The 144,179-nt window shown below is 34.7% G+C and overlaps 2 long non-coding RNA genes across 2 annotated transcripts; one reads left to right on the top strand and one right to left on the bottom strand.

The window, feature by feature from the left end:
* Window positions 1-3,531: 3,531 nt before the first annotated feature.
* On the top strand, window positions 3,532-9,133 carry LOC140697376 (uncharacterized). Its single transcript, XR_012074344.1, has 2 exons — window positions 3,532-3,965; window positions 8,692-9,133. It is a non-coding gene; the product is annotated as an uncharacterized lncRNA (long non-coding RNA).
* A 68,216-nt stretch (window positions 9,134-77,349) lies between these two features.
* On the bottom strand, window positions 77,350-138,117 carry LOC140697375 (uncharacterized). Its single transcript, XR_012074343.1, has 3 exons — window positions 137,332-138,117; window positions 79,487-79,532; window positions 77,350-77,727 (listed from the first exon to the last, which is right to left on the bottom strand). It is a non-coding gene; the product is annotated as an uncharacterized lncRNA (long non-coding RNA).
* Window positions 138,118-144,179: the final 6,062 nt, after the last annotated feature.

Here is a 144,179-nt window from a genome sequence, read left to right as displayed (position 1 = left end):
AAGATATTGCTTTGAAGCAGCATCAAAGTTTGAAATGTTACTGCTGATAGAGGATACTCCCATACATCTTCCTGGACAATGAACAGAAAACAAGAGGGTGATGGATGCATTGGGGTATTGACAAGAGACTGCAGAGATACTAAGACAAAGAGCCACCCTAACATTTTGAGCAGAGCCCTATCTGTGGTGGCATTGGTTCAGTGACTAAACTCAGGTAGGACTTTTTGGTTGTCATTTTATGCCTTAATTAATTTGAGATTATCCTAGTATATCTACTGTTACCATGTTTCTTCACCATATTATTGGTTATGCCAGCTGTACCAGGTATTGTGGTGACAATTCCACAGTGTATACTTCTAATTTTTTTTCTAGGTAGATGAGTTATGTGCTGTTATTTGCAACAATAAGTAAGGGCAGGTAGGCCATCCTCTGACATGAATGAAGCTTTTCTTTCTAAACACTCTTGAACCAAGATTTAAAAACCATCTTTTCAAAGGGTGGGGTCTATTTATTTTTGGATTAAAGACTTCAGGTTAAAAGGGGAAAGAAATAGTCTCATTTAGAATAAAGCATAACACCTCATATGATAAAAGGAAATGATGCGATGGAAGACAGTTTTGAGAACGTCTCAGAAAAGTTTGGCAGGAAATTAAATTCTTCATCTAAGCTCATTTATCATGCATTCACCTTTAGCTCATGACAGATTCCCAGTAATGATGACATTTGCAAACTAATTTAATTGCATATTCTTTATTTAGGAGAGATACTATAGGACAGTTTCTAAATAACTATCATATCATATTGGTTGCTAATTTTAATTACTTTTTAATCCATCTTTAAAATATATGTAATTATGGTTAACATCAGATGAAAGAAAACTAATCGACTGGTCAACATTTAAAAGTTACTCTTAAAATTAAAGGGAAAAAAAAAAACATTTAAAAGTGTCTTAAACATGGCTGAATGAGGGCACAGGACTGAATTCCAGAGCCTAAATGCAGCAAATGAGATAGGGAAAGAATTGCTTTCCACACTAAGAGTTGAGATGCTCAGACTTTTTCTTGGGGCACTTCCTGTACTTCTCCAGAGCTCTAGAAGCCATGTTGTGTCATGAGAAGTTGCAGAGCCCATAGCAGTGAAATGCTGCCCACAGTGAACTTGTTTGGATGGAGGATCCAGAACTTCCAGCAGTGGCTATAATGGAGGAAGCCCACTACTGCTCACTTAAGATAAAATACACAGAGCAACTCTGAAAATAAATTGTATCCAGGGGAAACCCGTTCTCCTGGTTGAAGAACTGGGAAAAGAAGCCCCTGTAAGCTGGAAAGTATGGTAGAAATTCTTGTTGCTTCTGACTATGCAAATACTATTGGAGGAATATTTGTTTGTTTGTTTGTTATTTTTTTCTCCTTTTCTTTCAATATTTAACCAAGGATGAATTCATTCAGCAGGAGAAATTATGCAACAGTGTGGGAAACTAATGCTAAAATAACATGTACTTGTTCAAAAAATTGGGGAAAAGATCACTGGGAGCCTACAAGTGTGAAGCAAATGCTTGAGAGGCAAGATATAGAGAAGGGGGTCCCCTAATTCTGGGTATGAACCTATGTAAGTCTCAGGTCCAACTCCAAGCTGAGTATGTGCACCTATGTAATGTAATGTACCCAAAAAGTATAATGAAGGCTTTGAGAACTGAATTTTGATGTAAATCACCACCTGTCACAGACTAATGCCTGAAAGGAGCATAACAGGGGCAGAACCAAACAGGATTGCAAAAGTTTTTAAATCTAACTGCTGCTGCCATCTAAATAAGATGTAACAGAACTTGTAGCCTAAACCAAATAGATTTATTGCCTGTTGAAACAACAAATCTGACAATACCAAAAGCTAAAGAGCATGTGCAAGTAGAATTTTTATGCACTGCCAGTTGAAAACAATTTGACAATTATAAATTTAAACATACTCTTACCATATGATCCAGCAATCCCATTCTTAAGTATTTATCCATAAAACTGCAATTCTTTCTTCATATAGAATCCTGTAGACTAATATTTCAAGAGCTTTATTTGAAATCACTAAAAATGGAAAATAAGCTAAATGTTCTTCAACTAGGGAATGGAGAAATGGGTGGAATGGAATATGACTTAGCAATTAACAGGAACAAACTATACTTTGATGGATAAATCTCAAATGCCTTATGCTATGTGAAAGAAACTAGACTTAAAATTCTGTATTTGTATGACTCCACATATATGACAGTTTGGAAAAAACAACATTGTAGAAATGGAGACTACCCTAGTGTTTACTAAGCATTAAAGATATAGGATACATTGGGACCCTAAGAAGTCTGGCTACCCTGATGCTCCCTCCTTGAGGGCTTTGCAGAGGTGACTGAGGCTGGCGGAAGTGGGTGCTTGCTACTGGCCAGAGGGCCTCCTTGCATGTTGTTTTTGAACACCTGGGACCTTCCTGGTGACCTGAGGGCACCATGGATTTCCCTCTAAATTGTGGCTTTGTACCAGGCACAGTCAAAGGCAGCTTGGGGTGCTCTAGGCCAAGGGTACTGTGGGTCCTCTGGTCCACAGGCACCCAGAGCCAACTTACACCACCCCTACCCTCATGGAAGGTCCCCTCTGCCCAGATCGTCCTCATACCCTCTCCTCACAAGAAAAGGCTGGTCAAAGCTGGTGTGTTGGCCTTGTTCACACACACAACCAGAGCCTGTGCTGGATCTGGCCTTGTCGAGGGGGATGGTATCTTTTTCTCATCACTCTACCCTAGTTCTTTTGTTTATGCTAACAAATAGGACTTGATCACAAACAAGGGGGGGAGCATGATCCCTTTTAGCATGAGAGAAGTTTCTGAAAGTGATCTAGTGTTCTTTCTTGTTTGTGGTGTTGATTACATGACTACTTATTTGTGAAAACCAGTAGAAATGTACACCAAAAAGAGTGAAATTTACTTCATGTATATAAAAAGTAAATTTTAAAAATGTCTGAATATAGGGTAAACCTAGTCTAACTTGTAGTAAAAAAAAAGAAAAAAATTAAAAGATAACCTGAAGTGTTCAAATATTATCTCTAAATACTAAAGTAAATTGACTATTTGGGGCCAAGTTGATTTGCCTGCCAAGCTAGAAACTCTAATTTACTGATTGATACAGTGAGGTCATTAAGACAAATTAAACAACAAAGCAAATCTGGCCATTTAAGTTAAGGAGATTATAGCTTCAAACCATCGCTGACTTTGCATCAGTACTTTAGGATGTACAGATAGTACCATTACTTTACTCTGTGAAAAGTACTGATATCTGAGAATCTAAGTAATTTGGTCTCTCCCAATTAGGTTTTCTGAAAAGTAACATTAGATCTTCATTTCACTTTATACATTCTACTCTTACAAATGACCAAACAAATGAACTGAAGAACACTAGAATTGGTCAGAATTCTATCTTGATGACAATCCCTAGAATAGTTTTGGAACCGTAGGTAGTGAATGTTAGGTGACACAGCTCACTGACCCCATGCATAACCTCCCTGAACTGTAGCACTGACTCCCCAGCTGCAGGAAGTCTGGGCAGCCTCTTAGCTGGGAACTTCCCTTCCCTGAATGAGCTGCCTGGCCTCCTACTCATATTGGAAGTAACGTACCCTACTAAACGTAGAAGGCACCCTGAGCTCCAGACCTTGGCATGGTATCAGCCGATGCTTTTGTTACAACTGCATTAGAGTTGAACATCTTCCTTTCACTTCTTGTTTGTCTCTTTCAATGTCCCTGGATGCTGATTTCAAAAGTTGTCACTAACATGTTTCCAGCAGGCAAATCTCTACATCAGTTTCTGTTTCTCCGGGAATCTGACCTATAAACTTGGTTCCAAAAAGGGTTCAAGGAAGACAGAGTCTGAAAGGAGATACTAGAGCTGAATGGCCCTCCAACTGGCTGGCAGTGAGGAAGCATTACTGATGGTACGCGAAGCACTAATAGTCCCTGGGATGCTGCAGGGGTTCATTGGTAGAACTTGCACAGGTGGGAGGACATTCACTGGCAGATGCAATGTTTCAGGCTGAGGTAGTCATTTCAAGGATTATCGGATTAAATGGGTTATTCAACCCACTGGAGAAAAACAATGCAGGACTGAGGCTGATTAATCACCAATTAAACATTAAGTATGAAAACCTTGGCAGCGTATAAAGAGACTCTCATCCCACAGAGCTGAAAGGCTGATGAAGCTGAGGATGAGATCATATATTAACATTTATATGTTAAAAGGCTTGACAGCAGGTTATATTCTTAATTCTTAAAGGTTTTCTATGCCAAAGTGATGGCCCTGATTAGGAAGGAGTGAGATCCGGGGATTCGGGATAGGGATATCTGTGTTGAAACATTTGAAAACTTAAATTCAAATGTATGCTTCGACCTTCAGAAGTATCTCACTTCCCAAAGATGATGCAAACATATTTTCCTTGCAAGAAAATATACACTTCATCTGAAGGTATTGCCACCTGCTCTTCTGGACACCAATATGTCCCAGTATAACCTGTCTAGGAAAGTGCCAGGTCTATTAAAATAGAAAGAGACCAGCCTCAAAGAAGCTACAGAGGTTAACCAATATGTTCCAGTAGGATCCCATAAAAGCTGCATGGGACTGAATCCTAAGAGTGCAGAATGAAGAACAGGTGAAACATTAAGTTTAGGTTAAAAAAACAGTTTATATTGGGGCACTCTTCCATTATACAGAATTTTACATCATAATAAGGACCCAGGAAACAATGATTACATACTACTAGGATAGCTCTTAGAGGCCTGAGAAAGTGATGGCTCATACTATGTGAAACAGAAGCACCTGAATTCTTATAAAAGATAGTGAAAGAAGGGAATAAAAAGGTGCAGTGATGATATGCTAGAGGGATATGCTATGTATGGCACTAGATGACAGTGTTACGTGCGACTTCCCAGAGGACACTAGGTTTACCAGTGGTATGGTACACACTGATAAGAAGGGCACCAACATCATCGAGAAGCTCAATGGAGGCTAACTTTTGTAGGACAGAATAGATGGTCGAAATGCTCTTATAAAACTGGGTTCCTTGAAAGCAATAGGAATTATAGGATCACAAAATAATAGAGAGTAGGTGTCAACAGCTAACTATTGGAAGGTGTGCACAATTGCAGTAATAAACAGTATATGTGGCAGCCAGGGGATCCTGACCTGCAGAAAGGTATGGAGTTTTTAGGGGCAAAATAAATGGGCAGACAACAAAGGTTGTTTATCATCTGTAATAACAAAATAAATTAAAAAATCAGGAATGGATGATCTGAAACATGAGATTAGCCATCTCAATAAAATGTCACAGTATCTTTGTTCAGTTTCAGGACCTGAGTCAAATCTCAGATCTGGAAATCAGTGGCCTAAAGAAAAGCCAGGTCCTGACAAGGAAGGATGCTGTAATACTACAGCCAGTGTCTGTGGTAATAACTTCCCCAGATTTCCCCCAAATGATCTATGTCCAGGACAAGCTTCATGGGCCTGTGATCTTCCTCTCCACTCAGAAGGGCTCTTTCCTTGATTCAACGCTCTGTTGTTACCATCTTGAAATTCTTAGTAATTCTGTCTTTCAACTTGTGTTTTGAGATGAAGTCTAATGTAACAAAGGAGCCTGTATGTGAGCAGAGGAGGCTGGATATGCACAATCTATGTGTTCTCCCTTTCTTCCCTTTGCACAGTGTTGCAATGCCCCATGGCAATAGAATTCTGGTGAACCCATGAAGCATGAGAATTCAGCAAGACTCAGAGTGAGTACCGTGGTGGTACACCTTATGACTAGGGAAGCAGAGTCACTGAAGGGCCACACTTTCCAATTGAACTAGAACTTGCTTTGAACTCAGAAAGAAGGTGGTTATATTCTAAGAAACACAAATGACCAGGGAACCCTATCACATCCTTTCTTATTCTTGTTACTTCCTGTATTAGCCAACCACTAATGCTGAAAATGACTTAGAAAGATACAGAAGGGTACAGTAACTTAAGTGCTTTTTCCTTCAGTCCTTCCTTACTCATCGGTAACTTGAAGATAGACTATTGGCAGAATGTGTGCATATCAAGAAGTGAAATAAAAACAGTAAAATTAGTTTTCTGGAGCATTTCTGCTATTCTGGTAAGAATAAAATGCATATGCATGTATGAGTTACAAAATACTAATTATGTCATTTTGATGATTCTGTGTATGAGTAAGGGCTCTTATACTCCCTTTTAAAACCAGCATTGCATGATATAAAGATGAACAGCAAAATGTATGCTAACAATTTAAAAACATCTTTTTACTTTAAAATATTAAATAACAGAAACTGCCATGACAAGTTCAAAGGAAACCTCCCACCATGACAAAAGAAGGACAATACTTGTGAAGTCTCTTCAGATATCAGAGGCAGCATATCTCTCTCATTCGGGAATGTTTCTCCAACCCATACTACCAATACTATGACATTACCAGCTTTATAGGACTGGAGCAGGAAAGGTCTCTGCAGCAGGTCTAGTGTGTGGAACACAGAGCTACAAAGGATAGTTCTGAGTTTATGGCAAACTCTCATAGAATAATCACAACATAAACACAATAAACACATAGAGCTCAGGATATAGGGTCTCCCACAATGGAGAATGACAAACTTTTTGAAAAAACAGCTTCTTGGGAGCTTGAAAAAAATGAAGCACTTAACCATGGGACATCAAGCAAACACGCAGCCCAAACTGCTCACCAGGCACTGTATTCTGCCACTCACACCAAGTCACAAGTTCCATGGAAATGATACATCAGGCATGAACAGCATCACCAGGAGGGGCAGGCACAAGTAAGTAAGATGATCAAGAGGTCTAGAGCCCCTGCCCCTCCGCTCTTGCAGCGGTGCCTTTCCTTCAGCTCATACCTATGGCCATATGAGGGATCCCTAATGAAGCTGATGGAGGAAGAAAAAGACAAAATTAGGTTAACGGATAAGATTTGGTTCAGATATATTTTCTCAATGGGAGAATTTTGGGTGGTGCTCCAAGTAATCCACTCTCTGTAGAAAGAGAAGCAGCCTGTAGTAGAATTGTTATGTATCCTAGAGGAGTGGATAATGACTTGGTTGTTTAATCAAGTGCTTGGAGGGAGAAACGTTGGTAGATTAGGCATAAGAAGGTCTGAGGAAGAAGCATATGGACAGTGTATGGGAATGAGTGTGAAGGTCTTTGATAGAGTCAGCTAGTTGATGTCAGCCAGCCTCTGTTATTGGCCACAAATGTAGTGACAGGTAAACAGAGCAGCATGGTGGCAATGACAAAGACTCTGCCTGAGTCTACCAGTCTTGAAGTTTATTCAAGCTACTGCTGCTACCAAATGTTCAACTTTCAAACAACAGAGACTTAAGCTTAGCTCTGCAAATGGCAACGTCTTTTGAGGATTCCAACCAGCAGTTTGGTGACAGTTTAATTCCACTGGGCCACTCCAACCTGTAAGTTGCAGCTATTCATCTTACCTAAAGTTAACACATGCATATTCAAAGTAAAGATTTGCCTATTATGCTCATAGGGCCTCAGCCAGTATCACTATTCAAGGATTTACAGAGTGTTTGATCCACTGACAAAGGATCCTATATAATTTTGCATAAAGAGCAATCTGTGGCAAAAGATGTGTGGTGGTAGCCACTGACCACAGAATCCAATGGACCCATCACATACTGCACCAACCAGAAGCTGCTGGCCTGACAGAATAATGAAACAGTCTATGGAAAGTACAGTTGAAGCACCACTTTGGAGATGATATCCTAAAAGGACAGGGCACATCGTTCTAAGATGTAGTAACCACACTAAATCAATGACCTGTAACACGGTGCTGTGTCCCTTTAAGGTAGAATACATGGATCCAAAAATAAAGAAATCTTGTAGTAATTTATGGTGAAAAAGAATATATGTATGTTCATGTATGACTGAGGCATTGTGCTGTACACCAAAAATTGACACAGCATTGTAAAATGACTATACTTCAATAGAAATATATTTTATATTTATTAAATATATAATATATATTTTAATATATTTTTAAAAACCAAAAGAAATAAAATACAAATTTCACCATTCACCAACACTTCTAGGGATCCACTTGAGTTACTTTTGCTTATCATCCCTGAAATTGCATTCTGTGTGTTGCTCAGAGGTCCAAGTTTCCTGGTAGTGAACACTTCCACCAGAGGACACTTTAAGTTTCCCATTAGATTTTAAACAATGGAGGCAGCCTTTTTTCTCAAAACCCTCATCCCAGATAAGGAGTCACCATTTGGGGAGATATAATTGACCACGACCACCAGGAGGAGTCAGGGCAAAGAAAAGAGGGCAGAGAAAAATATGATTTGCATGGAAGTGATCCCTTGCAATGATGTTTGCCCAATTTTGACAATAATTAGACAAATGCAGCAGCCTGGCCTAAGCAGGCCATAGTGATCAGTGGCTCAGATCCAACAGTATAAAATTCTGTGTCACCCCACTAGTTAAGGCATCTAGGTCAGCAGAGCTGGGAGAGAGGACGAGGGGAATCTATAATAGGTGGTAGAAGAGGGACGCAAAGAACATCGTTTGCAACTTCAGAACAAGCTGCAGTGGGGTGGGGATGGAATGTCTGCAGTTTATCTGATCAACCTTTCTTGCTGTGTGCTTCCCAGGAAAAGAGGCACATCAAAATCCTGAAGGAGCTCTCCAAGAACTTATACGATGCACATGGAGCTGCACAGTACAAGAGATGGATGGCAGTGGATGCTGTGGTGAGCCATGCAGATTATTTGCCCTGTTCCCAGGACTGAAGCACTCATTCTCTCAGCTACTGGGAGTACTGGAAGCTGACAGCTCTCACCTGAATCCAGCCACAGCTGAACAGAACACTTCACCCAGGGTCAATTTCTCTTCCTGGGGGCAGCCTGAATCTAATGATTGGCCACTGTAGGACATAAAAGCTTGCCTCCTTTCCTTATTTCAGATAACTCTGAAGAGACATACCAGGAAATGAGCTCCCTGTGCTATCAGCTGAGCAAGGAGGCACATTCAACCTTTGCTCAATTGTGCTTCTTTTAACCCCCTGTTCTGTACAATAAACTGCCTGCAAATCTCTGCCTCAGAATCTATTTCCTAAGAAATCTAACTGTGACCTCCTGCAATAGTCAAAACCACTGTTGCAAACCTAGAAAAATGAGGCAAATGATGGTAGAACCATTCTGCAGATGTGCAGATCGCTGTAGCATCCTCCAACCACAGACCACTATAGCTCTGATATAAAATATTGCTTATCACATAAAACAATCATAGACAATAGAGAAGCTAAACAAAATTACTAGAAAAATAAATTCCTTTCCTCATCATTGATTTAATAGAATAAAAAATATGGGAGCCAAGAAAGTTCCATTTATATACAATGTAAATGAAACTGAATAAAGAATTTCACTCATTTCTTTATGAGATGTCAAATTAAAAAACAGATAGGAGAGCTAAATGAACTGAAACAAGATAAACAAAAAATCCCCCATTATTTTTTGATTGTTGGTCACATAAACATTAAAGGAATTATCAGAACCAGGCTTTATTTAACAAGCTAATCAAAAAGAAGCAGAAATAGATGAACATTAATTGCATTTGCATTTGAAATCAAATACACAAAATATTTTAGGAAAATGGGGCAATTCCACAATCATGTCAGAGGAGCTAAAGAACATTTCCCTAAATATGTCATCCCCAGGTATCCAGATTGCTTGTATGGCCATGACACTGTTGCAGTTTCTCTCCCCTAAGAATCTTTAGCTTTGTTACATCTGAATATTCTCCTAGGGTAGCATCTGCTTAGGCACAATTCTAATTGAATTATTAGGTGTAAATTGTGTCAGATATAAATGTAATCTAGTCATAATTCTAATACCTGAATATTTTGCTGGGATCTAATAAGCATTTTATTTCAGGGTTGCTTATAATCCAATGTTTTTTACCTCCAACTAGGAAACCTCTTTCTTTTAAATACAACTCTTCTAATATCCTCAATAAGGTTTTGTCATCTCTTGGGCATACAGAGGAAGTTGTCTGCCCTAATAGGGTATCTTGATTATACTGGAAGAAATAAGAGACGGAACTCACTCAGTATTTTCATTGCATATTTTATCACTTTAATGTCTAAAGTTATTCCAAAGTCAAGCTACATTCAACACTGTACAAATACACTAAACATGTTGAGGGTTATTTTCTAGCTCTACCTTGGGTGAGTTACTTACACTAGTTTAGTCTCCCCTCTGTAATAAAAATATCACAGTTGTACTTGGTCCACTTCAAAGGCTTACTAGGACACATGTATTAATTAACTTGAGTGAGAAGGTTTGAGAGCTAAATACATGTCCTCAGTAAAAATCAATCAATCAATCAACAAACAAAAGCCTCCCAATAAACAAACCAACCAGAAAACAGCTAGGTTGATAATTTTAAGTACAATCTAAGAAGATAATAAATTTCAAATGCATGACCATCATAGTGAAAGTAGCTTTCTTCTCTGAGAGGGAAGAATTGTCTTTGGCTATTCTTTCTAGTAGCAAGAGGCAGTGCAGATTTCCTAAGGCCCTCCAGTTTTTCTTTTCCTCATAACGGAAAGAAAAGCAAGCCTTATAATACAATTGAGATCTCAGTCTTCTAAAAAAGCTTTAGCTCAGTGATTGATTATACAATTGGTTTGGTGACAGAAATGCTTTCTTGAAATATACATTGAAATTGCTTATTTGGGGAGTTTGTTTTCCCACTTTGTTCACAATTCAGAGGTTGTGTTTGTTTTCTCCATTGGCACAGGATCATTTATTTATTTCATAACATCACTGTGTTGCTGTTGTATATCTCTATTTTCTGTTCAATCCAACCAAGGGGAAAATTCTAATCAATGGTCCAAAGATCACTGCATCCTGATGCCACAGTCATGTAGCATTAAGGATTAGAGAAGTTGGCAGTTCAGCCTTCAGTTTAGGCCTCCAGCCAGAATCTCTCATGCCCCGTTACCTTGAGAGTATTGCCCTGAATTTTTTTCTCTTTTTTCTTTTATTTAATGTTTCTCTAAACAGTATGTTTTCATGCAGTATTTTTACATGCAGTGGCTTAGGGAAGCAACAAAATCCACCAAGTCATCATCTGAACATTCTTAGTCTCCCCATCTGCCCAGCATGCCCTGCACCAGTAGGCTTATTCTTTGAAGAAACTGAACTACAGACTATAGTCTATGCTATAAAAGCCATAGCTGATGAGTTTCCATTCTAAAAACAGAAATTAAGTAACAATCAGCAGATTGAATGGGGATACTATCTTACCCTAGCAGTTACCAGGATGTTAGCAGCCAGGCTTATAACCCCCAAAGGGGATGAGCGGATCTTTTCAGAAGAAACTGATCCAGGAAAGATCTCCAGAGACTAACATTTGTTGTCTCCAAGAAAATGGCTGCCAACAATACTTGGATGGTGAAAGACTGAATCAATGAATAGCAAAGGCAACCAGTTGATGAAGTCACCTAGTATTAAGAGTGTACTTAATATGACATTCTTGAATATAAAGAGAGCAGAGGGTCTCCATATATTTGATAGAGGCTCCAGTACGAAAGACAGAGACCAAAAGAAACTAAAAAAGAAAATTAAATTAAGGGAAATAGTCATACAGAGAGATGAGTAACCTCAAAAAGCAAAAACAAAAACAAACTACAATTGATATCATTAAAGAATGAGAGAAGATACTATGCACATGAGATAAGAAGGGAAGGTTTAAAAAAATGGAATAATAAAAAATAAGATCTTGGTACTTAAACATAAATTACTTAATTTTTAAAAAATAAATAGAGGTTTGGAAGATACATTTGATGATGTGATCCAGAAAATAAGATTAAACAAAGCAACGGAAAATAGGAAGCAAAAGCCAGGAATATCAAAGGATAAATTCAGGAGGTCAACTATTATAATAAAATTTCCAAGAAAAGAGATTTTTAAAGGAGAGAAAAATCATCAAAGAAAAAATACCAATAATAAAAAGCCATGCACTAATACACATTAGCATGTGATTTTAGGTCTCCAAGTATAAAAAGAGGCTTCTAATAGTATTCAGAGAGAAAAAATATATACCATACATAGAGGAATAAGACTAGAGTACATCAGACATCTTAAGACCAAGAGTGAGAGTCTAATAGCACCTTAAAAAAATTCTGAATGAGAATGTTTTCCAGGTTGGAATTCAATACCCCATGTTCTCTTTATGCATAATTAATCCAGGTGTGAATTTTCTAAAGCATTTTCAGAACTATAAGTTCTCCAAAAGTATATCTTCATTGCACTCTTTTGACAAAGCTACTGGTGAATGTGTTCCACCAAAACAAGGTAAACTAAGAAAGCAAGACAACATGGGATCAAGAAAACATAAGTCTGAGTCCCAGAAAAGAGGTGAAAGGGATTCCCAGGGTGATGGCAAAAGAAAAACATAGGATGCGGCTTGTTAAGAACAATTCTATATTGAAGTAGGAGTATGACGTTCTTGAAGGAGATAGTTACCTAATAATAAAAATGGAAATAATAAACAACTTATTTGGTCATATTTAAAGAAACTTTTATAGTTTTTCTGTGTAGCTCAGTGTGGGAATGAACCAGTGCTATCTAATTAAAAAGCAAGTGAATTATAAAAATAAAACAATTAAAACCTGATACTTTCTATGCTGTTCAGGGTAGTAAGGTATTGCATTTTTATGTTATATACTAAAAATAGTAGCCACAATTTTTCAGAGTCTTCTAGATGTCAAACTTTGTCATTCTTTGTTTCTCATCTCTGAGCCCTTAAGAGTAAGAATTATCATTATTTTACAGATGAGAAAATCAACACTCAGAGAAGCTAAATGACTTGCTCTAAGTCACACAGGTAGCAAGAAGTGAACTGAGAGTCAAATCTATATTCTAGTCAGTGCTCTTTCTAATAAGCATGCTTAACTGGTGTGCTGATGCACACATACTCATACTGCACACACAAAATGCAGTGTTACAAACCAGGCTAATATACAATATTGCTTCCATCTTTACTTGTGCTATGTATGTATGTAACTTTCTCAACTAGATTATAGGCATTTAGTAGAGAGGAATTATATATTCTATATTCAAAGTTACTGTTTTTGTGGGTCCTATACAAACTAGCAGAAAACCTTATACAGGCTTTCAGATGCTGTTCATCTGCTGATACTTTTCTGGGCTCTAAAGAAAATCTTTCAATGTAAAAAAATATGTATAGCATGAATAAGTGAAATAGTCATATTCTTTTATCTGTTTCCTTAAGACTTTACTTTCAAAGTATTTTTACCTTAAAAATGAAATACTACATGTGGTAGGTAATAGTTTTTATATTTGTCTATGTCAGGAAGAACACACTTACACAAAGGACTTGCAATATCATCTTGACCTTGGATATCATTAGATGAAATGCTGTAGTAAGATTTGTGAATGCCAGATTTCAGAAATTTGTACATCTAAAGAATGTCCAGAAAAGCAGGAAAAGTGTCCACAGAAAAGTTTGGTTTTATAGAAGCTAAGAGAGGGTTTGCTAGACAGAAGATTCAATCAACCATTGAATACTACTAAAATGATTCCAAACATGAATGCCAATGGTAATTTAAAGAGCTGTCTTGGAAAGGGAGCTGGATGAGGTGGAAACCATACTGGAGTGTTTATTTTATGACTCCCCACTAGTTCCAGAGGAGAAGAAGTTGGTTTTTCCCTTCCACATGCTAGCTCTAGTGTCTGTTATGATGCTGGAAAGAGGAGGCACTCCACAATATTTTCATCTATTGAATTTTAAGCACAACTATATTCCAAGTCCTGTGCTAAGTTGCTAAGTGCTGAGATCTAAAAAGAACAAAACAGAAATATATATGTCTGCATATATATATTTCCCCCCAGGTGGTAATGAGTTCTATGGAGAAGAAGAAGGAAAAGAGGAAAGAGGACAGGGAATGTAGGAGGCAAGAGGGGTAGATCACAGCTGTCAATAAGCATATTAGGGGAGGCTGCTTTAAGGCAGTTTGCACAAAATGAAGCAGCTGAGGAGGGACCATAACAAAATCTGTGAGAAGAACTTCCCAGGCAGATGGAAAAGTTAACCCAAAGTCCTGACATGAGATTGTGCCTAAAATACCTGAGAAACAAGAAACAAATAATTGATTATTACAATTGTTATTACACTTTTTTCCCAAACACCTGATGAGGTAATTCCTAATTCCATCTTGCACATAATGAAAAGGAGATTCAGAAAAGTCACCCAGTAAGTTACAGTTAGGTTTCCTTCCACAAAGTGATGCTTGCTATGGGCCAGGGTTTGTCAACAGGGGCACTCTTGATATTGGGGCTGAATAATTCTTTGTTGTCAGGGGCTGTCATGCATCGCAGGGTTCTACTCACTATATGCCGCTATATGCTGGTAGTACCCTTTTCCTCACTAATCCCACACGACAATAGGAAATCTCTCCAGACATTGGTAATTGACCCCTGGGGCTAGGGAGGGTGAAATCATCCCTAGTCGAGAACTACTGCCACAGAGTAGTGCAGATAATAGGCATTATTCTGAATGACTGACAGTTAACTTAGGCCCTATTTTTAAGAAATGACCAAATTAGTTGCAGCACAATGATGATATTTAATCCTATTAATAGCCATTTTATGCATAATTGATTGACTCTGCTATGAGGTAATTCAAATCAGCTGTAAAGATAGCCCGAAATACTAAATTGACTAGAGTGAGCTTATGCTTTGCATTACTCAACAATGCCTTATGTGCATGTAAAATTGAAAACACACCATTAAAATTCTGAGCAATTTTACTTAATTTTAGCATGAGAATATTTATGTGCACATTTTATTAGCCTAATTCATTTCATTAAAGAGCATAAAGGATATTTTATATTCAAAGTTTTAGGACAAAGCTATCATTAGATTTTATTAATTTTCCAAATAAATCAATCTCAGTATAATTAAATCATAATGTATATACATCCTCACTTCACAATATCTTGAACTCTCCAACTACAATTTATACACCCCACAACTAATAGTCAGTATGTTTTAAAAAAACTGTCTATGCCAATTTATATTGAGGGTGTGGCTTGGGATTATATTCATTTAAGTTTCTTTTATATTCCTTAGTAAAGAAATACATCATTGTGAATTAGGGGGCTCAACTTTCATCATTTAAGTAAACATATATAACTTCTGACTGCCTTAAAAAGGTAAGAGTCTATGTCACCATTGGAACCATCCTTGTCTCAGTGATAAGTGAATGTTATCATGGAACTGTTTAAGCAGTACCGTGGATAAAATAGTCCTGAGTGCATTCAAACATGAATTGAGGCAAGGTAGTTCAGAAGCCTTTCAACTGGCTTTAGCCTTACAGAATGTGATTCCTCCCTGGCCTCCTGAACATAGCCTGCTGCTCCTGGGCCAGTGGGAGAAGCTTACACACAGCTTTGTTCCCACCCAGCACCAAAAGTTCCTACCAGACTGAAGACATACATGTATGCTGGAGAAGGGATTGTGCAGCAGAGCTGTTGTTTACAACATGATTTGAGCTAATTAAAAATTATAATACATAAAAACTCATGGAGAGCTTAGCAAAGAAGGTCAAGTTTTAATACCAATGCTGTTTAATCAAGGACTAAATCATGAAATATTCTAAAAAATATTTCGAGCTTCTGGTAATATTTATATTAGAATGCTTACATCATATTCCTACACATAGAAAATAATAATGAAGCATATCATTTGTGACTTTAAAGTTGTTTTTAAAAGCTCAAGACAATTTAGACATCTTTCTTGTAACTAAGCTAATTTACACTGTGAAGTTCATGAAGTTGTAATCATATGGGGCAACTATCTTTCTTAAGCTTCTCAAAATTTGGGTACCATCCTAATGACATGTATGCAAGTAATATTTTCTTTTCCCCTTAACATACACTTATTTAATTTGAGGCCATCTAATAATGTTACCCTATGGTTATTTCCAGAAACCACAATAAAATTCTAATATTTGGATTTATACAACATATTCTTATCATCATTTTTACCAATCAAAATTTTTAATCTTAACTGCTGCTTTTTCTCTTTCTCTGTCTCTCTCTCTCTCATTTCATTTTATTTTTCCCGTCCACTGCCATCTCCTAGAGAAGCGTGAACGGAAGGAACTCTGTGGCAATAGTCAGGGACTTGGCTTATTGAAAATTATTTTCTTAATATGTCAAAAGCTGACATGTTAAGTAAAATCATTTCTCTATTTTCATTATAGATCTGTGGATTAATAAAATACAGAGGGGAATTCAATGCAAGTTGTGAAAACAGAATTTCGAGCAAGGGAAGCATTTTTAGTTGGTGATAGCTTTATGAGATACTATACATTCCAATGACTCTCATAAGTTCAGGAATTCAAGCATGGCATAGTAAGTTAGATAAGATCCACAACTGAATAACTAATTTTTTAAGCAAGTGCAACTTATATTACTATTGCAGTAAACATAGTTATTACCAGCAGGGTGAAGCAATTTTGCAGCCTTTTTATTAAAGTCTCTTCCTATTTTCTTACCTTTTAAAATCCATGTAAACAAATGAAAGATATTTCAGTAACAGAGTACCTGTATCCTTTTGGTTTTTTTCAATATTTCACAATCTTTTGTTTATTCTAGAAGAAAGGGTTTAAATCTAGGGTGCTTTTGGTAGTTAACGAGACATACTGATAACAGTGCTTAGAAGAATTATTTCCTTTAAGATCTTAATTGCAAATTATTCTTCAACATTAAAAGAATACGCTAAGTCAAAGCCCTTGTTTCTATGTTTTTATTTTTCTTTTCACTGATACTGAGGAATTAATTTAAGCTTGTTTTACCAAAACTTAAAACAGGGAAACATAGTTTACTTTTCTATCATGATACTGTGTAAGTGAAATGTGAAGGACTGGTCATATGTGTGAGTATGTGTGTGTGTGTGTGTGTGAGAGAGAGAGAGGGAGAGAGAAAGTTTCCAAAATTCTTTGAAAAATATCCGTATCTGATAATAACACTTAAATGAGATAGCACTAGCATTCCAAAAAAGTAATTCACCACGTGCTTTATGGCACAAGTGCTATTTTTAAGAGGAGAGGAAAGAGTAATCCTCAACGTTGGTGTGAATGTAAGCTGTTAAAACAACAAATGCACCTAGAGGAAAGATTGCCTTCAAAAAGCTGGACAAAAGAATAAGATAAAGTAATGAGGTGTGACCGACATTTCATACTGAGATTCATCATGTTGTCATTTCAACAATCAAAAGTTGACTCTCTTAATGCCAATTGTGCAATAGTTGGTTGATTCACCTCTATTATTTATCTTAGAGTAAACAAGAGGGGATATAGGGGTTTTCTGCCCAGCTCCACCATTATTTTATTTACAACCCTGACTAACCCTATTAAACATAGGTAAGGCATCACTAACTGCAGGCATCGACTTGAAGTTGGGTGGCCAGGAATACTATGTTTGACCAACTAATTGAATATTATCTTTTTAACTCATCCATAGATGCAATAAAAGCGACATCTTCCCCATTTTAACCTATTCATCTGCTTCTTCTATAAAACAGTCACAGTTATTCATGAAAAAGAAAAAGGAAACTACCTAGAATAGTTTCAAGATGATTCAAATATTAACTAGGAGTCTGATCAAGAGTTCCTTAATTAAGGTTGCTGTTGCCTTAAAATAAGCCTGTCTACAATACTTAGAGTACAGCTAATATACTTTAGTGAATGAACACAATATAGTTTATAGAATATTGTCAAAGGAAAATCACATGCAATATTTAAAGGGACTGAACCATCTTTCTCCTTATCGCATATTAACCTTGCATGTAAATTCAATCAACTTAAAAGTATAATTTGCTTTTGTCCAAATATTAAGTACTCAGAAATGTTTTCTCTTTATTCTGATTGCAAATTAGATTAGTATGCTCACAGATGATTTCCTTTCAGATGGTATAAGGCTTCTCTCTTCATTTTCAAACAAAGGTGGGAAATCAATGTAATTATAGTTCAGTGACACTTCTGTATTGTGGAGAGATGTAGATGATACTTTAGTTAATACCTGAAAAAAATTATCTGTTTCATTAAGGAGGTTTCCCAATAATTTCAAAATGTAGAAACCATTTTTCTGTAAGCCTCACCTTTCAATTTCTGGCTCTATTTTGTGGCATCCATACATGAATAGAAAAGTTGTTTTTAAAAAAAGAATATTCATATATGTACTGAGCTTCTATCATGTGGCATGCACTGTACTAGGCATTCTGAAAACAAAAAAGGAATATGAAATAATTATGTGGGCTTTTCAAGGTAAAAGCAGTTATAATAAAATATTTTTGATAAAGCGATTTCTAATGAATTATCTTATACATGCATTTTATTCTGTTCTCTTTATTTGGTAAATGTCTTTATAAACACAAGTCAGTATGAAAATGTGTCTCATACTGCCATAACATAGTCACAATGATTCATTACAAAAACCCTAAAATAATCTTCATTACACCTTTTTTCCCCCTTACTTTTATTGTACACCAAATTACTCTAAAATGTAATGTTTTGAAAAGCCCTTTGTATTCATAGATCCTGTGGGTCAGGAACTCACATAGGGCATAGTGGAAGTATATATACACTTTTTGTTCTATAGTAGCTTAGATTTCAACCAGAAAGTCTCTAAGACTGACAGCAACCCGATGACTGGGGCTGGAACCAAGCTGGAATCATTGGAAGCACATTCACTTCCATATCTGGCCATTTCCTGGGATAACAGGAACACTAGGACCACTGTTCAGAAGACCTGAATGTAGTGTCTTTATGCGGCTTGGCTTCCTCACACTATGACAGCCTCAAAATAGTAAGACTTCTAACACAGTAGTTCATGGCTCTCCAACTGTGACTATTCCAGGGATTAATGTAGAAGATACAATTGTGACTGTATAAACAGAAGAATGAATAGCACAGAACCTTCAGCCATTTAAAAATATCAAATTTCCCTAGAATACATTTAATTCCATTTATATCTATACTTTGCTCACTGTATCAGTTTGCAGAATTTTTATGTTGGTTTGGTTTCCCCTCCATGGGGATGTGGCCTTTGACATTCCCTGGTTCTCAAATGAAATACATTTATCATGGTAAATTAATAAGCTATTACTCCAATTATAATCAATCACAAGTTAGTGTCATTGACCTCAGTCAAACCTTCAGTTTGCAATCACTTTGGATAAGCAGAGGACTAGACCTTGGGCTCTATGGTGATACCACCAATCTACTAACATCTTGCCTAAAGCAACAGCTTCCTCTGATTTTTCATCTCTGTATGTCAATACTCCAGCCGCTATAACAAATCAGAACTATTTTCTGGGAATAAATAGCTCATCTTTGGAAATAATCTTTTACCTAGATACTTCCTCATACATTTACTCATTTATATACTCTTTTTTTTAATTAAGTAACCCTCCTTGTTATTTTTCATCACACATAGAATAAAATCCAGACAGACTAGAAAGCCATCTGTATATGTTTGTTTTGTTTTGTTTCTTGATATCTGAAAGTAGTTAAACCATTCGTCTCCTTGAATTGATTACAATATCCACAAGAACTGGGACATTCCAGAGTGTTTCACTATCCTATCCCTCGTCCTAAATTTGTACTTGTCTTGTAGAAATAATTCAATGATTACATATGTATTGTTTACACAGAATTAATCAATGTTTAGACCAATTCAAGGGAAGACTAAGGCTCTACTATCTCTAGGGATTGGTCATCTTTCAGAAGCAACAATATATCTGTTTGCTTTTTCCTGAGCAGAAAAATGGAAAGACAATTATAGAAGACAAACAAATCTCATCCATCACTTAAAAGACACTGGATCAGATTTTCAAAAGGAAATAAGTACAAGAATGCAGGTGCTCGGGCAAATTAAAAACATGTTTAAGTGTTGTGGCTATAAGATTAACTTTATGTTTTAAACAGTGACTATTTAAGAACGTTTTTATTTGCCAGCGTATGATAATAGGTTGAGCGTTGATGACAGCATTTGCACTAAATTCCTTCAGGCAGTCAATGATAACATAAGAAAGGATGGTATCATGAATAAAGGAGGTGGGGTTAAACTGAGAGCTATCATAAAGAAAGAATTAGCTAGTTCTAGTGCAGGAAAGTGAGATATCAGGGAAAAAAGGAAACAGGAAAAATTAATTCTACTTCCAGAGTCTGAGCTACTGCATTTTAGAATGGTAATGTTGGCAGAATGGGAAAACCAGTATAGAAAGAGCCAACTTTATGTGAAAGATAATTAGTTCAGTTTCGGATACTGGCTTTTTAGAGAATACTCAAGTGGAACTATTCTATTAATAACTGAAAATATTTGACTAGTGTTGGGCTCAAGATACACATGGCTGATTTGGTCAGATTTATAAAGATGCCTTCCACTCAAAGATTCCTGTTTCCTGTGTATTCAATTAAATAGTAATCTAGGTACTGTGGTGAAGAGATTTTGTAAATGGAATTAAAATTATTAACCAATTCAGTTTAAGGTAAGAAGAATATCCTGGAATACTCAGGTGGTCCCAATGTTACCACATGAATCAGCAGAGTCAGTCACAGAGATATTTGACTGCAGAGACAGGCAGAGGAGAGATGAGGCAGAAGGTAAGGCATGAGAATGACTCAACCCATTGTTGCTGACTTTGTATATGGAGGATGGAGGCCATGTTCCAAGGAATGGAAGAAATCTCTAAAAGCTGAACATTATCCCTGGCCAACAGCTAGCAAGGAAATGGGAACCTTGTTACTACAACTGCTTGGAACTGAATTCTGACAACACACTGAGTGAGTTTGGAAACAGGTTCACCCAGAGCTTCCAGGAAGGAATGTAGCCCTGTTAACACATTGATTCAATGAAGTTAAGAGCAAAGAATCAGTTGAGCTACATTGTGCCTAGGCTGTTGACCTACAGAACTCTTACACAATAATGTGTGTTGTTTTAAGCACCTAAACCTATAACAGTTATAACAGCAACAGAGTTTCTAAGACAGAACCGACTCAATGAATATCACTTATATGATACTGTACTAGAGCACACAGGAAAGAGAGAAGAGCTTCTGGTTTAAGATTAAGCTTTGGGAGTCCTACTTAAAATGAGGTGATCACTGGAGAGAGTGGGGTCAGTGAAGCCACACCAAACAATGTAGAGGGAATGTATGATCAGTGATCAAAAGGACATCTGACAAGTATAGGAACTATTCAGGGCCATGTAAATAAAGGCAGCTAAAACAGGAGAGGATAATCAATAAGTTTAATGTTACAGAAAAGTCAAGCTGGACAAGAATGAAGAAAAGATCACTATTTGAGGAAATCACTGGAGCTGGAAATCAAATTTCCGGAATAAGAAGGGAGTGGCAAGGAAATAGTTTGTGACAAGTATAGATTGCTTGTTTTAGGAGTTGGGATATGAATTGCATAAAACAGTGATGTTGCAGGAGCAAAAGATAAGAAATAACTGAAATAAAAGTGTCTTCGGTACAGAAGATGACTATTCACCAGAGAAATGTCAACATTAATTATCACATGTTTACATTATGTTTTCATTAGGACATTAAGTGAAAATGCTTAAAGTGCTCACAAATGTACAGGGGAAGGCAAGGTGGAAAGAAAATATACTGGGGCAAGCCTCGATCTAAAAACCTGAGCAAATCCTTAACATTCCCAAGTTTTGGTTTCCTCAGCAAATACACAGGGCTAATAGCACATGCTCACAAACTTGTCATGATGATTACATGAGAATATATGTGCAAACCACCTAGCATAGATTTAACAGTCTGAACCAGCCCCCAAAGTTCCAAACTGTATACCACTCTCATGGTAAGAGCAAACTTAATGCCTGTCCCAGAGGAGGTTTGAGAATTGAGACTACTGAATGGGTCTACAACTGGATAGAAAGACGATTTCTGGTCTGGAGGTCTAGATAGTTTCTCTACTCTTCCAGTGGTTTTAATAAATAAACCATATTACTGGCCTTCCTGAGTCTCCAGGGGGCAGACAGCAGATCATGGAACTCGTCAGCCTCCAAAACTGCATGAGCCAATACTTTCAATAAATCTCTTTATAATGCCTTATAATAAACAAACCATATCATATATATATATAAAATTCTTATATTCTCTCTTATATGAAAGACAGATATAGATATAGGTATATAGATCTATCCTATTGATTCTGTTTCCCTGGAGAACCCTGACTAATGCATTTTGTGTCACTGAAATTTGGGGGGAAAAATGCATGACAGGTTGTAAAATGGATTACATAAAGGAAGAAAGAATTATTGAATTGTTTTCTTCTAATACTTGTTAGGTGTAAAAAATTACATGGGGTTCTTTCTACCTCCTCTAAGTCCAATTCTACATAAGAGGAAAACTAGAGGGAATATGATGTCCTAAATTTAACATAAAAAACTATTTTAAAAAAACACTGAAGAAAACAAAAGGCAGATGTGCTACGCCCATGTGGAGCAATATAATAGTATAAATGATAATTTTCATATCAATGAAAACATATTGCAAAGTGAAAACATATAAAAATCTATTTACTAGAAAAAAGGAACAGTAATTCAAGAAGATATAAAATCATAAATACACATGCTACCAACATTATAGTCTTGAAATATTTAAGCACACTAGCAGAAGTATAGAAATAAACAAATCCATGATTTTAATTGGAGATTTTACATGCATCTGAAAACCTGTTGGTCAAATGGAAAACACACACACACACACACACACACAAGCAAAGTAATAGAAATAAACAAAGAAATAAGGAATGAGAAGTAGAAAGCAAATACCATGAGAAATAAATAACAAGTTAAAGAAAAATTATACAATCATATCAATAGATGCAGGAAAAGCATTATTGGCAAAACCAAACCTCTACTTTTAATTAAAAAAAAACTCAAAAAATAGGAATAGAGGGACACGTCCTTATCTTTATAAAAAACATCTATAAATAATACACTTCATGGTGAGAACATTGCTTTCCCATTAAAATCAGGAACAAGGCAAGGAGGTCTCCTCTCATTATTCCTACTCAACATTGTACTCAAAACCCTAACTAATGCTAGGTATATAAATAAATAAAAGGAATACAGATTGGGAAGTGACAAATGAAAATGTCTTTGTTTGTAGATTACTTGATTATCTTCGTAGATAATACTAAAGGTATAAAATGTACGATGTGTGGATCATAGTCAGCATAATGTAATATACTTGTACGGTGACCTATAGTAACTAGGCTTATTTCTGTGATTATTTTGTAATATATAGAAGCATCAAATCACTATGTTGTACACTAGGAACTAACAGAGTTTTAGGTCTTTTCTTTTTTCAAAAGCAAGCAAACAAATAAACTCAGAGAAAAATAAATCAGATTTGTATTTACCAAACGAGGTGGGTGGGTGGGCGGAGGAGGAGCTTGATGAAGACAGTCAGAAGACACAAACTTCCAGTTATAAGATAAGTAAATACCAAGGATGTAATGCACAACACAATGAATATAATCAGCATTGCTGTAGGTTATACATGAATGTTGTTAAGAGAGTGGATCCTGGGAGTTCTCATTACGAGGAAAATAATTTTTCTTTTTTTCCTCTTTTGTATCTGTATGGGATGATGAATATTCACTAACCTTATTTTGGTAACCATTTCATGATGTATGTAAGTCAAATCATTATGCCGTACACCTTAAACTTATACAGTACTCTATGTTTATGACATTTCAATACAATTGGAAGAAAAAAGGACTTAATTTAAAGTAACAATAATAAAGACAGTGTGGTGGTGATTAAAGAATACATAAATATATCAATGGAAGAGACTAGAAAGCCCAGAAATAGAGCTACACATACATGCTCAACTGATTTTGACTAAGGGGCAAAGGCAAGTCAATGGAGAAAGCCATTATGGTGATAAGGCCTTTAAGGAGGTGATTAAGGTTAACTTAGGTCATAAGGGTGGAGCCACGGTATGATAGGATTAGTGCTCTTATTAGAAGAGAGGCTAGAGAATTTGCTCTCTCTCCACAGGAGCACAAAGAGGAGGTCATGGGAGCACACAGTGAGATGGCAGACACCTAAAAGCCAGGACAAGAACTCTCACCAGAAAATGACCATGTTGGCACCCTGATCTCGACTTCCAGCCTCCAGAACTCTGAGGAAATAAATTTCTGTTGTTTAAGTAATGGTGGATAGATGTCACCACACATTTGTCAAAACATACAGAATGTACAACATAAATAGTGACCCTAATATAAACTATGGACTTGAGCTAACAAGAGTGTAAAAACATTGGCTTATTCATTATAACAAATGTACCATACTAATGCAAGTTTAAAGCGAATCTGTGTGTGGCAGGGAGAGGAAATGTGGGGTTATATAGAAACTTTCTGTGTTTGTTATTAAATTTTTTCTGTAAAACTAAAACTAATAATTCAAAAACAATTAAACTGAACTGAAAATGGCTTCCACAGAATGAAGATTAGACCATGCCATGAATTTGGAAATAAAATTAATTTCAGTCTTCACATTTGATGTTTAAAAAGTACAATGAAACCCTAAACAAGTGGGTTAAACAGGTGATGAGATATAGGTTGAAACACACTTAGTAAATAGTAAGATAGGTGAGAAAATCGCCCAAAATGAAGCACAAATACATGAAGACATAGTATAAACCTGAAGTATAGAATTCTAAAAATTACCCTGTGTTCACCCTATGTGTGAACTAGATTCACAAGTGGAAATGATGAAAAAAATGGGAAGAAGACATGCATCACCAGGATGATGACAGGCGTTTAGTGAACACTGCTGTTGAAGGACCACACTAAAAGCAAGAGAGGGACAGACAGACAGATTAAATACAATGAAACAGCAATCAAATTGAAAGCAGAATCATATCAGCAAGAACAGAGTCCAATACACTTGAATAACTTTTAAAAGACTGAGGAATAATAATAGCCAGCCTAAACATTTTATTAAGTATAAAAGTTACCACTTAAGATTAAAGGTTAGTTAATAATATTTTTCAGTGATACAAAGAGTGAACTAACTACTCAGAATCTTTTGCTGCTAAAATTAAAGAATATGTTTCAGGAAAAATAACTTGAATTAGTAAAATTAAATAAGGATTATCTATGACTAAATTTGAGTGAGAGAGTTGTTACAGGACAAGGAGAAACAAAACGGCTGAAAAATGTTAACATAGAGAAAAACTAGAGTGGGGATATTAGAGTTGAAATATTCTAAGATAAAGAAAAAGATTGATTACACTTAAACTTTGGCATGTCAAGGAAGAATACTAAAAATTTAAGTGTAATTACTAAAAGATGAGAAATAAAATATAAATCCCAAACTAATAAAAACTATGTACAAGAATAAGCAAAGATCATCATTGATCAAACATAAAGAAAAAAGAAAGGAAAAACAAAAAGAAAAGACATTTTAAAAAACAGAATAGGAGACCAATAATAAATCTAAATATAACAATAAAAATAATAAGCATGGTGGATTATACTATTCTTCAAAATATTTGCTTCCCTTTCTCACTGATAACAAGCTCGGCCATGTGATTTGTTGAGTAACACAAAGAAGTGAATTGTGAAAGCAAACTCATATGAGGCAGACATTGCATTCACTATCAAGCTCTAATAATTTCAAGGATACAAATAATCAAGAGACTCAGATAAAGCAGGCAGAGTTCTGGGATATGCTGATCAGCTCCCCAGGCTCTTCCTTCCCACATGAACATACACTCTTGGCCAATAACAGAAAAAATGTCTAAGTGAGGCACGTAAGTTATTATCCCAAACATCAGTGAACATTCTGCTTATGAAACATCTCCAATTTACCACCAGCTGGTGTGATATTTTCCAGGAAGCCATACCTCATAAATCCATAGATTCTGTTTTTATTTACCATAAGCCATCTTTAGCCAGAGGCACCCCATTAAGAACTTTCCCTAGTTAATGACTCCCATCCTAGAAAATATCATTAGTGTATTTACCCAGAGATTCAGTTATCATGTTGTCAAGAAGATATGACCAGAAACTTCCCCTTGTTAAACACAGTGATTAAATCATACCTTCTTCCATATTCACAGCACCAATCTTTTCGGAAGGATTATATTTCCCTATGTAACTGAATTCATTTGGACTTTTCCATGTTCTTTGTTTTGGTAAATAAAATGTGAGTGAAAGTGAACTGTGTCATTTCTGAGCAAAGTTTTAATATCAGTTTGTGGTTTGCCATTAATCTCTTTTACTCTACCAAGAGAACAGCAGAGTCCCAGGTAAAGGTTACATTGTCATCCTTGGTTCCAAATGAAAACAATGTGATAGACACATAAAATGAGCAAGAATTAAACTCTGCTTTAAGCTACAGAACAGGTTGCTTTATTATTGTATCTGATTAGAGACAATGAGCCAGAGCAAAACTGTAGCATGCTGGAACCTAAAGAGAAAGACTGAAAGTCCTAGTGGCCATGGAACTTCAAGAATATTTATTTTATTTCATACAATGTTATTTTTTTCTCAGTGATACCATATTCCATCTTGGTTATACTCAGAATATCAGTAAATTATTATATTGATAGTATTATACTAAACAATAGAATAGCCTGAGAGTGATTTATTGGTCAAGTACTGTTGATTATAAAACCACTGTTAGGATTAGTCCCATGTATTTAAGTTCTTGCATCTGAATCTACAGAAATCTACTTATTTTATATGCAACAAACTCTCACACAGTAAACTATGCATGAAAAGTTAACAGAAATTGCTCAGTATATAATAAAACTGCTAAATTTCCAATAACATTAAGGGAAGGCTCCTGAATTTTCAACCTTCTTTCTTAGCTCCATAGAAATACAAGAAGGAAAAGTGAACAACTAATTTTTCATACTGAAGTTCTTTGGTTTTTCCATGGGAAATGTTCTGATACATCTATTCAAGTTGTAAGATTTTTAAATGATTTTTTAGATGAAATCTTGGATCTACGTGACTACCACATAAAAGGTATAGTCCTTGACATGTATATATAGTTTAGATATAATTTGATCATTTGTAAAGCCTAACTCTACCCTTTAAGTTAAATTTACAACAACATTCCAAGAACACAACTATGTATGGAATATAATTGTCAAGTGGAAATGGAGTTGTTCCTCTTAAGATTAAGTTTGACTTCATTTTAATGACAAAACCAAAATAATATCACATAAAAATAAATGCTTACTCTACTCATGCATAAATGAAGGCAGAAACAGAGTGTGAACTCAATGTTTATAAATGAGAGATATACACTCTTTTCCTTATTGATTTGCCATCTTTGAATCATGGTTTCCATCTCAGAGTCCAAGATAGCTACTCTAGCTCAAACTATCACATCTGCTTTTCAGCCAGAAGGAATGAGAAAAAATACAGAGGAAGGACATTTCTCCTCTCTTTCAGTCTATTTCCTGGACATTAAACACGCCTTTTATCCTACATGGATCCCACTGAGCAGAATAGTCAAACAGAAAATCTAGCTGCAAAGGAGTTCTGGGAATACTGGTCCTATGCCGCACAACCATACATACAGCTACCACTGGGGAGATCACTTGTTGAAGAAAAAGGAAATAACAGTAAAGAGGAAAACTATTTGCCCTAGGAATTCACTTGACTTGAGAATTTGGATCATTTTCTTGTCTGGATTACTCACCAGAAAAAAAATCACTAAAAATATTTTGAACATTAAGAGAGACTTCTGAAATACTTGATAAAAGTAGTATTAAAATTCTTTAGTATATTTCCAAACTAGATGGTGGCACTGAATAGGTAAACTAAATTTTCTCCTTATTTTGCTGACATTTCCTAATAACCTGACATATATAAAATAAAGATTCTGAAGATCACTTTAGTTGGCCTCTTAAAATCAAAGGATTTAAATTTGTTCAGGAATTAATTTTAAGCATCTAATAACATTAGAGAAGGCAGCTACTATCTTTGTCATATTCAACGACATACACATGATTCTTAACACTGTTTAACAACAAACAAAAAAAGGCAAGAACAGTCTATATTGAATAGATTATATTTTGTTCTTAATCTAAGCACATCAAATGGAATATCCCACTACTGACTAATCATAAATAATTGCATTTTTCCCAGGAGGTATGTATTTTCAGGTAATTAATTTTATAGCTTGAATATATTTTTTATTTGTAAGAAATTTATTTTTATTTTAAATAAAGTAACAATGTTTTACATTTATCACATTCTTTTTTTATGTTACTTTGTATTCAGTAAATTAAATTCATGATCCATTTTCAGTGGTGACATAAATTTCCTTTTAAAATTCATTCATACAAATAAATTGAGACATTTTAAAGCAATATATTAGGCATAGGTGGTAGCTGGGTTTTGAAAAAATGTGAATGTGGTAAACAAATGACTGACATTTAGATACCATGGAGAAGACCATACTCATTATCCTTCGAGCAACCTCTCATACATGGTATTTATACCAATTAACCTTTTAGTGGTCATAGTGGTCACTGATATGCAGTAAGTTTGAGATGATATTTTTGAAGTGCACTTTTTCAATTTTCTTTGTTAAAGGCAGAAACATTATTAATAGCCAATAAATTAGAAGAAATATATAAACAGAAGACTATCTACCTCCACAAAGAGTTGATTCAGAAAGAGCCACTGCACCATATAAACTTTTCTCAAGATACTATTTGGTCCTTGATATAACATAGAGAAGAGTGGGTGACTAACGGCAGAATTCAACCCCTTCATTGCCTCATTTGTTTTAGCTTGGAAACATCCATGTTAAAGCAGTATTAATAACTAACTATGAATCATGATTCATGAGTCAAAATAAAACACCCATTTATCATCTAAATTTTAGCAAAATAACTTCTTTAAGTCACTAGAAAATATACTGCTTGCAGGAAGTATGCTCTGGTTACTAAGTGTGTACTTTTGACTGTCTAAGCCCGGTGTTGGCTATTATTCCATAACTAATTTGTAATGTATATATCATTAACATTTCTTGTCTGCTGGAAAAATCAATAGTAGCCAAGTTAAAAAAATTGTACTTTACTTACCATATAGTCAACAATGATAAAATATATTTTAAATTCTTCATAGTCATACAAAAATTCGCAGCTTGGTATGCCAGCACAACACACATATACATTCCCCAACTCAGTCTGCATTTCTCAAACTGTTCTTGTTCTTGTTTGTTTACCAGTGCACTTTAGTATATTATACTTTTGGTGACAAACTTAAAGCAACAAAAGGATTAAAACTACACAAAAATGTCAGGAATAATTAAAATACTACAGTATGACAATAACTCCTGTTGTCTATAAAAGCATCTCCAGTTGTCTATTTCTTAAGCTTGATTGTCTTTCACCGTAACCGAGTTTAAGTTAAAATCTTTATTTCACTGACCAAATTATTGCCTATGCTCATATGGCAGAGTTCTCAAACGTTCTAATAAACACATTTCAAGTGTCTGGCTTCATAGAATGCTATGCCTCATCACTCACGTTTTAACTCATTACATATTGTCATATAACGGAATATAACTTCAGCAATAATAAGCTTCACATATTTATCAAAAATGGTGCACACTGTGAAGACTTGGCAGAACATCAAAGAGCCATGGAAAACTTTCTGAGAACCACTGGCTCTAAAAACAACATAGTTCGCTTCCACTGTGAATGGTCTATAATCTAATCTACATTCTTTTGACTGAATTAATGTGTTAGGACTCTACAGACATATTTGGCTTCCAATATGAATGTATTTTTTATTGTTAGGTTTTTAAAATGGAATACTATCTATTTCTATATTTAAGAAGTAAAACTCTTAGAATGTTTACAGATATTTTAACACCGTTCTATAAGATATGTTGCACACGCAGCATGATACTACATACGTGTGGCAGCCGCTGTCAGAGTCCTGACTAAATTGTTTAGATGCAGCCATTTCAGTATGTTCCAGAGGGTTTCCAAATCCCATTATCTGCATCTCTTCTCCTGAGGGCTCTTTTTCTGAAACTATGGAGGACTATCCCATGCAAGCATATATCAGGCCAGGAGTCCTGGGGAATTAACATCCCCTGGAAACAGCCCTCAACCAGTGATTGACAGGAATTGTGTATATGTAAATGTCTTAGTGCCCTTGCTCTTTTGTTAGAATAATTTTGAGGCATGCATTCTACACCATCCCCAAGAGTTTCCCTGTGGGAATAAACTCCAGTCACCCACTTGGATAGCTGGCCTTGTTACACCATCAGTATTGGCTGCCATCCTTTCCCTGATCAGTTTTCTCCTTCTCCAGCAACTTGCAAAAATGGTCACTTAACATTTGTAATTTTCACTCAAATGTTTCCTCCTTAATTTGGGGAAATCAAACTAGTACAATATGATAAAAATCTGTTTGAGTTATCCTTTTTATATAATTTTCTCTTCTTTTATCTTAATATAATATCTTACTTTCACTTGTCTGAACTATTACAGTAACCACTTATCTGATCTCTCTGGTTCCGACACACTGTCACCAGTCTTCTTACTAAAACACAGGGCTGGACTTGAATTAAACCTGCTCATAAATTTTCACTGCCTTTTCCATAATGGTCTAATAGGCAAAATCATCCAGAGTCTTACCCGGGTGTTTCCTTTCAATCTTACCTTTCACTTTATCACCCAATTTTACTCCAGTCAGTCCAGGGAAGTGGATGCCTCCAAACAAAGACCCCTGCTCTCTCTGTCTTCAGTGTTTCTACTCAAGCTGGTTTCTCTCCCACGACTCATGCTGTTCAATATGGTAGCCATTAAATCTAAATTAATGAAAATTAAATAAGATTAAATTCTCAGTTTAAAAATACCAAGTTCTTAATAGCCATATGTACTCAGTGGCTACCATAAAAGACAGTAGACATTTAACATTTCTATCACCACAGAAAGTTCTACTGGACAGAGCTGGTCTGGAGCATTCTTTCTTTCATATTCAGTTTTTGAAATACTTTTTTTTTTCTTTAAACTCCATCTCAATGCTAACTTTCTGTAAAAAATTCTCCCAAAGGAGAATAAATTTTGTGATATGTCTCTATTTATTTTTTTAACTTGAACTCATCTAATCAATTACAAGACAGGTAAATTTTACTTATGAATATTCCTGCACATAAACATATCCCTTCAAGACAAGATTAGTGCATTCTCCTCTTCATATTTCTTAAAACACTTAGCACAGTGCTTTACTTATCAACAAATATTGGTTTAATTCTTTGAACTAGTCAAATTGACCTAAATTCTTCCAGATATTATTCATAAACACTTCTTTTGAATTACTTCTTTCCTAATTCTGTATTTTTGCTGTCATTACTTAGAATGCACAATCATGCCTATTAAATTATGAAAGCCTACTGAAGTTATTTTGAATCTTAATTCTACCATCTATCTCAATTAACAATGACATTTTAATATTATACATGAATTTGATACATAGTTTATTTTACTTCTCAGAGCATTATTTTTTTTCTCTCCTGGCATCCAAATACACTGATGTAAGCTTCCAGTTCTCCCTTTTAGAGCTATAAGATCCCAGAGAACAGATACCATGTCAGTGCAATTAAATGGGCCTGTTTCCTTGCATAGAATTTTGCTTAACATCTGCTTTCTTTTGATGCTTGTTGTCACTTGCAGAGCCTATTTGTAGAGAGAATTTATAAATACAGGTGGAGCTAGAAGGCTGGTATTGTTCTTCAACTTGGGAACTGGGTTCTTATTTAATTTCTTTTCCAATTAGTTAGCTAAATATTAATAGATGTTTTGAATAGAGTTGGCCAAAAATAAGCTGTGAGCTCTCCATCAGAGACTTCAATCTTCCTAGATCTGCTTCAGACACTCTTTATGTATTACTGTTTAGCCTGTCGTATACCCCAAATGATAATCCTGTCATCTTTCTCAATCTTTATAATCTTCTCCGTACAGATTTTAAGGAAAATTTAAACAAACTTGATTTTCATTTTTACAGGAATAGTATATAGATCTTCCAGATGATCACTAAATTATTTTCAAAATCCTGGCAGACAGAATCTGAGCTTAAATGAACCCAAAATAATCTTTAAAAAATACCCAGATATTAATACAGGCTTTACATTTTTAATGCATATTGGCTTTGAAGTATCACATGAGAAATTCTTTTTCTTTGGAAAAAGTGACTAAAACTACAGTCAAATCTATGGTGAAATCCCACTTCCAAAGTAAGTGTTGCTGAACTATATGATACTTAAAGAGTATACTTAACTTTCTCAGTTAGGATAAATAAAGTTTGAATATAAACAACCTCCAAATATGAATTCTTACCTAACAAATGTCTCAAATTCAAAACAAAAGTATGTCAAGAATTAAAATTCAAGACATACTATCTATTCATTAGTTATCTAATCTGCAAAATCATGATTTCATACATTTTGTTATTCATGTCTAGTAAGTTAAGATTTTTCAGTTTTAAAATAGAAAATGTAATTTTACTTTCTTTAAGCTTTAATTAAAGATGGAATATTCAGAGGTGTCTAACACCTGCTTTATAATAAGTGGAGCATTATTTCAAATGCCAGATGGACAAATTAAAATATTCTTTTAAATGATGTAAAATCTTGTGATATAAGTATTTTTTCAAATCCAAATTTAAACATGCACTGTAATAATGTAAAATTATCTAATTACATATTAATGAAATACCTTCATTTTTACCCTGGAGAGAGTACAAAGGACAAAGTCTTTGTCTTTTTTTTCCTTCTCCAGCATACCCTCTTTCTTATCTGCCAATTTCACTGTTTTAACATCTATTCTCTTATTTCTGCATGACCACTGCTGCTAAGAAGCAGCTCATATTTTATATAGAAATGAGTCTCCCAGAACAAAGTGAGAATTACAGGCTTTTAACCTGCAAGTAAGTGAAAATTAAAATTGGTAGAAGACAAAAGATATAGAGAAATATAGACCTGCTATCATATATAAAAATACTTCACAAAGATTGTATCTTCAGCTGGCTCCTATACTTACACAACTTATTTTGACACAGTTTATTCCATCCACACAGTAGGAACTCCATTTGTAGTTTCTACCTGAATCATCTACCAGCACATATTTCCAACACTCTCAGGGCATAAGTTTCATGAAGAGTCCCTGAAAAAGCTTTGTGCCCAGTCCCTAACACCTTTCCTACATCCACAATTGTAAATAGCTGGTTTTGTACAAAGTGACTGGGTTCCCTATGTCTAGTCAGAAAATAATTTCACAGCTTTGTTACAGTCAGGCAAAGACGGTGGTTTTATCTTCTGTTTTCTTCTGATGCTTTGTTCGTATCTGGTTGGTGGCATTTGGCACCTTGCTTTTAATTTTCTGATTCCACATTATTCTTCCCCAGGAACCTCCAAGTTCCTCTGGGGCCAAGGCCTGATGTCATTCACCTTTGTATCTCTGAGGCCTGGAACATTTTGCAAAGATTTCTGTGCACTTGGTTGTGGGTTATGGCACATGTGGTTCTTAGTCTCATCACTCTGTATGGCTCAATCTTTCCAAACTGACAGATATAATCATCAGTATCTCCAAGGGAGGACACCTGAGGTTGAAGCAACCAGGGTTACTGCCTAAACCCACATCTCAGGATTACTCCCTTGCTGGTCAGCAGCAACTTATAGAGCCCAAGTATTGGCTGATTCATATTCAAACAAAGTCTTTCAGAACCTGTTTACAACAGAAGTAGCCTGTCAGATGAGTTCATAGCACCATTTTGACACCTTGTTCTATGCCTTCTTTCCACATTAAACTTTTCATTGAGGTTCCTTAAAACACAGACTGCTTGGCTGTATTTGGTTTGACTATATCTAGCCATCTATCTATATATTCAGCACAACCTATGATCAGAAACTGATGGCTATAAAGATGATGTTTTCAGACCCATAAGAATCTAAATCCCTCTTGAAAGAACCAGGTCTAATATAAAGTACTTTAAAGTCTGGAGAGTTTAAAGAATTACAGTTTAACAATTGTCCTTCTGTAGCCTTCATGCCATTAGGAACACAATGGTTGAATTATATGTTTAATAGTGTAGGACAACAGCCAAACAGAATGCTTAATGACATTCTGCCGAGTTATGGAAGCCAACATCCTGCCAGTGAGATGGGGTCAAGGAGAAGATCAGTTTTTAACTTAGATCATAACCAGAAGTTTAGCTATCTCCAAACAGATTCAAGACATATTGGAGAATGCAGAATGCATTTTATAGACCACAGCACAGAGCTCGAAGATAAGAGAAAGCCAAAAACTCTTGAGTTCTCTTAAATAGAGAGAAAAGTCATCCTAGAGTAACAGTAAGCCAAGCAAACAGCCAGAAATTTGCTATCAGGGGGTAGGGTATAGCTTAAGTGGTAGAGTGCATGCTTAGCATGCATGAGGTCCTGGGTTCAATCCCCAGTACCTCCTCTAAGAATAAAATCAATGAATAAACCTAAATACCTCCCCCCACCAGAACAAAAAACCAAAACAGAAATTTGCTATCAGTTGGGAGTAAGGAAGCACTATGTGCCAAAATGTTGTAAAATGTCAGAATTCAGAATACTGAACAAGCACATAAACAAAAAACCAGGAATTGTCTGCAAAAATTGAAGTTATTTTGTGTGTGTTTGTGCATGGCATGTATGTGAGAGACAGACAGAAGAAAGAGGGAGGGAGGAAAGAGAAAGATAGAGAGAGAGAAAATGCCAGAATAGTCCATGATACGCACTTGTCCCCACAGACACATTAGAGAAATTTAAACAAAATTAGAATAAAGACTAATTATTTAAAACATTTCAAGAGTACATTAGTGTGGAGATTTTAGAAGTTTATCTCTTCTGCTACACATAAATGTAGCATATATATATATATATAAAATTTGGTTCATGTTTTTAAAATTTTGTTTTGCTCTTGGCTCACAACCCTCAACTAAAGAAGCCCTCTATGTAGGGGAAAAGTGGACAAAACTAGATGCAACACTCTTTTCAGAATCTTGCTTTAACAGAATGTAATTACTGAGAGTACTCTACATTACACCTTAAGCCATGAAGTGAGAAGTCTTAAAAATATGTATCATCTTGTTTCTACAGGTGTCAGTGTGCAAAGACACACCTATAAATGTAAAATCTGAATGCATACTAACTCTTTATTGATGATTTGACAGGTGTTTACCACAGTAAATCCACTCAACTCTCAAAAAGTTTTGTTAAAACATAAGCAAAAAGATAAGCAAATAGAGGTAATTTTCGCCTGAGAGGGATATATTTATATTCCTCAATGTTTCATATATTGGGCTAAATGATCTGTGCCATTCTTTGTAATTCTAACTTTTTGTAGTATATGCACATTATAGGTATGTGTATGTACATTAAAGCTTCAAAATTATTCTGGAGACAGAAGTTCAAGGAATAAAGGCAATCATCTTTTAGAGATCAACAAAAAGGCCACTATAAGAACTTGCGTTAATGATGATGTCAAGAATCATCAGCATTATATATAAGTCAGTTTTCTTTAGAGCTAGAATCAATGCATGAAAAAAATCACCTTCATTTGTTTTTTCAAGCACACATAAGGAAATTCAGGAACTTTTCCTTCCCCTAGAATTAGTCAACATAAAACAACAAAAACTAAGCTTTCTGGATGGAACTATTTTCTATAAGATTAGGATTTGTATTGATGGAAATTCAAGGTAATTTTCTTCTTATATGGCCTTGCATTATCTTTTTACTTTTTTCAATTGAAGTATAGTCAGTTACAACTTGTCAATTTCTCGTATACAGCATAATGTACCAGTCATACATGTATATACGTATATTCATTTTCATATTTTTTCATTAAATGTTACTACAAGATATTGAATATAGTCCCTGTGTTATATACAAGAAATCTGTCTTTTTCTATTTTTATATACAGTAGTTAATATTTGCAAATCTCAAACTCCCAAATTTATCCCTTTCCTCCTCCTTTTCCCTGGTAACCATGAGATTGTTTACTATGTCTGTGAGTCTATTTCTGTTTTGTAGACGAGTTCAGTAGTGCCTCTCTTTTTCTTTTTTTAGATTCCACATACGAATGATATCAAATGATATTTTCCTTTCTCTTTCTGGCTAACTTCACTTGGAATGATGATCTGCAGGTCCACTCATGTTGCTGCAAATGTCATTATTTTAGTATTTTTATGGCTGAGTAGTATTCCATTGTATACATATACCATAACTTCTTTATCCAGTCATCTGTTGAACATTTAGGTTGCTTTCATGTCTTGGCTATTGTATATAGTGCTGCTGTGAACATTGGAGTGTATGTATCTTTTTGAATTAGAGTTCCCTCCAGATAAATGCCCAGGAGTGGGATTTCTGAATCATATGGTAAGTCGATTTTTAGTTTTTTGAGGATTCTCCATACTGTTTTCCATAATGGCTACATTCCCACCAGCAGTGTAGGAAGATTCCTTTTTCTTTCATTATCTTAAAGGGCCATTCAGTTCATCTTTTTTTTTCAAATTTTATCAACTATACTGTCTAATGACCTAAAGTTTCATTTTTGTGCATTTTAAAACATCTATTCATTAATAGGCATACGTTGAGCATCAATTGTATGCAAAGCTATTCTAATGAACATGAGAGCTGTGCAGAATTTTGAAATACAATACTTTCCTCAAAGATCTTGAAGTGTTTTGTGAGTTTAAATTATATATATAAACAATGTAATATGTGCAATGTATATATTAATAATTTAATACATATATATATACTTGTATGACACTATAATCACACATACACAAAACATTTTAAGGACCAAATAAGCGGATTAGTCTTTAATGAAATAGCATGTCAGATTATACATATTTCACCCTGGCATTAAATGGCTAGGAAAAGCTTAACAAACAATATGGGAATTATATTGTGCCTTAAAAGTGAATAAACTTCAAATACAATCAGAACTTCAGTAGATCTGGAAAATGGAATAGGAAATAGATTAAAATATAGTGTGTCCAAGACATTTTGAAGTTACAAGACTAGACTAGACTTGTCAGGAAAACGAGAAGAATTGAAAGGTTCACTTGGAGGGTAAGTTAAACTCAGATTCTGGAGAGTTTTGTGTTCCTAGCTGAGGAATCTTTGGTTGCATTATTTCATATGAAATGAGAAATCATGGCAGGTTATTTTTTTTCCAAAATAAATTATTTTGGAGAAAATTTTATGAAGATTAGTCATACAAGAATAAGGGAAAGAGAATATAGCGATAAAAATGTTTCAGGGACTATTTTAAATTCTGTACCTGATGTGACTAGAGCCTGAACTATGTGGCGTTCCTGTGTGAAAGAGATGAACAGGAAGGAGTAGATACTTTCAACAGACGTTTTTGAAGAATTGGCAGGCTTTGGTAAAGGATTTAGAATGGTGGGGCTGGAGGGAAAATGGAGGGAGAGAACAATCAGATTTTAATCCTGGGTGATTGAAAAGTGCTTTTATCATTAATAAAGAAAAGAATGCTTGTTTTGAAAGGTAAGAACATCTGCATTACAAAAGCTGAGTTTTGGGTCATAAGGGATCATCTAAAGGGACACAACAATGAAAAATGGTGACGATTCAGAACGGGAGATCCAAACCATGGATAAATATGGGTAACGATGTCTGAATAAAAAGGAAGGCAATTTACTAATGAGAGATCATTTGTGATGACCAACACTGCAGGCTCCATGGAGAGGTAAAAGACAAAGCAGATTTGGGGCAACAAGAAAAGGGAGTAGTGATACAGGTCATTTGTATTTAAACAACTTAACAATGAAGAGAAGAAAAAAAATAGGAAACACAGTAAGCAGAGATAAGTTTTAAAAAATTTTAATGCGCTGTATTCAGCCAGCACTTATTCATGAGTGAAGACAAACAAAATTCATTCTTATACATATAACGTCTTAGAATATCTACCACATAGATATTCTGCTGAATATATCACTTGAAATTTTATAACAGGTACCAATTACCTGAAATCTAGGATTTAAGAATAGCAAAATACGAGGAAAAATAACTTACAAATATTGAAACTCTTTAAACATACAGACACATGTCTAAAAGTTATATATGTGTGTATGTATATCCACATATATTCATGTAAATGTGTCAATACTTTCAGAGCTTTTGATAGTCATGAAAAATTAATAAAAATAGAACTGAATATAGCACCAAATGAGCTAAGAAGAATAAAAATAACATGACATCAGAGTTTTTTAAAGATACTCCTGAGATAAAGAGTTGTGACTGTACCTAAAAAGCCCATTTGACAGGGTAGTCCAGGACTTCCCAGGTTAGCCTGCCTGCCCTAAGCTCTCCTAGGGAGAAAGGTGTGGCTGTCAGGACTTTCACAAAGGAGCTAATTCTTCAGGTCTAATGTCATGCTATATCAAATTAGAAGAATGAAGGCAGAAACAAGCAATCTGAGAGTTTGGACTGCAGTTTATTCAACTTAGGTATCCACTGCAACCCTAAAACACAGTAGAATCTCAGTTAATAACTTTTAAGTGGAAGTAAAGAACTTGGCCCTACGTTAGCCACGCGTTACCTTTAGAGTGTTTCTGCAAATGCACCATGAAATTAGAGTCCTTTCTTTTCCATAATTAATTAAAACTTTAAAATTCTCTTTGTACGGGTTTTATTAGGTGATGTGGCTACACCAAAGGGAATGTTTATTTGGGGAGTTTAATGACATGAAATTAATTTCCATTGATATGATTCTGATTTAAAATTCAAGGACATCTGAACAGTAAGTTTGTGAAAAGGTGTTAAAGGCCTTCTGGCTGTTTCTTTCATCAACTTTTTTTTCTTCTACCATCATACTTCATATCTAGCAGGCATGCCATAACATGACCAGGAGTTTGAAAAATAAATGATTGCAGCTGTCAGTGCCTCCTGCCTGAATTCTGGAATCCTTTATGAATATTTGGGCTGCATTGTGTTTTCCAGCAGCAAGCCATTTCAAAAGAAAGCATGATGGCTCTTTCATGTAAATTGATTTCTCCAGCTGTAACTTTCATACTTAGCCTGGGGCTCTTCTTGGTGACTTTTGCATTTATTTTAAACATAGAATTTTGAAAATTAAAATGTATTTTATTGAGTTTAACTTTTACTGGCGATAGCTTGAAATTATTACTTGATCTGCATTATAAAAACAACTAATAAACACGTCCCTCTTCAATAATTGCTTGGTGACCCCTCCACTCTGGCATTCTTTATCTGCATAGGCTGCTTCCAGTGTAGCTCTCCAGTTCGCTCCTGGACTGTCACACTGCATTCCTTGTGCTGGTTTTGCCTTTTGAGTTGTTTGGAAATTTAGGCTTTTCAAAATTGTGGTGATCACTCAAGATATTTTATTCTGGTAAAACAAATGTGCTATATAATTAGAATATTCTTTCTGGCTTTTATCTAGTCAATCTCAAAATTTTGTTAATGCCAGTGACCTTAAAAATGTACCTTGGTTCTACTAAATATAGCCATTGCCATAGTCATTTTATCCAGTTTATTTTCTGTACATAGTCTTGAATTTTTCCTAAGGACATGAAATCTAGTTTTATTATTGATTCTCCGATTTCTACTTGGAAGGAATATTTTTTCATATAATCAGATAACAGACATCCTTGAGAAATCTCTCTTTAGAGTTAAAATTCATCAACACACAGGATAAATGTCTATTTCAGACACTGATGATTCTTTTTATTCAGGTTTGGCAAACATTTTTTGACAGTAAAGATATCAAAACTTTACTGATAACAGAAAAAAATTAGGTTTGTACAGATGTACCATGTTTAAAAAAGAAATATATTCCCCTTACGGCAGTTTGTTTCATGCAAAAGGTATAACATGGTATCCAGGAGTCAAGTGAAGCAGGGTTCAAATCCTGAGACCACCAGTTACTATATGATACACAGGGCAAGTGCCTCAATTCCTCTTACCTTCATATTTTTCTTAAGTAGAATGGGAGCTAAAACAGTCCCTACCTAAAAAGTTTATGCGGAAGATTAAATGGGAAATTATCTGTAAAGTGCCTGGGTAGCACCTAGCAGAGTTACACACTTACCAAGAATAGAAGCTATACAGAGTTGGAGCATTACTACCTACACTGATTTGTCAGGCAGTGTACTCAAATCTGTGTAAATATACACCAGATGTGCTTACCCAATGATTCTCTACTGAAATATTTTGTCCATTTCTATCTCAGTGTTAAATAAATACAAGATCTGACTTCTGGAAAACTCAACTCTGGGAGAAAAAAGTCTTTGAAACAGTAACAAATAGCAGCAATTGGTGTTATGGATCTTATTTGCACTTAATACTTGGATAGGTATAACTGATATCTCATTGTTCCTTTTAACTGGAAAATCCCCAAATACAAGTATGTTCAAGTGTCTCTGCTTATATATCTGTTGGCCATTTGGATGCGTTATTCTGTATAGCACCTATTTATGTCCTGTTATGCTACTTTCTTCTCCTCACTCCTCACCTTTTTAACAATTTGTACAAGCTCTTTGTATTACACAGATAGTAATCTTCCTTCTGTCCTTTGTGTTGTGAGCTATTTCCCCCAAATCTATTGCTAGCCTATTGACTTTGATGAAGATTTATTTTGCTACAGAAGTTCCTAGCTGTGTGACCTATATCTTAATGTCCTCATCTATGAAACAGAGATGATTGTAACAACTACTTCATCAGCAGCTGAAAGAATCAAGTTATACCAGGAAACTGTTGACTAGTGTTTGACATATCATATAAGTGCTATGAGTCACTTCCTAAAGATGTTATCAAATACGCATCTTTCTCCACATAGATTCTAAATTTCCATCTAGTTTTTTAAATCTCTTATTTATTCCATATATATTCTTCTAGATATTTTTTAGTTTTATATTTTACAGAGCTTTATTTCTAGATAGCTAGACAGTTGTGCGAATACTGTTTATGACATGATCTCTTTTTATTCCACTGAGGTGAAATGCCACCCAAGTCATGTAATAAATTTGCGTGTCATGGAATCTACTGCTGAATTCTCTTCTCTGTACCTCTAATCCTAAGCAACACTGTCTCGATTTGATTATAGTGGCTTTCTAGTTTTTTGTGATATTTATCTGTTGAAGTATCCCTCCTTTACCTATTGTTCATTTGCAAACGTTTCTTAGCTGTTTTTTGAAATTTGTAGTTTCATATGAATTGTAAATTATTTGCTCAGTTTTCTCACAAAATCTAATTTGCATTCCAAATTGAAATGGTATAATATATGTTTATTTATTTTTGAAGTGCCTACTGTAGTTAATAATTAATACTTGAAGAGTGGCTGAAAGCATCATTTCTTTCTTTTATTGTCATTTATTTTCCTCTTTAGTCTCAAATATATTTCATTTTTAATTTTGTTTTATTATGCTTGACTGAAGGAAACTTACTCCTAGTTAATTCTCCATACGACGTTTTCTTGATCTCATTGTTGCTACCAAAATTTCGTTTATTTGATTTGTTTAACTTCATAATCATAAAGTTGCTTTAAAACTTTGAGGGAAAACAAAGTTTGATGCAAGAATTATCTGCGTATATATTTACATACATGAAAAGACATGAGTGCTTGATAGAGAATTCAATTAGATTTGCTATGTATCCTTTAATGGAAAATATATTTACTGGAAAATGAAAATTTTAATTGAAAATGGAATGTATGAATCAAGAATATACTGAAAAATTTGTTATTAGGGAAGGACACAAATGCCAAACCCAAATTTTATGTGATAACCTAATGACTGGGGCAAAATAAAACGCAATGTAGTTTGTTAGTAATGAAATCAATTGGGTAAGTGTACCTGAATTTAGTCTATTTCTGTTTCCCTTTATATGTAGTTTTAAATTATATCTTAAAAGCAAAAATAAAACTGTATTTTCTAAGAAATTCTGTCACTTATTAAATAATACGTGTGATCACCTTTTTCTGTGGTTTTAAATCTCTCCCTCTCCACACACGCAAACACACACATGCATGTATAGTTAAAGAGACAGCTTAAATTTTCTAATAAAATTTCTGCTTTAGCCATGAAAATTGCTCTCATTTAAAGAAAGAAAACTTGTATGAGAGTAAGCAAACGCCTAGACCATTCCCCAGAAATGTGAATTTAGGAAGTTTGATATTGGAGCCCAGGAATCCGCATTTAAAGAACCTTTTGGAACCATTTAAATGATTTAGTGTAATCACACCTTAATAAATGTCACAGAGTTTCAATTCCTAGGTACATTGCTTTGTTTCATTTTGTTTTGCTTTGTTTTTCTATCACCAGGTGTTTGTTTTTTACCATAGTAGGGATGATAGGGATAGTATAAGTTTTCTCATTCCTGTGACAATTAAACAAGAAATCAAATGTATAATTAGCATAGTAGCAAGCACACAGTGTGTGCTCATCAAGGGTCAGCTTCTGTTTTAATCATTTTCCATTATGGCAATGTTGGCATTACACTATCATGATTTATTTATGCATCTGTTCCCCTTTGAATTGTAATTTCCTGAAGGAATAGAGCATTTATTTTCTGTATCTGTACACCTAGATCCTGGCTTAATGTCTGACATGTCATTTGTGCTCAGTACTTTTGTGTTTAATAAGTTAATGAACTGAAGTGTGCACACAGAAAACGATCAAAGTTAGCAGGGAGGATATAGAGTAATGTAGAAGGCAAATGGGATACAAAAGGACCAGGCGACAATCTGAGATAACATAATGAGAAAATGGATGTCCTGAGGCAATCCTGCTCTCATCTCCACTCATAATCTGGTTCAGTCCCTGTTTGTCACCTCTGGGTTGGGTGAGCATCCTCACCTGCTCATACAAGTGGACCACATTCAACTTTGCAGCTTCATTCTGCCTCTGTTATCTCTGTCCTACCACCCTTGCTCCCTATCTTTGCTGTAATATGGATTCTGTGCCCCCGTACTGAAACAGTTATATCTTATTAGACCAAACATACTACCATGGTTCTTTAAACTATGGGCCTATTAAAAGCATACTAACGGGAAATTTCTGTAATATAATAATGTTACTAGAAACATTTCTACAATTTTGTTTCTTGTTTAGTTTTTTCCAAGAGTATCCTCTATGATATTTTCTTAGGGCACAAGTACAATGAAAACATGTCTTAAAATGCATAAAAATAAAAACAGTATCTGTTTAAACAACACAATTTCTTCACCTAATGGGACAGATTAAAAGTATTTCACCCATAATCTCTGCTTTAACATCAAAAATATTCTATTTTTAAATACTGCCTCCAAGCAACCTTAAATATTTAGTTCAAAATTCAAAGAAAAGTCTATAGATTAAAGCATGAATTTAAAAATAACTAAGGTGTTTACATCTTCGGAATGACAATGAAATTTTTACTAAGAATTAGAGTTTGCTTCTAAAAAACATTAACAATAATAAAATATCATATAATTTGGGTATATTAAATAAGATACCACTTAATAGATTATTATTTTATTCCATTAAATGATGGATTGAAAGAATTATTGGAACTTCCCAAAGGAAGTAAATTACTCTCAAGTGTATAATATAGGCTAGGAGTATAAGGCTTAACACATATTAAAAATGATTTATTGAAACTCTCATCTCCCTCCTCCATGATGAAAGCTGCTTGAGGAAAGTAAATCTGAAATGCAACAACTATTTAATCTCTCCCAGAAAAATATTTTTCAGCTTCTTGCTATATGTATATTTTTGTCATTATGTTTTTTACTTTAACTAATTTATTTCAAAGGCAATTACTTGATGTTAATATTTAGTCAGCAAGAATCTTCTCAATGTATATTTTTAGAGGTTATGATAAAATAAAGCACAGAACATATGCACGTCAGTGTTCTTGGCAGATTCAGCTTCTAAACCAGCTCCCAGGTATTAACACAAACAGAGCTGACGTGGGCATCATATTGGCGACACTGTGATAAAATGTGGTGTCACATTAGTTAGGCTGTGAAACTGTATAACAGATGCAAAGCAAGATAAGCAGCTCAGAACTGCAAGCTAAATATTACCTCCAGATCATCTGAGGATGATTTAAGTTACGAACAACAAAATTATGTTTAGAACAGCATTCATTCATTTAATAAATATTTTTTGAACAATTACTAAGTGCCAGGTGCAATTCTGAGAAGTCATCAATCACAGCTGAAATCTCACCATCTCCGTTCTCAACTGAGCTCCCTGTTTAGTGACAGTACCAACATAGTTTCTCCTCTCTTGAACTAGAGATAGGAAGACCAACTCAGGCCAGTTTTGAAAGTGACCTCCAAAATAACAGAGTCCAAAATTGTAAAGAGAAGAATCCACAATCCTAGAGGTAATTTTCTAGGCCCTAGCTCTTGATTCTCAGACCTGTGCATTCTAGTTACGGGAGAAACAATATCATAGACTGGCTGCTAGGTCAAACTACATAGAGCATCCTTTAGGAGCACATTCTGAATTTTATAGAGAATAAATGTTACAGAGTGAAAAATGAAAGAATCTCCTCAATTACTACAGTGTCCTACAATTGATCTGACATTTTTGATTCTCAATTGTCAAAATAATTAACTGTTTTGAAGATATGTACATGAAGCCCTTAAATTAAACAGTTGGCTTGGCCTTCTTAGATACCTACTCTACACAGTTACTCTGCCGCAAGATTATTCCTGTGTTCAGATACAATGCAAAGGAGAATCTGTGATGACTCAGCCTTTGCAGAGTAGAGACACACCACCAGACACGTGGGCTTAGGTTCCAGACGGGTACCTAATCCAAAGGGGTTCCCATCCACAATGAGTATACCTATATCTTGTTAGTTTTCACCCTTTTTTCCTTATCCTCTGCTGCTGTAACATTTTTCCATTTCTTTGTTCTTCAAAAAAAGTCGTTTTATCCTTTTATCTATGGCTTCTTTTTAGGCCTGCCAGTAGCAGTCAATGATACTCATAGGCTTTGTGGATCTTTCAAAAAAGGTTCAGTATTAAAGAAATTATTACTTAATTTTATATTGATAATCATCACTTTTCCATATATATCCGAGTGCATGTTATGTCCTTTTCCATCAGCTCTACTGACAGCAGGAAATTTTTCGTGAAATTATACCACCTTGAAATGTTAAATGTGAGCATATATTTAATATATATATTTGCTGTCAACTTTAGTTAACTAATGCCATGATATACCAGATTAGTCTAGTGGTTCATTAGACTGCCTAGGAAGCCCTTAGATAAAGTAAACTCTGTTAAATCCATAGAGAAAAGACAACTTTCTACCATTGTCCATCCTAATCATGAGCATGTAGTAGAAAACTGCGGGCAAATTATGGGTACTCTACTACATTCTAAAGCTTTATTTTTACCATTTCTTCATCATTGTTGTTAATTTATAAAGCACTCAGTCTGTACAAACTGTCATTTGTATTTTTTTAAGAATGTATGTTTCTTTCAAGTATTTTTCTTTCCAATCCCACAGGTGTAAATCTAAATGTTAGTTCTGATGAATCCTTTACACAAGCCCAAAGGCAAGTTATTTTAATCTTTCCAACCTTCAATTTATTTGTTGTTTAAAAGAAGAATAATTATAATAGTTAAGTAACAAGCAGTGATGGTAGATTTCTGTATTGTGTATCACCACCAGAGCAAGTACGTTGAGACCTTCTCCATCTCAAACATCATCGCTATTTCTCTGAGCATTAAGGAACTCAATCTTGGCTTGAGAAGAGGCATGGAGTGTATATGAACACTGGACAACTCAGACTTGAATACAACAAAGTCCTGAAACAAAACAGACATGGCCCACTGATGTCTCTAGAAGGTCCTGGCCTGCAAATGAGGAAAAGAGCAGATCAAACTCAAAGAGCAAAAGTTGGTATCTAGGCAGATGTTTGACTTCCAAGCACTCGCTAAAAGGCGCTTGTAGGTGATTCCTTCTTTTTCACTTAGCAACACCACTAGCTCGTTAGATCTCCTTCCCAACACATCCTTTTCTCCAAAGTTAAGCTCTTTCCCTTTCCCTCTCTTGTTGAGCAACAGGGCACAGACAGAAACCTTTATAGTCATGTTGAGTAAATGTAAATAACATTTATTAGGAAAATATGTGCAAACAGAAAAGCAGCCTTGTGCTAACCATCACTCCAGTTCTCATTTTCAAACACAGAGGCAGGCCTCAGTGAGGTTTGCCTGTAATGGACATGCCATGGAAAGAGTTCCTGGGGTGGGACTATTTTGGTGATTCAAAGACCTGTAGGGACAGGTGACAAGGAACACCTGCAAGACTATATATGATCCTGGTTGAGGAACTAGCCTTGTGTGAAAGATGGATCAGCAACTGGAATTTGTCAATACTTCCTTGAACTAACTCAAACCTGCTGAGACGGTTTTTACTCAGATTATAAAAGGGAGAGAAAACAAGCCTCTAGGATTATCTATATTTGTTTTTCATTGCTATTCTAGTTCATTGGCCCTCGTTTTCTATCTATTGAGGAAAGGAATGGAAAAGGAGTGTCACCAGTATATTGCCTCTAGGATTTTATTTTCAGTCTTCTCTACCAACTTCCTTTGTAGTCTACCCTTTTGATTCTCAAGAGCCTAATAAGATTTTTTTAAGAAATATGACCAACAATAGTTTCTTTTTAATTGCATACCTCTCGAGGCAGCGTTTAAAGGGGCTAGAAGTTCTAGAAACAAGGAGAGAATGAAAATAATTGTGTCAAGATTTTATCTTGCTTTTTCTATTTCACAAGGTTTTTCTTGAGAGTTAAATGAGATAAAGTATGTAAAGCATTTATCCCAAAGCCTGTTAAGCACAAAGTAAAGGCTTGATTTATTGAGCTTCAGTTAGGTAGCTATTAGTTACAAGTCAAGTTTGTCATGAAATGTCCCTTATATACGGAAGTTAAAAATGCATACAATAGGACATTACAGGCTCATTTCAATACAGCAATTTGTTAATGACAGCTTCTTTAAATTCAGCCACTTTAGGATGACTTATTGATTTGAGGTGCATCTATCACCAAATAAAATCAGATTTATCATTCAGCCTCTAATATTATTTATTGTCACTGAAATGTATGGAATATATGCGGTACAATGTAAAAAAATTAACAAACCACTTAAAACTGTGTATTAGCAATAAATAAGACTGATAAGCAAAGCAAATCAAAATATAATTTAGTAATACTTCTAACACCAATCTATTGTTTTTTAATGTTTATAAATAAGGTATATTCAATATCCTTAAAAAGATCCAAAATATTAGGAATACTTTATCCCCATTACTTGGAAAAGGAAAGTAAGGGTAGGAGAAAATAAATAAATGACCCAAATGCCCCATAACTAATAAATGAAAGGGGTAAGACTCGAGTCTAGACCTACTGCATTCTCTAACTTAACCTCTCACTATTAGACAAAACTGCCTGAGATACACTTCTTACTTCCCCAGAACTAGTAGCTCAGAGAAAAGTTCACTGGCTGTATGCACTATGTACTTATTTTCTGAGAGTTTCTTACTGTGGAAATCCTTGCCCTTGTAACTCTTCTAATGGAAAAAATAAACTGGGATGAAAATGCCATGGGAATACAGAGGAGTATTTATCTTAATTATTTCTTCGCTCCTTTGGCTATAAACAAGCACGATCTTTCTCATTTGAAGTATTAAGCATCAGGTTAACATTAACAAACAATAAAATTATGCCTGAATCTTAAGGAAAATTAATGAAGCTCTCCAATGATCTAGCCTATTACTCAGTTGCTACAAGGCATGGCAAAATTTGAGTCAAAGTTAAGCTAATTTCCATTGATTACCAGAATAAGCAATAGTCTTGGTTATTCTATTTTTCTTTTTAACACTATCAATCCAGATATGTTAAATGGCATAGAATTTCCACACTGAATCTTACATTCAAAAACTTATTTTAGTTTTTACTTTAACAAGTAAGTCTCAGAACACCTGTGAGGTTTCTAATAATAAATGCTTGACAAAGGAATTACTCTAATACTTTCATTGCATGCAACATAATACTTTCACTTCAGGTACTGAATAGCAGAAATAAATACCTGAGAACATGGTCTATGTGTTTTGGTATTCAGGAGGAAGTAACCTTTATTTCAGCCAAATTGACACATATCACATGGGCATTAAACTATCCATGTTGTCTCTGCTGTATTAAATTCCTATCTTGAGTCCTTTCAGTCTAAGCTTCAAAAACAGTCTTCTGATCCAATATGATAAATAACTAGATAGATAGATAGATAGATAGATAGATAGATAGATAGATAGATAGATAGATAGATAGATATTTAAATGAAAATACATGAATACTTATACATACATTATACATAGATATGTGCATATATGCATATATGCACATTTGATCTACTGCATTCCAAAGCCTCAATTCTATCATTTTATCATCATGATAATCATTCACCTATAAAGCATTCACAATATATAAATCACAAAGCTGACTATTGTTTTGTTTTTGTTTAACGTAAGAAAAAGTAATTTCTCTCAAGGACTTTACAGTTCCTTTCACATTACTAAAAATTGCATGTGAATTTTAATTCTTTCACATTCTATGCAAATACATGCTTTTTTCACCCATGCTTACTATTTCCAGATGAGGGTTGAGGGTATTAGTCAAGGTTTTCCAGAGAAACAGAACCAATAGTTGGATGGATGGATGGATGGATGGATGGATAGACAGACAGACAGACAGACAGATCTGGAAAGATATGTAATATCTTTCTAGAAAGACATTAGACCTAGAAAGAAATGTTAATAAAACATATTGGCTCATGCAACTGAAGCTAAGAAGTCCCATAATTGCCATCTGCAAGCAGAAAAGCTGGTAGTGTAGTTTGAAGGTCTATGAACCAAAGAGCTAATGATTCCAGTCCAAGTCAAGGCCTGAGAACCAGGTGCCCAGAATATAAGAAAAAAATCAATGTTCTGGCTTAGCCAGTCAGGCAGAGAGAGAGAAAATCCAACAGTCTTCTACCTTTTTGTTCTATGCTGGTCTTCGATGATTGGATGATGTCCATCCACACTGGGGAAGACCATCTGCTCTCCCCGTTTACCCATTCAGATGCTATTCTCCTCAGCAAAAACCCTCACAAACACACCGAGAAATAATGTTTAACCAAATATCTGGGCATCTTGTGTCCCAGTAAAATTGACACAGAAAATTAACACACCAAACCCTAGTTCCCCAATTCGTAAAATAAAAAAAATAATAATAGCTATGTAATATGTAACAAGAGTGAGTGTACACACTGTTTGGGACCACCAAAGTACTTTCAAACTGTTTTGTTCAATTAACTTGGTGGATGTTTAAAACTAGGGTAGTACATATTATAAATGCTTCAGGGGCAGAGCAATGAGAAAAATTATTACAGTAGGAATTTTAGATTTCTGTTCTACTAATTTGAAGAGGAAATATAATTAGGCATATGTACCTAGTTTACCATTATAATATTTATTTTTTCTTAAATTACATCAATTTCTAAAACTTGCAGAGTTATGCTTAGATAAAAATGACGTAATTATAGGTTTTGCACAGAAAATGAAAATGTCATCCTATTTAAAGGTGGCTGTAGGCTATTCTGAGTCATTTCCAACTCTGAATGACACCATGTATAGAAAATTCTGGGCACCATGTATAGAAAAATTCTATGGTGACCATGGCAACTTGTTAGGGGGATGTAGCTACATGTACAAAGCCAACAGGACCCATTTTGACCCCTTGTGAACATTATCAGTTGCCCCTTTATTCAGACCTTTCATTTCTAGATGAGAGGGATACTGAAAACATACCCCAAACCCTTACCATTATGGGATTTGGGGATTTGTTCATAGATTGATTCTCATTCTTGGCGTATTCTGCACTTAGTATCACACTAAAAGGGATCTTGCAGTCTTAGCATAAATATTAGTGTTAGTGTTCTGCAATTGTTCTCATTCTTCCCCAAAAAGTAGCCCATAAAATACAATCAAAAAAGAAAAAATCATATAAGCAATAATAAATTAATACGAACCAATTAGTAAATGAGAAGGCCCTCTCTTCTGAAATAGGTGCTTGAGCAGAGGCAGCACTGAAGTGAAATTCTGCATTCTAGGCCTCCCCATGTACTGTCTGAAGAAGACTCTCCAGTGCCTCTCCCAAATCACATTTGATTGATTAAATCCCACAGTGGAGTTGGAATGGTGTGGTGAGATGTAGATGGGAGGTTCTGAGAAGGCTAGGCCTAGAAGAAGAGAAGGTTTGTATTTCTATTTATACAATGTGAGATCCATTGGCATCTCCATGCACTAGACGGTCTCAATGCTGCGAGACCCTCTAGAAAATCAGTGGGTTCAAAAGTGGGGTGAGAAATAAGGAAAATAAGAAAGCAGGCTTCTTTCAGTGAAGCTATTCACTGAAAACAAAGCTGAAAGTAAGTTCAGGCTAGATCCATGGAAAAAAGTGAACCAACTAATCAAAAACTCAGAGTCAAGGGCTTGTCAGGATCCTGGACAGCATCAGAAACAGAAGGCTCTGGCAGAGAACCATGGAAGATTATTGGCTTTTTCAAAGCTAGATGAGAAACTTGACTTGTGAACCTATAATTAAGCAATTCCTGCTTGGAATGTTGTCCATGCCCCTAGAAGACTTTGAGACACGTGAAAGTGTGCAAGGTGTCAAGAGGAGTTTCAATGGATAGGATTTAACCTACAAGTCTCCTTAAGGAATGAATAGACCCATAGTTGTGACGGATGGCCAGAACCATTGTTGAGAAGACAAATTCTAGCCCTAGAACATTGCCGGATGCTTAAGCACTTACGGCTATTACTAAAACCTTCTGGGCTACTTCCCTTATCTCTAAAATTAGGAAACTCTTTATTGTCCTAAAATGTCATTATCCAATATCATGCCCATCTATTGTATGAATATAAGAGGGTTGTGATTCACAGATCTGACAAATTCCCCTTTAATTTACATTTCCATTCCCTCATCTGTGAATCAATAGGGGCTATTTACATAGTATCATGCAATGTGAATTCCACCTTGGGTCTTTTCACAATTGTTAGAATTATCTAAAGAAAATCCCAAATGGTAAATGATACAATTACAAATAATTGATCTTTAGAAAGAAGTCTCATAATCAAGGGACAAATAATAGTATTAAAGATCCTAACAAGAAAAACAGGATGAAAATTGTTTTCTTGATTTAAAATAGGTTAAAAGAAAAAAGTATCTAATTTCAAATCGATGTTGATGGCGGAGGGTATAGCTCAAGTGGTAAAGTGCATGCTTAGCATGCATGAGGTCCTGGGTTCAATTTCCAGCATCTTCTCTAAAAATAAATCTAATTACCCCCCAACTTTAAAAATAAATAAATAAATCGCTCTTCAAATCGGTGTTTAAGTGTAGTATTTCCCTCTCTATTTCATACATTCATTCATTCATGACTTCATCTTACAAATATTTACTTAGTGCTTACAATATGTTTAGAACTCTACTAGGCTTTAGTGATAGAACAGGCAACAAAACAGACAGAGACCTTGGCACTACTGGAGCTCACATGTCTGTGGAGGGTAGTGTGAGAAGATAATCATAGAATGTCAGAGGCTGACACACATTACAAAGGAAGATAATGCAGAGAAGGTGGATAGGAAGTGGGTGAGGGAGATAAAAGATGCCTCGTTTTACACAGAGCCATCAGGAGATGGGGTTCTAAGAAAGGAAGGCAACCTGGGAGTCCTTGACTTCTTAAGACGACCAAAGTAACCCAGAGTAAATGACATAATCAACATAATCGCTTTAGTTCTGATGATCCTACAGTGGGTTATTCTGGTGAAGCTGTGAGAGCTGGGGAGAGGAAGCAAGACCACGCCAGAAGTGTACGTAAGTCCAAGGACCTCCTTATCCTGCCCAAGTTGATGTGAAGGCTCAAAGAGTGGCACAGTCACTTCTGGATGGTTTGAAAACACTCAATAATCAAACACTTGGATTGATAGGAAGAAGTTAAAAAAATTATCCTTAAAGTTACGTAAATCAATTTAATATCGGAGGAGAAAAGAGGGAAATTTACAAATGTAACTATTGAAAGGGTGATAGGAATGTAATGATTTTTAAAATTCTCTCTTTAAATGATAAATATACTTTGAATTAAAGGCAGAACTAATGTAAGAAATTGGTAGGCATGCTTTAAGGTATTAGAAAGCTAAACTCTTTCTGCACAAATGCAAGTTAACTGATCATAAAACCTTTTATTTAAAAATAGAGTAAACATGAAAGTCTGTTAGGATTTTTACCGAAGTCTAAGAAATTTCAATACAACAGTACAAAATGCACATTTAAAAGATCAAATGAGAATCCATATCTCCAATTTACATATCCTTTCTATTCACAGAGGGAAAAACATATTAAATAAGTCTTCTACTTCTCCCCAGTACTATTATTTATTAACACTATGTGGACTTGGACTAATTTCTTATAATCTGAAGGAGGTAATCATGGAATTCAGACTTAATATTTATACTGATTTGCAGCTGCCATTGAGAGAGGTTTTGAAGACTTTAGAAGGATCAGAGTGACAACATGCAATTTCCTGATTAAAAACAAGGAAGTAAAAATGTTTCAGTTCTACTCCACTGTTGACATAATTCATAAAAGGAAATATTTTGGCACAATTCAAGAAATAAACTAACCAAATAAACCAAGCAATAGATTCAATAGATTTGTGTACAAGCCTGTATACAAATGAACAAGAAAATAACAAAACAATCAGGCAAACAAACCGAAATACATATACATGCATATACTCACACAACAATCACCACTCTTTTTTTATGCTTTCATGCTTAGGTATCTGATATCTTCTGCCTAACACTCTTCCGAGTTCTAATTAATGCTTTGGTCCTTTCTGAAATTTCAATTTCATAATATAACTTGGTATAAAAGTAAAGGAATCTAAGTTTTAAAAGTTAAAGGAGTGTACTAATACATGTTTCAAATCTTCCAAGACAAAATTGGCTTTTATTCTTGCTCTCCACTCCACATGTCATAAAGTTGTTTTTAAAATGATGAATTCCAGCTCCCTAGAAAATATGTTAGATTTTCACACAGAGATCATTCCACTAATGTGATTCAGTCAAAAGATTTTTCATCTGTTGTATTCAAAAAAGAAATGACAGATTGCTAAAGGAGGATGAACTTCTGATTAACAGAAATGCACACATGGCTACAGAAAAATGATCTGTTGAGAAATAGAAATAAAACTAATAGCAAAAATATTAAAAGACGCAAGAAAAGTCGAGTTTTAAGAATTAGTCTGTACTTGATATTCAGAATATTAACTGTAATTTATATTTTTAACTATTTTAAAACTTTAATAATTGTGACTATTTAAATGGTAGTAAAAGTAAAATAAGTATTAAAAATATTAATTTCTTTCGTGATTGCATTCTCCTTTTTGAATTTTATACAAATTATTATCTTGCTTCTTTATAATTTTACCATACCTGTAAGTACTAAACATTGTATCATTTGGTTTTGCCTAATTGTGCAGTATGTGCTCTTCTGGTACTTTATTTCAATCAACATTACATTTTTGAGATCCATGCATGTTGTTGTATGAAGTTTGTTCATTTTCAGTGTTCTATAGCATCAATTATATAAATATATAATAATTTATTTGTTAGTTCTGTTAAGGACATTTTGATTATTTGAAGTTTTTTCTTTTTTATTTTACTTTTAATTCTGATGTGAACATGTATATATCTCCTGGTATCATGCACAAAAGTCTTCCTCTGTCCCCTCCATTCTGCTGTTCAACCAATCCAACTTTTTAAAATTTCAGTTATTGCATTTTCAGGTCTAAAATTTCTATTTCATTCTCCTTTATATCTTCTATTTCTTTGCATCTTTTTAAAATTTGTTATACTTATAATTGCTCTTTGAAGTATTTTTTATCATGGCTGCTATAAAACCTTTGTCAGATAATTTTAACATTACTACCATTTCAGTATTACCATCTTTTGGTTATATTTTTTCATTATGTATGAGAGCATCCTGGTTCTCAGTATGACAAGAGATCTTTTATTTAAACCTGGGCATGTGGGGTATTATGAAACGAATCTCTGGATTTTATTTGAAACTTCCATTTTAGTTGGATTTTCTGACATTTCTCTAACAGTGGAAAAAAAAGGGAGATGTGTTTCATTACTCAGGTGGAGGTTTAAATTGAAGTTAGTCACTGAGCCTCTATTGCAAGGAAGGGGTTTCTCCTTGTTACTGGGTGGGTATGGAGTTCTGGCTCTTCACTATGCCTCCACTGATATCCGCTGTCTGGAGAAGCTGGAATGCCTTGTGTTTCATTACTATTCCCCACATGGTCTTCACTGACACCACAGAGAAGGGAGGCCCCATTACTATCCAGCAGGGATAGGAGTCATGGCTTCTTACTTTGCCTTCTCTAATATCACCCTAGTAGGAGAGGTGGGGTGCCTCACTACAGCCTAAAAAGGATGGAAGTGTAGGCTCCCTTCTCAGTCTTTGCTGGCATGGGGCTGGGGCACATGCCTTTCTCTGTAGTGTTTAACTAGAATAGAATGATTGTTGTTTAGATGTATTTTATCTTGCTATGCAGCCCCTTTCCTTGTCCTTTGACTAGAGAGATCATTCTTTTGTTGGGGCTATTTATATTTATCATACTATAGACTTGAAATTTTAGGATCTTAGAAATTATTCTTAATTCCAAGGTCATAAAGAATCCTCCATATATTATTCCAGAAGTTTTAAAATTCATATTTAATTCCTTAATCTATCTCTAATTAAATTTTATATATGGGGGTGAGTTACATATTCATTTATTTACACTTTCTTCCCAGTTGTCCCAGGACAATTTATTTTAAATTTATCCTCTTTCCTTGTGAGTATAAAATGCCAAGTCTATCATATATAATTTTTCCATATCTTTTTGGATTCCTTTCTAGATTTTAAATCTGTTCCATTGATTTGTGTGTGTGTGTTTGTTTATATTTGTGACAATATAAACATGTCTAAATTACTGTAGCTTTAGAAGTCTTGATATCTTGTGGACCTTGTATGCTCACTTGGTTCTTCTTTGGTGTTGTTTCAAGAATTCTTATTCCTCTATATATCTACATATACATTTTAAAGTGTACTCACCAAGTTTTTGAAAGACCCTCTTGAGTTTTTACTCTCCTGAATTAAGATAGATACTTGAATTCAGGAGAATTTCATATCATAAACTTAACGCTTCTCATCTTTTGATATTGTATCCATGAATATGTTTATTTATGTATCTATATCTTATTATATTTCAATTCAATTTTATTTTATTTATATTTTATAATAAATTTTATCCTTGATATCTTCTGATTGTATTTATAGTAAGTGGCATTTTTAGTTGCATCTTCTAAATATACTTTCCTTAATGAAAAGCAAATAACTTATATCTAGATAGCCTGCTCAACTCACTTATAAATTATAAATATATATAATTATACATATATTACTATATACATATAAGTATCATAGAATTCTGGGTAAATCCTTATAGGATATCACTATGCTATTTTCCAGGTCTCTCCATCTTTCTCTTCTAATTTATATCTCTTAGTCTCTCTATTTTGGATAATTTTTTAAATAAATAGATATATTAAAATCCAATAATTTTTCTTTTGCCTATATTTAATCATTGTTTAAGCTACCCATTAAATCTGAATTTAATTATGAACTTTTAATTTTTAGAAATATTGTTTAGTTCTTGTCCAAATCTAATTGGATTTGAATACATATTGGTATTCTCTGGTCCTTATTTTTTTTTATTATTGTAATCATAGTAAATATACTTATCTTACATTCTGCAGCTGACCTGTCCTATACCCACAGTTTTTGTGGCATTGATTCTGAAGGCTTTTGGTATTGTTTCTCTCAGTTATGGGGGCTTATTCCCAACATGTTTAGTGCTCTTTGATTATGATTTCCTGTTTCTTGAATTTTATCTGTGGAATTTTTTTTCCTTAGGACTAGGTTTAAAGTGTTAATTTGCCTCTATATGGTGGGTAGGAAAAATGTTGATACAGGATCTCTTTATAAATTTCATTTAAGGTTTTCAGAAAACACAGTTTATGAGATTATTTCCCCAAAGGAGCATAAGTGTAGGCTAGTAGTTAGGAATTTTTAAAGGATTCTTTTCTTTTTGCTGCCTTCAATGAGCCTCCGTGTCAAATTAGGCAGACATTGCACTAGACCTATCTGCAGGGCATGTTCCTCATGTTTATAGTTGTATAGGTGATAGGTGCAGTCACCTCTCTCTTGCTCATGGCGTAAGTTTACAACAATCTGACCACACATAAATTTAATGCATATCTACATTTGTGCATACAGATTATTCAGCAACATTGTTATCTATAAAAAAGTTCAGATTCTTCAACAATGTCCATTTACCTTATAATGACTATGTTTCACTTTATTTGTGTTCTACTTTGTATTTGACTTTCTTTATAAGTGGTTTGTATTAAACTTAATGGGTTAAAATTTTAAAAACAGAAATGATTCTAAACCCATCTCTTTTCATATATTCTAACTTACAAGATTAAGTGATATTTCCTAAATTTCAACCTCATACTCACCTTTCACTCCAGTCCCTTCCCTCAACCTGAAATACTAACCTAACCCCAACCTCCACCCCGTCCTAATTGGTGAAAATCTATCACCACCTCAAAGCCCAAGTGAAACATGAGATTCAGTAAGCACCCCTTACTGTCTGTTCCCACAGTCACACCAAGCATTATTTATTTTATTCATGTATTTTGAACATTAATGAAAATATTCATCCTTATTTCAGTGTCAAATCCATAATTAAAGACCTGATTAGAGAAATCTTGACCCTTCTAGTTATATTGTCAAAAGAACGTAGAATAATCTATTTTCGTAGATGGGGAAGTTCAGAATTTAAAATACTATATATAAAGTAAACAGAATATTTATTTCAAAGCAATGAAAAAATGACTAATGGCACAACAAGGAAAATGATGAAGAATGACTTAAAGCAACAACTAATGCAACTTAAAACCTCAAGTCATGCATTTGGGGAGCAGCTTTTTAAATGCAATGCAATTTTGAAATAAATAAATGAGACTTGGATACAATTCTTTTCAACTAGCTCTGAGATGTACACTACTTTTAAAGTGAAAATGTTACATTTTGATAATAGATTAGAAAAACAAATTAGTAGATCTGATAAAATTACACAAGAGATGTTAACATCGAGAAGTAATAACCAATAAATCACTCTTCAAAAGGATACAAACAGAGCCCTCTCCCAGATGTGTACTAGGAAAGTGAATCATGTACCACACAAGTAAACACCTGAAGGAGAAATATAAACTGGGTGCAATTTAATTGACTATACCGATCTCACTGTGACAAACATAGCAGTGGCTTTTCATTAAAATTTATAAAAGAACTACAAAGGTTACAAATAGTTTATGGCTTTAATGTTTCTTTGTTACCCACTTTTTCCACCTTCCTCCTGTACTTCTTTTATATTTTAAACCATATTCATTTAACATTCAGCCAAAAGAAACAGCAGGGCTCTCTTGAACCTGCCACCAATGATTTATTAAGCTCATTTTCTATTCATTTGTTTATAGATCAAACACAGAAGGAAAGGCTCAACATTATTGAACATATTTAATAAAAAGCACACATACCAAGTATTTAAACTTTGCATTGTGCTAGGTTAGACATTTTAGAAGAAAGACAATAATTACACTTAGGCAATTGCTTTGATGTAGCCTCTCAAATCAATACAGCTACTTAGTACAAGGTAGGCATTTATGTATGTTTAGCATTGGCACTCTTTCCAGAGTATGACATTTCAGGTAAATGTGCTTTATTGCAGACATAGGAAAGCAGATAAATGAACTTCTTATTGACAGCCTTTCTCTCACTTGCTAGCCTTTATAAATCGGATGCTATTAATCTCCCATTAGCTACAAGAGCAGTCTCCAAATTGCTCGACTGTGCACTCCATTAGTAAAAAGTTTTGTTTTGGCTACTCCACTTTTTAAATAATAAAATGTACTTCTCTTGTGTAGATTATTTAAAAAAATACAAACATTTCCAAAGTAGAAATTTTAAATGAATGTGATAAACACTAGCAAAAGAAAGTTCTGATATTTTCTTTCTGTACCTCTTGGATCATCTTACTTGCCCTTGATGTATTCATGCATCTTTCTAGTACATCATTCTAGAAAACCTGTGTGTCTTTGTGAGACAGCATGTAATTGAATAGAATAAATATCTGCAGGACGTAGAAAACTACAAGTGCTTTTCTGGTAGTTTTCTCATAAAATCAGGCTTTCATTAAGTAATCTTCATGTTTAAGGGAAATGAATCTTTAATATCATTTCTACATACTACAACTTTTTTTTTGTCCAGTCATAAAAGCAAATGTATCACCCATAGCTGGTATTCCAGAGTGAAAGAATTATTCTTATATCCAGCATAATTATGGGATATTAGACAGTCCAGCTTATTTTTCATTGTACCAATATTTTGTATACAATGATTGATTTATCCATTTTTAAAATAAGCACAGGATATATTATCAAGCTAGACGCCCTGGCTTTGGTATATTTAATATTCACATATGAGAGGTAAGTAAGTTTTGCCATTTATGTGATTTTACTGTTGATTTCATAGTGGTCATAGTTTGTTCCAATATGTAAAATATTATGAGGAGCAGTAATCAGATATACCCGTTTTCATTTAACATGCAAAACAAAAGTGATTTTATAAACTGAATTATAGTAGAAGTATGCCTGCTTAGAAATAAGTTTAAAAATCCAAGGTATCAAAATCTAAATTACCAAAATAAGACGTTTTTAGAGGTGGCTACATTTGCACTAAATTCTCCCTAAGTGTGTATTAGTAACAAGTGGTAGAATGACGAAAGTGGGTGTCATTTAGAATATTCCCTCATCTCAAATCCAGTGTCCTATGTCAGGGTTTCATGTTACTAATGCTGCTTTTTCATGATAAAAATAGATCAATGACTCTGTGCAGGTCATATGAGTTTCTAGCAAGACCAGGATCTCTCTTTTGAGTCCTTGATAGACCCCTAAAAGGTCGATGTGATTACTAAAATATACAATTTAACCAGGCAAAATGAAGTATTTTAGTAAAAGAGAAATACTGATTTTAAACTGCATTTTGACATCTACAATGCAAAGCTAACCAGAAAAAAAAATAGGGAGCATATGTGTGACAATATTATGACATAATATATGACACATATATTATGACAATATATCACTGTATTCATAAATTCAATTCTGATCATGGAATGCTCTTTTCATACAAGTCCCTTGCATGGAAGTTTTGAGGCAATTGATTGGCAAATGATGCACTGCATTAGACACAAACAGATATAAGAGTTAACTTTAAACTTGTGGGGGCAATACGAAAATTAAAAAACAATTATTTTAGAGCACAAATGACAAGATGTGTGATATTATGTGGCTTATTAATATTTTTAGGAAACACCTAGAATCTTAGAATTTAAAAGTCAGAGGATGCATCAATTTAATTTGATCTTCTGTTTTTATAGATGAGGAAACTGAGGGCAGAGAGGTGAAATATCTTAGTCAAGGTCACAAAGTGAAACGGCACAGAATCTAGATCAAACCCTGGCATCCTATTCCTTAGTCTAAAATATTCTTTCCATTACCCCACATATGGCATTATCCTATTTTGAGAGCAGTTCCAAAATGTCTGGATCAACAGAAGGAATATATTATATATGTTATAAAATATTAAGTAAAATATATAAAATAAAAATATATATTAATAAAATAAATATAAATAAGTACACATATAAATTATACATATAAGTATATAATTATATACAATACATATAGACATACATATGTACATATATATTAACATACACATATAACATTCGTAAATATTACATTGATTTGAATTATTATATTAGCATATTTTTGAGATTCAAGTTTTCATTGTTTTACAATCATTGTCCATGAAATAAAAAATGATGGGTCTGTGACACACTGAAACACAGAAAAATATATGGCAAAGAAGACGATGTTATGATTTATAAAGGAGAATTTACCAGAGAGAAAATGAGGAAAACTGATAAAGCAGGAAATTCTTCTCCTGATCAGTGATATAAAAATCTCAAAACTTTTCAAATAAAGCAATTCTTAGAGGTCTATACTACAAACTATATTTCTAAAGTTTTATAACTATGATTGGTGGAAGCCTTCTTACCAAAAATGAGGCAAAATCAGGCATCTTTAGCAGATTGATAGATCTCTTATATGCACAGCAATTTTGAGGAAATATGAATATTACAGTTCTGCAATTTGTTCCACTATGGTTAGTTTGATATATGTTTATTTTAATGTCTGCTTTGATTCCTTCTTTATATTCCAGTGAGATTCATGGCTTCCTTGTTGGAGAATCGTTAGTTTTGTTACTGTCCTGCCTTCGAAAATTAAAGGAAAATCTGTTTCAGCTGGAAACTCTGAACAGAAAAGAGTGTGAAAAAAATATTGCATACATATATTGTGTGTCACAGGAATTGTATCAGAAAAAAATTATTTGTAAAGAAATCCATATGGTTCGGAGGTAAATTATTACTATCTTAATCTAAAGACAACATTTTCAACAAGTGACTGAAAAATGTAAGTTAACCTTTACAGTTTGCATTCTAAAACTGTACAAAGATGATAAAATAATATTCAGATAGCATTATCACAAAGTAACGTATCCCTCCATGAAAAATGAACATACAGGGAAGTGCTGTAAGGAGAGTGAGAAACTGCCAGATCCTCCAGTGACACTGCTTGTTGACGTTCTCCTCAATCCATTTTGCATGGCCTCTCAGCATTTAATGTGCAGAACATTCACATTTGCTGGCCCGGTGCTTTTCAATTATATACCTTTGCTTGGCCTGATACTAAATGTGTCACGGAGTGACAGGGAAGGCAAGATGGAAGAGACTCATATCCCCTCTCTCTGTTTCTGACTGCCGTGACTCATGCCCATCCCTCTTTTTGACCCCATTTTATGCTACGAAGATCACAATCTTTGTGGTGCATTGAGCTGAAATTCTCTCAAAAATGTCCTAATCCTTAGATTGTTCTCCATTCAAGAAAGATATCTATCCCTTTCCCCTGAGTGACTAACAGATCTTAATCCTCTTAGTTATAATTTCCACAGAATATTACCAGTACCAGGAAAATGGTGTATTGCCAAATGATTGGAGCACTGCATGTAACATCAGCATCAAAAGCAATACACTGAATTCAGAGGATCCAGATTTTTCAAGAAAGATTAAAAGAGTTACATATGCAAGTAAGTCATACCTTTAATTGATTTTCATTTAAAAAAATGTAATGTGTACTTTCACATTTGACCTTTTATTTAATGGACATATAACTTCTGGTCACGCATTTTTTTTCCTTGGGAAAAGAAAAGTTACAGTACATAAAAATTATCATCAAGAATATTATAGTTATTATCAACTGCTCTACCAGTGTAATCAATTATTTGTGTTTATTTTTATACAAGAAATTAAAGCACATGTGTTGCTATTCACATAGCCCACATTAACTAGAAAATCAGAAGACTAAATTGCGATTTATTTCATCTTCAGTACTGGCTCTAATATCAACACATGGAAGAATTTAAATTTTATGCTTTGCAAAGCTTTATTCTTTTCCTTGAACATAGCAACACCAGCTTAGTTTCTGAAGTAGAACTCTAATGTTACCTTTTTGCTTAGAAACTATTCAGAGTTCATTCTTAAAGCATGATATTTGTTCTTATTTTTCTGGGAGTCTGCAATGATCCCATCTAATTAATTAGAATTCATTATATTAGAAATTATGGGACAGTACTTTCTTTCTAAACAAGATCACATAAATCCCAGACTCCCTGTTCTGTAGTGAAATTATACAGCAAACAATGGCTAGGATTTTTAGGTTATAGAATATTATTTCTTTACATTCATCTTTATGGCCCTATGGGGAATCATAAATCTTTTCATTTTTCTTTAAATCAAAAAATGTTCTGTGACCTTCAGTGGTATTTGGGAATCCCTATAATCAGCACATGAGTTGGGAGGTCCTGACTGAGCTTTTGGAAGAGTCAAGAAAGGTGGGAGGAAAAAACATTCCTGGCATTTTTAAAAATACTTTTTCTGTATTGAAATGTATAATTGCCTTGTGAAGTTTCTAATGTATTTTGCTTTGCAAACATACTATAACATACATTTCTTAGGAGTCACTTATTGTCTCTGAAGCTTAACTTAATATTAATTTCTAGAATCTAATCAATTGTGGTTTTGTTTTATATAATTCTCTAATTTCAGATGATTTATAATTAAACTTGTATTACCAGGACATTTTGCAGTAATTTATTCATGATTTTGAAAAAAACTGGGATAATTTAGAACAATGTATACAGAATAGTCTAATTAAACACCAAAATATATTGGAAATTCAAATTTTATAAGTATCAATTAAAATAGTAATATGATACCATTCTGCTTAACAGATTGACAAAAATAAATAAAAAGTTATTCACAATGTTAAATTACTGGAAATTCTTATACACTGAATGTGAACTGAACAACACTAGAGATAAAGAAACCAGAATGCCAACATAGTGAATCAGGTGGAAATTACTGGACTTTATTTTCGTATTTCTGATTCTCTGTGCTTTTCAAACTTTCAAAACATGAATTAATAAAACAAGTGATGAAAACAAAGATTATTGATTACCATTAAATTATGCTTTGGAGTAACTGTTCTTGGGTGAAGAAAAGTAAATACTCCTTGAGATAATTGCAGAGGAGCAATATCTTTGGGGTCCAGCAATATTTTAACTAGAGCACATTGGTGAAGGGAATATTAATAGAACTGTTTAGGAAATGGGGCTGTTTGGTGATGAGAAATCACGGATTCCAAATAGTACCATGGAAGTGTTTGGGGGTGAGGGAAGAGAGGTAGGTGGAAGAAGAGGCTGTACAACTCAGTGCAGTGACAACTGTTCACATGATGATGGATAACGAGAGGCTTCTGATAACAGCTGAAGGAAACTTGGAGAGTAAGAATGATGCACCTCCAAGAAAACTCTTAAGAGGAAATAAGAGATCAATTCAAACACAGATTTTCAATTGGAGAAGATGGATGATTGTTTATTTCTGTAGTTCAGAGAGACTCAGTAGACCTAGAGATGGCAAGCTCTCTTAAGAGGCTGCTCAAAGTACTATGTTATGTCAGCTTAGACACAGACCTACGGTAGCTAATATGTCCTGCTGCAAGAGGCACTGAAGCAACAGGGAGTTACCAGTATTTAAAGTCTTGTGGTGACCGAGAAGCACTAGGAGGGTTGAAAACTTAAGGGAGACTAAGAATTCTAATGTTGTTGGCAATTGTACTAACTTGATAACCATTGCTCTAAAACACTATATAAGCATATTTGTATTTGTATTATCTATAAAATATACCAATCCAGAATGACTTATTACTGAATAATTCCTGACAGCTGTTTTGCTCTATGATACATCTATAGACAAGTATTCCTATAATCACTCAGTAAACTTTCAGAATGTACTATGACAAAGGAACTCATGAATTTTTGAATGGATGGAGAAACATGTAAACATCCCGCATCACAGTTTTGCTTTGCCACTTATTTGAATAATGGATAGGTAGTTTGGCAAGTATTTTCTTAGATCATGAAAAATATATTTTGATTGGAACCTAAAACCTATCAATCAGTCTTGGCAAGTATAAGATGCCAGATAATTTACTATTCAGTTAAACTAACAACTCTGAGATATTTATATGAATTGTGCCAAAGAACTGACAGAATCATTTTGCTCAAAAATTTCAGCCTTTATTTGTGTGTTTAGTCTCATACATGATTCCTGCAGCAGATGGATTTTTTAAATCTTTCTTATTGATTTCCCAATCTTCCTTAGTATTTATGTGCTAACAAAAACGTATTTCTGACCAAGGAAACTAAAAGCTTCATACATAAGTTATAAGATTAGATGAATCTCTCCACTTCCATATCTCAGGTATCTGTAGTCTTCTGAAATTCACCTATGCCTTGTCTTTGTAAATGAAAACATTCAGCTTAATGACTCTAGTCGACAACACCAAACATTAAACAGTTTCAATTCATTAAAAAAATTATCACAAAGTTATTGAATTTATTGCATGGTTTGAATTTTAAAAGTGCCACTCAAGGCAACAAAAAATAAGTAATGATCCCAGTTGGTAATAAAATCTATTTTCAAGATTCCCCATTTGTTAATGAAAAATGAAGCACTGAGATAGTCCCTAAAGTCTTCACTCCAATTATAACTTTATTGGCTCTCAATTTAGAAAATCATTTGATTCTTCCCTTTGACATCCTCAATACACACCTTTATTTCAGGAAAATTACTGACTTGTGTTCACAGTGAAATTTTCTATTTGTTTTATTACTTCTTTCCACTTCTTTTGTTACATCCACACAAACACAAACATACATACTCAAAAACAGAGACAAATAATTTCTGTTTGAAATAAGAAGAAAATGAAGATGAAGCTTGGGTTTATTTTCTCCTCCTTAAGGCCTTGCTGCCTTTCCTAGTATAAAGTGTGGTTTGGCAAAACAAAACAAAAACATGGTCTTAAAAGTCTGATAGATTTGGGTTCAACCTTTGGTCATATTATCAATGACATACAGTTGGATAAGCTCTAAAATTACTTAGAATCTCAGTGTTCTCCTCTGTAAAATGAGAATATATATGATATTTCCCACTGATACTTGTGAAGAAGAACTTGTCTGAGGTTCCCAACTATTCCACTATAGTCCTCCTTAAGGCTAAAGAGAGTAAATGTAGATGGACCTCTGAAAGGAGAGCAAAGTCCAAAATTTATTTGAAGTTTTGCATCAGTATGGAGGGATAAAATATTAGTATTAATATATGGGTCTTCTCAGCTTCTATTTTCTCCTTTTCCCACTTTCTGATTACCACCTCCTCTGCTCTATAAGCAATAAAAGATCAGAATCTACGAGGAATATTTTACTTGAAAAGCAATCAGGGCAAAGAAGTACTATGTCATACCTTCCTATGGGGAGCTGCACAGTAAAGTATAAAAATATTGTAGGAAGCATATTGTGAATAACTTTGCATGACATGAAAGAAAGAGTTGACAGAGGTATAGATCAAAGGGAACATAACAGCACGAACAAGAAGGTTCTTAGAGTTTGCAACTCCCTGGAGTTGTAAGATGCCAAGGAATAAGAAAGGAGCAAAGGTACTAAGAGTAGTAATGTTATATTAATGTTGTAGTATTGTATTAAAAGTTGCAGTGTTTGAAACATGACTGAAACACAGGTCCCATGACTTTCTAAGAATACTACAATGCTTACATATATCACAAAGTGCTCCATTACATATTCACTTTTATTTTAATATGAAAGTTATGTTTATTTGCACAAGTCTTTATAAAAAATTGGTATCACAGGAAGGTTGGTATGATTTCAAGGGCTAGCATCTCTGTTGGTAAAAAAAATTTAATGAAATCTCTTAGCTTTTTAGCATACTGCTTGCTACATTGTAGTAGGTTATGAATATTAGCTCCTATTCTGAGTTTATATTTCTGATGATTAATTTTATGTGTCAGCTTGGTTGGACAATTGTGCTCAGATGTCTGATCAAACATTATTCTAGATATTTCTGTGGTGGTGTTTTTGCATGAGGTTAACAATTAAATCAGTGGACTTCAAGTGAAGTAGATTGGCCTTTATAACATGAATGAGCTTCATTCCAACAGTTGAAGGTCAAACAGACTGACCTCCTCAAAGAAGGCATTCTGCAGTGGATTCCTTTTGGACTTGAACTGCAACATTGGCTCTTCCTGGGTCTCCAGTCTGCTGACCCACCCTGCACATTTTGGACTTGCCTGTCTCCATAATCACTTGGGCCGATTCCCTAAAATAATTAAATAAACACACACACACACACACACACACACACCTGTATATATGTATATATATACACATACACACACACACACAGATACACATACATTCTATTGATTCTATTTCTCTGGACAACCCTGACTAATATAATATTCAATGACAAAATAATTTACTACCTATTAGAAGACACTGATCCAGTAATATCATGAAATTTTCAAAGACTCTTGAACACATTTGAGTTAAAACTGGGACTTTTTATGGACTGAATTGTGTCTCCCCAAAATTCATATGTTGAAATCCTAACCCCTAGTACATCAGAATGCGACTGTGTTTAGAGAAAGAAACTTTAAAAAGGTAATTAAGACAAAATGAGGTCATATGTGTGGTTCCTAATCCAACTGGTGTCCTTATAGAAAGAGATGATTAGAGTACAACACACAGAGTGAAGACACAGTTGAAGTCAGCCATCTACAAAAAGACAAAGACAAAGAGAGATGCATTAGAAATCAATCTTGCTGAACACTGGATCCCAAACTTACTGGCCTTCAGAAGAGTGATACACAAATTTTTGTTGTTTAAGCCACCCTATCTATGATACTTTGTTGTGAAAGCCCTAGCAAACGAATACAGGCCCCAAACTCATTTTGGGTAACAGGACAATTGTTCCCTGACCCATGTCACAGAGCTCTATGTTAAATTGAATCAGCAAGATATGTAGGTATTGAGTAGATCCATTAGTAAATAGGAGATTCTGAGTCTTTATAAATATGCTGTTTATTTAAGACAATTTTAAAACATGTGGCTTTTAAGTTAAAGAATTATGTAACACTCCCAAAATGTTATGATAACCTCCAGAAGTACAAACCCTGAATGCAAACTTCATTACCTTCTCCCTCAAAACATGGTCTTGCGGTTGGACTGAGTAGTCAGGCAAGGCTCCTGAGAGAATGATAAAGAATGACCTGATCTTTCTGATCTGCTATTTAAAGGACTGCTATTTATCAGCCCTGAAGCAGCTAGTCCTTTTTCCTTTAAGATGAAACAGTAAGCATTTGAATCACTCTCTTGACAGCCCTCCTAATATCAAAATATCTTTTATTTTCCCTGGCTACCAGTCCTACTAAGGTTTATAAAATGTTTTGAAGCATTTAAAGGTCTCACATGGAACATTCAAGTTGGTCATTTGTTGAATGTGCCTAAGAAGACAAGTGATGCATGCTGCAAAAATGTTATCGGAAGATTTTTTAATGAAATGGCCCTGATTGTAAAAGTATCACATAGAAACACACACACACACACACAAATCCCAGTACCACAAGCTGCAGTTCTAAATCAAATGATCTAACATATATTTAGTGAAAACTTTTTCTCTCATAAGCTTTGAGTTTCCAGTTTACTTTACTATTGAGTATAACTGCAATCTTAGGAAATTTTTGTTATCATTTAACTACCGGCATTTCCAAATAAAGCCATATACAAAATACAGAATTGAATCTGATTTCTTCCCAATAATCTTGCAATAAAAATGTTCTGTACTTCAGTTTTGCAGGAAATCAAACCAGTTTTCAAATACTGATATAATTAGTGTTATGGAGTATGTTCCATCAAAAAAATTTAAGATGCTTTTGTGTAATAGAAAATGTACTATGTAACAACATTACAATATTTTTTACTGAACAATTTTTTTCACTTTCATTAAGCTCTTCTGTAATTTTTTAAAGTTAAATTTCTCCTCAAGAAGTTTACTGTTTTCAATGTTTCTTTATCCTAAAAGTGTGTCTTCTACTACATTCTAGTCTCTTCAGAATATTAGTTCCCAACTCCTTCTTAGGGATTTTTAAGAAAAAAAAAAAAATACATGTTTTTGTTTAGATTTTGCATTTAAGCTGAAGACATTTTATACTGTTATAATACATTTGAAACTTACAGTTCTTAACAGGCATTCTAAAGTAGGTTTAGAAATTTATAATCTGGTATTTATTTGAGTATATCCAAACCACTAGACTAGCTTGTTCAAATCATGTATGTAATCAGCAGTTTCAAATGTAATGCACACGATAACTAGTTTTATAAATAAACTGCATTGTCCAGGGTATTACATTATACAGAATTTTTCTAATTTTCTTTTTTTTGACACTTACAGATATTAATTACTAAATATTAGCTTTAAAAATTAGATCCAATATTCAACATTCATAGTATTTGTTCTTTTGTGAATTTACTGAACCATTTTGATTACATCATTTAACTTCTCTGTGCATTTTACCTTACTTCATAAGAAAACTCCTCAAACAGAGTACATAAATGCAGGTTCAGGAATTTTAAGATTGCTGAATAAAATGTACCAATTAATCCTATACAAATTTTATAACTAAATTCAACGTAATTTAATCATGTCCAGTTTTTCAAAAGTAAAAAAAAAAAGTTACATTAAAGATTTATTTATGTAAGTGCTTCTTTCAATTTCTATTGACTTCATAGAAGCCAAACACTTAGTACTACTGCTTTTGAAAGTTGTTTTAAATCTGTTATAAAAGTTAATTCTGCAAAATACTTACTAATAATGCAGGCATTATTTGTTAAATAAACAATTAATACGTGAACTGACAGCTCAAGAAATAGCTGAAAGAAAAAGTAAAACCACTACAGAAATGAAAGTTAAACTGAAAGGAGCATTACAGAGAACAAACACTGCTGAAAATTGAAGTAAGATAAATAGTGGATAGAAATGGGGGAAAAAAAGAAATAAAAAGTTAAATTCACATGACTATTTTGGAATTATCTAAAAGATAATTATGATACAACAAAGATGTTAGGGAAAGAAAAGCCAATGAACTCACCATTGGTATTATGAGATAATCATAATGATGATGAAAAATACTTACAGTATAATTAAACAGCCCAGAAATAAAAGAAAAACAAAAAGCAAAAAACCATGAATCCTTAGACCAAAAAAAATATTTCATGTGTCAGGAAATCTGACCAGTGAATAAAATGGGGATGTTTTATAGCCAAACTAGATCCTTTTTGCCCTTCGTGGGTAACTTAGAGTCCTCAAATGTTAAAAGTGGGCCAGAATGTATCCTAATGCATCTAGAAAGACTCTAGAGAGCAGCCTTGGTGGTCCTGGATATCTCTGTCCTCTTTTTTCAAGTACCTGTATCCTTGAAATGATTAAAACAGTTTGACACTGGGTAAGATCTCTGATCCATGTGAATCTGATTCAATAATCCAGTCGTCATATTAACTCCAATTAGCACTGTAAGCAGCATTTTCTTTCAGTCTCAGGATTCATAATGGCTAGGTATTTTTGACAAAGAAAAGAATCAAAGGGATGAGGATTTGATGCCAACATGGCTGTCTAGCTCATCTTTATTTAAAGTAGAAAAATCCTTAATTTAAAGTGGCAAAATCTTTGTTTAAAGAGGCAGAATATGGAGATAAGTCTTTCCAATAGGACTTTGAGGAAACTGACCTAGAAACATAAGCCTGGCTTACCGGATATTTAGAGTGTGTTAGACAGAAGGAAAATCAGTGAACATTTCTATTACCCATCTTTTTCTAGCACCCTGATAAAACCTAAACCTCAAAAGTGTGAAGCTGAAGTAGTGGGGAAAGTAACAGTAAAGGCAGTTTTTTCCTATTTCTGGGAAGTCTTTTCACGCTTCAGTGGCTACTTGGGCAGATGTTATTTTCACTCACAAAGTAACTCAAAACCATTGATTAATGTTTTTTAAAAAAAGCAAAACCAAAATACTATACAGATTGTGGTAGCCCCAAACAAATACCCACAGAATCCTGGGAGTATACTGATAAATGTTAGGATACTTACAAAAGACATCAGCAGAAACTTGATTAATCATTATTGGTATAAGTTCTTAGAAAAATGATTCAAGAGAACATCACAAATTTTAGAGACTGATAAATGACAACAAACTTTTGTGAGGAGATGCATCTAACCTGCTAAAATAAGTGAAATAAGGAGTTTGGCTGATCTAACCTGAGAGCATTAAGTCCCACCCATCATCAACTCTGTAATGGAATATTCCTTCCAAAGCAGGAGGAATGTCATGAATGCAGTAGACCTTACATTACACTACCTTTATGATGGCCAGAGGGATATACCTAATTTAGTGCCCTTGATGCTATAATAGATACTCCAATAGTCACATCTCTACAGCCACCTAGCTACCTGAGTTCATGAAATAAGTAAGCATACGAGTGCTTTACTCCACGCACTAGTGGGAAGAGAGGGAACAACTAATGTGACAGAAACTTCCCAAATGTCAATGGAAAAATAATTGCTTGAAAATGGCTATGGGATAAATTTCCCATGATCAAGGGAACTGGCATATCTGACAAATGAATTCTATTGGTCCTCTATTGCTAAATGCAAATGACTGCAAAGGTACAAGCTAGGATTAACACTCTAATGTTAGGCTTTCCTTACCATGTGTAACAAAAGCAATCTCAGAGAGTATTTTTCAACTGTAGATATCGCTTTTCATGATAATACATAATTTACTGATACCAATTTATATAAATGGGCAAGGATATACATTATACAAACATACCACATTCTATTTCATCATTAGAGCAGTGTTTTCACAGAAAACTGGAATGGGTAACTATAAAACTAGTTATGAAAATTGGTGATAAAAAAGATTTGAAGGTTTGGCTTCATTGTTTAAATCATTGTCATTAGATTGAATGCAAAGAGAAGTAAGATAGAGACTCCACTAATAAAATTTCTAAAATGAAGTGGTGGGAAAGAAGGGACTGGGGAAGATGCAATTGCATATCTTTATTCTCAGGAATCAAAAATTTTTTCTTTGACTTTGTCTGTTACAGCGTACTCAAGAAAGGTGATATAAATGGTCAAGATACAATATTCATATCAGAAAATTTGACAGCAAATGAATATAAATGTGTTTTGTGATGTGTCAAAATGTTACTCTTTTCACCAAATTAGGTTAGGGCAAATGGTGAATTTAGTCCATCACCAAGCAGTAAGAAATAATCTTGTTAATTCTCCCCTGTGAGGTTTAATACCAGCCCAATGCTGAAGCCAAGGAGAAATGATAATGAGATAACTGTCAGCCCTATTGTATTGTCTAAGTTAGACAACACGACTATGAGAGAATGAGTGTGGCTCAATTGAAAATAGACTGATATTCTAGAAAACAAAAAAGACACTTATAAGTGTATCATATTTCCTGGGCAAAATAAATCCACACTATTTCTATAAGAATATCCCAGAGCAAGAGAACATTACTTTTTGCTATATATCATACTGATTATTGGCTAAGCTGGGAAAAAAAACAAAAACAAATAATCCTCCCCCTCAAAAAGTCTATTTCTTCAGAGAAGGTACTGGACATCTACTAATTCATATATTTGCCAAAAAATCACATGGAGTATTGCAGAAAAGAAAAGGCTTAATGATTTCAATAATGTTCAATAACTCAACTCACTGATGGCCAAAGATAGCAATCATTGGTGAAATATTTTATAGGCTATATTTAGCATCCAAGAGAAATTTATGACCCAAGAGAAATTACCAGTGAATCACGTAAGATGGTAGATGTTGAACAGCAGAGTTTCTGAACTTTATCAAGTCATAAATTATGACTGTATATTGCTAAGACGGTAACTTGGTAACAACACTAAGTAGAATGCTGCTGCATGTTCAGTACATCAGAACTTGATTTGCTCCTTTTTAAATACTGAATGTCCATAAGGATGGAATGCATTTAAGAAAGGTATAAATATTACCAAAGCATCCTTTTAAAAATTACATATACAGTTAATATCTATATCAACACATACTAAAAGGTTTGAATAACTACAGATGACGAAAGAAAAAGAAAAACTGAGTTGGAATTCTTATTCCCCATTGGACAGTTCAAAGACTAGTGTTCAATGGAATGTAAGATCATTCTTTTGTGCAAAATGTTTCTGAAAAATGGTATAAAATTACTAAAATAAATCTGAGAAATATGTAGCAAGGAGATATTGGTCAAGATAACAGTTTAGACTGGGAAAAATAAGAATAGGACAGCAATCTATTCTTTCTCTTCAATGGAAGTCACCTGGGTAAGAAAGAAGGACAACTCAGTAAACATACTAGTAAGAAAAGCCTCCTGGAAGACATGCTAATTGTATGGACCAGCAGGAGTGCCCTTCTCTACGGAATACTTAAAGCAGAATGTATCTGGGTCCTTGGCTTTTGGTAAATGTCACATAAACGTATTATATGTAATACATGATGTCACATATATGTAACGATAAAAAGAAGATATTTAATGATTAAAAGTGCTCCCTTTTAGGCAAGTGATGCCCAACACACATTATGTAGAGACCTCATATATTAAATCCAGGCCAGAGCAATTCTAATGTAGGAAAATGGACCCAAGAAACTCTGTTATGATCCCAGATATTGCCATGCTTTATCTATATCTCACACTAACTGATCCTTAAAATATTAGCAAATTTTGATACTTTGTGAGATCTCTTCTCTTGTGAATCTGATTTGACCCTCTGATTATGGTGCAATGGGCCAACCTTTTTCACAAAACATGCATTCAACTGAGACAAGAAAGGCCATGCCTTAGATATAAAGGTCATGCCCTGGAGTAAGGACTACTCTAGATTGATTCTTCCAAAATGCCTATAAAACTTAGTTAAAAGGAGGTATTTGTTAGTTATAAGAATTTAAAGGAATCTTGCTATCACAAAATCAGGTATCGATAAGAGGTTCTTTACAGCACATATTTTGCATCTTATTCAGATGTTATGATTAAATGATACTTTAAAAAATTCAGCCCCCTTATGTCTGTTTTATTTCTACATATTTAATAAAACTGTTTAGAGAAATGATGACACCATTATTATTTTAAATGAAAATCTGCTAAAGATATTGTATAGCGTCTTTCTTTCTTCTAGACTTGCTCAGCATAAAACATTATACTTTTTAAGCACCTTAAGGCTTTCAACAGCTCTACATCCTTTAGAAGGAAGAAGTGGCACATTTAGCCTAATTCTACTGATTCACTTAAATCAAGAGAGCAGTGAATCCTGACTTACTTTATGCCATGGTACATATTCCTGCATTGTATTGCCACCCTTCTGCCAGAGACATAATCCCTCCAACCCACTGGCTCCTAAACGAAAGGCTCCACAAACACTTCTATCAACCTAGCAGCTGCTCCCCATTTGAGACTGTGGACCTCTGGAGTTTATACATGCTGCCACACTTATTTCAGCAGCACAACAAACAGAACTGAAGTGCCTCAAAAGGCTTGGAAAACAAGGCAGAGTGCAGCTGTTTAGAAACAAAGAGATAACCGCTGCTTTGAACAGGATAATTAATGATCTCCCACTGTCATGTTAATATTAATAAACCTACTTGCCTAAATAAGTGTTAATTTAAAAATGACAGTCCACATGTCTTTGATTATCTGTCCCCATGCTTCCTATAACTGGTAACACACGTCCTTCTACTAGTTATAGAATATTCTCGGCTTTAAATGGTTTATTCGTGGTTTTAACATTTATGAAGTTCCCTTATAAATACACAAAACAAACATAAGGAAATTCAATAGCAACAATTACATATGGTGTTCCCCAGGTTTTGATACTGAGAGTGATCTACTTTATTCTTCCAGTGTCTGAATAGTCCTCTCCTTTTTTCTGGAAACTTACTCAATTAGGACTCAAATCTTAGTCTTTAGTTTAATGTGTCTTGTGTTACACATGCAAGTTAACTCGCCTTCTCACACCAATTTGGCTAACAATCAAGTCACTGAAAAACTGAGTCTTTGAATTATGGTTCACCTTTTTTCTCAAGTACATCCATGTTACCAAAAAAACTCAACTAGGGATTTATCAATCCAACCTGGCTCAACCTTAATTTTATATGTACTTTATATTTTAGACTCTAAGCCTTTCTCAGATATTTAATGCTTTCATCATGTCAATGGATGGGGTTTAACTTGGATGCATGTTACCATTTTCTCTATCTTTATATACTGTATCCGAATCTGAATCCTCCTCTATGGTGCAAAATCACAGTTAACCATTTTCAATACGATTGTATGTCTTTGTCTACAATTTCTCTGTATGATATTGGGACATTAGTGAACTGATCACTGAACAAATATATTTTCAGAAAACTGATCCAGAGCAAGACTTTTGATGATATTACCAAGGGCATATATTATTAGATTATATTGTCAAAGAGCTTGATAACAGCAGAAAGATCATTCCTTGAATGTAGAGATATTACCATTTCTGAAAGATAAAAGGCTTTATCACAGTAAAAAAAATTGTGATATAATACACATACCATAGAATTCACCATTTGAAAGTATACAATGTAGTTTTTTAAAATATATTCACAAGATGAAACATCACCACCATCTAATTTCTGAACATTTTCATTACTCCAGAAAGAGTAATTAGTAGTCACTTCCCATTCCTCTGCTACTAATCCCTGCCAACCACTGATCTAATTTCTACCTCTATGGCTTTGCTATTCAGTACATTTCATGTGAATAGAGTCATATAATCCATGGCCCTTTATGACTGGCTTCTTTCATTCAGCATAATGTATATAAGGTTCATTCATGTTGTAGCATGTGTGAATGTTTCTTTTTTTTATTGCTGAATAATGTTCCACTATACAGATATATCATTTTTTAATCTATTAATCAGTTGATGGACATTTGAATTAAATTGTTTCTACTTTTTGGTAATTATGAATAGTGCTGCTATGAACATTTGTGTATAAGTTTTTGTTTAAACACCTATTTTCAATTTGTTTCAGTATATAATTAAGAGTGGAATTGCTGGCTCATATGGTAACCCTAACTTTTTGAGGAACTTCTAATCTATTTTCCATAGTTTGCACTATTGCATAGTCCACCAGCAATGATGAGGGTTCCAATTTCTCCACTTCCTCACCAACACTTGTTCTTTTACTATTTTTTAATTATAGTCATCCTGGTGGGTATGGAATGGTATCTCATTGTTGTTTTGATTTTCATTTCCCTAGTGACTACTGATGTTGAGTGTTTTCTCATGTGCTTATTGGTCATTTGCAAATCTTCTTTGAAGAAATGTTTATTCAAATGTTTTGCCCATTTTATACTTCGGTTATTTGCTTTTTTTATTAAGTTGTATGTAAGAGGTCTTTATATAACTGGCTATTATGCCCTTACCAGATATATAATTTGCAAATATTTTCTACCACCATTCTTTGGATTGTCTTTTCACTTTCTTGACAATGTCTTCTAACATGCAAAAAATTTTGTTGAAGTTTAATTTACTTGTATTTTATTTTGTTGCTTGTGTTATTGCTGTCAAATCTAAGACAGCTTTGGCTAATCTAGGGTCATGACATTTCCCCCTATATTTATCTTTAGCAGATTTATAATTACAGCTTTTACAGTTAGGACTTGGTCCATTTTGAACTAACTTTTGGATATAGTGTGAAGTAGTACTTCAAATTCCTTCATGTGCATGTGGATATCCCAGAACCATTAACTGAAAATTCTGTTCTCTCCTCATTAAATGGTATTAGCACCCATGTCAGAAATCAATTAACCATTGATGGCTTTTTTCTGGACTCAATTATATTCTATTGACCTATATGTCTCTTCCATTACCATGCTGTCTTGGTTTCTATAGCTCTGTAGTAGGTTTTAAAATTGGCAAGTGTGAGTCTTCCAACTTTGTTACTCATTTTCCAGATTGTTTTGGCTATCCTGGGACCCTGTTTATGGGTCAGGCTTTCTTGTTTCTTTTTATGTCTCATAGTTTTGTTGAAAACTGGACATTTTAAATAGTATAATGTGGCAGCTCAGGAAATCAGATTCTTCCCCAGCTCAAGGTTGGTTTGTGTTGCTACTTGTAATTGTAGTTGTTTGTTTGGTGGCATTTCTGAATCAATCCTGCAAAGACTATGTGTTTGTCAAGTGTGCCACTAATGTCTGTACTCAGTTAATAATTAGACAGTAATCTCCTTAAATATCTAGAAGCAATGAGTTTCTGAGTCTTTGCCAAGGGGCTCTGGGTAGATGTTGGGATATGCTTTTCACATTCAACTAGGTAATTTATAACTCTCTCTTAGCCTCTATTTCCTGCTTGTAAAGAGCACTTAGGTCAGAAGTAACAGCTTAGAACCTCTCAGATTTTTCCTGAAAATGTGTATAAACCTATACATGGACATGGCCTTCTAGATTCCCAAGAATGTTGAAGCTTCTCAAAGCACCTAAGAACAGCTCACCCTCGTCTTAACCTTTTTAATTAGTCTATTGTTTGCCCCACTCTCTCAAAGGGCTTAGTGTCAAAACACTGAACAAAGACCACAGTAGGAGGAGCTTTTAACATGGACTGAATTTGAGTGAAGTCAAATAAAGTCAGTTCTTTCACGTGGAAACTTTCAGGGAACTACAAGACAGGTCAACAATGACTCCTTCCTCAGAAAAAGGTTTGAGAGAGCTCCAACGGTGGTCTCCTCCTGCCTAGACTGATAATGTGGGCTGTCATTTTTCAAGGCCGCTGCAGAGCTGAGGAGCAGGACATTGAACTAAGGCAAGTTAAAGCACCAAAGAGCTCTCTGTTTTTACCAAAATTCAGTCAGTTTTCATGATTAAATGGTCCCCAAGTTGCTGCAAGCCTTTTTGTTAATTTCTAGAATTCTCTAAAAGTTGATTCTGACCATTTTTGCCAAGTTTATTTTGCTGTTACATGAAGGAGTGAACTTTCTGAGGTCTTCACTTCATTTTCACTACTGCCACCACCTATAACTTTTTATTCATTAAAACAATGTATAGATTTTAATCTTTGAAGTCAAATATGCATCTATTGGTTGGAGACTGAATTAAAGGACATCAAAGTCTTCCTGAGTGTAGAGTATGTACAATTAAAAATAAACGTTTTTAGGAAATTTTATTCAGAATAAATTTGAACACTAAAGATTTCTATTAGAATTGTCACCTGAAAAGATAGTCTATACTCAGACTGAATTTTGATGATATATTCAGCCACTCTCAGCGATATTCTACATAAGATGTTTATTTAGTAATAAATATTTCATCAAAGCCAGGCACAGAATTTTAAAAAGAGGTGCAGTAGAGTTACATGATTTCCATAGGGGACTCAGAATCATTTAAGGGTAATTTTGCCTGACATTTTCTCTGTCAAGTTATTATGTATGCCAGATGACTGAAATATTTTACATCCATATGGTCCTCTGATTTTTTCCAAGTTCTAAGTTATTACATGCTGAGTAAATCATCATCTACGTTAAAGCCAATCATATAAAAACTGTAGAAACAAGGGATTTTCATGCTTAAAACTGACACATTACAATATTTACTGAGAATCTTGAAGAAAATCCACTTCAACATTTTTGTCTCTTCCTCTTCATTTATGTAGTATGTGTTATGTTGAGTAAGTAATGATGATTGATACAGCTGGTACTTTCTGAGAGCTTTTAGATGGGAAGACAAAAAATAATAACTATTAATAAAATAACCAATAATAAAAAACCATTTAAATATAGGTAATGTATTAGGCATTCACTGAATCCTAGCTGACCCCAGAAAAAGGAGTAAGTGTCACAAAATCAGGAAAGATAACATAAGAGAGAAGACATTTAAGCTAAATTTTGCAAAATAAATAGAAACATATCATCTAAAATTAAGCCAAGAATATTCCAAAAATTGAGATGGTATACATATTTAAAGTATTATTGTTTTCTTATGCTGCATCCATTTATCTCTTTTCATCCTTAAAAATATGATTTTATTTTCAGATCCTTACCCCTCTTTCACACTGTCTCATGGGAATCTGAACACAGATCTTGAGAGGTGGGTCTAACTGGTCTAAGTTTAATGAAATGGAAATGTGACCCAACACAGATCAATGAGATGTTAAAGAAAGTTTAATGAGGGGTTTCTCAAAAAGATTTGCAGTGCCTAAGTAAAACTCGAGGGAATAATAATTACTTTTATTCCTTTATAAATTGACGTATCTAAATCTAATCTTTGGAATTTATGCAGCATCTTGCCATGCACCTAAAATTACAGCCAACACTGAAAGTGACCAAATTGAGAATGGAAAAATACCAGATCCTTGATGGTATCTTTGAGGCCTGAATCAGTCAACCCTGAAGCAACCCTACCTCTGGACCTCTATAAGTATATCTGTAACTTTACATTCTCCTAACTCATATATGCTCTGAAATACACACAGACACACAGACGTAGACACACACACACACACACACACACACACACACACACGGGATATATGTGCATATATTTAGGGATATATTTTGCATATCTCTAAATGGGTATGTCTATTTGTATGCTAAATGAGGCAAAAGTTAATTATAATATTTTACAAAGATAATTTGATATCACATTGAACAGAAGTTGTAATTAATTTCAATATACAATGAGAATACCCTACTTCTTTTTGAATCAATATTGGAAAATTACAGCTGAAGTATAGCTATCCCCTCTGTCACCTGCCTCTAGTATCATGCCATGACATATCAGAAAGTTAAAGATTTCTACCATCATGCAAAGGATTGAAAAAAGAAAACACACTATCTAGGTTCTGCATGAGCAATTATTTGATATAAAATCAAAGACATATATCACACTTTGACTCATACCTCCAAATATCCTAAAATTACTGTCTTAAAAATTTTAAATATCCAGGTCAACACTGGCCCAGAAAGAGGCATTCCCAAATCTGTCTGACTTTAGCATTATTTCCTAGAGATATGGTGACAAAATGAATGCAGACAATAGTACCTGTGTTAAAACTTCACAAAATTTCACATTACTCATCAGCCTAATTGATTAATTAAATATTTTCTGTGGTTCTACCATATATATGGCATTTTTGCTAAGCATTGGCAGTAGAGTTTTTAGTAAGATAGTAAAATTCTTGTGACTATCGATTTTAATATTTAATAAGTAAATCATTCAAAAGATAATCACAATTATTTAATTATGATAGCCATGATTATAGCAAAAGAATGGCAAAAAATAATTTCAGAGCATGCTGTAGTCATGTAACCAGAAGGGTAAATTAGCTGAAGAAGAAGAAAGAGAAGACGTTCTCCACTCCTTAGAGTTCTTCACAGTTACACAGCATGAAGCATAGTGTAATGACAGGTACAGCATCTTCAGTCACTTGAAAACACTTCTGTTAAACTATTTTTAATATTTTTCTACCTTACAAATTGTTTATGGAGGGATAGATGGACGTATTCTCCTGGACCTAGGAGGTATCAGAAGTCTCATTAAAATTATCATTTATAAAAGTGAAAAATGATTTTTTATACTCATGGAAATAAGTAGTAAAAAATTACCATCCAACATTCTTCCAGTTTTCCAACAAAGTAGTAAAGTTAAATAAAATGAGTCTCTCAGTTAGTAATTTTAAATAAATCACTGTTCACTGCAGTCCAGATATAAGTGTACTATTTACAAGACAACTGAGCTAAAAAATGATTGAAATTTAAAAAGGAAATAAATGAGAAAGCAAGGGGTTGTTTTGTTTCTTTCTCTGTTTTTGTTTAACAGTGAAGGTATCTCAGAAAATGTATCTGATACCAAAAGCTTAATCAGGTCTTTTTGAACTGAAATGAGACTCTACACAAACTTATACCACACACACACACACACACACACACACACACACGCATATGGACACACAAATCCACAGAATTAATTCTTCTGTGTTCTAAGAGGTAATTAACACAACCATTATTCTATCAAGGCTACCCTAAACTCAAAGATAAGACAAGTAGAGTCTGTGGAAGATCTTCCAGCAAACCGCTTCTGTTTTGCTTCAGAAGCTCCTATAACATTTCTCATTCGTTCTTTAGTGAAACCACCAAACTACTTAGAACAAGATATTCTGCACTTTCGAGACGTTTCAATGTCTACTCCAAGACGTAGGGGTAAAAATGTTTAACCATTTCAAATGGGCACAGTATAGACCCAGCCATATACTACTACTTTTACCTTTACCTCCAAATTTCTCTTTCCATCTGATTAGTTGATGTGGTGGTTTAAACAGCCTTCCTTCAGAGCTATACAATTGTGTCATTAGGTCTTACCATCTAGAATGATTATCACCATTTCTTAAGTGAACATCAGATCCCAGCCATTATTCCAGGAATTTTTATAAAATATCTCTAATCCTCCAAATCACCCTAGAAAACTAATACCATTTTTATTCTTTATGTAAATGACAAATCCAAACAGTCAGAAAAGCTGACTGACTTACTCTTGGCTGAGAGGAGAGAACTGTATTTCGAATTCAGGGCTCCCCAAGTAAACTCTCAAAAAGTGAAAAAATGTAACAGTTTCATATAAAAAAAATCAAGGATGGATTTCCAATTACAAAAAAGCACATATGTCTCTAATGCATTAATCACATGTTTGATATAATGGAACCTTTAAAACCTGTCAGAAGTGATTGCCTAAAGAAGACTATAGACTATTAATTGTTTTAATTATCTGAAGTAAATAAATAATAGAGAATATAATATTTAGGGTTCAAATGAGGCTAAAATGTGAAGAAGAAAGTTTTGTTTGTCTAATTTGATTTAGAATGAGGATAGTGGCAATTTTGAATGAGACAGAATTCTAAAGGAAATATTATAGGTGTCTGGATGAAACGAAAAATAGTAAAGAATGTGGAGAAAATGAAAAGGTAGTTTTTAATAATTAGAAATATAAAGCAATTACATTTTGGATAGCATAACAAGGGCAACAATACTTTGTGTGGTAAGAAAGAAATACATAGTGCAGAATGAGAGAATTCCAAGAGCAACAGAAAGAGACTAGTGGAACAGCTGACTTGTGACAGAAGCAGTAACAGTCAATTTGTTGATGCACTAGAATGTAGTCACATATACCTCTGAAATTTCAACAGAAAAAAATGGGCAGAAACTTCTAAGCAAATAGAATGTTTAAGTCCAAAGACTGATTACTGTCCAGGCAGAACCCAAATCCACTAATTCTCTCAGTCTCATGTAACCCGGTTATAAAACAACTATAAATTGCTGCTAAATATTCCCCCTAAAATTTATACTGAATCTCTAGGCACCTTGACAAAAGGGCCATCACGGCACACAGCAGTACAGAGAACTGATGAGCACTTATGTGATGGGGAAAATAGCAATGATGACTATTCTGAAAGCTTCCATCCATCAAGATTTAGTCAGAGCTCTGTAAACTATACTGCCATTTCAAGAGCAACGTGACACTGAAAATCCTCAAATTAAACTGGCAGGCATTTAGCAGTAACTATCTCCTAATGGATTTTCACTTCCATGGATTTATTCCAAATTTAGTATTTCTAAGTGAGAAGTGTGTAGCATGATTTCTCTTTGGGAGCTTGTGTGAAGAGGGGCCCCTGCTGTTCTACTTCTTTGACCAGAGCTTAGAGAAAAGCATTGCACAGGCTGATACAGAAGAGAACGTAGAAGTGTGCACGACTGTCACTTGTTGTCACCTGAGCTGTACTTCATGTATAGTTGTGCTGACTAACACATGAATGGAATAATGCACACTAAAATTCTAATAAAAGGTCCTCACTCTACATATGCACTGGCTGCATTTCAAGATAAATTAACTGCCCCTCTTTTTTTTAAATTCTCAAGCAGAAAGCCTACATATTGAAATTTACATTAATGTAGTTTATAAACCATACATTCAACCATGGATATTTTTTTCCTTCTTAATATTAGAAGCCTTTTAGCTGACTAGATAATTTGGTTTTTTATTTTTAAGAGAAATAAAAAACAGAAAAATCATAACCTCCTATTAGTCCTGTCTCTTGTTAAAAGTTGAAGCTTTAAATTTAAGAAAGAAAAAACCATATGATATCACTTATATATGGAATCTAGAGAAAAAAAAAAAGACAAATGACCTTATTTACAAAACAGAAACAGACTATAGAAAACAAACTTATGGTTATCAGGAGGGAAAGGCAAGAGGGAAGGGATAAATTGGGAGTTTGGGATTTGCAGATACTACTATATATAAAATAGATAAACAACAAGATCATACTGTATAGCTCAGGGAATTATATTCAATATCTGTAGTAACTTACGGCAAAAAAGAATATGAAAACAAATACATGTATGTTCATGTATGACTGAAGCATTATTATGCTGTACATCAGAAATTGACACAACATTGTAAACTGACTATACATACATACATATGTGTGTGTGTGTGTGTGTGTGTGTGTGTGTGTGTGTGTATACACAAAAATAATTTAAGAACTTTCTTAGTTTGGATTCTGGGGAAAACAGAGCTGGAAGGGAGAATGGATACACTAACACTTTATTCGGAAAGTGTAAACCCAGGGCAGCAAGAGCGTGGAAATGGGGAAGTGAAGTACGGCAAGGTATCAAGCAAGTGCTACCATGCTGGCAACTGCTTTGCAATGAGCCATGAAGAGGGGCATAGCAGTTCACCCAGCAAAGACATCCACTTGGCCTCAAGATGAATCCATGAAAGGAGAAAAAAATGCATCGTATCTTTCTAATTCTCCCATTTTCTTGTTTCCCAGTGGTTGACACTTGCACAACTGGGAAGTAATTCCCTTGCACTTCCATGTTACATCATTGGGCCCTTTCAATTGCTGTTTCAGACATCAGATACCATGTTCTACAATGTGTTGTTTCATTCAAATCCAAAAGAAATGGAAGGTGATAGAATCTCAGGGCATGTGGCTGGCCACTGTGCTACATGGGAGCAGCTAAAGGTAACAGCCAAGGCTGGGGGAATGACTGGTCAGCCCCAGATGGGAGAAACTTTAGAGTCCAAAGGAATTGGTTAGGCACTTGAAGCAGGGCGAGTAGCTGAGAAGATGCCGAGGAATCCCAGGAAGTGCATACAATTTGAATCTGATATAAAGAACAATAAATTACAAACACACACAAAAATAATTATAATAATGAGGATTTATATTTGCTGAATATTAAATAAAACATACCCAGTATTGCTGTTTTGTAAGGATTTGTCAAGTAAATGACTAGAGTCGGAAGAAACAAGGAAAATTGCTTCCTAAGTCAACAATGAGAAACTAGGAAGTGATTTGCTAACTCTTGCTTGGATTTGGAGGGGTTACTGGTTTGGGATGTTATATTTGTTTTAACTTTTGGAGTACAGGAATTTGACTGAAATGTTTACTGTAAGAAATTGTAAGAATGGATAGAAGGTAACTACCACCTGATGGAAAATGATAGTTGTAAGTCATGAAACTATAGCACAACTGGTTTCTACTTGATAGCAGATAGTGAAAATAACAGAAAAAACCTCTGTTACAAAAAATTCTCTCATTTTCATCATTCAACAAAATTGATTTGAAATAAAAACCTACCAGGTTAAATGCCTCACAAAATTCTTTTAAGTTTTGGCACTGTGTTAGGAGTTTACTTCCACATACAAGTTAGTTTTGTTTTCTCTAGTTGTGTATTTCTCCAGAGATAAAGTTAGAGATAGAAAATTTTATAAAGATGCTCACTTGACTGGTTCCTATACTGAGCTAAAATATTCAGCACTTTCAAAACATGTATTTATAATTCTATTAGAATATTTTGGAGGCAGGCAAAAGAACTCTCTTCTGAGAGTAGGCAATATATCATTAATGGTTCTGCCTAACATACACTACAGCCTCATTATCATATACCCCGTATTTGTGAATTCACCAACTCACTAAAATATATTTATAACCCAAAAATCAATACTCAGGGCACTTTCATGGATATTCATGTACATACAGAATAGAGAAAAATTTGAATTGTCCGATGTGTATGTTGCCAGCTGATATGAAACAAGGCAACACTCTGCCTTCTTGCTTCAGCTTATTCTGTAACCAAGTGTCCTTCTAACAATATATTTAGTGCCACATTTTCTACATTTTTTTGTGCAATTCATTGGTGATTTCACTGTTTTAAATGGCCCTAAAGCATACTGCTGACCTACCACCTAGTGCTACCAAGCACAAGAAGGCTATGATGTGACTTAACAAAGAAAATAGGCATGTTAGATAAGTTTCATTCAGGCATGATTATGATGCTCTTGGCCCTGAGTTCAATGTTAGCAAATCATCAATATATATTAAATAAGATCTTTAAACAGAAACACACATAAAATAAGGTTAGGTATTAATCATCTGATGAACATGTTGTGACCAGAAGCTCACAGGAACTTAACTCTGAATTTTCTCTAGGAGCAATAATTCAGTATATGATAATTCAGTGTTTTGGTGACTTTATAGAATAAAATTCCTAAGAATAATAAAAATTGACTGTATTTGGGGAAAGAAAAAGGAAACAGCTGAAAATCTTTTAAGATCATTCCAAACTTTATTTGAAGATTTGATTTGGGTGAGATCTAACAGTGATGGATTGCAGAACAGAAGAGAGCTAAACGTTCTGTCAATTCCATTCTTCTTTTGCTCTCTTCCTTACACAGTGTTCATAGACTAATTAACAGAATATACTTAGGATGATGATGGCAAGAGAAGGTCCAATAAATAGCATTCATCTTCTCAGGCTCAGAACTAATTGAGAGGTATATACAAGCAACAGATAAGAGTTCAAAATGTGAGCTTTATTTCTGACAAAAGCTGCATGAATGAGTATGCGTTAGATGCTCAGCTAAATGGGCTTTCTAGCACTGAATCCCCAGATTCAGATGCACTCATCCATCCAGGCACAAGCAGTGCTAACAAATTGCAGTGATCCCTTAAACAGGGTCACAATCTTGTTAGCAAATTTATAGGCTGGAAGGAAAAAAAAAATGAGAAATGCTCCTCTAAAATAAAATAAGCCAAAAAGTAAAAGTCAGGAAGATTGAGCTGATATTGTTCTCATCAAATAGATAATTCACCCCTTCTCCTCTGGGGAAGAATGAATGCTGTAAGGTTCCCAACTTGCCATCCTCCACATGGAATCAGGAAGTGACAGAAAGGAGGGCTTTTACCACAATCTCAGGAAACATTTTCTTGCATTGTAAAAACAAGTTATTTAACAAAATTCTGATTGCACGATGTATCATAACAGATCTACTGACTTCTAAGAAAAAGCTGGCAATCACCATAGAAGGAATGCTCATTTAGAACTTTAAGTGTCTTAAAATGTCAAGTCTCAAATTCCTCTAGACAAATCAGATTAACAGGCTAGCTTTAATTAATATAGAATGAATAATTCCTTCATTTTATAAAAATTAATATTACTGTAGTCTAAACATGTACCATGCACTAAGAATGCATGGTGAAATGTCAGTAACTACTATCTAAACTGGATGAGGTTTTGTCTGTTCAAACTGACAAGAAATGCATCCTAGAAGGAATTAATCTGTCACAATTACTGAATTTTACAAAGTCACAACCATAAAAAAAAAATATAGTTGGACACTCACAGTTTTTAAAACCCAGTTACAATTACTGTTCTCAATAATTCAAAGCTAAATTTTAACTAATTCTTCATAAATGCAATTAATTAATTAATAGAATATGGCTCTACTAACTAGTCAGATAAATGTGTTTTGTACAATAGTGTAACTGCACTCCTACTTTTCTTTTTTTTTTAGTGCCTCGCTGTGTCCTGATTTAGGACTTCCCAGACCCAGCCATCAATGATCTGCTGATTTACATAAACTTGTACCTAAGCTAGATGTTCCATAGAGGTTTTTTTAGATTTCGGCTTGCAATATCTCATATTAAGTTAAATATCAAGTATGTTTTGGTTTACAATGTAATGTGTCGTGAAATAGAGGTCATTCTATAACAATAATCTAGAATTGGTTAGAAAAATATTTTTACTTGCTAACTTACCTTTCAAAATGCAATAAAGTAATTGAGTTGTAGAAATTAAACTCCTACTCCTTTAACTCTATCTAAAATAAATATTAGTAAGGAAATAAAACATAAGCTTTCCCCTTGTGATACAAGAGAGTTGAGAAAAGAGGACCACAAAATAGCTAGGGCTGTTCCCCTGGAGAACAAAAGGAGCAGTGTACCCTAGGCATAAAGTAGAGCTGCGGTATTTCAGTTTACGCCCACTATGTTTATGTGACATTCATGAGACATGCAGTTCACCCAGATCTTTAGGAAGGCAGCCAACATCACAGAGACTGTAAGATCATATCCTCCTCTGGGTCTAGGGGTGGGAGAATGAGGAAATTAGCAGTGATGTTACTTCCTCTCTATTCACATTATCCCAATATAAATTTTTGTCTTCCTTTCTTAAGTGTCAAGTGTATGAAAACAAAACAAACAAATAAACAAAAAAGGGAAATCTATAGAAGGTAAATTTTATTTTTATTTTCCTTATTTTTATACTATCTGATTTCTCAAATATCTAAGTTAAACTGATGCCTCTGATTTGTGTGAGGGGTGCAGAAATAAAAGAGATTCTATTTTCACCAATTTAACATCATGTCTGTTTTAAAAAAGGTCACATATTGTATGATCCCATTTGCTTGAAATATTCAGAATCGGTAAATACATAAAGACAGAATGCAAACTAGTGGTTGCCAGGGACTGAGGGAGGGATGAAGCGGGAAATAAGTGCTTAATGGGTATGGGGTTTTATTTAGGAGTGATAGAAATGTTTTGAACTAGAAAGATGTGTTGTTTGCATAACATTGTGAATTTAATTAATGCCACCGTAGTGTTCACTTTAAAATGGTTAATTTCTTATTATATGAATTATATATCAACTAACATTTTCTACATGGATATATAGTGAAACTTGTTATTTTCAAAAATTAAAGAAAAGTGAGTTACTTTAGGAGTAATGATAATCAATAAATGACCAAAATCTGAAAAGCTACAGTAATCCTAGAATCATAAAGAAAATAAACAAGAAAAAAATTTTTATTTTTAATTCATTTTGTTTGAGAGGAAAGGCAAAGACTGTTGAGGCAAGCTACATAAGGAAGGACTTCTTGCGAAGAAAATAGCAAGAGCAAAATCAGCCTGCAGTGGGACCTTGGATTGGTACTGTGAGAAATAAAGAAAAATATCAGTATTTAATATCATATGGAGCCTTCTCAGCAGTACTTATCACTCATTATAATAGGACGGTTAAGCGTTCTCATGATCCCCTGGTCAATATACAAAATTTCCAGAGAGAAAGGATATAGCATGTATGGCTTTACCCATATGTAAAATGTCTTAGTACAAAATGACAGTAGAAAAATAAGAAAAGAAGCCATGACTAAAAATATTCAATCAACAACTTCCACCACTTCCATATTTTATTTTCTATCCCCAAGTTATCCCCAGAAACTCATAATTTAGGCTTCCCAAATTACCTGCATTTTATGAATACTAACATGATTTTTATATGTATGTGCATGCATGATTACACAGACACACAGTCAAAAGCAGCAACATTCATTCTTATTTAAGAACCTTCTAAGCACCACACAAATTGACTACTTCACTACTTTTATACAAGAGGAAATATTAAGCCAGAGTAGAAATTGGCACAGATGCAGATAAAACAGTCAATCCAGAGACAATGTATGAGAAGACTTAGGTTAACTCCCCAGAGAATTTAAGCAAGATAAATTACAGGCTTCTGCAGAATGCATTAGAGGTATGTCAGCTGTCGGCAGATGCTTTTCAAATGAAAGCCTTGTTCAAAATGAGGGATCTATGTGATACTAAAAGGATGCCAAGTAACACCAGTATGTCCTGGAATTGCAGATACTACTTTTATCTCACGGGTGGGAGCAGTTGGCTTCCTGGAAGATCAGTGGTTCTATCAAAAACATTGTTTGAAAATTATGGGAAAAAAAGAGAACAGTACAACATATTAATGCTCACCATATGACAAACCATATGCCATTGACATTCCTCAAACCATATTTCCAAGAAACACTGATAGAAGAACTAATGTAGAATACTGCAGCATATTTTATTTAGGAAAACTCATAGAACCAGATTTTTAGTTTAGTTGTCACTATGGTTAAGACCCTCCAACAAGGCAAAGCAATTTGGTAATAATCTATCATACTAAGCATCTATTTAAAACTCTATTTTTCATCACAAAAACCAGCTCTTGTGATGAATTTTAAGCTATAAAACTGAGGTTTAAAACTAAAGGAAAAGACCACCAGGAATTAAGTCATCTGCTTCAAGTTTTCATTCTCACTGAAGTAACTAAAATAGAATAGCAGGGGAAAGTCTGTATGGTCATTCTAAGCCAAGAAAAGTAACCACTCATATTTCAAACAGAGTATTGTATTAGTTTTCCATAGCAATGTAACAACTTTATCACCAGTTTAATGGCTTAAAATAGCAACCATTCGATACCTTATAGTATCTGTGGTCCAAGCCTGGCTCAATGGGATTCTCTGCTTTGAATCTCACAAGGCTAAAAATAAGGTGTCAGCCTGTCTTTATTCCTTTCTGGAGCTTGTGTGTACGTGTGTTTTTTCCCCCTAAGCTTATTCAGGTTACACCCTCCTATCCTAGATCCCTGATCTTCTCTATAGGAAGTTCACATAAGTTTATAACGTAGTGCCCCTTTCTAGTAGGTTAGCAGGAGACTACTCATCTTCTGCTTCAACTTCTTTTTAAAGGGCTTGCCTGATTTTTCAGTCTCACCCAAGAAAGTCTCACTTTTCATTAACTCAGAGTAAACTGACCAGTAATGCTGTCATAGGATTGATACCCATTCCCTTTAAAGGGGAGACAATTTTATAGGGTATGTTCACCAAGGTATGGGAATCCTGGAGGCCACCTTATAAGTCTACCTACAAAGCATTAATGAAGAATGTAAGGAAAGTAAGACAACATTTAGGGAAGAATTAACTAGACTTAGATCCACTGTATTTGAAGTAAGTAGAAAGAATATATATTGAAGACAGAGAGAGAGAGAGAGAGAGACAATTTTCCCTCAGAGTTCATGGTTTTCCTGTGACACTGCAGTTTCATAAAGAGAGGCAGGACTATGAAGCTGGATGACTTTAACAATATTCTTCCTTTGCTGAACTGTCCATCATCACCTTCCTCGTGATAATTCTAAGAATTCTAGAATTGCATGCCTTCACTTTATCACCACTTTCCTTGCTTTAACTTGTGCAATTACTTTTGCAGAGGGATGGATAAAACTGATGTTCCATCTTTAACTCATGTATTCACTTGATATGCTGAAATTGAATGGGTGAATGTAGATGATTGCTCATCAGGCTTAACTCTAAAATTCCCTTGTTTAACATCTCTATATAAATGTTTTATGGCTTTAAATTTAGAAGGATTCATTTTCATTCTAAGCCTTTCAAATTTGTCTGGCCCATGAACAAGCTAAGATCCAATTAGCTGTTTTAAGTATCTAAATAAATAAATAGAATATTGGATCCTAATATATAAATGTATTATTAGGGTTTAACTTGAGAGAGAACTAAGATTTAGAAATAAATCTTGTTTAAATTAAAACCCTTCAATCATTTCCATTGGAGATTAAAAAAAGAACTATTTTCTTCTCTGTCATCTTATAAATCCCCTTTTACACAACGACTCTTTGAATTGCTAATCATTTCATTTTTGTTTACAAACACTTTCATACAAAAATTAAAATAATAGGATAATAAAATAATCGTCTTTTGTTTAAATCATCACATTACAGAAACAGAACTACAGTTTGAGATTATTAAAAATAATCTACTTCACATTTCTTATTTGCTATAAGCAAATTTAACATTAAAATAATAAACTCTTCAGATGAAGGCACTGAGACAAGATCAGCACATTATGTAGAAATCATCTACATCTAAATTGTCTAAAGAAAGAATCTTAAGATACAATAAATTATTTAAAAATCAATAAAATATCTTGAAAAATGTTGATTCTATCTTATTCTACAAGAATTGTGATTTCCTAATTCCATTTGGATCTAGTTTTGGGAAACTGGCACAGTGGAAGGTTCAGATGGGTCAAGAGCAACCTAGCTTTTCACAAGTCTCTACCAGTTTGGCCTTAGCATTTAATAGCTCCGAAGCAAAAAGAAAATAAAAATAAACTAGAAACATTAGAAATCAGCACAGTTCCAGACTCTAAGTAGTGGCATAAATGTATATTCTGGACGAACAAGCAAAGTTTTGCCAGTCTCCCACCCTCCAACCCTCTGGCTCCAGCTTATCCTTATAATACCATGGGAAAAAAAGGGGGGAGGGGGAATGGATCCTCAAACACTCTAGATCTTGCTGAAAGAGTTGGGCCATGAAAGGTCCTCTCATGAAATAATCTTGCTTTTAGTAATTTGATTGTATTTGTGGAATGACAATTCTGTAAGACAGAGATAGGGTCCCAGGCAATAATTCCTTTAATCCTCAAAGGTTATCCGATGTCCTTCAGAGATGCCACTGAAAGATCATCAGTAGTAATCAAATTGGAGAGATTATTCTTGACTTTATAGGAAAGATCTATTTCGTTTTCATTTCATTTTCTAAATAAGAATCTATAGGACTCAGAAAAAGTCAATTCTTCTGAAGGATTAGATTCTTTTTGTGGTTCTTTATTGAACTCATTTTCAAAAGGCTGTTTGATTTCTAAGCCAGTTTCTTATGGTTGTTTTTACGTGCAATGATTCATCAACTGCCATGTGCCCCTCAGATAAATTTTAAAACTGCTTGTCCCCCATAACAGGCAGAGTCTTATTTTTAACAGAAATAATTGAAAAGGCACCAGCAGCTTCTTGAGAGCTCTGACTGTGCCATTGCAAGAACACCATTTCCTGAATCAAGTTACTAAGAGAGCAGCATGAGAAATAGGTTCTGAGCAATATATTTTTCAGGGGAATAAGTGGATACCAGGTAATATTTGGAGTGTACTCTGATCTTCAAACAAGGGGAAGTATATAAAATAACCTTCCAGTTGTTTACCAGCATCTTTTCTGGTTCCATCTGTTTGTTCATGAATCCAATTATTTCAGGAAAATAGGTAAGGTCTTGCTCACTGAAATTCTTTATTGTATAGTGTCAACATTATCTATCCTGACCAATCTATTGTTAACCCATGCTTATCTATGGGGCAATGATAATTTCCACAGTGTAAGAACTGGGTCTCAGAAGGCATTGCTATTACTTTATAATACATTTGTGCACTTTTTTGTGACTCCTTTATTTCAGCTATTCAAGCAGGCAAGCATATATTCTACATATGGTAAGAAGAATGAGTTTATTTGAATGAAAATGTATTGTTTTGTAACAAACAAAGCAAGAGAATGAGTTTGTTCTTCCATATTTAGTTATTTATGTGGAGAAAAATGTGCCCTTGAGAAAACTGGTAATGGAGGCAGGTACAAGCAAAACATGACTAGCCCAAAATTCCAAAGCTGCAGCTCGAATAGCAACTATTTTCATTGACTCTTGCACATAAAAAGATGTAGATCTTGAGTTGTTGAAGATCATGCCTTATACCACTGGTTTCGTCACTTGAGTTCTTCAGTTCTTTTCCTCTGCCTGCACCTTCCTTTTCCCCTTTTATTCCTTTTCTTCTACCTAATTCACTGTAAAGTCTTATTACTGGGAGAAAAGACTGTAAGCTGAAAAGTGGTATTGGTGAGAATGAGACTAGGATTATTTTTCCTTCTTCAAGTTGAATTGTAACTTCAGAGTGGCACAGTAAAAAAAAATTAGAAATACCCTGTTCTAGTTTTCTAAGAAAATTGCTTCAGGACATTTTCTAAGACCAATACATTAATAGTAGAGCTTATTAAGACTTTGCTACCATTAGTCCATACTTTTTTAAACATACAAATGGAATGGCCTGTCAGACTTATCAGTCTGTGTTTTTTTTAACCAGATTAAACTGGTAAATGATAAAGTTTCTTTTCTTTATTAATCTGTTTTTGCATAAACAATCTCAGTAAAATGGTTTATGAAGTACATCGTATTTATAACCTGTCCATGGGGGGTTCTGAAAATGAAAATACTCAGTCTCATAGTAATCATCTCTGAAAGTATACTATTTTATCCTGTTAAAACTGTTGTAAATTGGAAAAATGTACATTTTATTTTAAATAGCATTTCAAATTTTACCTTGATCTTTAATTAATTTGAGTGTTTATTTAATTCCTTTAATGATTCCATGGATAGTCTATCATTCCTAAAATGTTCATGCATGTTTATATAGAAACAAGAAATAAAATGGATGACAGAAGGCATATTGAAAAAATTCCAAGTGACTTCTTGGATATGTAAATAAATAGTTGAATTAGTTTCTGACCATCACAATGATAAATTACATCCTTATTTCAAAGGCTTTAGGTCAAGTAAACAAAATTCTGTTTGCTCCATCTCTTCTTACACTTTGGCTTCTCTCTCATAAGTTCTATGTCATATTATTAAAAGAAAAATTAAATCATTCCCTAGAATCTAAATTAACCAAGTTTTAAATGTTATTTTGTCATGAGTTATCCATGACTTCTAAATAGATCTAAAAGTAAGTGTATTTTTACATATCCATTTCATCAGTTTCATATATATACATATTAACTTTTTGTTGGTAATTCTCTTTACTATGGCAACAACAACAAAATCCCTCTCTTTTTCTTACCAAGTTAAATGTCTGCCTATGCTATTTTTCTAAAAACTCGTGCTTAAGATCAAGCTCTTAATAATTTAATACTTAAAACACTTCATAAAACAACAAATATATGAATATTTCACATAGTATATAGAGATACCTTGTTTTATTGCACTGCACTTTATTGTGCTTCATAGATACTGAGTTTTTCACAAATTGACGGTTTGCAGCAACCTTGTATCAAGAAAGTCTATCAGTGCTATTTTTTTAGCAGCATTTACTCACTTTGTGTCTCTGTCACATTTTGGTAATTTTTGTAATATTTCATTTCTTTTTCATTATTGTTATACTTGTTTGATCTGTGGTCACTGATCTTTGAGTTACTACTGTGGTTATTTTGGGACACCACGGACTGCACCCATATAAGTCAGCAAACTTAATCGATAAATGCATGTGTTCTGACTGCTCCACTGACTGGCCAGCCTCCCATCTCTCTCAGCAGCAAGTGCTTATGTAGAAGCTGCAGCAAGTTATCCAGAAGATCTAACTAAGATAATAAATGAAGGTGGCTAGACTGAGCAACAGATTTTTGATATAAATGAAACAGCCTTACATTGGAAGAAAATGCCATCTAGGACTTTCATAGCCAGAGATAAGTCAATGCCTGGGTTCAAAGCTTCAAAGGACAATATGCCTCTCTTGTTAGGGGCTAATGCAGCTAGTGACTTTAAGTTGAAGCCAATGCTCATTCACCATTCCAAAAATCCTAGGACCCTTAAGAATTATGCTAAATCTACTCTGCCGGCACTCTATAAATGGAAATACAAAGCCTGAATGATAGCACATCTGTTTACCACATGGTTTCCTGAATATTCTAAGTCCACTGTTGAGACCTATTGCTCAGGGGAAAAAAATCCTTTCAAAACATTACCGCTCACTGACAATGCTCCTGGTCACCCAACAGCTCTGATGGACAAGACTCACGCTGATTTCCTGCCTGCTAACACAACATCCATCGGTAGTCCATGGATCAAAGAGTTTTTTCAACTTTCAAGTCTTATTATCTAACAAATACATTTTGTAAGGCTATAGCTGCCACAGATAGTGATTCCTCTGAAGGATATAGGCAAAGGAAATTGGAGCCCTTCTGGAAAGGATTCACCATTCAAGATGCCATTTAGAATATTTGTGACTGATGAGAAGAGGCCAAAATATCAACACAAACAGGAGCCTGAAAGAAGTTGATTCCAATCCTTATGCATGACTCTGCATGGAGTTCAAGACTTCAGTAGAGGAAGTAACTGCAGATATGATAGAAATAGCAAAAGAGTAAAAATTAGACATAAAACCTGAAGATATGACTGAATTGCTATACTCTCTTGATAAAACTTATAGATGAAGAGGCACTTCTTATGGATGAGCAAAGAAAGTGGTTTCTTGAGATGGAATCTACTCCTGGTGAAGATGCTACAAAAATTGCCAAAATGACAACAAAGGATTTAGAATATTACATAGGCTTAGTTGATAAAGTGGCAGCATGGTTTGAAAGGACTGACTCCAGTTCTGAAAGAAGTTCTACTGTGGGTAAAACACTATCAAACATTGTATGCTACAGAGAGACAGCTCACGAAAGGAAGAGTCAATTCATGCAGCAAATTTCACTATCTTTTTTTTAAAAAAATTACCACAACCAACCCAGCTTTCAGCAACCACTACCCTGATCAGTCAACAGCCAGCAGTGATTATGACCCACCAAAGGTTCAGATGACAGTCAGCATTTTTTAGCAATAAGGTATTTTTAAATTAAGATAAGTGCATTGTTTTATGAGATATAATGCTATTGTATACTCAACAGACTACATTACAGTGTAGACAAAACTTTTATATGCACTAGGAAGCCAAAAAATTTGTGTGATCCACTTTATTGCCATATTGGCTTTATGGTGGTGGTCCGGAACCACACCTGGAATATCTCCAAGGAATGCCTGTATAACATATTACCTATGAACATCTTATGGACATCTCATATGAGTGTCATAAAAACCACACAAGATAAGTTAGTTAATATTATTATTTCACCATTTGATAGGTAAGAAAAGTGAGATTATAAGAAGTAACAGTTATTTTTCTTAAGATCACTTAGCTGTTAAGTATCAGAAGAAAAACAACAAATGCAGGTATTTAGCCCAAAATTTCAGTATGCATCAATTTCTGATGGAATATGCAAATATAAAGATAAATGAGATATGTTCCCCCCAGGAGCTCAAAATCTGCTGCCACAGAATTGTGCTTAGTGTTCTGTGGTGAAAACAAATAGTAGGAGCTTTTAATTCAGTTTGACTTGGTCTGAAAGAATTACTGAAAACTATCATCCTGAACTGCGGCTTCAAGACTGAGTAAGAATTTGCCAGGTAAAGTCTATAGGAACAGGAGAGGAATATTCTTTCCCAAATGACAAAACAACACATTGCAGTAAGGGGAGTAGATTCAATTTCACAAAGATGGAAGAGGCATGAAACAAAGTGTCAATGGACGAGATGGACAGTTAAGGTAACTGAGGAACTGAGCAACACGTTTTTTATCTGGTATGTTATAAGTAACTATTAACTGGTTTTAAGAAATTAAGAGTAACATACACATCTTTTCAGTAGATTTTCTGGCAAGTGTGAATATATTTGAGGGAATGAGCCTGGAGGCAGGGGGTCCAGGTAGTTGTCTGTACAAATTACCTAGTAAGAGATGATAAAGGCCTGAACTAGGATAACAGGAGTAGGATTGGATGGGAAAAGATGTTTAAGTGAGGTGGAGTTTACAAATGATTGGATTTGGGAATGAGTAACATAGAGGATTCAAAGTGGATAGAGTAAAGGAAAGATAGAGGGCTCCCCAATGGAATGAAGGAACACATGGAAAGGCAGTTTTAGGAAAGACAATATGTTTAACTTGGGACAGAATTAATGATATTTAACATGTTCTTGTGAATACAGACCTTCAGAATAGCAAGTGCAAAACTGGGTACTATATATTTGAAAGTCACCTAATGTTTGTGAACATTAAAAATGAGAGTAAATTATATCTCTCAACAATTTCATTTCACATGAGAAGGGCAATGAGCAGAAAAAAGAAAACTGAAGAACACTAAGAATTAAGTACCCAACCAAAAAACAAAAAACTCAGAAAATATGAGGAATGAATGGAACAGTATCAGAAGCAGAGTTTCAAGAAGAAAGGGGTGGTCAATAATTTCAAATACAGAAAGAGTTTCAGTAACTGAAAGTGGTATTTGGATTTGGCAATGGTTAGAACATTTTTTGGTAAAAAGTCATCTTTAGAGGTTTGCTCCTCCTTTGAATTGTCTGCAGAAATGCTTCTTTTCACTAGTACTACTGAATTATGACTGTTTTTCTTGCCTTATAAATTCTGCAATGAGGTACAGAGAATGACGTAAGTAAGATGAGGATTCCCTGGCCCCCCTCACTGTCCACTTCGGTCTTGGCAGTTTCCACTCTCAGTTTGAATCCTTGAATGGAAATATAATGTTCAATGAACAACCTCTGACTGTAGAATTCTTAAACCAAGCCAGTAAGTCAGATGCAGTCTATAATTCAGCTCTGTATGGAGAACTATATATCCCAAAATGCACAGCTCCATGTATTTCATGCATTCCTCTTGACTTCTTGCTTGTTGACAATGTTCTCCTCCCGTTGATTTTTTTTCCTAGTAAGTGTTGCCATTATATGAACACCTGTTTCTGTTTCTGGTGGTTTTTGTAGTGAATATACACTATTCTTTTTTATTGCCTGGCATCTAAAACCCTTCTTTCAAATGGAAAATTCTCTGCCTTTTGAATCCTGGTGAGAGGCAGAGCTCATAACTTCTGTTGAAGTTGACGGTTTAAGCTACTTCCTGTCTAAGCGTTCAGATGACCTTTCGGTTTTCTCTTAGATTCATTTCCTTCCTTTCTCTGCTCAGCTCTGTATCACAGGAAACTACAACAGACTTCTGGAGAGGTTAGGTCAATGGAAGCCATTGATGGATGTTTGGAACATGGAAGGCGTGGAGAAGCTAGGCAGGGAAATTGTGTCTCTCTCATTCTTTCTCAGGCAGCATCTGTGTCACATTTTGTCCATTAACTGTATCTCCTAGGACAATTTCTTCCTCATGGTCTCAACATTTTTCTAGGCGTTCTTCAATTTATTTTTAGTTTCAACCAAAATCTCCCTCTCTTCTAGGCTCTGGTAACATCCATTTTTCTTCTACCCCAGGAGTGTTAGCAGCGTCCTCTTCTTGCTGATTTCTGGATGGTTTCACTGTTCTCCATTTGGCTACTCAGCTCTTCCAACCCTGCATTACCAATCCACTATGTCTGTAAGACCAAATGGTCTCTTGGCTTACAAACTAGACTAGACACTGACTACCTCACTCAACCTCCTTTGTAATTGGTGTGCAGGTCTGTGTCTCAGGACCAATCAATCATATGCACTTAAACTCTGGAATTTGGAGTGGTTACTATTGCCATGATAAAGAGACAACTGAACCATTGGGAGCCCTCTCTGGCTGCTAAATGAGTTTCAATGTGGCTGCAGTTCTAGTGATGTTGGTGATGGTGTTCACTGCTCCTCTCATTTTCAGTGGTACAACCTGCAATGTTCAGTATTTAATGGTATTCACAGCAGTTTGAAAGTGTGGGATGGAGCACAGTTACCCCCTCACTGGGGTTCTTGGCCTTGTGAGAAATTCCATATACTACGCTTTTAAGAAATTACTTGCCTAAGGCAAGAGAATTAGTTTCTCTTGACTGCCTCTTATTACACTGACTGATACATTTTGAATCCTAGGAGTTACAGTCTTGAAATCAATACAGAACAAGAAAATGTGAGAGAAATAGTCATAAGAAATGAGCCCGATTGTGGCCAGCACTGACATTTCAGTGCAATTCTACCATCTTTGAGTCTCAGATTTAGGGACAACAATTTGGGATGTTCTAGGTCAGAAGTTAGAGTAGGTATAGTATAGAGATGTCTGTAAATCTCCCCAGACACCAACTTAGTTCTTCTCTTTACCACTACTACATGGGTTTGCATATCTACCTTCAGGGCTATTTCAACAGAATCTTAAGAGATGGTTTAGGACTGCTTATCAGCCAAAATGTCACCACAGTGCCCAGTCCCTGTAAGTCATGCAGCAATTGATTATTTGTCAATCTCTCTGATGGCACAGTGAGCTCCTTAGAAATAAACACTGTGTCACTTTGCTCCATTTTCTAAGACCTAGCAGCAGAGAACAGAAAGATATTTAGCAAATATTTACTGAACAAATGAATGGGTTCTGGAACACCAGACTGAGAAAGTAAAATTTTGTTCTATTTTGTTTCTGAAAATACAATCATGGAATTTAGAACACTGTGTTTGGAAAGAGTACACAATGTTATTTAGTTCAGCTATCCTCCAGCCTCCTCCAGATTTCCTCCCTCATATCTCTTTATAATATCCCTCTTGTGATTGTTCAATAAAATACCATCTCCAGGAAAATTTCCCTGTAAAGTGTCAGTTATTCCTTCTTTTGAGGTCCAATATCACTTTGCACTTAGGTTGATTGTAAGAATTATTGTACCACTCTGTGTAATTTCTCTAATTGTCTGTATCCTCTGTTAGACTTGGAATATTTCATTGGCCAGAACCATGGTGCAAAATCTGCATCAAAACTTTGCATGATTTCAGGAACATTCTAAGACTAAGGTTCTTCACAGATTACTTAGAAGGGCTCAATGAGGCTAATTTTCTTTTTAATGGATCAAAAAACGTCATGCAGATACATGCCCTTTTTGAAGAAAAGAGTGCTTGAAAATGTTTGTTGTACTTAATTTAATCAAATTACATATTAAATATGCTTTTGTTTTATTATATTTTAATTTTTACAATACAAACTGCAATACATCAAATCTGATACAGTGCTGTTTTCATGCACACTCTTTCTATAATAAAATATAAAATGCTGAGATAAAGGAGAAAGAAAAACAAGGAAAAAATAATCTTTTCTCTAGAGAATTTTCAACTTCATCTGCTTTCCTCTCCACTAAGCAAGAGATTTCACAACACTCTGTGCTAAGACGTTACCTGTTATGAAATGAAAAGGAAAGAAAAGCACTAAAGTGATAGTTTTGACTTGTCCATTGAAGCATTAAAGTAACTTCAACTAAATACTCAATACAAAAAATATATTGCTGATTTTTCTCACCAGATTTTTTCAGGCCATAGTTCTTAATTTGAACTTCTTGAGATCAGATGGGTTTTCAAATGCTGTAGTCTTCTAAATACTAAAAAGGTAATAAAATGCATCTGCTGCCTATTAAACAGCATCCTAATGGAATCCAGGGCAGCATCCTGAAATCCGACACACTAATAATGCTGTAGAAAACTGTATGGATATTTAGAATGGGAAAGGTAAATAAGTACTATAAATAAACCAATGTTATTTTAGTCAAATTTTGAAGCCAAATGAGTTCAATTAGGTCAAGTTTTGCTGCCAAAAAAAATATTAGTTTCAGAGTTATTTGGATCTTGGAAATGTAGGATTATATTCAACTTTCATTACTGGGTTCTTTATCATGAATTTTGCAATTGAATTCTTCCTCTTAAACTATATCAACATCAGATTCATAATGGAGCTTATAGAAAGTTATCATTGCCAAATAAACAGTAGGCAAAAAGTAATGAGTTACAGGGAGTGTGAAGAGAAGAAATCTCAGCATTTCAAAATGTTATCTATTATCTACTACAAAAATATCATCTACTGCAAAAATAATGTAGAGTTTTAGAATTTATGTGTGTATGTATGTCACATATAAACACATATATGCACACACACATATCAAATAAGCAACAGCAAACACAGAAGGCTAAATGGCATACAAGCATGATTATACTTTGGATGCACATGGAGAAAAAATTGGATATGGAACAATGGGATTATCATGGTCTCTACTCTCATGATGCTTCAGCTTCTCATAAGGAGGTTAGATATATACTCATGAAGTAGTTTTTAAAAAATTAAGGACCAAAACTTCCTGAACATAGTGGTGTTCACAAAACCTCTGCTCAGTGTGGACTTTGTGGTTAAATTGCCTTTGGTAGAAGGTTGAGGTACAGTTTACGGGTCAGACATTCTAGTTAAAGCCTTTCTTTTCCCTTGTTTTTCCCAGAAGGACTTACTCTGAATGATGTCATTTTTTTAAATTATTGGGAAAAATTTTATTGAGAAAGTAAGAGATAAGCCATATAAGCATCCTGTTAAAAAGTAATTTCGGATGACTAGAAATAAAATATAGTAAGATGAGAATATGAAAAGTAAGAGCATTATTTCATGTCTATCATAAAAATTTTACAAGTCAAAATGCTTTTTAAAAAAAAATTAATTGCACCACCAACAATAAGGACTTTCTCAAGAGCATATTTATCAAAATATGGGAATCTAGTTCACTCACTGAAATGTTTCATTATTCCGACAATGTGTGCCACCTACCAATTATTATCAGTTATAATTTATAATACAAATAAAACTTAGTCACATATTTAGAAATAAGGCTAGCAAAGTCATTTTTGGTACTAAATTTCTTATAAAATTATTTTAGAATAATAAATTATATATGTTTATATACCCCTTCAATGGTATTATTTGCCTGAACTAAAACTAACAGGGAGCACACGGGACATAACCAAATTCTTCTTGCTCCTTACAGAGAGGTGAATCATACAGCTGAGATCTGGGATGCTGGAGACCATACGCTCCACTGATACATACAATTTTTGCCCAAATATCCACTTTCTTCCTTGGAATATCCCACCATTTTCTTTCATCATGAATTACTAAAAGAAACCCCTCTAGGAAAACAGCAGTACCTATCAGATCACTGATGTGATGGCTTGAGCAGAGTGACAGATGACACACATGCTTTACACATTCTCAGAGTTAACATAATTATAATTGATGATTGCCATGTCTTTCACATTTTCCCCAGAGAATATTTCTTTCCTCCTTTACTTCTTCTCTTGTTTGATCCTGTCCCTCTCTGGAATTTTTACTTTTCAATTCTCTGACTTTCCATTGTTCTTTAATTCCATACCTCATGTATATTAGAAAGGGAAATTTAAATAACAATGATGTTAGAAAATAAATAAATAAGTGAATACAGGCTTTTTAAATGACAGAATTCTTGACTCAAAAAGATTCTAAAATAACATACAGCTTACTAATTACCACAGTTATGTTCTTTATATACATTAATACATGTATAAAAAGTGTAAAAGACTACCTGAACTAGCATTCACTATTAGTAAATACTTACTTTAAAAAGAGCTATATTAAAATTTAAAATTAAAATGAATACAAAAGAGAGAAATAGAAAGAGACTCTAGGAAAAGGAAGAGGAAAGAATCTGAACGGCATATGTAAAGGAGTATCACTGAAATGGTCACTACATTCTATCATTTTGAAACCATAGTAGAAGATACTAGTAATGACTCCATCTCCACAAGCCTGGGAGACAATATGACAGGATTCTGAGGTAAACTGATGAAACACCGAAGCTTCTGAAAACTTCCCGATGGGAATGGTCATATAGTACTGGATGATGAGGTGTTTGCTCTCACCTTCTCCCCACCCAACTCAACACACACATACATAGAACACGAGGTGTCACTACATCTTATTATAGCATATCAAGAAGCCACTGCGTTAGTTAACATAAACAAATGTATAATTGAACACATCATTTTTATTATAAAATAATTCATCTCTCTCCATCAAGTTCCTAAAGACTTCCGTGAAATTTCTAGGGCGAAAATTTAAGAATTGAATAGGCGACTCACTGGTAAGACATTGAAAAGAAAAGAGAAACTGTATTTTGAGAAGCATAGAAAAGTACTAGCCCCAATTAACATAGGTATTTCTACCTGCTGTGGCCAGATTCAACTATTTAAATATTACTTAAGAATTAGTTTTAAGTTACTATTATCAGGATTAGTTTCACTACGCAAACTCAGTTTTCCCAAGAAAGGGTCTGACACAAAAGTGTTTGCTAATGATTTAGAATTTGCTTGTAAACACGCACAGCGTCATAATGCTTGGGGAAAGCAAAAGGTGGAAATAAAAATACAACTACCAGCATTCGACCTGATATAAATCTCCTTAATTCAACATTGTCTTACCAACTGGTGGATGATAATGCATTTGAACATTTGAGAAGGTCTGTAGGTCACTGGAGGGGGTACACTATAGAAATTGGTCTAATCCTAATTATTTTGAGAGTTCAGTTGTAACCAATGTTATATAGATTCCAGACAAGCACATAAAAATGCAGTTACTTGGAATATGCAGATAAACTGTCATGAAAAACAAACTTGTTAGGGGAACAAAAAAGATTACAGTCTCAACAAACACTGATCCAAAAGGATGAACTTAAGAGCAAATATAAACCTCCAAGTATTTAGACAAGTTATAAGTAAAAGATAATGGTATGTTGGGTGAGCGTCAAATAGGGATCACCACAGTAAGCAAGTTTTTGCTCACTTAGCATAGAATTTTGAAGTCATGAAAAATAGATATTATACATTATCATCCCTGGTTGAAATTACTCCTGATAATATGGAAGGTAAGTTTTTTCAGCTAGAATTTGTGGAAACATATTTGATTGTGAAGGACAAACTAGTATCTTTTATTTTGATCTCTTAGGTGAACTCAAAATTCATTCACTTGAACATTGTCTTCCTCTAAATATATATGCTCCTTCCTCCATCTTTACATACACCTCTAATGTCCTCCACCTCAGATTGTGGCACTATCTTCAGACAGGTCACTAAAACCCCACACTACTTGCTATGTCTGTTTTATCAACCTCTGCCCTGTCTTATCTACCCACACCAAATGTTTGAGGTTTGCTGTAGGTTTATATTCTAATAATTAGAGAAGAATATTCAAGATTGAAAAAGCTACAAAGTTGCTAAAATAATAATAAAGTTCATAAATGAAGCTAGTTCATTATTTCCTTCCTTCTCCAACAGCATCTTAATTTATCTTGGTGCTACTCCCACACAGCATGTTTCTCTGTCTTCAGTCACAGATGTTACATAGTTTTCTCTACATTCCTAAGTTCTCACCCACTTCTCATATTCTCTCCCTTTCAGGATCAGTACACATTGAGGTTTATTAATAGTTGTCATAGATATAAAGTATAAAAGGCCTCAAATGAGTTCCAGCAGCACCTTTCTGCAAGAAGAACAGACATCTGAGGTCATTTCAGCAAAGATCTTCTCATACACTTCTTAAAGAAGAGTAGAACAGCTGCCCCCTGGTATAATGTTACAATCTAATCACTGTAACTTCTATTTTCCTCATTTCCATCAGAAAGACCATTTAACAAACTTGACCTTGCTAATTTTTTAATTTATGGAAAGGAACAAACATTATAAAGTTTCTGGAAGCAACAAAAAATTAGCATTGTTAACTTATAACCTTCAAATGAGAAAAATGGATGTAAAAATGTTTTACACTCTGAAATGTTTTACATTCAAAAACACAATATATTTTTCTATCATAATAATTATCTTATTATTGACTCTTTCAGACTTTAAAATTCAGATAGTCCAAATAATTCCCATAATTATCATTGTTTTTGCTTATAACTAGATATTAATCATTATAAAGTCTTTCAATTTTTCTACTTGGTAGTATCATTTTAGATTACTAAGTTAAAGTCACTCTTTTACATGAAATTGCTTAAGAGAGGAGATTATTAAAATATGGGTTAACTCATGTTCTTCATAAGTCTAAGGAGCAAGCAGAAATAAGAGCACGATAAAATACACTTACAACATGAAAGAGCTGGAAATTATGAAGGGACTCGTAAGGGATTTTAAATCATCCTATAAGAGGAAGCCTTGAGTAAAGAAAAGAAATTCAAATTAGTTATCCTATAAAAGATACAGTATAGGATAAAATTGAAGATAGGGCAAATATTTTATTTATAACATGCTAACTAAAATTTTAAAAGCTGCAGTAATATCTTATACTCATGCCTCAAAGATAAATATTAATGAATAAAAGAAATTTCCCATACTGGTAAATGGGGAAAAATCTATAGTAGCAAATCAGCCTACGGAGTTTCTTTGTTTTTTTTTCTTTTGTCTGCTATGTGATTTCAATAGAATTAAAACTCTCTGAGCCTTTATCCTATGTTCATATTTCATGACAATGTCTAAGTGAAGTGCAGCTGGCGTGCTCTAAGTCCATGGCCACTGTGGATCACACCAATGGATCTAGTCTTTCCTCTTCTCATACATGGTTAGGATCTTGCTCTTTAGTGGACAAAGACAACAATTGATAAGTATCTTCCTAATGTAATTTATATATCTTTTTTTAACATATTTATCTCATATCCTATCCCTTTGTATTCCCTACTGCCAAGAACAATAAATTTAACTTGCTAACACTCAACTCTTAAATAATTTAGTATTTCTAATTGTGTTATGTGTTTATGTATAGAACTTTTTGACACTCCATGCAAAATAAATTCACAATGATATTTCCTATTACACGTTCCGAAAAGGAAGCAAACACAGTGATAAGAATAGAGACAGGTCGATCAGGAACAAGTGCAATGCATGAGCAATGCGGGTGAGAAAAAGTCATGTCACAATCTCAAGCATTTGTAATTTTGTATGGAAATTATACTACTATTAAGAAAACATTTACTTTTAAAATACATTACCTAGGATCAAAGTATGATTAGAAGTCTACATACTTTAGACTCAGGGTGATGGATTCAAAAAGTATTTTATAAAGCAATTCTTTATTTAGAAGAATAAGAAAAATTTAAAACTTTAATGCAACATGTTTGTTACCATATTGCTGCTTCTTATAGGGACTAAGTCATGATTTCAGAGGTTTCAGAATTAATTAAAATTTAAAATGTTATTTTCAATCAATATCTTATTTATTTTTATAATCCTTCTTGCCCAGCACATAGCAGAGTTTTGTGTTTTGGTTTTTTTGCCATAGTTGGTATCTCTAAATATGTTTAAGTTAAAATATGTTTAGAGAGTAGTAGGAAAGGTTCATTTATTATAAATGAGCAGAGATGGAGAGTTTTTTTTTTTTTTTAAAATAGCCTCTGTATCTATGCGACTGGGAAAGAGAATCATCTGAAACAAACAATATCTTTCCTGGTGGGCGGATTATTGAGTGAAAGGCAGCATTACACACTCTGCTCTGTGATTCCAGGGTTGAGAATTTGCAAACTGTATTTCCCAGACTCTCAGGAAATAGGAACCACTAGAAGCAATGTTGACTTTCTCCCCATGGTTTTAACATGACTCAGCAGAACTGTTCATATTCCATCCCACTTAGAGTAGAAAACTTTGTTTTACAGATGTCAACTAAATGTTTTGCTTATGTTTGAAATTTATATAAATGGAAATCTACTTTATGTTTAATGTCTTGCTTCTTTAGCTCAATATTATGTTTAAAAGATTCATCTATTTTGTTTTACATACCACTAGATTATTATCTATGAAATATTCCATTATATAACTATATCACTAACTATTTATTCAATGTAATGTTGGATAGTTTGTGTCTTTCAAGGAATTTGTCCATTTCGTCTAAATTGTTGAATTTATGAGCATGAAGTTGACTGCAATATTTTCTTATTATCATTTTAAGGTCTGTAGGCTCTATAATAATTTCTCTTTTTCATTTATCATCTGCACTTTCTCCTTTTTTTACATGGTTAATCTTGCTAGGATTTTAATTTTTAATATTTTCAGAGAGCCACATTTAGTTTTATTTAATTTCTCTATTTGTTTTCTGTTTCCAATTTCATTTATTTCTTATTTTTATTATTTCTTTCCTTCAGCTTGCTTTAGGATTATTTTCATTCTTCTTACTCTCCAAAATGGTGGCCCCATCTTTCTTTCATGCTCTACTGTAGGTAAGTCAATACTCATATAGCATCTTCCCTTATATGAACCTGTATTTTCTTATATATCCAGGTAGTTGCCTATTTGAGACCTCAGTTTTCTGATGGGTTCCAAAGTTATGACTTTGTAGATTATCTGGACTGATGCTCTTCCCAGCTTTCTATGTCCTTGGTAAAAGCCAGAAATTCTTCTTAAAATTTTGTTCTCATCCCTTTTCAAATTAATTTCTATTCATCTATCTTCAGGTTCACTGACACTTGCCTTTGTTATCTTCATTCTTCCATTTAGCTCTTCCAGTGAATTTTTTATTTTATATATTATGATATTTTTAATTCTAAAATGTCTATTTGTATACCATATGATATCACTTATATGTGGAATCTTAAAAAAAAAAAAGACACAAATGAATTTATTTACAAAACACAAACAGACTTACAGACATAGAAAACAAACTTATGGTTACCAGGGAGGAAAGAGGATCGGGAGGGATATATTGGGAGTTTGGGATTTGCAGATACTAGCTACTATACATAAAATAGATAAACAACAAGATCCTACTGTATAGCTCAGGGAACTACATTCAATACCTTGTAATGGTCTACAATGAAAAAGAATATGAAAAGAAATATATATATATATATACACACACACACACACACATACATACATATATATAAAAAACTGAACACCATGCTGTACACCAGAAATTAATGCAACATATAAATTGACTATACCTCAATAAAAAGAGAGAAAAAAAAATAAAATGCCCATTTGTTTCTCTTTTATAATTTCTATTTCTCAGTTTAAATTTCCTTTCCTTTCATTCATTACAAGCACATTTTCTTTTGCCATATTAAGTATAATCAATTTATATTATTTTATTTACTTTGGGGGTAATTAGGTTTGTTTGTTTGTTTGTTTGTTTGTTTGTTTGTTTTAAGGGAGGTACTGGGGACTGGACCCAGGACCTCATGCAAGCTAAGCACACACTCTACCACTGAGCTATATTCTCCCCCTCCCATTTACACTATTTTATGATAATTCCACCATTTGGGATATCTCAGTTGATTTTTCTTCTCCTCTGGGAATAATCTCATTTTCCTGGTTCCTCTTAAGTAATTTTGGAATTTATCTTGGCTATTGAGAAAATTGTGTGGTGGAAATCTTGATCTTGATATTGTTAACAAGCAATTACCCTGATTAGGCTCAAATTGAAATCTCTGACTCAATTGAAGTAGGTAGCAAAATAATTTTCAGTATGAATTTTTTTAACTTTTTTTTCTGCTGGGGCTTTTTTTTTATTGTGTTATAGTCAGTTTACAATGTTGTGTCAATTTCTGGGGTACAACACAATGCTTCAGTCATATTTTATATTAAGTAATTCCAGTATCAAGAGTTCTTAGAAATCTACACAAGCTGTTCACTCTTATTCATAGATGCTCTATTCCTTATGTATTTGGTAAACTTTACCACATACTCATATTAGACTTTTTAAAGGGAGATTATTTGAATTTGTTTCTGTCGCATGGTTTCTAGTTCTATACACCCAGGGCCTCTTCAGTTTTCAGCTTAGGATTTTCTGCAATTTGAAAATAGAGTAAATGTAAATTACAATTAATGTAAGGATGACCCATTGTTATAAATTCTTAGAAGGATTTTTTTATTTCTCCATTCTGAATCTGCCCAGAATAGACAGTTATCTTATCTTCCTTTGCTGGCAGGTCAGATTTTCTATCACCCTTTCATTGGCATTATGGCCCTTTGAGAATTCTTGCTTTATATGTGGGTCTCAATTCTAATTTGCCACTTTATAAGAGCCATAGATATTATATTAATTTTATCACAGAGCTTTAAAACTCAACTCTCGTTCCATATAAAAGCAAATGTCCCAAAGCAGCCACAGATTCTATATTTTCTTACTATTTTGGTTATGTTTCTCAACTTTTTAATCTCAACTATCAATTTTACAGCCTATTTGCTTTAATTTTTCTTCATCTAGATGTTTTATAATGACAATGTTTTTCAGAATATCTAGCTGCCCACCATATTGGAAGAAGTTCTAAGGGGGAGGGTGTAGGAAGGGATAAACTGGGAGTTTGAGATTTGCAAATACTGACTGGTATATACAAAATAGATAAACAAATTTATACTGTATAGCACAGGGAAATATATTCAATATCTTATAGCTGCTCATGGTGAAAAAGAATATGAAAATGAATATATTCATATTCATGTATGACTGAAGCATTGTGTTGTACACCAGAAATTGATACAACATTGTAAAATGACTATACCTCAATAAAAAAAGAAGTTCTATACTTAAAGAACTTACAATTCTCTGCCTACTCTTTCAATTTTGTATTTTCCTTATTCTCTTTAAATTAATAGAAAATATCATAAAACTAGACAAGTTGGTATTACTATAAACTCTTGCTAACTCATGAATGATTCATTCATAACCATTTGATTGTGTTTTCTACTTTCCTTAAGTTCCCAGTTCCTTTTGGGAGATACTCTAGTCTACTATTGTCTAAGGCCATCCAATATTGTCTATTCTTCCAATTTTCCTGTCTCAAAATATCTGTATTTTCACAAATTTTCTTTTCTTTATCTTCACTCTACAAGTTTAATTCTGACACTTGTGCCCTAGTTTCATCCTATTATCTTCATAATCATTATGCTTTAAAGATTATTTTCACTATGCTTTGGAATATTAAATATTTCCAATCTATCTCATTGTTCAATAGAGTCTTTACTCTTCTAAGTCTCTTCTTGAACTTCCTACCCCTTCAAGAAATACATTCCCCTTTCTCTACTATCAAATGTTTTGAGAAAGTAGTCTTTCCTTCATAATCACCCACTTCATTTGAAATTGTATTGATACAATTTCACCAATTATTCACTCCATCCAAATACTTTGGCCTTCTTCTTATCTCCCTAACCTTGCTGCAAATTATTGTACATAAACTTCATGTCACTAACTCTTCTGCATTTTAGAAATCTCCTTACTAATCTAGTTTCTCATTCTGGACTTTATCCAAAATGTAGGCATTTCCCTACCCCCATAATTCTTTATACTACATCACTTATTGATCTCTTACCATCCAACAGTTCAAGACATTACCCCCATGAAATCAGTTTCTAAATTTTATAGCCCATGGTCCCCTCTTTCCTGGCAGTCATTTAAGCAGAAACTGCCTATGACACTCTTTATTCCTCCCTCTTTTAACCTTGCCATCTGAGCAGTTGCCCCATTGAGACAAGTCTATTTACACAAAACATTTTTAATTCCTACTGTCATCACTTGACTTCACAATCACATCACCTAATTAGTCTCTCAATTTATCTACTTGACTCTCTTCTCTCAATTCATTCTGCACATTGAAGCTGAATTAACTTTTCAAGGATATAGTTCTGATCATGTCACCACCGTCACACTCAGAAACTTTCTTTTATTTTTCCCAAAGTAGAAAAACTTACTGGCATCAGATAATTCTATAATCTGATCCCCATTTAATCTCAAAAACACAGTTTGTACTGATTCATTCTGGGGACTCGGGACACTGATCAATCTACACTCACCATTTGATTATAATAAGTTAGTCAAGACTCTGACTTTAAGGAACAAAAACCCACTCAAGTGGTTAAAATAAAGGAAAGGGCATAGGATCTTTAAATAGGACTAAAACAGAGTTAAATCACATGAAATCTGGAGATGAGATTTAGGAAACTACTAAATATTGAGACAATCTCTTGAAACTTTTTTGCTTCTCAGCAGCAAATCTACCAAATATAGCTTCTACTCTCCTGACCCCATGTGATATTTTTATGAACTCATCTCTACCATGCTATCTCAGTGTCTTTGTTTCTTAACTGTAAGTTTTAAAACAGCATGACTCTAGGTAGGTGCTATGTCCAGAGAAGGATTCTTAAACTGTGCAGGTAATTTAAAAATGGGTTAATTCAAGAACACACTGTGTTTCCTGTTTCTGAGCTAGTTTTTATATATGCCTTATACTTGTAATTGTATGTACCTCCCCCAATCCCATCTTTCCAAATACCCCAAATTACTCATCCTTCAAGACCTCAAATAAATACTATATCCTACTTGAATTTTTCCTGATTTCTCAACTGAAAGTAATCCCTCCCTGTGAACTCCCACAGCTCTTCCCCTGGCTCTCTGCTGTGGCAGGTCTTATCTCCCCAATTCAGCTGAAAGCAGAAACTACAGTATTCTCTGACGATGCTCAGGTCAATACAAGGAACACAGTAACCACTCGATAAATGTTTGCTGAATGGCAAATAGGATTGTAAAGGATAATTAAAGGCAGGAAGTACTTCTAAACTTTAACCTGAAGTCTTTTTCAGAAAGTGTGTCACGTATTGCCATAAATATTCCTGTAAGAGTGAAAAAATTGATGGGCATTAGAACATATTCAAAACCAAATCAATCTCAGTTAAAAAAAGAAAAATGAGACTGCATTTATGTCCCAGATGGGTGATCCAAATGACAGATTTACTTTTAAGGAGAAAAACAAGAAAAACAAACAAACAATCGACTCATTCAATAAGAATTTATTGTAGACTTAGAAGACTCTACTCTTGTGTTAACACCTTACTTGTGGTAATAATATTCTTTGTTTCCTAGCAACAAGACTGTCATTAGTTAACCATTCTATTACCTTCCTCTAAATAGAACAGTTGTTGAACTCTGTCTGTTGGGTTACTGTTCAGTATATTACCTTCTACAGAGAGGCAAACGCAAGTCACAAGATACATACTGCAATTCCTTAGTTTCTGCCAGTCTTTTAAAACTCTAAATTGTATACACTTACTATTCAAACCATCTAAGGGGAGAGATCTTATGCTAGCTAGGGACTGCACTGTATCATTAAGCAAGGGCTAGGAAGCTACTAAAGCATCTCTGCACCAACATGCTAGGATTCATAAAAATATTAAAGTGTTAATTATTACTGTACATGAGAATGAGGACAGAAAACTCCTACTTCAAAGAGTAACTCAGTTCTTCTACAGTACACAGTTAACAAGTAGGCTAGCATTTGGCGGAATATTCTATTAGCTTTTAGGATTAAGAGTTCAACATGACATGATCTCTGCAAAGTTCATTCTGCTCATTCTGATATTTTTACTCAATATCTTACCTCCTTATCCAGGCCCCTCTCTGGCTTATTAAAGCAGTTCACCTTTCTCACATATTTTGAATAATAATGTTGAACTGTACACAATAAAATGTATTTGTGGTCTCTCTACTCAAAGGCTTGAACTTAGACATCTTCTCTATGATCTTAGATACAAAAAGATAAGTAAAACTTCTCAGGGTATCATTCATTTATTGATAGTAGCCCTTCTGTTTCTAGGAATTCCCAAGTAAACTGATATTAATGTTTCTTTTTGCAATAATTTTGCTGTGTTTCCCTGTCCAGACTAGTCTTCTTTAGCAAAATTATTTTGGGTGTTTGTTTTGCCTAGTCAACATTTCACCATGGGATCCTTTTAATTGAATTTGTCCTAGGCTTACTGAATGAAATTTCAATGTAATTTTTCTTTGATGTTTTTTCCCCCAAAGTAAATGTTTTGATTATAGCCAGTAATGTTGCCAAGAAATGACTTTAACCCCATAAACCTCCATCAGCCTCTCCCAAGTTTCCTCTCCCAAGATGAGCATGCAATAGAAGTATAAATGAGTTTCACTATGCAAATACAGCTCCTAGAATCAACTCCGGGTGATGCGCCCTTTCCAACTAGATTAGCCTTATTCCCTTCATACATATGCATCTTCTTCTAATATAGCTTTCCATGCACTCTTCCTCTGAAGAATATGAACAGAGAGACAGCATTTTATCTAAGTCCATGCCTATTTTTTAGCATCACTCGGTGTCAATCACATATACCAGATACTCAATAGTTGTATGTTAAACACAGCTATTTTTGGAGAAGTTCATTTCCTCCCTCTGGGCTGAACACTATTGTATAGGGGGTGGTTTGTGTCTATGTTGTCAATCTGATCACTGAATTGTACAATTAGATGTAATTACAGTTTGTTTCAACTACAATTAGATGTAAATGAACATAAATTTTTTTAAACTTCTCCATTGAAATAACATGAAAATTGTTTCCCTTAAGTGTAGTATACATAGGTCTTGGCCAGATAAAACATCTTTTCCACCATTAGTATGTAAAGGTACCAGTGAATCTTTAAGAAATGTGAAAAAGGATGTCTTGCTTCAAGATTAATTAAATTACATTGCTGCTAGTCACTTGATGTTATTAGTCCTTTAATTTTTTAGGTTAGGTCATGATAGAAACCTAAATGAATGCCAAATATAACCTTAGGATACTGAAAATTCACCTCAACAAAAAAAGAAAAAAGAAGAAAGAGTTCCATTGTCATTGGTTGACCACTTGTAATACCTCGTTTTTTTCTGCCTGCAAAGCCCTCTGCTTGCCCTTTTCTTTGTGAGGAATAATTTAGCCATGCCATACTTAGTTTGAGATCTTATTTAAAGAACACCTATTCTAATGAGCTTTTTTTAATTCATTATTTTCATCTCCCCTTGTCTCACTGTCACCAGTCTATGATAAGACACACACACACATATTAAAGTTGTTTTAGATATGTCTTACTAAACCAGAAGTTTATTGGGCTTACTGACTTAGTGTTATTTTCTATATATTCTGAAAGCCTTGAGTAGTGCCTGGACAACAAAATGAACTCAAAAAATACATGTTGTAAGCATATCACTTGACGTGGGAATATTTTGGAAGGCTGAGCTAATACATCTATATTTAAAGTATATGCATACATTATAACAGTGATCTTTTGAAATGTCATTTTAGAAGCACCATGACAATATGTGTCAATGGTGAACTGCTAGTTCAGGAGTGATTTCTGATTTAAAAATAAGATCATTCATCCTTGTCATTGCAAGGTAATTAATGTAAATTTAATTTGCATATTCTTGGCCTCATTTCTTTTCATTCTTTAATCTTGTAATCACTCCTAGTAATACTCTGAAAAGGTGACCTTAGGAAGCGATTAACATATTTGTTTAGAATAACAGAATAATTGCTTGTTTATTCGTGTAGTGTTTGAACAAATAAATAATAGACTGACCAAGAAAGAATGCTTCTTAAACTAAAAATTTGGTGGACAATGTTAACACATGTCATCTTTTTAAAGAACAAGTAATAAATTTATTAAAATATTAAAGGAATCTATGCTTTTGGTAGAAACTGACAACCATTTAACAGTTAGACTTCATTACAGCATTGCTTTATCAATCTTTTGTTTCCTTCTATTTTTCCTTTCATTTTCTTCCTTCATTTTTGTATCATTTCTTTTTGAAAATACTCATTTATATCTTAGGCTAACTCTAGTGTTTTTTAATGTCATTTGCTATAATACTTCCTATTTCCATAGATTCTCCAATCTCTCTTCCATTATTTCCCTCTTTCTCATTTCTTCTTGATCTATAAAATTCTTCCTCATTTTCACTTCCTATAACACTTTTTATTTTTTCTGCCATCTTCCACACCACTTGTCACATTTTATTTTTCTCCTCTCTCTCGTATCACACTCTTCATTATAACATGCAGTTCCTCTATCTTGCATCCCTTTCTGATTCATCTGAGCCTATTCTTCCTCACACTCAAAAAGTCTACTTCTTTTTGAGTATGACCCTAATTCACATTCCTGCTCTTCAAGAGACCACATCTAATTCCACCTGTTAGTACCATCAGGAGAGACAGCTTTGCAGAGGAATCATTCACGTATTTCACAGACTTGAGCTTTTTCCCCATTTCTAATGAAAACTCAATTAATGAATTTATGATTAATCTGGAATTTATAGTATTATATCCTATCTGCAATAACCCCCATCCTATCATAGTCATTTTCATTTTAGTGCCCAGAATATAACAATGCCAAACAGGAAGTTGATTTTTTGGTTTATTTTAAATTCAATGATAAAAGAATACTAGTTAACACCAAACAATTAAAAATATGCTGGACCTTTGTTTATTCATAGCTTATCCACTTTTATGAAAATCAAAACATCAGTAGTCAGGTAACACATATAGTCAGGTAACACTTCAGTGTCCAAACTGATGCCACTTAATTCTTCTCAATAGGCTATAAGATGGCAATAGTTATTTTCAAAGATAGCTTACTCTAATAGAACATTTGTTATTTGCCAAGTGCTACTCTGAAAGTTTTAAATGTATGAACTAGGTCTTCACTACAACACTATGAGCTACATGTTATTTTCACCCACTTTTGTACAGATGAGAAAAGTGAGATACAGAGAGCCTGAGTAACTCCTTCTGGGTCTGTCAACCCAGACAACCAACCCAGGGTCATCTCAGACCCAGGTAACTTGCATTCAGAGGCTGCATACACGAGATACTCAAAAACATGTCTGGCCTCTCATGCAACCTATAGAGATTGACAGTACTCTTTGTTCAGTGAATACTCACTATATGAGTAGATGGATTAAGTGACTAAAGTTAAGAATGGAGGTGAACATAAAGAGATAGGATTGGTTGGTTTAACTTTTCTCACCACAGTTCAGGATGGCCAATTGTTGCATGTTGCTGGGGACTTCTCAGAGTACCAGAGACAAAAATATTTGCATGCTTCATTTGAATTTGTTGACACAAATCACGTAAATGCCATGTATAAATTAAATCATCCAAGATAATCAATATGTATTTAAGTCATATACTGATTCTATGAAAATGTTATCAATAAAATTATAATTTTGCTTTGATTGCAATGTTAAATGTTTGATTACATACACACATTCTTATACTTGGAGGATTTTTCTGCATTAGCATTTGTTTACATAAAGTTCTTTAACAAATAAATCAACTGCAAAGATTTGTAATTTTAATTATGTGTTGTTATTTATTTTGGATTTTATGCAATCCAATTCAAAATCAAATATATTACTCCTTACTGATGAAATATAACTGAAGATATCAAATATAGAAGCCTGTGTTTACTACAACTTATATGTAAAACCGATATATTTAAGTGTTTACTTACATAGATACACAGATTTTTAAATTGTTACCTCTTAATAATGTAATAACTATAGCTAATATTCATGGTATATTTACTGTGAATTAAACATTACACTAGTTCTTTGCATGCATTATATAATTCCGTTTCTAAAACAACCCTTTGGGATAGGTTCTATATTTATCATCATTAGGAAGAATATTCACAATATTAAATAACAGGTAGGTTTTAGTGGTAGGAGCATGTACCATTTAGAATGAAATCCAACCATGATGGAGCAAGATTCTGAAGGATTTCTACTGAATCCAGTTCTGTGTTGGGAAGGATCTGGGGAGGGCATTCTTAAGGAGGGCTCAGGGGGCCAGAGTGGTAGGAGGTGGGGCATTTAGAGGACTCGGGGCATTAATTATTTACCAACTGATATTCCTCATAAAATGATTGTAATTCATTCATAAAAACCTTGCCATTGGTTGCAAACTGTTAAATATTACTATATATATATATATATATATATATATATACACACATAGTTTTTAACAGGAAAAAATTTATGATGCATTTCAAACCAACCTGAGACACTAAAACAATTTTCAAAGATAGAAAAATATAAACAATTTAAATAATATAAAATAACATGAGAGCTTATTGTACAGACCAAAGGAGGAAAAGATGATGCAATAGCATGTGGAGGTAAGTGGAAAAGGGTACAAAGAAATCATAATGGGGAAGGAATGAAGAAATGAAGAACCAAGTGATTAACTCTGAGACAGGTAAGCCTTTTGGGAGGTACATGGCTATTTTGCACTCAGGTTGCAATTAAAAATAGTTACAGCACAGAAAAGCAACAATAACAACAACAGTAACCTTGAAGCACAAAATAAAGATAAAATCTGAGAGGACTTCAAAATGAATCAAACTAACGCAGGCTCACAACAGGTAGACTGAGGTGTCAAAGGAGCATCTGCCTCTTCATATCTCTCACTTGTAAGTACACAAACAAAACGTGCGAAAACAGTTATTAGAGATTCTCTGACCAAAAGATGATGCTTTAAAAAAAATTAGTACATGAGTTTCTGCCTGAAACTAAAGTATCAATATATTGTTTAATATATTTATTTAGTAAGATGTGGGGTGGAAACAGTGTTACACTGAAATAAAGAGGTCATCTGAAAAGTAGTGTAACTTTTTAAGAATCATTGCAATTCTTAAATAATCGAGGAGTTAACAATCAATACAGCCATATGGGGCATAACAACTGAGTATGAGACCTAATCATTCCCATTTTCCACTGCAGCAAATGAGATTGTGAGAGGTGAATTAGCCAAACCTCAGTCACAAAACCAGTAAGATAACAGAGTCAGAATTTTACCCCAATTCTGCCTCACAGCAGAGCCTGTATTCTAAATAACTGTGTTATACATGCTAAAAGTCAGGGAGAAGAAAGGCAAGTGTCCTCTATTTAACAATTTTATTTCTGGATGGCCATGAGATTTATTGTACAAGAAAACAGAAGTAAAACTAACTAACCAAATGAAAAATACAATGCAAGTTCTTTTTCATATCACATCTAGAGCTAATTCTCTTGTTCTACTTACTCAAGAAATGTGGGCTTCTTTAAAAGGGAAACCATTCTTGCATATTATTTACAAATATAAATCAATTCTAAGATATAGTATAGACTGGTTCTAGAAAGAAAGAAGGAGGAAGAGAGGAAAGGAGGGAAGGAAGGAAGAAGAAAAAGAGGGGGGAAAGGAAGGGAGGGAGGGAAGGAAAGACATTTAAATATGAATACTATGAAACAGGCAATTTCTTGTTGAGAGTACCACTGTGGACTTTGGCTTTAAACTTCTGCCATCACATTATTCCTCCTGTGTGATGGGGTTTTACCTGCCAACACTCATCCTGAATGCTGAGTCATTTAGAAAATCAGAACATTTTCAGAGTACAGATAAATTACGACTACCACTTTACCACAGTGATCTCAGCTGGACTGCTGAACAAATTTAAATTAATCTCTGTCAGTTTTAACCCATAGAAGATATGACCCTTAGGCTTTTCTTCAATAAAAATCAGTTACAGCAAAATAACTTTGCTTCATTAGTAAACAGTCATAACTTAAGAACTAATTCTAGTTGCTAAACTAGCTGCTAGTTAATAAGCAGTTCTCATCCTAAAGGTACCCAGAGCACAAATCATAAAATACTGCAACTTTTTCTTCTAGTTTTATTTCAACATATAACTAAAGTTTATGTTAACTTTAAGGAGACCATATAGCTTATTAACACAGCTATCATCGTGCTGTATTTACTATAGCTGATACTTTAACTTTATTTTAATATCAAAAATATCCCTTAAACTTGGGAAATAATGACACTATTTTTCCAATTATAAAATATTGGAAATACTGCATTTACAACTCATGATTCTAGTGAGAAATAAGAGAATATTCTATTCAATGTACTTCCCATGTGTTATTAGTGATCAACCATAATTTTAAATGCCTGTAAATATTTGTATCTGTCAACTCTCCCACTACTTTCTCTCTCCCAATTGCAATTTAAAAAGCTTACAGATCTAAATATAAAATAATCTTTATGCTTTCTTCAAATATAAGCCACATGAGTGGTACTCAGAGAGAGAAACTTGAGAGCACTCCCTATAACTAATAAGAAACAATATGGAAAATTGAAAACTCCCTACATAGACTTTGTTCCTTCAGACAGGAAAAAGAGATACATGAGAGAAAAAGAGATTTTGTTGTCCTAAAATGCCAGTAGTATATTATATTAGTAATGAATATATGAAACAATAAATGATAAGAAAGACCAAAGGTCTGTCTCAAAAAACATCTTTACATGACTCTCCAAACTAGAGGATGCTACCAGAGGCCTGGATTCCAGGATATCCATCGTGTTCAGACTTGATCTTTCTTGTAGTACCAGCCAATAAATCTACTAAAGCAAGAAGCCTTTAATAATGCATGTCATGTGTTCCTTTCTTCAGTTACCAGACTTTACCTGCCCATTTGTGTCAATTATTTCCAAGAGGGAAAAACAAAAACTCCCTGATAGTCCAGTAACAAAATCAGAATCTCTCTTGAAATAAATGTGAGTGTATTCCATAACTTAATATGAAATTCTTTTTTTCACACAAAATATATTTCTGAAATTATAATTCACTTCAAAGTAAAAAATATGAGTCTACAAATATAAAATTCCTGCTTATTTGCCTTTCAATTATATGTATGTGTAAGTATGTACACGTGTGTGTGTGTGTGTGTAAACACATGTATAGTGTAAAAATGTTAGGCTATATGGGTCATTCTTTTACGATTTTGAATGTTTTCTTTCTTCCATTTTGAGAGAGTCCAAATTAACATAATTGATTGCATAACATGTACAAATATTATCCATAACTATGATCAAGTACTAAGTGATTTTATTTTATTTACCCAAACAAATTAAAAACAATTAAAATTAACAGCTTTGCAAATATGTTAATTGGGTGTCAAGCTTGTTTAGTATATATTTTTGTTGTTGTTAAAATTTGGGACAATAGGTGGGTTATTATTTTTCAGCATAAAACTTATACAAATTTTGTTTAATTTTATAAACGTCCCTATGCTAAAATGATACCTGGCATACTTCATTTTCCAGAAAGCACCATGCTTTAGCCAGGTAAAAATATACACAGATTTTTGGTGAGATCTGTAATGAAAAATGCCGATCTCAGGAAGTTCAGCCCCTGTGGCAGTTATCAGCCAGGGGAAATATTTCCAATATTTTTACATAAGGGCCTTTTGGCACTCTCAAATCACACCCAAGTTTGATTTCCTATTCTGCTTTTCCCCTAGGATATCCTGGATATGTCCCTCAGCAAGAATTGTTCACTATTAAAATAAATTGCTTTCAGCTGTGAATACTTAATTACAATAATGAGCAGCAAAGATGGCATAAAATATCTGTTACTAGTTAACCAGAATCAAGTCTAGACTAATGTCTGACAAAAATTATGATCAAGACTAAATCATCAAGTAAATATCTGGTGGGATAATTTAAACAAATGCCTGATTGAATTAAAAACAAAACCAAAAAGGCCTGCTTCAGCAATAGAATATAATAGGAAAATACAGAAACACTGAGTAGAAAATCCTGTTGATACATGGGTTTGGGCTGTACTGTGTAGTAAGAGAAACAGAAATTGTCTAAAGAAGCTTTTACAGAATTGATATGGTGGTCGCCCTATCAGCTGACCAGGTGAAACTTCTGAAGGAATGGAAAACAGATGTGGTATGTTTGCTTTAACAGCTGTAGGACCAAGAGATCCATCCAGGTTGACAAGGCCTTGGTAAGGTGTCGTTAAGGCGTCCTGGTGCAACATCACAGGCAAAATAAACACACAACACTACATACCCTTCAAGGGGGCCAGAAGATCAATGAGTAGCCAGGTGCTGAGGCAAACATCCCACAGATGGAATTGTTCCCAATCCAAAATCCACACACTACACTGGAAGGCTGACAGTGGAGGGATAATTTGCATTAGGAAATAATTGTTCACTTTAGATTTCTTTTCAATAAAGAATGTCTCTAGTATATTTTTTTAAGCAGCTTCATTGAGGTATAATTGACTAAGAAACAAATAAATTGCACAAATTTAACATATATCATCTGATAAGTTTTAATATGTCTATACCATCACACTCAAGACAATAAATCCATCACCCACCCTCATGTGACTTTCTAATTCATCTCACACTTCCCTACCCCTCTCCCTAGGCAAAGTAGAATTTTGTTCCCTTCACTATAAATTAGGTTGCATTTTCTAAAATTTTATGTATATGAAATCATACAGTAAGTACATTTTTGTCTATCTTCTTTCAATAGAATTATTTTGAGACTCATTCATGATGTCACATGTGTTAATATTTATTCCTTTTTAATTGCCAAATAGTATTCCTCTGTATACACTAGTTTATTTACTCAGTCACCTCTAGATGGAATTTTGGGTTATTTCCAGTTACAAATTATTATAAATAAAGTTGTTATGAATATCCATGTACAATTTTTTGAATGGATATAAGACTTCATATACCACAGACTGCAAGCCATACACCTGAGAAATTATTTGTATTTAGAATATATAAGGAATTTTCAAAATCCAGTAATATGAAAACAAACAAAAAACATCAATGAAAAATGAGCAGAAAATTAAACAGACAGTTAACTAAAAAAGACATATGGATAGCAAATAAGCACATAAAAAAAATCCTGAACATCAGTAAAGTCATTAGGGAACTACAAATTAAAAGCACTGTGAGCTGCCTCTACACACCTATCTAAATGTCTAAAATTTTAAAAGCCTGGCCATACCAAGTGTTGACAAGGATTTGGAAGAACTGGAATCCTCATACACTGCTGGTAGTAAAACAAAAAGATACCATCACTTTGGAAAACAGTTTGACACTTTCTGTAAAAGTTAAATATCTATCTAACATGCCATTCAGTCATTTCACTCCTAAATATACTCCCCAGTTAATTTTAAATTGTTTTTTTTTTAATTTTTGCATTTTGTAATTTACTTGGTTCTCACTATCTAGAAATTAAAAGCCTTTTTTTTTTCCTGAGAAGAACATTTATAATTTGACATGTTTTCTGCTGAGCTGGTATAGTAACTTCAGAAGCCCTTTATCTTGCACTAAAACTAAGGTAGAGTCAAGAAAGAGACAGTAATTACTTGCAGAATTTGAAATACTGTTTAAACTATCTTATTTCACCATTATTTCCTTTAGTCTGGTGAAATAAGCATGATTATGGTGAGAGAAGGGATCCATCATTATATCTTCTCAGAAAATGAAATAACAGCCTTTCTCTCCTCTATTTGGAAGTTCTCCAAAGACATCATCTAATGGGCATGGCCATAAAAGGAAGTCTACCTCTGCTCCCTTGTTCTCAGTAAAATTCAGTGCTATCAAATCAGTGCTCAAAGAGGGCACTTGAACACTGCGCTTTTGAACAGAATGTGTCTTGAGAACTTTTAAGGAGATCAAACAAATCCTGAAGATCTCTGAAGACACGTGTTCATCCAAACTTTTGCTATATTCTAGTAACCTATGTCAGTTTGCTCTTAAAGATTCTTGATTAAGGTCAGGTATTTAGTTCTACAAAGAACACCCTCCTGACTCACCATTCATAAATACATAAAAGCTGTGTAGCCACATATTTTCTTAAAGGTAAAACACTGAGTTTGAAGACAAAAGAGATATTTTAATGACATAGACTCTAACTAGATGCATGTCATTTTTTTTTAATGACCAAGAATGTGTTACATTAAGTGACACGGAGCAAATATTTATTATGCACTTACTATTTTCCAGTGAATTTCAGGAACTAGGTACAGAGTGATGAGTCAAATATTGTTTTGCCTCTGTGTACCTTCACTAATCATGTCCAAAGTCCAGCAGGAATGGCAAGAATGCCCAGCAGTGGATACCATTAACACTATAGCTGGGCTGTTTCTGTACTGTGACCAGGACTGAGGTTGCCTGGCCATTTAGCCTCATATGAGGAATCAGAGATTCCTCACTATTTAATAAGCTTTGTTCTCTAGTCTCTGTATCAATTTTGGAAACTACCCCAAACACATTTTTTTCTTATGTTAGCCAGAATCAGTTTCTCATTAGTTGATATAAAATACATTAAACAGAATTCTGTGATAGAGGATAATGAATGGAGATTACTGTAGATTATGTGGACAGGGAAGGATATCCTGAAGTGATGACATTTAAAATGAGACTTGAAAAGAACCTGACAGTCGTGTGCAGAATATGGTTGCCTGTAGGATGAATGATATGCTAAGGTCTAAGACAAGAAAACACTGATTTGTGATATAAGAAACTTTCTAAGGCTGCTTCTGCAATGGGAAAATAATGAGGAAGAAAGAGAGTGACTCTCGCCGAAGTTACAGATTTAAGGGGTGGCCATATCATGCAGGACCTTGAAGGACACAATAAAGTTATTAGTTGTTATTCTAAGGGTAATGAAAGCTTTTAAAAGGATTTCAGTAGTGGAGCAACATAATCAAATTCTGTACTTTTAAAAGGCTGTTTTGTTTTTATGTGGGGGATGGAGTGGAGGGGCAAAAGAAGACTCAGAGAGACCAGATAGGAGGTTATTTCAAAAATTCAGGTGAGCTTGGACGAGGACGGTGGTGATATAGACAAAAACAAAAGGGAAGATTTGCAATGCATACTGAAATATTTCCAATTCAAATTTATCCATGGATTAGATAGTAATTAGCTAGTAGGGTTGGGGAGGAGAAGTTTGTGAGAGAAAGAGAAAAATATCAAGGACATACAGAGATAGGGCAATGGAAAAAGGAAAAAAGAGGTTAAATATATAAGCTCCTAGAAACGACCAACACTGGAGGCAAGTAGATTTGGAAGCCATCAGCACAGAGATTTTTTTTTTAATGATTTATTTATTTATTATATTATATTATTTAATTATTATATTTTGATGGAGGGGGAGGTGATTAAGCTTATTTATTCTTAGAGGAGGTACTGGGAGAATTGAACCCAGGATCCCATGCATGCTAAACATTTGCTCTACCACTTGAGCTATATCCTCCCCCAGAAATACTTTTAAAGCTGTGGAGACAGATGAATCATTCAAAAAGAGACTGTGAAGAGAAATAAATTTAAAAAAAAAAAAGAACCTGAGACAAAGCCCTGAGGAGCTTCAATAATCAGAATTTGGGTGAGAATAAGCATAACAGCAAACTGCAGGTAGTTCAAAGAGGTACAGTAAAGCCCAGACAGAACCCCGCCCCCATGGCCTCTGCTTCAGCTCCTCTCCGAAGTGCCCAGATAATAGTATCTGATGCACATTCCCTGAGTTGTTTTTCAGATGCTAAAACCACCGTCAAATGGAAGAAATTAACTACCAGATGATCATGAATATGTAGCCAATAACCCCCAGACCGACTGGCACCTAAGGACTGAGAATGCTAACTGCTGTGACATCCCTTGTTACCTCACCCTCAGCAGAGCAGAGAATTGTGCACAAGTTGATCACACACCCCGGGACACCCGTCCCTCACCTTGCCTATAAAAATGCTCTGCTGAACCCCTTCAGGGAGTCTGGTTCCCCCACCCCCCCCCCCGCACTAGCTGTCCTGGACTACCTGCTCGGCGCCCTGCAAGAATCGCTGCACTCTCCTTCACCGCGACCCACTGTCAGCGCATTGGCTTTACTGCGAGAGGCCAGCGGAGTTAGGATCCACTAAAAAAAAAGCATTGTTTCACGTACTCCAAAAGAAAAGCAAGGAGGAGGAACCAGTGTTCAACTGGATTCAATTCTGCTGAGGAATCAAAGATTACAGAAGAAAATGTCCACTGAAAGTAAGGGTAATTGATAATGTTGAAAAGTACATTTTCAGTGGAAAGTGAGTACGTAAGTCTTTTTGGAGTGGGTTGTGGAACAAATAAAATTCAGATGTTAAAATGAGTGAATTACATCCACATGTATCAACTTGGATAAAACCTGAAACCTAATGCAGAGTGAAATAAAATTACTGGAAAAAGGTATGATGAGGTATTATTAATACCAGTTTAATAAAGATAATATTACATATTCTTTATGAATATACACACACATGACAAATGTTTAAAGACATAAATGGGAAGGACACACCCCCATATTCAGAATAGTAATGATTTCTGGGGAGGAAGGGATGGGATATGAAAGAGAGATGAAAATTCTTCAACTGTGTTTTTATTCTCCAAAAAAAAAAAAACAGTCATGGAAAAGTGATCTGAGTTATAATGGGCAATATAGCTTTCTGATAAAACTGAGGCTCCCAGAAGATAATTACCAAGTTTCCACAACTAGTTAATGAAGTTTGAATCCAGAACCTTTGCTTTCAAGGGCATTCTCTCCCTCTCGCTCTCCCTCTCCCTCTCCCTCTCCCTCTCTCTCCCCCCACCCCCGCCCCCACCCCACACACCCTGCTAACATCTCTTGGTGCCTTTAAAGGTAAATTAGAGCTGATTTTTAACTGTTGCAATATCTGATCAAGTAACTAATTTCACTAAAGAAAGGGATTAAAATTACATTTGTTTAGTGCTTTAATATTCTTTCATATTTTTCACAAGCACATCATTCATTCGATTCTCACAAGTTATTATTAAATTTATTTACATATAACACATATTAATGATTCTCCAACACAGATCGATACAAATCCTTCAAACATTATGCAGTAATTTCTAATTAACTCCACACAGACCTGTTTTTATTGCTTTGCCATAATCTATTTCATCCCCCTTTATTATATAACGTGTTTTACCTTTTTGGACTATTCTGTGGAATTCACTGCATATTCATAAGTTTTATATATTTTTGCTACTGGAAAGAGTCTGTATCTTGGAAGTATTGGTTCTTCGTTCCTCATCCTTTCCTTTTTATAAAATCAAAGAAATTTTCCATAACTGTAATTTACACATTTTCTCCATGATCTTGGATAGTTGGCTTTAAAAGCCCTTAAAAGCCTTTTGAAGTCGCACAGTCAGATACTAAATGGCATGGTGTCATCTCCTCTCTAAATCCTTCATTTAGGCTGAGGCTGTCCTCTCAACCTGAAACTTCTGTTATCCTTGCCCACTGCTCAAAGTTTGAGGCAGCATATATGAAACCTTTGCTTTATTTTAGCGTCTCTAAAAGCACCTGCCTAGCGGGGATGTTGTGAAGATCAAGTAAAATAGCACACATAAAAATATTACAGTAATACCAGGCACACAGTAGTTATTCAGTAAATAGTAGCTATTAATTTATTATTGTTGCCTTATATTTAATAACCAGTTATAAAATGTTTTCTTATTTATAAGCACAGGCATATTTTATATTTTTCTAGGTAATAATTTTCTGCCTTCCCACATTTTCCAGTCCTTCAGGATTAATTACGCTTATAATGTCCTTTTCATAGCTTGATTTTTGTTTTAAAATGTTCTACTTTATTCTCATATTTCAGTAACAGTAAGTGGAATTTGAATTTGAGCTGTCACTGCCTTGTTTTCTACCTTAATATTGAAAAAGAAAATATTATACCCTAAAAACAATTCTATATCAATCAGGCCATGCTTGCTTTCTTTTTTTGAGGTGTGTTATCTTATAAATTGCAATCATATTCCATATTATATACAAGGTTGCAAACAACAGGATACAGGATATCCTGCAGCATAAGCAGTAAGCCAAAGATGTACATGAAATGCTTGGGATAGAGCCTGGAACATAGTAACAGCTCATTAATAGTCAGTGCTTTGCTGTGGTACTGATGCATCCAACCAACGACATGGCAGGAGACCTCAGTGCCTAGAACCAACACGCTCAGTACTTGGGTGGGTGCCTACAGGACAGGATTTCCTTTAAGTTTCAAGGATAATCAAAGATATTTGCAGAGAAAGCAGGAGAGAAGGATAAACAAGATAACCGATTCTCAAAACACAGGGGATGGTCGCTAAAAATTCACAGCTGGGGGAAGTATTTGCTATTTTTGGCAAAGGCCTGTACGACCCACTTGATGCTCATAGGCTCTGTCAGGAAAAAACGCTGAGAGCTGTTGCTTCTTCCCTGTCTCAGGATTATTCCTGAGATAGCACAGTAAAAATTCTGCTCAATTTTCTCCTTTGGCATGACTTTTGATTCTTCCTAAATTCAATAAAGAAATGCATTTTCTGTGTCAGTCCCTCATCTCTTTCCCCTAATCTTAGTAAGAGAAATTCTGGAAAAATCTTTAGTCCCTGCTTGTAACACAGTAACTAATATTTCCTATCACTATTATTAAATATCACTAGCATGCCTTGTTTAACAGGCCTTGCTTTATTGCACCGGAAATTTCACCTTTCTCCCATATGCTGCTGAAAAAGGCAGTCAAAGGTTCCTTCTGATTTGTGTAGAGCTTCACAGCGAGGCCAAAGGCATACAGCTCCACACCCCCAACCTCTCCATAACTTCACCTCCTGGCTCAGTCTTCGAGCAGAAATATCTTTTGTTAAATTGTCTATGTCTTCACCTTTTGATAAATAGTAAGCTATCTCATTAAATCCCTGCCTCTGTCTTGTAAGGAAAAAAAATATATTATTTTTGTGTTTGCAAAAGCTCTATAAGGAACTAAATTTTCCAAAATTTTTTTTCACTGCCATCCCAACCTAGCTGTTTTTCTTTTAAGTTTCACACCATTCTGTTTTAAGTCGTACCAACTCAGATTTGAGTCTGGTGCTTTTATCTGGCCTTAATTCCTCTTACATCTCTAATCAGTTTGCCCTGTCTCTGTAGAAAGATCTTTATTGGTATTTATTTTTACTTCATTTTTTCACTTTTTTCTCTGTAGCATATGCTTTTCATTATTTCTGTAGCTGTAAACATCTATTTTACTAAATTAAACTTTTTGACTCTATTTCTTCCCTTGAGATTTTTCTCCATGTTTTAATTTGTCCTGCTATTCTGAGCTCTTGTGAAGTAAACAAAAAAAAACATGTATTTGTGGTTCTTTCTGTTCTACAAAAAAATGCACTTATCTTACATATACCCATGCAAAATGTATACACTTTTGAGAAATTCATTTTACCTGTTACTATTGGTGAGCAAAACAGTATCACATCTCTTTCCCCTTCATAATCTCCATTTTTTAAATATATATACAATTCTGTGGACCCACTTCCCTAATTTCTGATAATATTTATGATTGTTATCACATTTTCAAATACATGTCTTTTGGTTCAATTAAGTTAAGTGATTCTGATAGTAAGTGCATAGTATTTATAATTATAATAGTCTACTTCTTTTATTGAATAATATCCTATGTGATAGGCGCTGTGCAAAGTGCTTTACAAACAACCTCCTGTTAAGTGCTGTGACATGCATTATTAGTGCCTATGAATAGATGGTTCTCCTCTTCTTCACAGACATGCACAGCCCCCTTGCTCTTACGCAGGGCTAGGTGATCAGTTGTGGCTAATGGGCTGAAGCACTTACGAGAAGAAGCTCCATGCTCACTTCTGCTCCAGCCAATGAGGAAGCCAAAATGCTGGAGCTGCCTTTGGCTTAGATTGCTCTGTGACGGCATGGTGCACAGACTCACAGTGCTCATGGAGCACACACAGGAAGGAGACCTCAGCTGAGTAATGCCATGGACGTCTGGCAGTTAATTTCAATGCAGCAGAACCTAGCATATTCGAATACAACCTCACAGCAGTAGTAAATACTATTCTCTGTACTAGTTCATAGGCGAAACTAAGGCTTAGAAAGTTAATTCTCTGGGCCTCCATTTGCTCATTTGGAAAATGGGATCTATATAACATAACTGATAAGAGAGAGTAAACGTAGTTAACTAAGAACATTGCATCCACAGAGTCTGCGATTTATTGCCATTGCTGCCGTTACTGTGATTACTGTCATCCTCATCATCATTCCCTAAGACACGTGGTCTTCTTGAAAAGAAAGAAGAGTCTCATGCCTTGGCCAAATCAGTGAACCCAGAAACAACTTCTTATAGAAATCCTGGTCCGTTCTTACATGCATGCACACAGACACACACACTCATATTCCTTTTACTGGAAACATGTTTAACACTATTATTTATAAACAAAACACTATATAAATATGTATTTGTATACTCTCCCTACCACTGGATGCCCATCCTGCCCCAAAGTAAAAACTGGTATGTGTCATTTAACATCCTTTCCCAACCTGTTATCATTATATTTTTCTATCTGCATCTTTATCCTTTAAATTAATTTCAGCTTTATTTCTGTTCTTACTTACTTTTGGCTTCTATGGTAATTTCTCAAAATGAGTCCTATGATCCTTTATACTACCTAAACTAAAATATCTCTCTTTTCTCCTCCATACTGTTCTCTTGCCTCATTTTATATTATAAACTTGCACTGTACAATTTTTTAAATTTTTATTACTTTCCTCCTCACTAAAACAAAGCACAAGAGGACAGAGACCTCATTCACTGCTGCATCAACACTGAGAAAGTCTCCAGACCTACAGGTGGTGCTGTATGAATATTTGTTAGACAAATAAATAAATGAACTATTACTATAAATTGCATCTGATTATAGTGTAACTAAAATGTGATTATATTCTAAGGTTTGAGTGTGAAAAGTGTTTTTTCCCCCAACTGGTTTTTATTTGGTCTGAAATTTGTTTTTCTTTCCTCTTTGACTCAAGATTTAAATGAGACTACTAACTCTTAATACTTACATAGTAAAATATTTTGTAATTATCTCATTTTTATGTTTATTAAATTACAAAAATGTCACCTGTAAAATCTCGACTTTTAAAAATTTGTTATGATTTACTTCATAAGCAAGAACATAATATCTAGTTTTGGTAAAATTTCCATGTACATATGAAAAAGGTTTGTATTCTTTTGACAGAATGGAAATTCTCACTTCTCTCTCTCTCAATGTGTATATATATATATGCGTGTATATTTGCTTATATACCTACATAATTTATATGATCTCTATACTCTAAGTAATCACATTTATTTATTGGTAATTAGTCATGCTCTTCTTTATCTAGATCTTCAAAATTCTTTAAAAAGTTTTTTTTCTGTATCTTTTATTATATTAGCAACACTACTAAGTTTAGTTTGCAATTTCAAATCACTTTTACCGTATAAATTTAGCTACTTTATTTTCTAAAGCATGTAAATATATGAGAATAAACATCTAGTCTATAAATTTAGCCTTTTTTCATTACATAATGCTCCCTTTATGCTGTTCAGCGATTTTTGTCCTTAAAAATGAAACTTGTATCCTTCTAAAGACTTTTTTTGTACTTTCCTATTATTGCTTGCCTATCCTTTTCTTTTCATACTTTTTGCTTTAAGTGTGTTCATCTTTAATGAGCATTTTCTAACTATTCTTACGTGTTTTCTATTCATTTACTTTGTTAGGTTTTCTTTCTTCCTTTAAAAATTTTTTTTGCCTAGTTTCATAGTTATTACAAACTCTCTGCCAACTCTTTTTCCCACTCAGGGGTCTATCACCAATTTGCTTTTCCCTCCCAAAAGGATGAGACTTGAGGTGTCAGTACTTCCCTCACCCAATCCTAACCCAATGTCAGAAGAGACTTTTGCCGGCTCTTCTTTTGCCTGTTCCCGGGTTTCACTGAGACAGTTTAGCACTTTCATTGCAGACTTTTACTAGGTTTGCTTTGCACCATGCCTCCTCTACTTTCAGAATCCTCATTTAACCTCATTAAGGTTTCTTCCCCTCTTTGTCTTCCATTCTTCTAAGGCCTCTGTTGTGATTCATTCATCATTTGAGTGGAATTTTTGCTCAAAAATTTTCTTCGGATGGACTATGTGGGTCTTGTATACTCAGAGTCTTTGCTTATCAACTAATATCTTTCTTTTACCCTGACAGGTGAATTATATCTCATCCATCTGTAAGAGTCTTGCATTGCAGTTCTTTTCTTTCACTGGTCAGCAGAAGTTATTACACTGCACTTTTAGCTTCCAATATTAAAGATAAGAAGTTCAATGAAAGTTTGATTTTTTTTCCTTTGTATGCAACTTTTTTCTTCTATTTGGAGCCTTTTAAGGATTTTCTCTTTATTTTCTGAATCAGAAACTTCATCAGGATATACTAAATAAGTCTTTTTATATCAACTCTGCCTGGAACCTAGTAAGCCCTTTCAATGAACAAACTAAAACTCATTCTTTAATCTAGAAAAAATTTCCTTTGTCATTTCTTTAATTATTATATTCCTCTATGTATTCATTATTTTAAATTTCTATTATCCATCACTTTCCCAAGTCTCTAATCTTTTCCTTTGTGATTTCAATGTCTTTGTATTTTTGTCCTGAAATTTTAGTTATTTCTTCTATTTGATCTTCCAGGCCACTAAATTAATTCTCAGTAGTGATCATCCTATCCTTCAAGATAATTTTTCAATGTATTATTATGGAAATTTTCAAATTATAATAAGTTGAAAGAATAATATAATAACATACACACTGCCTCCTCCCACCACCCATGTACCCGTCGCCTAGCTCCACCACATGGCCAATTTTGTTTCATCTAAACTCATATCCATACCTCCTAACCCAACTGGATTATTTTATAACAAATCCCAGAACTCATATCCTTTCATCCCTGAATATTTCAAGATCTAAGATCATCTTTTAATGTCATCTTATGTCTTTATGAGTCTGATTATTTTCTGTTAAAGTTCCTGTTTTCTCCTTCATGATTCCTATTTTGACAGGAGTCAGCTCTTCTGGGTGCTCTCTTTTCCTTTGTATAAGAACAGTTCTAGTCACCTGAGGTCAAGATGCTGCAATGCTTTATACTGTAGGCACTGGGTATAATCAGCATTCAGAAGGCTAAGAAGACAAAAGTAACAAAACTTCATTATCTGCTTTCCTTCTTTTTCTCCTTCTTTGACCTGTCAGTCTCTGCCTCTGTAAACTGGCAATCTGACCGCTGGTAAACTGTCATTCTCTTATACTGGAAAAAGGAAGAAATCTCTTCACTGTTCTCTTTCCAGCTGCAAATCTGTGGTCTGCATGCCTCAGGGTAGGGATGGGTTAAAGCCATCAGTTTCTGTCTTCTGTAAGTCCTTAAGATCCAAGGAGACTAGCAGGTCTTCCTCCCCTCACCACCCACGCAAGATAGTGCTGCCCTTCTTCTCAGGGGGTCAGTAGGTCTACCCCAGGGCAATTTTTTCCCAGTAACCACAGAGTCTTGATTTTTGCCTCAGAGCTCTGCACTATCCTTTCCAGAGTTTAGTCAGCCCCAACGGGCTGAGCCCCCAGCCTCACCCTCTCTGAAAACCAGAGAGGCCACTGTTCTCATAAACTAGTCAGACTCCACCCGCCTGCTGGCCCTGGAATCTGTGCTGGCAGGTGAATTGTAATCCACACTAGAGGTATATAAGAGGGTGCAAATGGGTCATCATTTCTCCAGAGACATTCTTGATCCTCTATTCATAATACTTTTTTCAAACCACATGTCATTTGCAGGAGTTTGAAGAATACCAAATGCCCTGTGCCTAAGAATCTGAGCTTAAGTAAACATGTCTCTTTGACTCATCTTAATATAACCACTTATCGTGTCTCCACCCAATACACCTCTCCTAAGAAGACAGCACCTCTTAGAAACAAGGATGAGGTATGAAGGGAACAAACCTTAGTGACGCTGTTCTTGCCTCTGTTTCTAAGAAAGCTCGTAATGTCTAAAGGCAGGCTTCCTCTGACTGATCACTAGTACATGGGCCTCATGCGAGGATGACTTGGTCCAACACTAGAAAGGCCTGAGTATTAGAAAAGCATAGTACAATGGAATTATGCAGTCTTAGTACCTGAAAGTATATTAAAGATCATCTGGACACACACACAAACACACACAGATTCTACCACCTCCTCTAGACCAAAGGAATCATGATTTTTCTCAAGGAGACTTATCCAAATTTCTCCAGGCCATCAATATGTGTTTTACAATGTACAGCACGAAAATATCATTTTCCCTGAATACAGACTTGTCCAATTTGGTTGTCTGTTATACTTGGTTAAAAATATGTGACAAAATAGCACCACAGGTGTTCAAACATACAAAGGAATCCATCAAAATTAGGTCTGGCAAAAATAAACATAATACATAAGCAAGTTAAGTCTATGCTTTAAGAAAAAGACATTCTGTAGTATCATGGGCATTTTTTATAAGTCTAGAGAAAAAGTAGATGGATGACACTATCTACTTGCTAATATTTGAAACTGAGGTAACTAAATGAGTATAGAAAATTTGTGTCTACTCACCTGAATTGTTAAAATCCAGTATCTCGGAGGATTTACATTAGAATTAGGTTGACCTTTATGCAAATCAGAATATAATACATATGGAGAGGCTACATCAAACCCTACATACAACATTTCTTCTTTGGTTTTTCCAGAGAAATTAAGTCCATATTATTTTTAAATATTGGAAGCAACTGTATGTTAGACTACAAAATCATAAAGAGAAAAAAGCAAGATACATACATTAAATTTAACTGGAATGTACAGAAAGAACCGTTCACTCAGTTAGGAAGGCACAGCGGGTTCTTTTGGAAACAGAATGATGGCTAGAGACATCTGTGCATGTGACTGGCATCTAACATCAGACATTATTTTGTCATATCTATTTCATCAGTGAGCAAGAAGTTCATAATTTTGAATGAAATTGACCAGAGTTATTCCCAGAGTTCTCTATCAAAACTCTTACACAATATACCTGCTAAATTACAAGTCATCTCTTCAATACTTCTTTTTACAATACAGTGTGGTTTATTTTCCAGGTACTTTCAGTAAACTAATTTGATGAGTTTAAAACTGAATTTTGAAAATGTAAAAACTATCCACAGCAGGACATTTATTTTTAAAAGAAAATAGTCATATCAAAGATGCCTATTTTTTATGTTTGATAGGTAAAGGTTAAATATGGATACTTCTTTAATAGATAATCTTAAAAACAGGATGGACCACCATATATGTTCAACATATTTTTAGATTTCTAAGGATCCTGCAATATTAATGAAATATTATCATCAAAATATACAGGTCAATAATTGAAATAATCTACTTTTGTTCTAATATCAGAGATGGATGCTATGGCCTAAAAAAACCTCTGAAATTTAGCTAAGAAAGAAAGAAAGAACAAACTCAACAGAAAAACACCCACGTCATTCCTGCATACCTTATGGAACACAGGGTGATTTTATCCCATAATCCAGTGCAACTGTACTAGTCTTTAAGACCATAGCCAATTTGAGAGATAGTTAATTTTTTCTCACCCATCTGGGAAAGGAAGGCAGAGTGAAGCAAAGAAAGAATCCTAATGATGATCAGTTGCAGAAACAGGGCCTCCAACTGCCCATAAAAGAGGGACATAAAAAACAAAAGATAATGGCTGCTAGGCATGATTTTTTCACTAAGGCATCGGGGGTCATGGTATGAGCTATCTGCAAAATCTAACAAAGATTCTCATTTAAAAACAAAAATTGGAGCAAAGAACATAAACAGAAATTTTAAAATAAATCTGAAAGGTAGATCAGCACAAACATGTTTAGATTCATTTCAATTAAATATAAATTTAAATTAATAAAATATTGCTTCCTAACTTCCAGATTAGCAGAAGTATAAAAGGACTGGAAATATCCAGCATTACAGATGGTGCAAAGAACTATCTATCTCACATAGTGTCAGTAGAAAATTAAGATGTCTTTTATCCTGGAAATCACATTACTCAGAATACACTGTCAGGAGATACATTAGTAAGAGTATGAAGAATTTTAAGCAGGAATGTTCACAGAAGATTTTTTAATACCAGAAGTTTGGAAGCAATCTAAATTTCTATCAATTAGGAACTCAACTATCCTGAGTTACCTAAGTTGCATTTAAGAATGATCATGAACCTACTGTATAGCACAGGAAACTATATTCAATTTCTTGTAATAATAATCTATAATGGAAAGGAATCTAAAAATATATGTGTATATACATGTATATGTATAATTGAATCACTTTGCTGTACACCTGAAACTAACATTGTAAATCAACTACACTTCAATTAGAAATAAAATTAAAGAATGGTCATGAATAGCAACATTCTAGACTGTGTATTTACTGCTTCCCACATACCCATGTGCTCCCCAGGTATCTTCAGGTGTTTCCCACATTTCCGAATACCCTTTCAGTTAAGCCAGGGCATACGACTGGTTATGGATAATGGATAGTGAGCAGAAGTCATCAGTGACATGTCCATGTTAAAGCAGTTAAGAACCAGTGTGTGAACATCCAACTTCCTCTGCCCCTGACCTAGAAACTGTATATTCTAATAGCATGTCTCCAAGGCAACTATTGTCTGAATCACTGAGTCACTAGTTGGAAAATAGCTAGTGGACTGACAATAGATTTTGTCAGACCAAGAAACAAACTTAAATGTGCTGTTAGGGAAATTTGGAGATTTATTAATTACTCTCATAGAGACTAGACTAATCTGACTAATAAAAACATCTATGGTGAAAGTGCAATACTGTTCTAAGTGGGGAAAAAAAAAAAAGCTAAAATTTGTGACGCTGGCTTAGTTATCATGTGGAAGGAAGTGAGAAAATTATTTCCAGAGAGCAGTGAGACACAGATTCATGTTGTACAATAACAAAACATATGATAAAACTGAAGAGGTTCAATAACTTGAAAGAGGGCATATATCTAATGAACTTGTAGCTCTGGGCTGATGAGTATGATGATTAAATAAACTTAACAGCATATCTTAATTGCTAATTATTTAGGAACAGCAAGATATTACAAGAAAACAGTGAGTTCAGGATAGAATTAGTAAATTCAGATGAAGAAATAAAAGATAACTTGGAGACTTGAAAAAGGCATTCCTTTTAGATAACAACTATTTGGAAATGAAATTAAAGATGGCTTTGATTGATATGATGACCTAATTTCTGCATGAAGCTGGAAAGGAAGGTTGTGTCCCTGCAGTTTCTGCCTTCATGGGTCTTTTCCACTTTTTAAGAACAGTAACACATGAACAAATCATAGGCATCAGTGACACTCAAGAATCTGATTACATTTCAGTCCCTGGACTCTACTCAGAGGACATTCCTGACCAGAGATGTGATACTGGAGAAGAAAGTCTCATCAGTGGATTACCATAAAACTTAACAGACATTTCAATAGGAGCAAGGAGAAGACCTCAAGGCAGTGGAGGAGGAATTTCCAAGTCAGAGCTACCCAAAGTCTGGAGTGTTAATGATTCTACGAGAGCAAGATGCCAGAGAAGGCAACCTGATCATTCAATGTGTTCACCAAGCAACATTTTGTTATCTTCATTAACAGCAAAATGCTGATAGAGGTACTCCATTTAAAAAGTATAAACACTCATTTAATCTGAGTATAAAACCTCTTCCTTCAAAAAAAAAAAACAGCCTGTGAAAATGACTCCTGTAAAAAGGGTATGAAATATAATTCAGAATAAACATTACCAAAGAAAAAAAAACTGTCAAAAAAAACAAAACAAAACAAAACAAAACATAGTGCCAGTGAAACTAATTGACCTAGAAAATCAACACTTGATTCCAAAAATGAGAAAATAGATATTGGAACAAATCCCTATAGATACACTCAGAGTGGGAGTTCTGGTTATTGTCTCTGAGCCCCAAATAAATCCTCCTCCACTCTCTCCCGGATTCTGGAGCTAGGACTCTACAAACTACATTTACTTACCAGCTGGCTTTCAGTTAGATTCTGATATATGGAGTACTCAAAGGAGTTGTTAAGGAGAGAAAAATGAACAGTATTTGCTTCTCTCTCTGACCTTGCTATTACCAGCAGCATTGTCTCAGCAATGTCTCCTCACCTCATCAGGTGGTGTCAGTCTCCAGTATTTTTAGCTCTTTCAGAGCCAGCTTCGCTGCACCCTCTCAATGGAATCCATCCAAATAGCACCTGTCCCCAGAGACGGAACTTCAGCTCCATAAATTGACTCCTTCAAGCTCCTGAAGTACTAATAGCAGCTAGGTAGTGTCCCCTTCTAAGACATTAGCATTTTCACTCTGTTGGTCCTCTTCTCTGAGCTTTCAGGTTCCAGTAAGGACAACCAACCTTTTCTCTTGGGTCCTCCTACACTATGGGTAGCAACAGTTCTTACCTTTGTGTTTCGTTACCTTTTTGCTGTTTAATGTTTTAATTGCTGCAACATCTGTTAACCAATCCCCTATATTTAACTCTCTTTTGAAATACTTAGTATAGTTTCTGTTCTCCTGCCTGATACAGTGCATGGTACTAAAAGGAGTCCTAGGAAGCTGGCCCTCAAAATGAAATTCTAGGACAACTATTTTTGAGTTCGGCCTTGAAAACAGAGCTGGGTTCCTTTTTTATACAATAGGTTGTCGGTATTCCACGGCGTTGTATGGTATCACAACAATTAAATGATCATTGGTGTTTGATTGTAAAGGTCTGTCGGTTCAAGTGCTTTGAGATACGAAGGGGTGCTGCCTTAGGCAGGGTTTCTGTCATGTAATTATTATTTAAAAATACTAACGAGAAAGGAATAATTCTGCACTGCAGAGTTTGCAGAAAGAAATGGCAAGCTTGGGTTTTGAACATTCTGAGTTCAAAGGGAAAGATGATTTCCCAGTATATTAATGGGTAAGTACTCAACTTCCAGTGAGAAGGAAAGTGGTAACTACTGAAATATGCCTTAAGGATGTAGTTGTAATGTGAATGTTTTGGACATGGATTTTTTTGTTTTGTTTTGTTTATTTACCAATGAGTAATTGATAATGGTGTCTTTAGAAGTGAAATATATGGGCAGCCTACTTAGTCTGAAATTTTCTGTCTTCCAAAACTTCCTATGTTGAAATGCTAACGTCCAGTGTGATGGTATTAGGAGGAGGGGGCTTTGGTGATTAGGTCAGGAGAGTGGAACCCTCATGAATGACATTAATGCACTCATAAAAGAGGCCCAAGAAAGCTCCCTTGCCCTTTCCACCATGTGAAGACACAAGAAGTCTACAAATTGGAAGAAGGCCTTCACCAGAACCCAATCATGTTGGCCTCTGATTTTGGGCTTCCAGGCTCAAGAACAGTAAGAAATAAATTTTATGTTGTTTATAAGCTACGCAGTGTATGGTGTTTCGTTATACAGACTGAACAGACATACTTCATCTATATAACAAAACAAAATAAACAAACAAACAAGAAAACAATACGTATGAAGGCCAAAAACCAGACTTGAGTCATCACAACTGAAGTCACAGCTACTTACCTAGTTTACAGAACAGACAGCTCACAGACCTAAAGCCCCTAATTGATGGTAAGGCTAGTTCTCCCTGAGGAATGTCCCTGAATAACTGCCACAGATATTTACTGTAAATCTCTTAGTCTGCTCAAAGGTATTTACCACCATTTACTTTGGTATCTAGTACAAAGGAAAGGTGAGCTGCCTAGACCTTAAAAAATGTAGTAAACACAGGCTCGAGATTGGTATTTATCCCTGGAGACCCAAAATGCCACAATATTTTGCAAGTCAAAAGGGGGCATGTGGTGGTAATTTGATAAATGGTGTCTCTTCCTTTAAGTATGCATCACAGTGAACTCAGTGGGCTGTAGGACCCATACTACAATTGTATTTCCATTTCCTGTATACATAATTTAAACTGATCTACTCAGCAAGTGGTAGAATCCCCACATTGGCTCCCTACTTCATGGAATAAAGACAGGACCAGGAGAAATTCCCTTGAATTTCCTCTCCCTACCAGAATAGTAAACCACATATCTGGGAACTTGGAGAGCTAAGAGCAACCAGCAGAAAGCAGCTGTATCTCAGCAAATAACTGCCCTATCACAAGCTTAATCAGGTTACACCAATTACAGCTGCCATTCTAGAAACGGTATCTTTATTTGAGCAAATTATCAAAGCCTCTGGTACCTGGTGTGCAGCTGGTACTGGCCAGTTCCTCTGCATTCTTCTTCCAGAACCTGGGAGGCCGGGCTGCATGAAGCCATTTAGCGCAGCAGAACAAGTGACATGAGGGAGGAGTTCCAAGTGTGTGTGCCGACGTCTGAGAAACGCTTACCAGAGCGTCCCTCTGGTGCACTGGCTCCTCGCAGCTGGGCTGGGCATCGGAAGCCCCAGGCTTCCTCGGACAAGGCCAGACTCCTCGCTGGGGAGAACACTTTTTTCCATGACTAATAGTACTCTGAGAGTTGATTTTGCACTGGAAACCTGACGCACCCGGAGTTCAGACTGAGTACCGCCAACATTCCCCCGCGCGGAGGAAAATGTCCCGGCGTGAGTACTGGGCGAGTACGGCTGCCCAGGTCCGTGCGCCTCAGACCGGAGAACAGACGAGGGCTGACAGGGAAGCTGATGTTGGTGTTCACTGCCTCCGTGGCATACCCGCTTTAGTTCTCTCATTTCCAAACGTGTCAACTTCACTTTTTCTGTTTTTCAGTTAAAAAAAAATTCAATCCCTTTATTTAAATGTATATTGCACATACGTTAGAAATCCTCATTTCTGCCACTCAGCCCGAATTTTCTGGAAAAGCTTCCATTTCTTCTTTGATCCCGTTTCCTCTAAGTAGCACGCCAATACTGTGTTTTGAAGGCTGCAGCTGATAAACACCTGTTGGTTGATCTTCCGGGCTAAGCGCTGAGGAGGGCCAGTGGAAGTCGGGTGGAAAGTGTCTCGCAGGTGGTGGGCGGCCCCCGCGGGAGGGAGTCGTGGCCGTTCCACCGGGTCAGGCGACAGTGCGCATGTGCGGCGCGGCCCCGCCCACAGCAAGCGCGTCAGCAGCGCGACAGGGAAGAGGACGCGCTGACGTTGTGCAGGGAGACGTCCCTGCTGGCGGCGCCCCGGCTCCTCCACGGAGCCCTGTGGGCAGTACAGACGTCGAGCCTGCCATGCCCGCCTCAGTCATCTTCCCCTCCAGACTCAGCAACTAAGCGCCGAGACGCGGAGCGCACCTCCGCCTTAGGTCCGGGCGCCGCGAGTACCTGGTATGCAGCTACTGATTTCACAATTGCTTTTTTCCCTCTTCAGTAACTGTGAAGAAACTTGAAGGGAAGTCGGTTTTTACTGAGCAGGGTAAAAAGTTGTTTAGCATCACATTAACTCTCCCCTTCTCTGCCAAACTTAATGTGCTGAGGTTTGGGTCATAGTGAAATCCTACAGGGTACCACATTTCTTCACCACATCGATGACAGAAAATTGAATCTGATGACTAGGATGCAGGAATTACCTTAAAGAATAATAAGACACATGTTAGCCGGAAGTGGGGGAGATAAATCCCATGAAAATTCAGCGATTAATTGCTTCATTGATGCTTCTGGGATCTAGTTATTGGGATAGTCCCTCCAAAGTGAAAGATAAATGACTGAATTTTCACTTTCTACTATTAAAAAAAAAAAAAGAGAGAGAGGTACAATGGTTAAAGGTCTGTTTGGCTTCTTGAGATGAAGAATACCGCTTTGAAAGGCGCTATTCTTACCAATTTACAGAGTAACTCTTAAAGCTAGCAATTTTGAGTGATTCCAGAGCAAGAGATTGGGAGTAAAACCAGTGCTCCATGGTTCTCTTACACAGAAAATTATTTATTCAACAACTACTTCTGCATTGTCCCTTCATCCTCATGCATCATCTGTGTCCTCCTGGAATGTTTCAGTAACAAATTGTATAGTAGATCATTAGGCCTGTATGGCACACAAGAGGTGACTGTAGGAAAGAGCTCGGTTGTACACAGTGGAGTGCCACACACCTGCACAAAATGTCCCCTCCCAGGGCAGATGACGCTGGATATGGGAAGAAAGGGGCATTAGGCTGCAGGCCCAGGGGAATTGAGTCATATCAGTGATACTGCCTGTGAACTCAAAATACAAGCACTTGTGAACAAAAGAGAACTGAAATAGGAGTAAAACTCTGAACATTTGAAAGTGTAAATATGTTCAACATTAAATCAAAACTTATATATCAAAGAATTCATATCAGGGTAAATCATATATTATGGAAAAATAAAGCTTTTCTCTTAGATATGATCTTATGTTATAAATCATATTTCAGATGTGATACCAAACATTTTATAGAAAAATTAGATTTTTTTATTGATAAGCTCAGTCACTGTGGAATATGAAGCTATCCAAAAAGCAACTGAATAATTTTAATAATCAGACAGTATACATTAGCATATATACAAACTTTCCCTGGAAAAGAAAGGATTTATATAACTGAAAATGTAGATTAGACCTTCTTGTCAATCTAACATAACCATGACTGTGAAATTAATATAGTAAATAATAAGAACTAGCATACATTTGTTAAGATTTTCTACATTAATACCACCATTATGGTAAAATATACAGTGGAAATAAAATAACACATTTAGAAATTTAACTATCATTTTACAAACCTTTCTCCTATTATTTCTTGGCAATTATAAATAGCTTTGACATTTGTAACTGAATAGCTTTTTCCATGAAAAGCTATTATTTTGGTTAAGTTGCAAAAAAAGGACTTTGAAAAATAGTAAGACATCAGCAGATTGAAAAGTTTCAGGTCTAAAATTAGACTAAGGGCATTGTCGGGAAGTGACTATTTTCATGTTAAGGCTTTTGAAATGCATTTTGCTGAAACCTGAGTTAAGGGGGAAAAAGATGAAAGTTAAAAGATAACTGAATAAACAATATACCTCAGGGAAGGATTGAAGATTTACTTCCCTAGAAGTATGTGTTATCTATCAAAAGGGAATGAGGTCTGGGGCCATGGAGATTTTGCAGGGGCTATAAACTGGAAGAGACTTGCCTGATTTCACTCCCATGCCAACAGTTCTTTATTTACATTCTGAAGAGTAAGAACCAAGGCTATTTTTGCCTCTCTTCCCAAGGAGAATTTGCTTATGTACATGTTAAACATTACTCTTTCTCTATCAGGGAGAGAAGAGAAACAGTAATCTTTCTATATAAATTCTCAGCTTCATAATTTTGGGCTTCCTCAATTAGAGATCCAGGTACATTAAGGTGACCTTTATCTGACTTTCACCCAAGAATGGGGAAGAATTGTGTCAAAGGGAGCCAATGCTGTTAGTGCTAAAAATAATCATTAGTATGTCCTTGCCTCAGGAACCTTGTACCTCTTTTTGGAATAACACATATAAACACAGATATTAAAAACTTAATAGATATGACCTTTCTACTTTCTCTTCCAGATAGTCTCACATTATACACTATTAAATTGAGAGCGAAAGACCTTTGAAGGCCAGAAAGGAGAAAAATCAAACAGATGGAAAGGCTACTGTAGATTATTATAGGAAAGGCTGCTAGCACATGGAATAGAGTAATCTGAAACATAGGAAGTATTTTAAGATTATAAGAGCATTATACTGCCAAAAACGTTGTAAGTTTGTTCAACACTTAAAGCAACCCTTGACTGCACAATTTTCTGTCATCAGGAACTAGACTGACAAAAGTATACAATTGCCAAAAAGAGCAAAACCTTAACACTCACTTCAGACATGCCCAAGAAAAATGGAAAGAAAAAAACCTCATGATAAGTGGAGTCTGGGAGCCTCAGATATAAGAGCAACTCTGAGAGACTAATGACTGGACTCCCCACACTCCTAGGTTAGAGGATTTTCATGTATCTGCCTAGCAGAATTCCAGAACTGCTTTAGACAGTGATATTAATTGAAGCAGATACATGTATGGATTACCAAACATCCATGTGTTCCCTCACTTCCCTCAGTCCCTTTGCAGTAAATAGTTGTGTTCTGCCCAACAGACATCAAGCAGAAGTGATATGAGTCACTTTGGACAGAAGCATAAGATCTAGTTTGCTCTTCCCTGCCATAGTCACCTGAAAGCCAGATGGTGTTTCTACATGACAAAAGCCACCTGGATCCTACAACATAGAAGGAAGCTAACTTTGAGAACTGTTAGACTCATTGCAGATTTTGCCTGAGGGAGAAATGAGTACACTTGTGACACTACTGAAATGTGGAGGTTTTTGTTACCACAGCCTTGCCTGTGCCAGCAGTTCTCAATCAGTGAAGACGTTTGACAATGTCTGGAGGCATTTTTGGTTGTCACAACTGGGAAGGAAGGACTTCTGGTATCTAGTGAGTAGAGGCTAAACATCTTACAATGCTCAGGACCGTTCCCGCCAACCCCCACCAAGAATTATCTGGCCCAAAATGTCCATAGGGCCGCTATTCAGAAAACCTGGCCAAAGCTAACCTAGCCCACATGACATTTAAATGGTTCATATTAAGTGAGAAATAGCAGCTTTATTCTCATCACCTTAATGCCACATTTTGGGATTATGGAAATCTTCCCCCATTCACTCATGCTTGTAATTCATTCTTCCCACAGTCGCCAGAGTGATCTTTTTTAAAAATGTAAAGCAAATCCCCATCATTTCCCTGCTCAAAACCTTCGAAAGCTACACTGACCCTTACAATAAAAACTACTCTGTACCTTGGCCTATGAGGCACCCGCTCTCCTCCCCTTCCAACATCATCACTATCCCTCTAGTCTGTGCTCTCAGGCCCTTATGCTGTCATCTAGCTGGCCAAACACAATCCTGCCTTGGAGGTGGAGGATACTGCCTCTTCCTGATATGTTTCTCCTCCAGACTGATGTTTCTCCTCCAGTTCAAGGCTCCGCTCCAGCATCTCCTGCTCAGAGAGGCTTTCCCTGATCACCCTCCCAAGAATAGATTCCATCTCCAGTCATTCTTATCCCCTTACCCTACTTCATTTTCCCTCAGAACTTTTCTTACCTGACATTTTGCTATGGATTTCTTTGTTTAGAATTTCCATCACCAAAATTACCTCCACAATGTAAAGATTTAATATTTTCTCTATAACAGTTCTGGGTCTAGAACCATGACTAGATTATAGTTAGTACACAGTGAATTCTTATTGAATCAATGACTAAATGAATGGATGACAATGCATTGAGAGACACCAGGAACTATGTCAAAATGTTAGTATCCTTCATGTATGTACCCTTCAGACGTACAATTTAAAAAGATTTTCATTTTCTTACAGTTTTATACATTGACTCATTTTCTACCTATGTTACCTTAAAGCTGATTTTTATTTTACTTTTTGAAGAAAAAATACCAACATGAATGCCACATGCAAGAGGGTTGTTTTTGAGGTGATTTCTTTAGTTTATTCCTGAATAGAGCAATTGTATAAAATATCTTCCTTTTGGCCTATTATATTCTCCTGGAATCAAATGGAATAAACCAGATTCCTCTAGTTTTATATTCTAATAAGAAATTTTCTTTTGGTTGATATTAAGTCCATCTGAGGAAATATAGGAGTTGGAGAAATTTCCCCCAACACTTCAAAGGATGTCAGTTCAAAGTACCAGTATCAAGTTAAAAGGAAGCCCCACAAATAACAAGTGGTTATAAGGTAATATGACTCCTGTCCACCTGCAACCTTCAGAACAGTTCTCAGAAACTAAAAGCAGTCCTATATTCCTCACTAGTGGGCTCTGAACGAACTTCAAAACAATGATAAAAGAAAATATGGATTTGTCCTAATGAAAAACTGGGTACAGGTCACATTTGAGGTAATTAAAAAATAACGGACATTGAGTTTTTAGAAAAAATGTTAATCTTCACTAGTGAATGAGACTATGTTATGAAGTTATAATCAGAATATCTGTAGTCTCTTTTTGAAATGACAAGCATAAACAAAATAAGGAGGCTTTAAGATGGGTTTATGAAAGTCCAATCTGAGTGAATCTCAGAAGAAAAATCTGTAGTGGATATGAGTAGTGAATAAAAAAGAACATGCTTTCTTCATACTAGAATGCAAAATTTTCAAGGGGTAAGAACAGATAGTGAAATGAAAGCATTTTACATTATAAGATTATAAACAGTTTTAATAAAAACAATATCCTAAACAGATAATATAATATTGAAAAATGTTCAACTAGTGTTCTTTAATTATCTCAGTCAGTGCATTCATTTTTTGACTATGTGCAATAGGAGAGGAAAATACAAATGGACAACTGGAAAGTATTTCAAGCTTTAAAAACTAGATACTATTGACAAAATTGACATAAAACTTTGAATAAATAAAATCCATGTTAGCACTACTGTTTTCTTTGTATATTAAAATATGGCTGACCATATATGTATATGGCTGACCAAAGCACTGAGTCATTTACAAAATCCATACTTCCCTTAAAGAGATAAAATGCCTACTCCTATAAATGGTCATTCAATCAAGATGGCACAAAAAATTGAGATAATATATTCAAGTATCTGGAGAGTGGGTAATGAAATTAAGAGCAATAAGCCAGTAATGTGACAAAGTTATACTTAATAAATTTTCTTTTACTTAATAGCATTTCTCAGTTGAAGGATATGACTATGAACAGAATACAGTAGATGCTTTATATTAAGAATTCATTAACGATTTTGACATGATGTCTCCTGATATTTGACTTCCAAAATTAATACAAATTGGTTTGAATATGAACATAATCCTGTAGATAGGAAACAGATTTTTAGATTAACCAAGCTAACCACAAATTAGTATTAATGGAGCCTACTGGATAAGGGTCTAGTCAGCTCACATGGCAGTGACCTTCTGCATTGGAAGCCATTGGGTTTAATGGTAAACAAAGTATTTATTTGAGTACCTACTAATAGGTAAAAAAAATGAGCTTCAATTATATTTGCTGATTATATTAAAATGGAAGAATGGTGAAAAATGACAGAAGGTATTGTGTTAGTCTTCAGCAGGAATGAAGTTTGAGGT

Source organism: Vicugna pacos, chromosome 7 (assembly GCF_048564905.1).
Source record: "Vicugna pacos chromosome 7, VicPac4, whole genome shotgun sequence".
In the NCBI taxonomy this organism is placed as follows: Eukaryota; Metazoa; Chordata; class Mammalia; order Artiodactyla; family Camelidae; genus Vicugna; species Vicugna pacos.
The sequence above is the reverse complement of the archived record's forward strand: the minus strand, read 5'-3'. Positions and strand labels throughout refer to the sequence as shown.